Below are 144,179 nucleotides of genomic sequence, written 5' to 3'. Positions count from 1 at the left end.
ATGATAGTTTTGAACACTTTTGGGAATTATGTTTAAAAGAAAAACCTTCACAAGTTATTGATGCTTCACTTCCTTGGAATTGAAGTATCCCAAAGAAGTATGAATACAATGAAGCCAGCTCAACACACTCTTTCAAAACCCCAAAGGAATACTGCAAAGCTCACACAGGTCATTGCAGTTGAATAAGAGTGCTTGTTTTTTGTAAACAGAGGTGAAACAAATTTGGAGAAATTAACTGACTTTTTCACAAATGACCCAGACATTGAGAGACTGCACTTACACCTGAATATGTTAGGCGATATCACTAATAAAAAACAACTTGTCTTAAAAAACTTGCATGATGTAAGAAAGTACATTACACAAGAGCCTGCAGTTGGAGAAATGTTATGTGAAGTAGTCAAGTGCTTTAAGTTGCTCCAAGTAGTTCCAATCACGACAGCAACAGAAGAACAGTCATTTAGCGCCCTTAAATATTTGAACTCATATCTCTGATCAACAATGGGACAGAAGCAATTGAAGAACTTGGCTGTTCTTCATGCCCACTGAGATATTTTGGATTAACTAGATATCCAACCAATCATCAATGACTTCATATTCAGTAATCCAGTCAGATGGTCAACAATTGCACCTTTCTAAAGGAACTCTAGCCCTAATAATGACGTTTACAGCAATATTAAAAATCTTTATAAGATAGAGAATTAAACACATACATAATGTTAAATTTTCTGTTCCAAAATATTAGTACTAGTTTAGTACTGTATTATTGTATTACTATAATACTGTATTATTGTATTACTATAGTACGGTATTAGATATTTCCAAATACTTAAACATTTTTAGGGTGTAAGACCCAATTAAAACCTGCTATTTACATACTTTTTGACTGAATGTATTAGGCACACTAAATTAACTTTATTGACTGTAAAAAAGCATTAACTTCAAGATATTATGAACTCTGAGCCTTATTCAAAGTAAGCTTAAATTAGCTATTTCACTTATTAATCAAAGGACTATTACTATGCAACAGCAATATTTTATGTTTCTACATCTACATGACTACTCTGTAATTCACATTTAAGTGTTTGGCAGAGGGTTCATCGAACCACAATCACACTATCTCTCTACCATTCCACTCCCCAACAGTGCGCGGGAAAAACAAACACCTAAACCTTTCTATTCGAGCTCTGATTTCTCTTATTTTATTTTGATGATCATTCCTACCTATGTAGGGTGGGCTCAACAAAATATTTTCACATTTGGAAGAGAAAGTTGGTGACTGAAATTTCGTAAATAGATCTCGCCACGATGAAAAATGTCTTTGCTTAAATGACTTCCATCCCAACTCGTGTATCATATCTGCCACACTCTCTCCCCTATTATGTGATAATACAATACGAGCTGCCCTTTTTTGCACCCTTTCGATGTCCTCCGTCAATCACACCTGGTAAGGATCCCGCACCGCGCAGAAATATTCTAACAGAGGACAAACGAGTGTACTGTAAGCTGTCTCTTTAGTGGACTTGTTGCATCTTCTAAGTGTCCTGCCAATGAAATGCAACCTTTGGCTAGCCTTCCCCACAATATTATCTATGTGGTCTTTCCAACTGAAGTTGTTTATAATTTTAACAACCAGATACTAAGTTGAATTGACAGCCTTGAGAATTGTACTATTTATCAAGTAATCAAATTCCAATGGATTTCTTTTGGAACTCATGTGGATCATCTCACACTTTTCGTTATTTAGCATCAACTGCGACTTGCCACACCATACAGCAATCTTTTCTAAATTGTTTTGCAACTGATACTGGTTTTGGATGACCTTACTAGACGGTAAATTACAGCATTATCTGTGAACAACCTAAGAGAACTGCTCAGATTGTTACCCATGTCATTTATATAGATCAGGAACAGCAGAGGTCCCAGGACGCTTCCCTGGGGAACACCTGATATCACTTCAGTTTTACTCGATGATTTGCCATCTATTACTACGAACTGCGACCTAACTGACAGGAAATCATGAATCCAGTCGCACAACTGAGACGATACCCCATAGGCCCGCAGCTTGATTAGAAGTTGCTTGTGAGGAACGGTGTCAAAAGCTTTCCGGAAATCTAGAAATACAGAATCAACTTGAGGTACCCTGTCAATAGCGACAATTACTTTGTGTGAATAAAGAGCTAGCTGCGTTGCACAAGAACAACGTTTTCTGAAACCATGCTGATTACATATCAATAGATCGTTCCCTTTGAGGTGATTCATAATGTTTGAATGCAGTATATGCTCCAAAACTCATGCTAGCAGCTGTTCGTGTTTCATATTCTGGAATATTCCATTCATCTTCCCTGGTGAAGGAATTTTGGAAAACTGCGTTCAATAACTCTGCTTATTCGGCACAGTCCTCAGTAACAGTGCCATCGGCACTGTACAGTGAAGGTATTGACTGCATCTTGCCGCTTGTGTACTTTACATACGACCAGAATTTCTTCGAATTTTCTGTCAAATTTCAAGACAATGTTTCATTGTGGAACCTATTAAAGGCATCTCACATTGAAGTCTGTGCCAAATTTCGCGCATCTGTAAATTTTAGCCAATCTTTGAGATTTCGTGTTCTTCTGAACTTCACATGCTTTTTCCATTGCAGAGGCAATGGTGTTCGAACCTGTTTTGTGTACCATGGGGATCAGTTCCATCTCTTACCAATTTATGAGGTATGAATCTCTCAATTGCTGTTGCTACTATATCTCTGAATTTGAGCCACATCTTGTCTACATTTGCATAGTCAGTTCGGAAGAAATGGAGATTGTCTCTTAGGAAGGCTTCTAGTGACACTTTATACCCTTTTTTAAATAAAATTATTTTGCGTTTGTTTCTGGTGGATTTGGAAGAAACGGTATTGAACCTTGTGATCACTAATCCCTGTATCAGTCATGATGCTCTCTATTAGCTCTGGATCATTTGTGGTTAAGGGATCAAGTGTGTTTTCACAACCATTTACAATTTGCATGGGTTCGTGGACTAACTGCTCAAAATAATTTTTGGAGAAAGCATTTAGGACAATCTTAGAAGATGTTTTCTGCTTACCACCAGTTTTGAACAAGTATTTTTTCCAACGTATCAAGGGAAGGTTGAAGTCCCACCAACTATAACCGTATGAGTGGGGTATTTATTTGTTACGAGACTCAATTTTTCTCTGAACTGTTCAGCAACTATATCATTGGAGTCTGGGGGTCGGTAGAAGAAGCCAATTATTAACTTAGTTTGGCTGTTAAGTATAACCTCCACCCATACCAATTCGCATGGACTATCTACTTCAACATCACTACAAGACAAACCACTACTGACAGACACAAACACTCCACCGCCAATTCTGCCTAATCTACCTTTCCTGAACACCGTCTGAGACTTAGTAAAAATTTCTGCAGAACTTATTTCAGGCTTTAGCCAGCTTTCTGTACCTATAACAATTTCAGCTTCTGTGATTTCTATTGGCGCTTGAAGCTCAGGGACTTTCCTAGCACAACTACAACAATTTACAACTACAATTCCGACTCTTCCTTGTTCCAAGCATGTTCTGTATTTGGCATGCACCCTTTGAGATTGCAGCCTACCCCATGCTTTCCCGAGCCTTCTAACCTAAGAAACCGCCCAGTCCACGCCACACAGCCTCCGCTACCCATGTAACCGCCAGTTGAGTGTAGTGAACTCCTGACCTATTCAACAGAAGCCGAAACCCCACCACCCTATGGTGCAAGTCAAGAAATCTGCAGCCAACACGGTTGCAAAACAGTCTGAGCCACTGATTCAGACCCTCCATCCAGCTCTGCACCAAAGGTCCGCAGTCGGTTCTGTCAATGATACTGCAGATGGTGAGCTCTGCCTTCATCTCGTAAGCAAGACCGGTAGCCTTCACCAAATCAGATACCCGCTGGAATTCAGAGAGAATTTCCTCAGATCCGAAGCAACACACATCATTAATGGCAACATGTGCCACCACCTGCAGCTGGCTGCACCCTGTGTTCTTCATGGCATCGGGAAGGACCCTTTCCACATCAGGAATGACTCCACCCGGAAAGCACACTGGAATTCTTCCCCTCCTTAGCCGCCATATCCCTAAGGGGCCTCATTACATGCCTAACATTGGAGCTCCCAACTACCAATAAGCCCACTCTCTGTGATTGCCCGGACCTTGAAGGCTGAGAATCATCCTCTGAAACAGAGCAGGCAGCTGCATCTGGCTCAGCCAGAGACAGTACCTGAAACCTGTTTGTCAGACGCACAAGGGAGGCTTTCTGATCAGACTCCGGGGATGTCTTTCGCTGCCTGCCACACCTTGGGACGACCTCCCAATCAACCACAGGCGAGGGCTCAGCCCCACTGCGGGCAGCAACCAGAGCAACCACAGCGACAGACCGATCTGGGGACAGACGGATCAAGGTTGACATCTCTGTGATACCCAAGTCCGGCTCCACACAGTGGTGCCCATTGGCAACAGCCTCAAGCTGCACGACCAAAGTCAGCGCTGCCTGCAGCTGTGAGGAAAGGAATCCGAACACCGCAATCACAGTTCCTGTCCATTCTAATCGATGTTGAACAACAGATAATGCCTAGATAACGCAAGGGAAACAAGCAAAGAATGTATGAACTAACCTGTACAAATGCCTAATGACTGCGCTACAATCTGCTTGAATTTATGATTACAGTAACGAAAACTCGAAATTATACCTCCTATATGAAACTCACATGCAATGTAAGTAAGAATCTATGAAGTAAACACAGAAAAGAAGCTATATACGTATCTTTCTGCACTGTCAATGTGCACCAACTGGGAGCTCAGGCCACACTTAAACAATGCAAGTACCCAAAAACATGCAAAGAAATTAAGAATTAAACTATGTAACAAATAAGTGAGCTAGGAGTATATGAGTTGCTGCTGGCATCTGCTTATCCAGTGGCAGCAGGGAGCACACTGGCTGTGACCAACCGACACTGGCCATTCAAAACAAAAACAGAAGACAGACGACTACACAAATTTACACTATTCAGGTACTAAAACGCGATGCTACAACTCTCAAATACTATAATACACCCGAAATTTATGAATTAAACAATGCAAGTACCCAAAAACGTGCAAAGAAATTAAGAATTAAATATGTAACAAATAAGTGAGCTAAGAGTATACGACTTGCTGCTGGCAGCTACTTATCCAATGGCGGCAGGGAGCACACTCTTATTCTTTTAATGATAGTTTAGGATTTATTGAAATATAATTTCAGTGTTTTCAGAGCTATATGTTCACTGCTCTGTAATAGTCTATAAACATGATTAAATTAGCTTATTATGAAAATACCGTGCATGTATTTTTTTGTTTCTTTTTTCAAAGCCAAAAAATGTATCAGGCTTGTCAAGTTTCCTGGAGTGTTGAGTTATTGAGAGTCCAGGTTTCAGGGTTCTAATGTTGATCATATGACTCTAAAATGCTTACAAAAACTTTAAAACTCACTATTTTTCATAGAAAATTTAGAAAACTACGTGTTCTAGCTGTCTCTTGGCTACAGTTTGGTGATGGCCATTCAAGTGGACAGACAGCTTGTTAGTGGTCATGTCCACATAGAATGATGCACAGTGTTTTCAGCTAAGATGGAACACCACATGGCTGTTTTCACAGGTATGGGGAAGGGATGGTTGGTTGGTGGATTTGGGGGAGGGGACCAACCAGCAAGGTTATCGGTCTCATCGGATTAGGGAAAGAAGTTGGCCACAGTCTTTCAATGTAACCATTCCAGTATTTGCCTGAAGAGATTTAGGGAAACCATGGAAAACCTAAATCAGGATGGCCAGATATGGGTTTGAACCACAGTCCTGAACTGAATGTGAGTCCGTGTGCTAACCACTGCACCTCTTCACTCAGTGGGAAAGAGATGACTATGACAGGACTGGAGAAGGGTGGTAGTGGGGTAATGTGTGGGACAGGTCTTGCATCTAGATCAATTACAGAGTTTTGAGTAAATTGGGTGAGCAGTGGAATGCCACTGTGGGAGGAGTGGGGAGAATAGTCGAGAGGGAATTTCTCATTTAAGGACATGATTAGAGGTAGTTGAAACTCTGGTGGAGAATGTGACTCATTTGCTCCATTCCTAGGTGGTGCTGAGTCCCAAGAGCAATGCTGCTTTGTGGCCAGTCAGTGGGTATGTGAAGGATGGAAGGTGACTGGGAGATAAGGTGCAGCATATCTTTTTCTGGGAAAGGTGGGGAGAGTAGTGTAGGCTTGTGAAGGCTTCATCAAGGCCCTCATCTTATTTAGAGAGGAACTTGTTGTCACTGCAGATGCACAGCCAAGACTGGAAGGAACTTCTTGGTACAGAATGGGTAGCAGCTGTCAAAATGGAAGTATTATTGGCAATTGGCAAGCTTGATGTGGACAAAGGTACTGAAAGAGCTACTTATGGAGTTGGAGGTCGACATTGTTGTCTCATCTGAACATGACACAGCCAGGAAAAAAGCTCCACAGACACACAGATGTGAGCTGGTGTCAGTGCCCTAGAGACTCATCACTTGCACAAGTTCCACCAGCGCCACGGGTGGCGATTGGGCAAGGCGAAGTCAATATCTTCATCCTCAGCACCACCTGTTTTGCTGGTGGAACTTACACAAGTGATGAGTCTCTATGGTACTGGTACCAGCTCACATCTTTACACCCGTGGTGCTTTTGTCCTGGTTGTGTCTTGTTCAGACGACACAACATACATTGAGGAACCTGGTTTATTGGACTAAGAAGGACAAGTTGAAGAAAATGGCAGAGAAGGTGTTGAGGTTCTGGAGGAATGTGGTTTTGGTATACTTACCCTCAGTCCTAATTATGCAGTCATCATGGTGAATTTTAACCAGGTGAAGTGTTTTGAATTCTAGGTGGCTGGAATGATTCCTCTAGATGGCTCATGAATAGGTTGGAATAGGTTGACATTATGTGTGCACCCATGGCTGTACCACACATTTGTTTGTAGATGATGGCTTGTTCTTTGTGACCAGGAAAGATATTGTAGGCTTGGGGTCTGTTAGGCATTGGGATAGTTAGTGTTCAATGGTGGTAATGTCATGGGCAGTGAGAATGTTAAGGGGGAGGTGAGGAGCAGGTTATGAGTTGGTAAAAGGACAGTAACGATGGAGAGTAAGAAGGGGAAATGGTCATTGCCTTTTATGTAGGAGGATAGTTTACAGGTGACAGGATGCAGTTGTTGATCCACAATGGCATAAATTATATATGTGAGAGTGCAGCATCCCACTATGGTGTCCCAGGTGGTTGTGTTTATATATTCCTCCAGAACCTCAACACCTTCTCCATCAATCATCATGAAGATGTAGATGAAAAGACAACACTTGGTCACTGAGAATGTTGAAATAAATATTCTGCTTCATGTTCACAATAGCCATAATGATTGAGCCTAAGTCTTGGTATGGAAAGCACTCCCAAATCATCACATAATCACATCCAACCTGAACTATGACCTCCCCATACTTCATGTTAAACGTTAATGTGGCCATTGGTGCACTCATCTCATTCTGTCATTTAAAAAGAGGCAAACTATAACTTGTCTGGCCACAGCACTTGTCTACTCTCAGCTCCTGTCCAGTTTCTGCATTTCTGGGCCATTGAAGATGTGCAGCTTTATGTGCTGCTTTGAGCAACAGCCTTCAGTAAGGTGTTTGACTCTAAATGTGGTCCCCTGCATCCTTGGCCAATGGCATTTCTTACATGACATCTGCACCCTGCAGGCTGCCACTCATAACCCCTGCAAGCACTCCTACTTTGTATACAAATACGTGTCTCACTAGTACAACGTGTATTTGGATTCAGCATGAAGAGTAGAAATTCTGTTTACAGGCTAGCAGGCACCACCAGGGCTGCTATTATTGCCCATAGGCAGCATGTGTAGCAGTTACAGTGACACTGCTATCAGGTACTATGTCACATTCACAGGTCACATGTTCCTCAAAAAAGCCTGTGGATATTCTTCTGTCATGGTGTACTTATGCCATGGGACAAGCTCCAGCAGCTAGTTGTAATAATGTCTCCATTGTAGGCCACATGCGCTCGTTGTCTACAGTGTCCCATCTGTACTATGTTGCAAAGCACTGCTTTGTCACAACCCAGTGATACACAGTTGTGTAGCAGTGGTTACCATCATGACCTCTTCATGATGGGCTAGTGTCATGACCTACATCATGACACAGGTCACGATAGGCTCTTAGCTTCACAGCATTTATACTAGGTAAATGACAATAATTTATGTTACTACTGTTTATATGGAGCTTCACTTTTCTATTATGAGGCTGCAATAAATGAACATAGTCAAACTAACTGTGGAAACATCAATCACCTTCATGAAGTACAGACTACCATACAACCTACTGACATAGAAGTGATGATAAGGATTGTAGGTTTCCATTTAACAATGCTCACTTTGTGGATAGTGGTATTTTTCTCCAGCAGCACCTCACCTGCTCGGCTGTTTCCCCTTGTCCAACACTGATATCACAGTATCTGATGCTCCAGGTTTTTGACACAGTCTTGGACCCTGCTCAGTTTTCCTTTACGGACTGGAGCATACTCTCATAACCTTTGTCATCACTGAAAACTCTGAGAAACTAGGTATTCTCCTTGCCCGGTCTGGCACTTCCACCTAGTGGGTGCTTCTGCCCTCAGTAATGAGGTCAAAATTTCTTCCCTTTCTTATGCCAATTTGCAGCACCAGCCCCCTATTCATTACACTGCCCTCAATGAACCTCATGTTCCTGCACACTCCTCTCTTCTGGACCCACCATGTCCTCACTCACCTCCAGCTCTTTTGTTCCAGGTTCTGGCACTAACAACACTAGCACATCCTGGTCCAGCACCACGGTCTCCATAAAGTTCCTATACTGCATACTCAGTTGTCCCAAATTGAGACACCTGCCACCAGCTGTGGCATGGCTCATCTGCCACCAGCTGATCCAGTTATGGCCCTCATGATACCAACATGTCACTCTCTCCAGTACTCTCTCCAGTCAACATTGGCTCTGCCTTCACCCAAATTGGCCCATCCAGTGCCACCTCTCGTGATGTTTCCAAGTCACTGGCCAGTTCATGCCAGTGCCACCTGCCACTGCCAGCTCCAACACCACCACCACACCCACCACCAGCTCTGGTGCCACCTGCTCCAGTGCCACAGGCCCACTGGCAACTGCACCCTCTGGCCATGAACCCAATGCTGCTTCCATCCTCCTACCTTGTGGATGCAGCCTTGGTTGGCTTCCCTCATGTTGTGCCTGTCATCTTACCATCAGTGCCCTCTGCACCAGTGCTTCCTACTCCCTCCATGCTCCCAAGAGCTATTCTGCACACTTCGATGTGTATTCAGGCCCCCACTGCAGCCAAATGTGCCTGGAGTTGGTCTCCTCTGCACCCTTTCCTTGTGGTCATACCCCATAAGCACAATGCAGTGAGATGCTTCCCACTGCCTCTGGCCTCCCTTTGACCAGCCCATCTCCCTCCTCCATGCTCCTTCACACATTTCCCATTCTGCATCTTCCTCTGACAAACCTGCCATTCTAGTAACTCCTGATTTTCATGGCTCAGCCTATATTGTGGCTGGCCCTCCTGTCCTCATCGGTCCTGTCATGTCTGATGCTGGCCCTGAACACAATGACACCACATCTCCTGTTACTAGCCCAGTTGCAGCTGGCTCTGTCACCATTGGTGCCACTCCTGTGACTACTGTCTCTGCTGCTGATGTTGCCAGTCACTATGCCCCTTTGGGCACCACCATACACTCACACACGTTATTGTGTACCTCTGCACATTCCACCTCAGCATCCCATGCACCTTTGTTGCCAGGGTTTCCATTTGCTTGTTTGTCTTCCCTGGCTCCTGTGTCATGTGTGTTTGCATCTATTCCCATTATTTTCACTCTTTTGGCAGGCAACTCTCTGACACAGATCAAGCTTCCTGCAATTTCTCACCCTGTGGTGCTCTGTTCAGGCTACCATCCCTGGCCACACTCAGTCAACCACAGACAGCTTCTTATGGTGCTTATTTTGGTGCTTTCCTCATTACATTTTCATTGCAAGCCTCATCCACAACTCTCCTGCTACCTTTGGTGGCCCAGCTGCCCTCCTAGGATAATGTATTGGCACCTCTTCTTCTGCTGCAGCCACTCTTGTGCTGTGTGCCTCCTTCCTGGCAGGGCCCTCTCTTGTGATGGCTGCACCATCTACTATGGAAGGAGAAATGGAGTATACATAGTGCTGCACTCATGCATGCTTGGCCACTCATGTTTCTGGCATGAAGTCTGCAGCCTGCAGGTTGCCCACTCTTTACTGCCACAGGTGCTCCTCCTTCAGAAACTGTTACGCATCTTGCCAGTACATCCAGTGTTAGGATTCGGTAGTGATGGCAAACATTCTGTTTGCAGGCTCAATGCTAGCAGGCACAACTAGGGGCCACTACCATTGTCCATAGGCAGCAAAGAAATTATGGCAGCACTGCTATCAGGGACTATGTTGCATCGGTGGATCATGTGTTCCTCAAGGACCCTTGGGATCTGAGATAAATTGTCCACCAAAATCAATGTTCCATCAGCCACAATGTTAACAGTGAATGCTTGTCCTTGCAGATTGGTTATAGAAAAGGTTAAGATTATATTAGTAAACTGCAGGAGCATCATAATCTGAAGTACACACTAGAAGTTTATTGTAAGGATAGGTTAGTCACCAAAGGTGGTGGCATGCTTGTAGTAAAGGACTCAAAAATACCTGTAATGTTATTGTGGATTCCAAATGTGAATTAATCTAGGTGAAGTTAAGCATCAAAGGTCAGTTAAAAATGGTAATCGGATTCTTTTATAGACTGCATGGGTCAGGAATTCTAGTCTAGAGTGCTTGAGAGAGACCAAACAGAATATCATTAATAATTTTCCTGATGGTGCTGTTGTAATGGGAGGTGACATCAAATTTATAGGTATAGATTGGGAGAGTCATACTGTCAAAATTGTTGCCAGAAAAAGGGCTTCATGTGACATTATTCTGAATGTCTTGTCCAAAAACTACTTTCAGTAGATAGTAAGAGAACCATCTCATGAATATAATGTCTTAGACCTTCTTGTAAATCAGTTAACATAGATGAAGTATCAGTGATCATAGTGCTCTGATAAGGACAATGATTATGGGTTTTGCAAGGACTCTTAAGAAAATTAGGAAGGGATTTCGGCTTAGCAAGAGTGACAGGAAAAAAACTGCAGGGTATCTCAGTAAACAGCACCAAATATTCAGTGATGACAACAAAAATGTGAAGCACAAATGGAAAAAAATCAAAACCATAATTCATTATGGCTTTTACATGAATGTTCTGATCACGGTATTAAGATATGGTAAATACCCACCATGGTTTAGTAGCCATGTTAGAAAACTCCTCTGTAAACAAAGAGAGCTTCAGCTCAGATTCAAAAGAAGTCAAAACTTAGCTGACAAACAAAAGCTGAACAAAGAAAAATTGAGCATGAGGAGAGTAGTGAAAGAAGCACTCAGTGACTCTGAAAATAGAATTTTGACACCAGTCACAGTAAAAATACTGAGCAGACCTAAACTTATTGAATCAGTTAACATGGAGGAAGTGTCAGTGATCATAAAGCTCTGATAAGCACTATGACTATGGGTTTTACAGGAAATGTTAAGAAAGATAGGAAGATATTTTCACACAGCAAGAGTGAAAGAAAACAAACTGCAGAGTGCCGGCCAGGGTGGCCGAGCAGTTCTAGGCGCTACAGTCTGGAACCGAGCGACCGCTATGGTCGCAGGTTCGAATCCTGCCTCAGGCATGGATGTGTGTGATGTCCTTAGGTTCGTTAGGTTTCAGTAGTTCTAAGTTCTAGGGGACTGATGACCATAGAAGTTAAGTCCCATAGTGCTCAGAGCTATTCGAACCAAACTGCAGAGTAACCAAGTATTTAGTATAAAATATTCAGTGATGAGGGCAAAGCACAAATGGAAGCATTATTCATATGGCTCTGACATGAATGTTCTGAACAAAGTCAAGGGATGGGAAAGGTCCACCAAGGTTTAAAGTCATGTTAGAAAACTCCTCTATCAATAAAGTGAGCTTCATCTCAGAATCAAGAGAAGTCAAAACCTATCTGGCAAAGAAAAGCCGAACCAAGCGAAAATGAGTATGAGGAGAGCAGTGAGAGAAGTGTTCAATGAGTCTAAGAATAAAATTATGTCACCAATCTGAGTAAAATTCTAAGAGGTTTTGGTCTTATGTAAATTCAATAAGACATTTGAAATCAATGGATCATTTAACCAGACGCCAAACTTGTGCCAAAATAGAATATAACAGAAGACTGAAATATTGAATTTGGTCTTCCAAAACTGAAGACCATAACATGCTCCCTTCTTTCAATAATCATGTGAATAATAAAATGGAAGATATTGAGATAACCAATCACAGAATACAAAAGCAACTACAATCATTTAGTAGTGGAATGGCATCAGGACCAGATGAATACCTATAAGATTCTACAAAGATTATGTGAAAGCACTTGCTCCTCTTCTAGGAAGAGTTTACTGTAAATTGCTGGAGCAACAAAGGATACCTGGTGACTGGAAAAAAGTGCAGTTCATTCTCATTTTCAAGAATGGCCACAGGACACATGTCCAAAATTATAGATCTATATCTTTAACATCAGTATGTTGTACAATTATGGAACAAGTTTTATGGTAAAAAATTACAACATTATTGGAGAACAAAAATCTCCTATATAAAAATCAATGTGGACTCTGCAGAGATCTTGCTAAACTCAGATCGTTCTGTTCCTCACTGAGATCAACAGTGCTGAAGACAATGGTGATCGGGTTAATGGCATGTTCCTTGACTTCAGGAAGGCATTTGACACCCTCCCATACTGCTGTCTTTTGAAAAAAATACAAGCTTATTGAGTATCAGACCAGATTTGTAACTGGATTCAATACTTCCTGGAAGACAGAACTCAATGTGTTGCTCTTAACAGAATGAAGTCGACAGATGTAAAGATAATTTCTGGAGTACCCAAAGAAAGTGTGATAGGGCCATTACTGTCTACAAATGATCTAGCAGGAAACATAGAATACTCTTTAAGACTGTTCACAGGTGATGTGATGCAGTTTTCTATAACAAAGTTGCAATGCCAGAAGATAAAAACAATTTGCAGAATGACATGCAGAGAATTGATGAATGGTACAGGCTCTGGCAGTTGATCCTGAATGTAAATAAATGTAACATATTGTGCATTTATAAGAAAATAAATCTATTATTTTGCAACTACACTGTTTCTCACAAACTGCTGGAGACAGTATCTGCCATAAAGTATCTAGGAGTAACAATCCCAAGTGACCTTAAGTGGAATTACAACATAAAACAAATACTAGGAAAATCAGTTATTCTTACAACACATCATCCACTCCTGTAATCATCCTGGTGTCAATCTCAGGTAACCCATTGTTACTATGGCCTCTACCCAACAGTTTCCTCCATCCCCTTCCTATCACCCCCTCCCAGTTTGTGTCCCCATGTTGCCTTCAGCTTGTGCCACTTCCAACCAGCCACAACAATTGTGTTAGCCCCTTTACCTACCACTCCCACCCCCTCTCACATTCCTAGCCAGCAAACAGGTCACCTCCCTCTGAGCCACTTGACACTCACCCCAGTCCCTCTCCCTGCCACCTGCCTTCCTCTCTCTCTACCCACCGCCCCCTACCTCACCCAAAAATAACCCCCCCCCCCCCCCACAACCAGTCCACCTGCTGAAAAACAGCATTGGCACTGTTAGTCTAGCCAGCACCATGTAAGGGCATGTGTGTGTGTGTGTGTGTGTGTGTGTGTGTGTGTGTGTGTGTGTGTGTGTGTGTGTGTGTGTGTAAATTTTCTTTCTTTTGTGTGCCCATCAACAACTCTACACTACTGCTTTTTTTCGGTGAGTGGTCCTCTAAAACACCAAAAAATATATGAATAGAATAGAGAGAAACATTCCACGTGGGAAAAATGTATATAAAAAAGATGCTGTGACTTACCAAATGAGAAAGTGCTGGTAGATAGATACAATAAAAAACACACAAAAACACACACAAATTTCAAGCTTTCGCAACCCAACGTTGCTTCATCAGGAAAGAGGGAAGGAAAGGGAAAGACGAAAGGATGTGGGTTTTGAGGGAGAGGATAAGGAGGGGTAAGGAGTCATTCCAATTCCAGGAGTGGAAAGACTTACCTTAGGGGGTAAAAGGACTGGTATACACTTGCACACACACACAAATATCCATCCGCACAAGTTCCATCAATCCTGTGCAGCTTGAAACACCTTTTCTAATACAGAAATGGCATTATTTGTTCCACAACTGCAAAACTGCAGTTTTTCAGTTGTTGAAGAGTATTGGCTTCCTATTGCTACACCTCAGACTTTACAAACCCCTAGATACAAAAGTCCATTGGAGCCAAAATTGGGTGAATGGGCAGCCCATAGTCTTGGCAATGCATGGCTATATCTACATTTGTCGGATTGGAATTCAGTCATTCATTCACACATCACATCATGCTTTATGAAGGAGAGTTTTCAGGGACACGAAACAAGCCAAGTTATACGTGAACAGTTAGAAGCAGTCACTGCTGACTAGCTCTGTAAGATATTGGGTGTTTTAAATTTAGTTACTGATTTCCCGTCGAACAATTTATTATGGGCCATAACAACATGAACATGTATTGAGACACTTCTTGGTACAGATTTAATAGATTTCAGTGTGATGACCCTGCACATGTAGGCACAAGTTCCATCATTCTAGGTAGTCCTGGACATAGCCAGTCAGCAATAGCAGTGGTTCTTTCTTCTACTGTATACATTTTTTATGTTATTGTTGTTGTGATCTTCAGTCCAGAGACTGGTTTGATGCAGTTCTCCATGCTACTCTATCCTGTGCAAGTCTCTTCATCTCCCAGTACTTACTGCAGCCTACATCCTTCTGAAATTGCTTAGTGTATTCATCTCTTGGTCTCCCTCTACGATTTTTACCTTCCACATTTCCCTCCAATACTAAATTGATAATCCCTTGATGCCTCAGAACATGACCAACCAACTGATCCCTTTTTCTAGTCAAGTTGTGTCACAAATTCTTCTTCTCCCCAATTCTGTTGAGTACCTTCTGATTAGTTATGTAATCTACCCATCTAATCTTCAGCTTTCTTCCATAGCACCAAATTTTGAGAGCTTCTGTTCTGTTTTTGTCTAAACTGCATAGCATCCATGTTTCACTGCCATACATGGCTACACTCCATACAAATACTTTCAGAATAGACTTCCTGTCACTTATTTCTATATTTGATGTTAACAAATTTCTCTTCTTCAGAAACACTTTCCTTGCCACAGCCAGTCTACATTTTATATCTACTCTACTTTAAACATCATCAGTTATTTTGATTCCCAAATAGCAAAACTCATGTACAACTTGAAGTGTCTCATTTTCTAATCTAATTCCCTCAGCATTACCTAACAAAACACTGTCCATTCTGTTCAACTGCTCTTCCAGGTCCTTTGCTGTTTCTGACAGAATTACAATGCCGTTGCAAACCTCAAAGTTTTTATTTCTTCTCCATGGATTTTAATTCCTACTCCAAATTTTTCTTTTGTTTCCTTTAATGCTTGCTCATTATACAGACTGAATAACATCGGGGATAAGCTACAACCCTTTCTCATTCCCTTCTCAATCATTGCTTCCCTCTCATTCTCCTAGAAACTGCCATCTGGTTTCTGTACAAATTGCAAATAACCTTTCGCTCCCTGTACCTTACGCCTGCCACCTTTAGAAAGAGAGTATTCCAGTCAACACTGTCAATACCTTTCTCTATGTCTACAAATGCCAGAAGTTTAGGTTTGCCTTTCCTTAACCTATCTCCTAAATTTAATTCGGAGTGTCAGTAATCCCTCACATGTTCCAACATTTCTATGGAATCCAAACTGATCCTCCCTGAGGTCACCTTCTACCAGTTTTTCCATTTGTCTGTACAGAATTTATGTCAATAATTTTGCAGCCTTGAGTAATTAAACTGGTAGTTCAGTAATTTTTGGATTTGTCAACACCTGTTTTCTTTGGGATTGGAATTATTCTATTCTTCGTAAGTCTGAGGGCATTTTGCCTGACTCATACATCTTGCTCACCAGATGGAAGAGTTTTGTCATGTATGGTTCTCCTAGAACAATCAGTAGTTTTAATGGAATGTTGTCTTCTCCTGGAGCCTTGTTTGGACTTACATGTTTCAGTGCTCTGTCAAATTCTTCATGCAGTATCATATCTCCCATTTCATCTTCATCTACGCCCTCTTCCGTTTCCATAATATTGCCCTCAAGTCCATCACCCTTATATAGATCCTCTATTCACTCCTTCCACCTTTCTGCTTTCCCTTCTTTGCTTAGGATTGGTTTTCTGTCTGAGCTCTTAATGTTCATACAGGTGGTTCACTTTTCTCCAAAGGTCTCTTTACTTTTCCTGTAGGCAGTATCTATCTTACCCCTAGTGATATATGCTTCTACACTCTTTCGTTTGTCCTATAGCCATACCTGCTTAGCCATTTTGCAATTCCTATTGATCTTATTTTTAGACATTCATATTCCATTTTGCCTGCTTCATTTACTGCATTTTTACATTTTCTCCTTTCATCAATTAAATTAAATATCTCCTTTGTTACACAAGGATTTCTATTAGCCCTCATCAATTTACCTACTTGATCCTCTGCTGCCTTCACTATTTCATTTCTCAAAGCTACCCATTCTTCTTCTACTGTATACCTTTCCCCTGTTCTTGTCAATCATTCTCTAATGCTTTCTCTGAAACTCTCTACAACCTTTTGTTCTTTCAATGTATACAGAACCCATCTCCTTAAATTCCTGCCTCTTTGTACTTTCTTCACTTTTAAATTTTAATCTACAGTTCATAACCAGTAAACTGTGATCAGAGTGCAGTTTAACTTCCAGTGTCTCCAGGCTTCTTCCATGTATACAACCTTCTTTCATGATTCTCGAACCAAGTGTTATCTATGATTAAGTTACGCTCTGTGCAAAATTCCTCTTCCATTCCTTACACCTCCCCCCCCCCTCCCAGTCCATATTTACCTACTGCTTTTCCTTCTCTCCCTTTCCTTGCTATCAAACTCCAGTCCCCCATAACTGTTAAATTTTCATCTCCCTGAACTATTTGAAAAATTTCTTTTATTGCATCATACATTTTTTCAACTTCTTCATCATCTGCGGAGCCAGTTGACTTATAAACTTGTACTACTATGCATGAGCTTTATGTCTTTCTCAGCTACAATAATGCACTCACTATTCTGTTTGCAGTAGCTTATCCATGTTCCTATTTTTTTCCTAGTCCTGCATTACCCTTACTTGATTTTGTATTTATAGCCCTGTATTCACCTGACCAGAAGTCCTGTTCCTCCTACCACCAAACTTCACTAATTCCCACTATATCTAACGTTAACATGTCCATTTCCCTTCTAAAGTTTTCTAGTTCACCTGCCCAATTAAGGGATCTGACATTCCACACACCGATCCGTAGAATACCAGTTTCATTTCCCCTGATAACAATGTCCTCCTGAGCAGTCTCCGCCTGGAGATCTGAATGGGGGACTGCTTGACCTCCAGAATATTTTACCCAAGAGGACACCATCATTTAACCAAACAGTAGAGCTGCATGCCTTTGGGAAGAATTATGGCTGCAGTTTCGCCTTGCTTTTAGTGTTCCCAGTACCAGCACACCAAGGCTGTTTTGGTTGATATTACAAGGCCAGATCAGTTAATCATACAGACTGTTGCCCCTGCAACTACTGGAAAGGCTGCTGCCCCTCTTCAGGAACCACCTCTCAACAGAAACCCCTATGTTGTGGTTGCACTGATATGGACAAGCCTCCCCATCAACAGCTAGGTCCATGGTTCATGATTTTATACTGCATGCAAAATAAGGCAAAATTTTTATTGTTAAAACAGAAATTGTAAATGACTTTATAAACACATCGTATTCTAAGATCAAATTATCACTATTGATCATTTACTCACACTGATAATAATAATAATTACTCGTAGATTACTATGGATATATATCTGTACCATTGTGAGCACAACTACTAATCTGAAGAGTCTCTGCCTCTTCCCTTATGCTACTGAACAGTTGCTTTTGTCTAACACTCGAAAGAAAGCACTTAGTTTACACAGACCACTAGCAGTTTTTTCTTGTGTGTGTGTGTGTGTGTGTGTGTGTGTGTGTGTGTGTGTGTGTAGGTGGGAGGAGGGGGGGAGGGGGCAATAGGAGATAGGCAGGTATTCATTATCCTTCCAACTGGTTTAATGGCATCCCACATCTTCCTCTTCAGAGTCAACTCTCCATTTCAGACTAGCACTTACAGTTAGCATCCTCAGTTGTTTATTGGTAATCTTCCAATCTCTGTTTTACTCTTGCAGTTTTTGCCCTCTATAGCTCCCTCTAATATCACAGGAGTTACAACCTGGGGTCTTAAGGTCTGTCTTATCACCCTGTCCCTTTTTGCAGTCAGTGGTTTCCACATTCCTTTACTTGCAAATTTATTCAGAGTACTTCCCTCCTATCTTGTCAGTCCACATAATTTTCAGCATCCTGCCATAGCACCACATCTCAGACACTTTAATTCTCTTCTTTTTCAATTTCCCTATAGTCCATAATTGACTTCCATATAATGCTGTGATCCAGGTAAATTTTCTCAGAAAATTCTTCAACAAATTAAAGTCCATGATTAATAGTAGTAGGCTTCTACTAGTAAGGAATATCCTTTTTGCCTGTACCAATCTGTTTCTTATATCCACATTGTTTTGTCCATCATGCACAGTTTTGTTTCCAAGGTAAAAGAATTCTTTCAATTCATCTAACATGTGGTCCCCAATTTTGGTGTCAGGTTTACTACTGATCTCATTTCTATTACTACTCATTACATTCATCTTTTTTTTCATCTTCTCTCCAACCACATCCCCTGTGCTCAATAAACTGCTCATTTTATACAATAAGTCCTGTCATTCTTCCTCACTTTCACTGGAGATAGTTATGTCATCAGTAAATCTTATTATCCATATACTTTGACCACAAATTTTAATCCCATGCCTGAAACTCTCTTTTATTTCTGTCATTGTTCTTCAGTTCATAAGTTGTTGAATGATGAGCACTTTTTGCTTAGCCCTTTATGCTTCTTGTTCCCTTTTTGTTTAGATACAGATAGTGAACCCAGCAATGCTTTGCAATTGGTAAATGTGTATAAGAACTGGATATAAGTTCTAATCTCCTACTCCTCCACCTCCCTCTCTCTGTTCACCTCCTTCTCCCTCCATCTCTCTCCAGCTCTTCCTTCCCCTCCCCCCCTCTCTCTGTCCATCTCCTTCCCTCTCTCTCTCTCTCTCCATCTTGTCCTTCTCATCTCCCCCCCCCCTCCACTCTCTCTCTCTCTCTCTCTCTCTCTCTCTCTTTCTGTCCTCTTCCCACTCTCCCTGAACCTCTCCTCTCCCTCTCAATGTCTATCTCCTCTTCCTCCCTCTTTCTGTTCTTGAGCCTTGTTTATTTTTATTGCAAATGAAACCTAGATTGGGAACTGAAGTCACTTAAAATGAATGGGGAGTTAGTTGGGATCAGTGGTATGCATGATATGCGGGAGACCTCTCTCAGCTGGATCTGTGAAGATAATAGCTTTAATAACAGTATTCCACATAGTTTTAGTCTGCAAATGAGTAATATTACAAAATTTCAGATTGTTCACATTTCATAGCAGTATTCTAATCATTATCTGACAAGCCATAAAAACAGCTTTCCTGTTTTCTGTTAAAATCGACTGTGAGGAAGAGAACAAAGCAGCACATTGTTGTGTATATAATTTGTTTTAATAAAGTGTAAAGATAAAGAATATATATGGGGGAAACAATTTGCCTAATGGTTTAAACACCCTGCTTTCATGATTTGACTGTGAGAAAGAAAATGGAACTGCAAATTTCATAGCACCGTACAGTACAGCATTTTCTTTCTCACAGATACTTTTAACAGGGAAACAGTACATTGTTGGTTAAAAGAATATGAAGCTTATATCCATCTAAATGTTTATTTGAATATTGTTTAAAAATTTGATAGAAATAGGTTAATAACTTTCAGTGATTTTTGGTAACAATGTTTCCCAATCATATATTATAAAATACATAGGCTTTGTATGTCCAAATGATTATCAGAGCATCACATAAAAATTTGATGTAAATCGATCAAGGACTTTTCAAGTTTTTTGCTAACAACTATTTATTCACAACCAATACAAAAGAGACATATGTTTGTACCTGTTACTGTCCTTCAAAGTAGTCACCAGCGTTGTGTAGAACCTGTTGCCAGTGATGTGGAAGGTGTAGTATACTGTTAGCAGAGCCTATTCTGTTGCTGGTGCAAATGGAGCAATCTAAAGTTTTGGTGATTCTCATGTAAAACTGTGGTCGTGTTATCCTAATGCATAATCCTAATGCATTCCTCCACAGCAGACCGTCAGTGCACAGTATTACTGTTCATTTTTGGAGCATCACTTGTCGGCAGCTTTGCGAAATAAGTGGTGACACTTTCTGTGCGACCCATCCATCATTTTCCATGACAATGTGCGGCCACACTGTGAAGTACTGTACCATCCACTATACTCCCCTGACTTAAGTCCTTGTGCCTTTGATTTGATACCACAGATGAAGGAATCACTTTGTGGCATTTGCTTGAGAAATGTTCTAGAGATTTGACAGGCAGTAGACCGCTCCATTCACACCATCAACAGAACAGGCTCTGCTAACAGTATACCACGCCTTCCACATTGCTGGCAATGGGTTCTGCACAATGCTGGTGACTACTTGGAAGGACAGTAACAGGTGCAAACAAGTATATCTTTTGTATCGGTTGTGCGTAAACAGTTGCCACTATTTAAGTTCCAGCCCTCATATATGGTGGTTGGAAACAGGCTGAAATGCTTGTAAGGGTCTAGGGCACATTGTATTTCAAAATTGTTGTTAAGAAAGAAATTCTATATGTTGCACCATTTCCAAGTTAATTAGCATTGAAGGTAGTCAATCAAGACATTGCACACACAAATTCAAGTAGCACACCACAGAGGGCATCATCAAAAATGTTCTTAATTTGATTTTCTAAAAGTGAACATGAGAGTGATGTAAAATTGTACATAGGACAGCAGCAAGGATCAAACTGGAGCCAAAGGCTGAGCAGTCTTATGCACTATCATTTATGCTCTAAGAACAACTGACACTAATTATATCTGGCAGCTCACTTGAATCTGCATCTGCAATAGTGTCATTGGCTAACTTCCACATCTACATCTACATCTATCTATACATAGATATTCCGCAAGCCTCCATATGGTGCATGGCAGATGGTACCCTGCACCACTACTGGTCATTTCCTCTCCCACTGCACTCGCAAATAGAGCAAGAGAGAAGCAGCTATCTGTTCTCCTCCATAAGAGCCCTAATTTCTCAAATCTTATTTTCATGGTCCTTATGCGCAGTGTATGCTGGCAGCAGTAGAATCACTTGGCAGTCAGGCTTGAATGCTGGTTCTCTAAATTTTCTCAATATGGTTTCTTGACAAGAACATCGCATTCCCTCCAGGGATTCCCATTTGAGTTCCTGAAGCAGCTCTGTAACACTTATGTGTTGTTCGAACTTACTAGTAACAAATTTAGCAGCCTCTTAACTGCTTTGACATCTTTCTTCAATCCAACTTGATATGGATCTCAAACAATCAAACAGTACTCAAAAACAGGTCACACCAGCCTCCTATATGTGGTCACCTTTACAAGTGAACCACTCTTTCCCAAAATTCTTCCAATACACTGTAGTCGACCATCCACCTTCACTACCACAGTCCTCATATGCTCCTTCCAATTCATATTGCTTTGTAACATTACCCCCAGATATTTAAATGACTTGACTCTCAGGACCAAACATTATAGGTTTGTTCTTCCTACTAATTTGCATTAACTTACATTTTTCTAACAAACTATAAATTTTGTTAAGTCATCTTGTATCTTCCTCCAATCACTCAGCTTCAACACCTTACTATGCACAACAGCATCATCAACAACAAACCAAAGACTGTTGCCCATCCTGTCTGCCAAATAATTAATGAAGAGGGTTGGAACTTTAATAGTGGCAACCATTTATTTACAGCTCATATAAAATAGATACATATTTCAAAGTTTTACTGACCTTCAAAGCAGTCACCAGCATTGTGTATAACACATTCCCAGTGATGTGGTAGTCATAGGATACTCTTAGCAGTGCCAGTTGTGTTGACAGTTCAAGCACACAGTCTATTGCCCGACGAAGTTGTAGCAGTTCTGAAGCAAATGCCGTGAAGTGTTTCCTCCAGTTTAGAAATCAAGTTGAACTTAAAAGGGCTTAAGTCACGGGAGTGCAGTAGGTTGTATACCACTTAGCAGCCCCACTGGTCAAACAAATCAGTAACAGCTTGCACTGTACGTGCTTGAGCTTTGTCCTGTAAAATGATGGCCAGGTCTTGCAGAACATGTTATCACTTCTGTCTCTAAGCTGGTCATAGATTGTGTTAAAAAAATGAACAGTGTAGAGACAGAGTTTCACATGAGTGATGCTTTCTAAAACCATGCTGATTCACAGACTTCAGGGCTAATTAACTCAGAAAAGGCACAATATGTCAGATTTTTTCCTTAACTATTATTTCTCAGTCCAACATAACCTGCAACATCTTTGTGAGCTTTTCGGACAGTTTTTGATCATCCATTTCAAATGAAAATGAAAGATAATGGATAGAAGTAAATAATCTGTTTATTATTCAAAAGTAATCACCATAGCCGTTACTACATTTATCCTCCTTTGGGACAAGATGGTCACTGCCTCCGTGCAAAACATTTGCTGTTGCCTTTGGAACCATGACTATACCCAGGCGTGCACCCCTCTATTCAAAGCAAATTGACAGCCATTAGTTTCTTTCATCAGGGCTCCAAAAACATAGAAATTGTATAGGAAGATATTGGGACTGTATGAAGCATGTGTAAGGATCTCCCAATGAAACTCCAGCAGCACATTCAAAGAAAGCCTTGGCAATATGTGGACAGACATTGCTCTGCAGGAGAATGGTGCATTCCGTCAACTTTCCAGGGCATTTAGAATTAATGAGGTGCTTCAGTTTTTGTAATTTTTCCATGTACCAATGTGTGTTAATTGTGGTGCTGTATTCTAGAAAGTTAACTTGCAGCAGACCCTTACAGTTAAAGAAAAAGGTCATCATGGCTTTCCTGGTGCTGGTGTGCCTGTTGTTTTGACCACACTGTAGAAGTTTTGCTGGGACCCCTTACATGTCCTCCAATCACTCCTCACCTTCATCATCTGTGACTTCCATATTTTTGGAGAAAGATATTTGTGGCTATCAATTTTCTTTGGACAAAGAAGCACATGCCTCAGTAGAATTATGGTTCTGTAAGCAACTACAAACATTTTTTTTTTTTTTTTATGAAAGCATTGACTGCCTTATCTCACAGTGGGATAAAGTTATTAACAGTTACAGTGATTACTTTTGATATAATAACTTACTTTTTCTTCATCTGTCTCATTTTTATTTGACTCTCCCAGAAACACAGACAAATTAGGGATCTTCAGTAAAAATTGGCACTAATGGTCATACAACAGTTTATTGTAAAAAAATGTACATAAGGGTTTTTTTATCAAACAAATGGTTATTGGCTGCCTCAGTAGTGGTCATAATTTGGCTAGGCCATACTAAAAATAAAAATTGGCCATGTGCTAGTAGCTCTCACACACTGAGGGTTCTGTACAAACTTAATTATGTATATAGACATTTCATCCATTCTAGGAATTGAGAATCTCAATCATTTTTGCCTGTTATCAATATTCATATGAGCAAAATGTCAGTCCCAGGGATTCCAAGACATTCATGAATGTATTAATTCTATGTTTGAAGTAGGGTAACAAATGACAAAAGGAATATTTTTCTGTGTGACATAATTACAAACTAACAATTTTATTATTTTTCCTTTAACCATACAGTGAAACCTTTCTTCTTGCCAAATTTCGTGATTCAACATCAAGGGGAAGTACCATAAAGGCTTTAATGAGTGAGTTTGTGCAAGATATGTGACATAAATGGCCATTTCTTTTGAGTGCATTGACTTAGAAACTTCATTTTTTTTAAACTGCCAAGGGACCATAGACCTTAATATGTGGCAAACTTCAACTTGATACATCTATCTATTTCTGAGAAAAGAAAACATATATAGGCCTAGCTATGGAATCTCCAGGCTGGAATATCAACAATATTAGGAAAATGAAAGATTGCTACTGACCTTAAAGATGACCCACCAAGTGGCAGATAGGTGCAATGAAAAGACTGTTACACATTCCAGCTTTCAGCCAAAGCCTTCTGCAACAAAGAAAACACATAACCAGAATGTGTGTGTGTTTTCGTTGGTGAAAAAACCTTTGGCCAAAAGCTATAATGTATAACAATCTTTTTGTTGAGCCTGTCAGCAACTCAGTAGGTTACTCTTATGGTGGATAGTAATCTATCCTTTCCCCAGTATTGTTGAAGAACCTATATAAGAATCCTGCTAGGTATTTCCATTGTTTAACTTGGCAGAGCTAAAGTATACCAAAAAACTGTTACCAATTTTCCAGTACATAAATTAACCAACAAGAATGGAGCCAGATACACCGCATTGTGTCAAACATAGAATTTGAAAATCATGTCAACCTCTCTGAGGAAACGTTTTTGAAAGCAAAATACTTGGAGGTAATCATACAACTGCCTGATGAGTAATAAATCCATCATGTACCATAATGTAAAAATCTTCAGAGCTGCAAACATTAGTTTGGATTACTGTCTCGTTCACATTAAAGTTAAATTCACCACAAAAGACCACACTGAACAAGTACACACCTACAGAAGATTGACACAAAATGGATCCAAGAAATTAATATGAAAGAGAAATGGGAGAAATAATGGGCAGTCACCTGGGAATATCTCCAAACTAAGACAATACAGAAAGCCAAACAGCTAACTGACAGAAGAACATGAAATGACTATCTTGTCACTACATATGTGAAAACACTTTGAAATAACAAAAGAAAGCCTTCCATAAGAATAATAAATAAAAAATCACCCTAGACTAAACAACACTTTTTGAGATCAGAAACCAGGTGACAATATTAATTAGAACCAGAAAAAGGAAACATGCATTACCAATCTAATAAAAACAGCTTTAGGGAACACAACATGTCACTTTTAGAGGATGTTCAGTGCAAAGATCCATGGATACATACCACTGAATCTATGCTTTAGAAAGCATAACTGTAAACTCGCTCCAACAAAACACAGCAAGTTTAGGGAGCAATTTCAATACTTCTTTGGGCTACAAAACTGTCTATAACTCCTTTAAGATTTCCCAGGGAAACTCCTATACACACACAACCACAGTCTGAACCACCCACCAAAGATGAAATCTACAAACATATCCTTAGACTCAAACACAGTGGGGGATCTGGAGAAGATGGCATCATCACAGAGTAATTAAAGCACATAAGGATAAACTCACTTGAAGAACTTATACAAATAATCATGGATACTTTACACAGTACACACTCATCCACCCACTACACAAGAAAGGTGACAGAACAGATATCAATAACCATAGAGGGAGCCTTCTCTTTCAAGTCATGTGCAAGATACACTATGTGATCAAAAGTATCTGGACATCTGGCTGTAAATAACTTGCAAGTTTGTGGCACCCTCCATCAGTATTGCTGGAATTCAATAAGGTGTTGGCAAGCCCTTGGCCTTGATGACAGCTTCCACACTTGCAGGCATACATTCAATCAGGTGCTGGGAGGTTTCTTGGGGAATGGCAGCCCATTCTCCATGGAGTGCCGCACTGAGGAGAGGTATCGATGTTGCTCGGTGAGGCATGGCACGAATTCAGCACTCCAAAACATCCCAAAGGTGTTGCAGATAACTGCATATATATTTCATCACCATTTCTTCACATTAAAATATTTTGTATTTTTTGTTAAACTTTAGGTGCAAGGTTCGGTCTTGGGTCCTCTGCTGTTCTTAATAAATATGAATGACTTGCCATTCTGTATTCACGAAGATGCAAAGCTGGTACTTTTTGCCGATGATACAAGTGTAGCTATCACACCCAACAGACAAGAATTGACTGATGAAATTGCTAACGATGTTTTTCAGAAAATAATTAAGTGGTTCTCTGCAAATGGGCTCTCATTAAACTTTGACAAAACACAGTATATACAGTTCAACACAGTAAATTAATAAATATAGACTTCGATCAGAAATCGGTAGCTAAGATACAATATTCAAAATTTCTAAGTGTATGCATTGATGAGGAGTTGAACTGGAAAACACACACTGAAGATCTGCTGAAATGTTTGGGTTCAGCTACTTATGCTATTAGGCTCATTGAAAATGTTGGTAATATGCATTTCAGTAAATTATCTTACCACGCCTCCATGACTTTCCACACTTTGCTTCGAGGTACACTATCATATGCATTTCCAATGTCCAGGAAGGTCATTAGTAGATCTATTTCATATTCATAGTGCTGTTCCTGCAGTTGTTTTAAAGCAAAAATTAGATGCACTGTGGACCTTCCTCTTCTGAAGCCATGTTGCTCATCTCTCATTCTTTCTTCTAATTTTGCCCGAATTCGTGCTTTCAAAATTTTCTCAATAATCTTTGCACAATGACTCATCAATGTTATCCCCCTTGGACTCTTTTCTATTTTCCTTCATAAAGATTGGGACAATTATTCCCTTCTTCCAGTCTTCAGAGACCATCTTCTGTCTCCATACAATTTTTATTACTCGATATAACCATTGTACCCCCACCTCTCCTACTGCTCTCACCATCTCTGCTCTTAGCTCATCCAGACCTGGTGACTTCCCTCTGCTCATCTTGCCCAATACCTCTTCAACTTCCTCCCCCCTCCCCCTCCCCTCCCACCCCCCATGCAAGGTCTTTTTCTATTTGCTGTTCCTCCTTTTATTTTTCCCTTGGCAGGTCTCCAATCAGGTTCAGGAGTTGTTCAAAACACTATTTCCACATATTCTTGAGTTCCTCCTTATTCTCTACATCTTGTCCATTTTTGTTCACCATTGAAGCAAAATCTGCTGTACTGTTCTTCCTCTTACTTTTAATCATCCTATATAACACCTTTTTTGAACCTTCACTTTCCTCCTCCATCATTCTTGTCCACTGTCCATCCACTTTCTTCTTTCCTGTGCCACCACTCTTTTTGCTTCTTTTTTCTTGCCTTATACTCTTCTCTTGTCTCTACTGTTCTCTTCTGGAACTATACCCTAAAGGTTCTAGTATGAAGAAATCAGGCTACAGTACCTACAAGCAGTAAAGGAAAGCATCCCACATGATGAACCAAAAATGGTAGAACAGGAATGGGGTAGATTCGAGGGAACATTAATAAGTGCAGCTGAAGAAATATGTGGGAGGACAAGCAACAAAAACAGATGGAAAGAGACACCTTGGTGGAATGATGAGGTCACACTGGATACTAGAAACAAAGGCTTTTTCATTAGAGCATGGTATGACTCATTGAACAATGTGTAGATCTCTAAACTGTAGAATAGCCATAAATCAAGAATAACTGTGTAGCGTATAACTTGAACTTTACAACTCATGGAAAATAATACAAACTTCACCATCTTAGAGACAGCAGGTAAAAATGCTTTGAAATATTCATTTGGCATATGTCAAACCCAACAATGCTTCAAGAACTACATGAATGCTGTAATAGATGTTGACAGACAGTGCTAGTGAACACGTGGACAGAAGTGGATTACCCTTCGGACGTGTGCCGTGTGACCAAGGGTGCACACACTGAACATATGTAGAATGTACCTGAGACTTGGTGAGTGTATCTATCTTTTCAAATATGACCCATCTCTGTACATTGTATACTTGTAAATACACAGTTCTTTGAAATCTGGTAAATCATTTAGGCTAACCTTGTATTTCCTTATTAGCCTTTACAGTTAACATTTGTAGCCAGTCAATTAGTGAATGTGGACTTCCTGAGTGACAGAAGTGTACTGTGGTGACACCTATTTATAAAAGTTAAGGTAAGTAAGTGATATTTTATTGACACACCAACCTATTTTTTTCCAATTTTCCCAAACATTCTTGGAAAGGTAATTTACAACAAAATAATGATTATATTTGATTACCTGTAATTTTTGTTACCTAGATCTAGAGTTAGGAGATCATCATGGATGAAGATGATGTCATAAAACAAGAATAGACAATGCATATTAACAAAGAAAAAAAAGATGTAGTAACGTACATCCCACAAATCCTAAGTGAACTGCTCCTGATGAATGCAGAATAAGTAAAAAAAATTTAAATATATTTTCATTTAAAAGGTAGTAACAAACCTGTCATAGAACAAAAAAAAAGAGAGAGAGAGAGAGAGAGAGAGAGAGAGAGAGAGAGAACACAGTTAGTTAGTTTCATGTTCCACAGAACATTTCCACCATAAATCATAATGATGTGGAATGAATCATTTTTTATTCACATTCACATTAGCTTGTAATGCTCAGCATTTACAAGGTTTTTATTTTTTTATGAACAGTGTACGTTGAGGAATGGTCAATATTTGGGGACATGACAGGAATGGTCATTCGAAATAAAAATAACTAGAAAACAAGGGCTCTAAAATTTACACCTTATATGCTATAAACATGTTTTCATCTTTGATTCTGGGAAACAAGGCTCTTCTCTTGGAAGCTCTTTGTTCTTCATATTTTGAGAGGTGGTAGTATGGACCAAAATAATGCACCTTGAGTGGTATGAGCACTTGTTCATGTTCTTTACTCTGAAACTCTTCTGCTGAACAAATGGTCATAGTTCTTTAGGTATGCCTTTCATAGCCAATCTTTACAAGAATTTTTTTTAAATTGTATAGGTCCATACTAGTGCCTCCCAAAATCTGGAAAGCAAAGAGCTTGCCACAGAATAGCTTTGTTTCACAGCATTGAAGATGAGGAAGATATGCTCTTTAGAGTCCATGTTTACTTGTCTGTTCTTCTTTAAATGGTCATTTGCATAATATCACTGAATATTAGCTATTCCAACCTGGGACACCCTGTATGTACAGGTGTGAGTTAGTAATTTTTTTATACATTACAATAATAGAAAATCTTGTACAAAATGGATGGAGTTGTCAAGGAGAAGCTTTTTCAGTCTTTTTTTTTATTTTAATTTGTTGTCTGTTAGACATTTATGTCCCTGGGCAAGTCACTAAAATTTTTGTTGCAGCATTGTGTGCCCCTTCTCATGTTAAAGACAACATTAATGCGGAGAAATGACTTTTGTTTCTTCTTTATCTTGGTGTAATCATGTACATCACTGTTCCTTTTGAACTGCAGAAGATTATTTACAACAAACTTCATGAGGGAATATACATACTCTGAATCAGTTGTCAGAATGCCCAATTACTTAAACAGATGTCAACAAGATGATTATGAGTGTGTAACAGATATTATTATTACAACACTTAGTTGAACAATGAAGACTTTCTTTTGTAAAGATGAGTTTCCTCAGAATATTATTCATAACAACACACTGAGTTCCATGTAATGCTTCTTGAGCTATCGTAGCCATGAATCATCAAAGAAAAAAATAGGTTAACATTTATTCACATTGATCTCATTACTGCACTCAAAATGTATAGAAGTTAGATTTTACATAATAATATTATGCAAAATTATTAATAAAGAAATGTATAATTGGAGGAGGAGCTGGCCATGAACACATCTTTCATGATCCTCATAAACTGAATTTTATTAGTAGCTGAACTTTTTATGGCTGCTGGTAAGTCACTGAAAATGCATGCTACTTAATAATGGACACCTTTCTGAACGAAAGTAAGCAACTTCAAATCTTTTGAAGGATTATTTTTATTTTTGTATCATAAGTTTCATTAAGTAATGGATAAACCTGGAAGCAATAGTTAGTATCCTAAGTTCAATGAACAAGCCTCTGCAGGACATAATTCAGTTCTCAGCACAAACAATTCACATTACACGTTTCAGGACTCTTTAAGACTTTAGGTTAGCTTGAGTGGTCCCAAATAATGGTCTTGTGTGACAATAGGTAATAAAAGCAAGAAATGTATGTCAGATATTTTTATTATTCTTGAAGAATCCAGTTTTCCAAGGCTGATAGTAATTCTTTGTATTGCCATTACTGGTTTTAACAGATTGACGCTGTCATCATCATATCTTGTAACATTATTAGATTTACATGCTTTTTACAACACTGAAAGTCACATAGAGATGCATGTCAACAAATAACATAACACACAACATGCTGTACATTTTATAATGTTATAAGAGCCAAAGGTGACAGCATAGATCTGTCTAAACCCGTAATACCAATAAAAAGAATTTATATTGATCTTCACAAACTTGATTCTTCAAGAATAATATAACTTTCAGATCACCCCCAATGACAAACATACATAACTAGATTTTTTTTATTATTCTTATGGCACATTTGCCTGAAAACATCTGCAGTGCAAATGAAGATTTGTTAAGATACTGCACCAGTTCTGTGGTATGCTCCTGCCAGTTCAATTTATCACCAAGCTATAATTCCACAAATTTAACACATCAGTCTCTTTTATCTGTTTGTGATCATAATTTATGCAAATGTAGTACGTGTGTGTGTGTGTGTGTGTGTGTGTGTGTGAGAGAGAGAGAGAGAGAGAGAGAGAGAGAGAGAGAGAGAGAGAGAGAGAGAGAGAGAGAGAGGGGGGGCAGGGGGAGGGGGAGGAAGTGGGGGCGTCTTACAAGTTATGAACTGCATAATATAATGTGTTCTTTCAAAGTATATTAACAAAGAATTAGCTAGGAACCATTTATTAACGGCAAAATTATCTATAAATAAATCAAAATTTACTGATGAAAGGTCAGTGATATGCTGCTGCACAAGAAAAAAAAGGGGGGGGGGTTACATTTACTTTGTTCCCAGTTGGACGATGCCAGATACCTGACTCTTTTTTCCCCATTGATATTCTTTTGTTTTATATCAGTGATACACGATTTGACACATTTTGTTGCATTTCCTGTTACACCGTAGTATTCTAATTTACTTAAAAGGATACCGTTAGTTTGATTTTTACAGTCAAATACCTTTGATATATCACAGAATATATCATTATTCCGTAATTTATTGTCTAATGAATTAAATACATTCTTGCTGTATCTGGATAAACAGCATTTGTAGTACTTTAGAAATACCAACTGCATCTTTGGAAGTATATTGTTTTGTATGAGATGGTTACGAAGCCAGTTGTATACTACTTAGGAAAAATTTCGAGGATGTTGGAAAATTGAAAATAGATGATAATTGTTTATCTCCATTCTTATACAGTCTTAATCTCGTCACACTTCAACCATTCCAAGCGTTCCATTGATAAATGATCGGTTACATAGATAGTTAACATGTTCCTCTACTCAAACGAACACATTAATTAACTTTCGATGCTGGGGAGGAATTGCATCAAAGCATACGAGGTGTGAGAAAAGTAATGAGAATGAATTTTTGTGTAGCAAAGTTTTTTCCCTTTTCTCAAACAAAAATATAGCTTTACATCGGCCGTGTTGCTGTCTAGGATTGCCAGATTTTTTTAGGGAAAAGGCGGAGCATCCGAAGTTACTCCGTTTTCGGAGGGGAAAAAAAGGAGTATTTTCGAATTTTCTAGATTTTGTGAGGGATAAAAATGAGCAGGCCTACGTACTGAATGTTTCCATATATTACCACAATGAGATTTATTTACAAATAAGAAAAACACTTATACAAATTCATGTAACAGTTACTGATATTTTGTAGATGTTTTCGCATCTTTAAATAATGTAAGACCTTGTTTTACGTATTCAAAAAAAAAAAAATCTTTACATGACTAATTAAAATTAACCATAATGTGGAACTCTGTCTCGTCCAGTTGTTCTAGTACTGCATCTATTTGCTGTCTTATTATGTTTGTTAGTCATTAACGAGAGCACTCCACAAAAGCATTTGCGAAAAAACTGTGGTGCGTGGTGGACGCAAAGTGAAAAAGAAAGGACTGAGCACACTTATCGATTGTAGTGCTAAACGCAGGGAGTCTGCTCACACCCTTTTTTTGTAAACGCTCAGTGAAGTGATGGTGCATGAAGCATGCTACAAGAAGTACATTGATGAGAGAATGACAGCAGCTAGCCTTCGACATCCTCAGGAAACAACAGGCGTGCTACGTCGGTCGCAGGAAAAAGGTCAGTTCAATTTCAAAGAGAAATGCTTCTTATGTGCAAAAGGTAATTCTGATGACTTTTTAACCAAGCAGTTAAGATTGCCATATGCCAAACAAAATTTTGTTTATAAAGTAATGAAATTGGAAGTGCAATTAACAGTATTAGAAAAGGCTAAACGACATGGTGATGAATTTGGTCAACAAGTGATAGAGTGGATTCAAAATGTAAATGATTTGGTTGCTGCAGATGGGTGGTACCACAGATTTTGCTACAGAAAGTTCTTTCACCGTGTTTCAGCTACAGGACAGAAACGAGGTTACCGACCTGCAACACAAGTAGATGAAGGCATGGAGGCTTTATTTGCCTACCTGGAAACCAATACGGAAGAATGTCAGTTTTCTATGGACGATCTGTTAGAGCAAATACCCACATCACCTCGTCCTGATAATCGAACTGTCAAGGCTCGCCTTTTCCAGAAATATGGTGACGATATGGTGATAGCTGAAACAGCTTCAAAGCCAATGCAGTCGTATGTTTCAAGAATACTGGGCACCAACTACTCAGTGGAAATTGGTACGCCAAAAGAAATTCAGATCCTCAGCAAGATAGACTACGAATCGTCAAAGCAGCTGCCAATATCATATTAGAGATATAAGATCAGTAATGTACGATGTAAAACAGTACCCTCCCTCTGATAATTTTTTATGTGATGTAGTGTCTGTCATACCAGAATCTGTAAGATTGCTCTTTGAAACTATAATTTTGAAACACAAGCGGTCTCAGAGAAAATGGGGGGAAATATGTGTTTCTCTTGTTCATGCACTCATAAGTGCTGCGAAGCCACGTTCATTTATTTCATCACTTTCGACTGCTGTTAGTGCATACTTATACCGGCAGTTTGACTCAAAACATCTCATCCAGGTTTTGTCTTCCCTTGGCTTTGCAGCATCTTATACGGAAACTGCCCTATTGGAAGTGTCTTCAATCCTTCAGCTTGACAACGAAAGACAACGAAGTGACACATTTTGCCAATTTGTATTTCATAATGCAGAATTCAATGTAAACACTCTAGCTGGAACTGGTACTTTTCGTGCAATGGGAGGTATAATGTGTGTTACGCCTCATGATGCTTTGCTTCCTCAAAAAAATATTAAAAAGTTGAGTCATCGTCCCTCAACTCAACTTGTTAGTGAAGCCGGAAAAAATGACATACAGACATTCCACAGAACACAAGTTGGAGGGCTGAAGGCTATAAAAATTGAAGATTTGGACATAATTGCTCCTGCAAAAAGTGAGATCGTCATCTCAACAGCGGAAATTACGTGGTTATATTGTAAATGGTCTCAGAATGCAGTTGTTTCAGGATGAAATGGTTACATGGAGACAATTTAATTTGTGTGTGTGTGCGATGTAAGAATCACAATAGTTGGGTGCCCAGCAATCCTCATGTTGCGCACAGAGAAACTGAATACCTGAAAGTGAGGTGGTAAATTCCAACATATAACATTATGTATAATGTATTTATACTAGACAAACAGAAACTGAAAAAATAGTGTACAAAAATAAGGTATCTTGCCACTATGCTCAAAATTTGAAAAATGGGTATTTTTTGAGACGCTGTAGCGCCTTAGATATTGGGAGTAGAAAGAATGGCAAGAATCAAATTTGTAGAGAATTTTGTGCTCTTTAAAAAAGAAACTAGACGTTAAAGCGATAGGAGCAAAAAACTGAGACATTTTGAAAAAAAACTGAAAAAAGGCCGAAATTTTCCAAGTTTTTTGATTGCAGAAAGTTTTCCCAAGCGAAATTTTGTTGGCAAAACTCGATTTTCTAATCTTTCCAACCACATGAACGAGTTGAAAAAATAAACTCTTCTACCCCACCTTTTGCAAGGTATATCTGCTATTTGACTGGAGTACTAAGCGCGGAAGGCGCGCACGATTCATGCAGAAGTTGATTTAGCTGGTCAGTCAGCAGTCCAGGTGTGCAGTGGTTAGTGCTATAATCGCGTCATCAAAGCTCGCTAGGGCGACAAATGTATCTACACGAAGCATGCAGTTACCTGCAATCTCTGTTTTTATCGTCAATCTAAGACTTGTAATTATTTTGCCTTGGTAGTTTTATTAATATAAAAGAAACGTTTTAGGTACCATGTCTGACATGGCTACAACGGAGAAGCAAAGAAAAAGGAAAGACAATAATCGCCATCTTAAAGCTAAAAGAACCAGACATCCGCGTTTATTCGAAACTTCAATGGTCTTCTGATCTTTCTTATTCGCCAAGAAACATTGTCTCAAAGCATGAAATCAGATTTGGAAAAACATTTCACATCGTAACAGGTGTAATTTAGTGCTAAAATGCTGTTGGTGATGCAAGGATGAAAGCAGTTGAGAAACTTCAAAAGAGTCAAGTAAAATCAAGTTCTACATTTAATGACTGAATGCAGTCTTCCAGCATGGTTAATACGGCAAATGTTGTGCTTAACAAAGAGACTCCTATGACAGAAAAACCATATACAGATGGCGAATGTATATTTTATAAAAGCATCCGAACTGCTGTTTCTGAATTACCAGAACAAATCAAATATCCTAAAAAAATTAAAGAGTTACCGTTGTCAGCTAAAACAGTGAAAGGACAGACATTTTGAGTCTTCCAATACTCCCAACCAGCAAGTAGACGATCTGAAATCGGATTCAGGTTTATTGAAAACAGTTGAAAAGTCTTGCGACATACGTATACACACAGAAAATTTGGCTTTTTGTATAATTTCTTTCCTCTTTTAGGTTTGTTAACGCTCAAAAATAAGCATGTGGAGAGGGCATAGCAAATGCTGAAATCTAGTACTTTAATAAACATAATTTTCAACTCAATAAAACTGGCTCAGCTTCAACGGACAGGGAGAAAAATATGACCAGCTTAAGAAACGGGTTTGTTGCTATTTAAAAAGAAAAGATGAATCACGAGATACTTTCAATTGCATCATTCCTTACGGAGCGCTTTGTCAGCAGGCTTTACCAAAAGAAATTTGCGAAGTTATGGAATTAGTGATTAAGACTGTCACCTCTGCTATAGCTAAATTTCATAATTACCGCCAATTTAAGGAATTTTTTTTTTTTTGAAATGGCGAGTGAATACGGTATGCACGGATCTTCTTTTGCGCAACGACGTACGTTGATTATCTAGAGAACACGTTATGTAATATTGCACTTCGTTATTAACAGAAACACACATTTGTTCTTGAGAATGGTGTTGATTATTCAGAAGTAACGTATTATCAGTAAAAACAAAAAAATTATTACATTGTGGATGTTACAGTAAATCAGCTTAATCGTAAACTACTGGGGAAAAGAAACAATCTTTTTTTTTGTTAGAAGTACATATCTCTTTGGTCATTTCATTCGAAAACAAAATATATCTTTCTTCTCGTGCTTTCGAAAGAAAAACTTTGATTAGCTTTCTAAGTTCGTTGAATCATCACCAAGAAAATAATTCTGATACTGACATTTGCTATTTCAAAACAGCACTTAAAATGCGAGGGAAACTTTTCTCAACAGATTTCAGAATTTCAGAAACCGCAAAAGCGACGTTAGCCTTTGTTAAAAAAAAAAAGAAAAACCTAATAGTCCTACTGTAACGGAACTAAATTTAAAAAAACCTATTAGTCCTACTGTAACGGAATTAAATTTTTCTCACTTTAATATCACCATTGGAAATATTGTAACGCACTTGCTGTATTTAAGAAAAATGTGGAGGTCGGAATCTGAGTGTTTTTGTGCTGATATAGAAAAATCGGAGAAAAACTAATGTTAACGTAGTTCTTAGAGCAAGAGGCCTCCCTTGAAAGATCTACAGAAGACAGAAGGAAGATACGTTGATATGGAACACACAGAACAATATTCCTGGCTCGTGAAGAGACCACTGTTTCTGTTCTTTTTTTTTATTCGCGTCTAAGTGTGAACAATAATTTTCAAGCAAGAACCTCATCAAGAGTGAATTTAGAAATCGACTTACTGACGAGAACCTGGAGCCGTGCCTAAAATTAAAAACAACAACATAGATCCATGACTTACCGAAATTTTCCATTGGACATGCAAGGTCATTGTTCACATTAGTGTTTGTCAGTCATTGTCATGACTCAGTTTCATGGATACGTGACAGTTATTAAGTATGATATCAAGTTGTATTCAACGTGTCTATAGTTTAACTAAGTCTTAAAAATCTAAGTGGAGTTTATTGAGCTTTATTTTAGGGAGCGTTGTGGAACGAGAGAAGGTGTAGTGTTGACTAGTGAGAAGGGTCTGTTGAGATGGTGTGGATGTATGGAGAGGATGAACGAAAGTAGGTAGACGAAACAAATATACAAGACGAGGATGGAGAATTTGGATGGTGTCGATCTCAGCGAACGTAACGCAATGGTCGGCTTAGAAGAGTGCTAATTAAGATGTACCTACCTATATAGTTAATTTTTAAAAATTCAATCGCTGTACTTTTGAATTTCTAATTAGTTTGACGGCCACTACACTTAAGCGGCTACCTAGCTCCCAAAAATATAGTATTGTTAGCAGAAATTACTAGATTCAGAGAGAGTGTAAGTCGCAAATGAATTTGATACCTGCTCTCGAAGATTTTCTGGAAGCATTAGCTGAGTAAGGGAAAATTGCAAACCAATAAACGCATCAGTACTTCCATAATCGGACTTTATTTTGTAATATCTGTGGAACCATCGATTGTCTAGGTTGCGCAAAGAAATCTGCTGTAGCAATTTAATTTTCTGGAAGAAATAACTGAAATTTTAAGAATGGAATATTTAATTCTGTGAATATTTTAAGAAATGCTATGGTTCCACGTGAAATGCCACAAAACGTGAGTAAATACAGTATCTGAAAATTGCTGCTTTAAAGTAAATTGCATTCATGTAGTATTATGATGCCATCGGAGCTTCCAATTGGGCCATTGCCTTTTTCAAGTATTCTCCGTGAGTTCTCTGTGTTCGTCTCTGTTCTTTGAAATTTCATTACAACAATTTTCAGTATGTTTCGTCCAGAGATGAAATGTCCAGTAACGTTGATCTTATATTACAATGCAGCCACATTACTGTAGAGCGGAATTCGTTACTCATGTAGATTGACCACAGATTTCTGAAACGTGCAGTACTTTAACTCTCACATCCAGTGTGATGAAACAGTAACAGAAATTATTCATTTTTGTACGTCACGATTAAGTTTTTAAGCACCTTTATTGAAACGTCAAAAACAAACTATGAACAATAGACACTAATTGGAACTAAATATGGCTCGAAATACAGGAATGTGAAAGAACAGTTAAATATCTCTATGAACTTCAGTATACCTTACACAAGACAAAAAAAGGCTGAGATATTGTAAATGCAACAAATTTACATTATTACACTTCCGACTGCTGCAAACGTCTTCCGAACGTTTTAATTATTGATATAACTTAAGGAATACAATACGAATATTTAACGGGTTCTTCTCAGGTTTTAAAGCGCTACTACATTTTGTTAAAAGTGTACTGTGTTATTCTTCATAAGAGATTCTACGCCAAATGTAAAACGACAGAGAGAAAAAGACAGAAAAGGAAGAAAGAAAGTTTGATTTCGATTTAGATCTTAAAGAAAGAACGTATATAATCGTAAAAACATAATATTTTCTGAACATTAAGTGGAGGGTAAGTGGGTTGTTCCCGTGACTGAGCATAAATAGACCACTGCTGTTGTACCGATACTATTTCCGGGATCTGTTGGACAGCTTGTGTAGTTTCTTATTGCGTGGCTGGTCTCGAATTTTGTTTTATGGTCTCACAGCATTGGTGGCTTGTACCCCCGATGACGGCCTGTGGTGGTGGTTTTGGTATATCACCAATGGAGGTGGGAAACAAGTGCCCATGTGTCGAGGCGCTCGAGAACTCTCATTCTCTTAAAGACAATCGGGTATGTAAGCACACTTCGGAAGTCACAATCTCACAGCTTTCTTGAAGGTCTGAGGATAACAGGCCTGGGCTCTTGCAGAATGGGCCAATAGACTCAATCTTAAACGGAGGTTCGACCTTCTGTTCACAGGGAGTACCCTACATGCAATCTGGTAAGCCTACAACGCCACAAAACTCACAAGAAAACTTAGTTATTTCACTTGAGATTAATCATTCATTTGGTACGAGTGGGAAAGAGCTGTATGAAACGCAATTCTTATAGAGTATATTGTTGGCAACGAAGAGGAAATCATGGGTCTAAGAGTATTTCACGGATGTTCTAGAAAATAAAGGGCAGTGTCATATTTATTCTTGATATATTAGTTTCGACAGCTCCAGCTCCCAATCTTTGTTATAGATAAGCTCAATTTTCCAGTCTCCATGATTCTTATGGTGGTCTGGACCACTGGAGTTTGTTTGGCCGAGTTATTCATTTTAAAAATATAATGGTCCGCGTTGCCTGAGCCATATCTCAGCAAGACACCTTACCTAGGTAGAGTCAGTGTGTTGTCGCTACCGCCGGCCAGGGAGGCCGAGCAGTTCTAGGCGCTACAGTCTGGAACCGCACGACCGCTACGGTCGCAGATTCGAATCCTGCTTCGGGCATGGATGTTGCGATGTCCTTAGTTTAGTTAGGTTTAAGGAGTTTTAATTTCTAAGGGACTAATGACCTCAGAAGTTGAGTCTCATAGTGCTCAGAGCCATTTGAACCATTTTTTTTGTTGTTGTCGCTACCGTAATCCTCCTTTTTGCCTCCAAAACTTTGTGTGGAATGGCGAGTGGCATTCAGTATTTTTTTCTTTTGAAGGTCATTCCTTGCTCTCACTTATATCATGCTGAGCTGTCACTGTTGCAGTAACTAGGCTGCAACATTTTCTGCCAACTAGCAGTAGTTAAATTTCAGCAGAGCCGTACGACTATTCCTGGTTTCCGAACTGCAGTCCCCACTACAACTCGAGACAGACTGTCTTCTAAGCACTCTGAACGTTATTGGGATGGTTCCCTCCATGACAACAGCAATGTGTACCACTAAGGTCTGGACTCCGTCGCTGAACACAAGTACAATTATCTGGCTGTAAAGCATACATTTCGCCCTGCTAAGCAGATTTAGGAAAAACAGCTCGCTATGTTCGTTCATGACATCCAAGCGCCATAGGCAACGACCCTCGGGTTGGTGATGTATCTGTTGACTTTCGGAAGGCATTCGATATAAATCCACAGACAAAGTACCAACTTACTGAGTATCGGGCCTGGTTAGTGGCTTATTTAGGACTTTCTAGCTGGCAGAACTCGACATGATGCTCTCAACCGGGCGAAATCGTCAGATGTAAGTAATTTCGGGAGTACCCCAAGGAAGTGTCACAGGACCGTTACAGTTTGCAATACATAATGTGAACGAGACACCACCGACAAACTTTCGGTCGTGGTAGTTGGACCAGAACAAAAAAGAAATGTGTAGTAAATATGGGCTCTAAAATTCACGGCCTAAGTGCTATCTTCTATACTGTAGAACAATTCTGTTCTACTGGGAGCTCCCTGCTTTCCCTATTTTAAGAGGAGATAGTACGGACCAAAACAAGAAATGAAGTCCAGTAAACAGCGCCTCTAAAATGTGTACCTTAATAGGTATGAGCACATGTTTAGTGGCAGAGATATATTTAACATTAGCGAAGATGAACTCGTGCTCTTAGCTCTTAAGGTAAACTTTTTCAAGGGCATGTTTACTGAACATCTCTTCTTTTTTTCTTGTTTTGGTCCATACTACCACATCTGAAAGTTCGACATTGGAATTTTAGTTCACTCTGTGTGTAGACTAAATGATCTAGTGCAGTGGTCATCGATATTCTTTGTTCAAGAGCCAATACTGTTATTTAGGGGTGACACCTCTGATCGCATATGTTCCGACCTATTTGATAATCTACATAAATTAGTACATTACGAGCTCCCAGCAGACGAGCCATAGTAAGATTGCGGTAAGTTAAAATACTGATCGTTAAAAGTCTGCGGCACTCGGAACACTTCGTGCCGAATGTTCTGTTTCAGACTGCTGCCACCCTCAGTCACACCAGAGATGAGACACAGTAATTGCCTGAGGAAGTGTTGTTAAGTTGACGGTGTGAACGGGTGGCCTCTCTTTTGCTCATTGTGCTGTATTAAAACAGCCTTAATTTAATTTCATATTCCTTGCTACAAATATGTACTGATTCGACTCGTTGTTACTTCTCTTTGAAAATTGTACCACAGCAGTCGATCGGTACGATTCGTGCAAGTTGTTAGTACCGGCAGTGGAGGGCCATGGAGGTAGTACAAAAATAAGGTTCAAAATGGCTCTGAGCACTATGGGACTCAACTTCTGAGGTCATTAGTCCCCTAGAACTTAGAACCAGGTAAACCTAACTAACCTAAGGACATCACACACATCCATGCCCGAGGCAGGATTCGAACCTGCGATGGTAGCGGTCTCGCGGCTCCAGACTGCAGCGCCTAGAACCGCACGGCCACTTCGGCCGGCCCAAAAAGAAGGGAGATGGCGCTATGTACGTTGTTTTAAAGCCAGCGTGGGTGGGGCCTACAGCAATTTTAAGTAGCCCGAAATACAACCAGATTTCCGTTTACGATTGCTTCTTGCTCATTAATTCTATCCTGTGCCTGCAACAACTGTTTTAAATACGAAGAATTATAGTGTTTGCGTGAATAACGTAGTGTCAGGATAGTAATTTCGAGCGTCTTTCTGCCCTTGAATGCGTATTAGCCGTAGTATTACGGTTCATTTGGATCGTCAGTGTGACTTGTTTTTGTTGGTGCATTTCGAATAACCAACAAGAGAAGGATGTGACGGGAAAAGGATGCTTTCGTAATGTATTTTATTCCACTTTTACTATATTTGTATCGATAGCAAATGAAGCTGGAACTCCGAAACCAATGCTTGTTTGATTACTAGTACTGCTTCTTGTTAGTCACGTTTTCAGTTTTCAACTCTTATGCACAACATTTTTAATGTTCACGTTTGCAAAAATCTTACCTACGTGTTCTCTGTTAGGCCATAGATGTGTGCAATGAGTAAACTTGCAAGGCATGTTGTCGTAACTTGTGCATGCCAACAAAGTAAACGATTATTGAAATGTCAAAGAAACATACTTTCATGTAGAGTAGAGTCCTTGTTTTATTAGACTGTTATTGAATTACTTTCACTGTAGTTTACACATCATCTCACTTTGAAATCTTACCTATCGCCAATAATAGCAATTCACAGGGTTAAAAAAAGATAATTTTTTTTAATCATCCTCCAGCACTATGAGATGCTATAAACATGATTAAGGGAATGGCTTCAAACTCCATAAAACGGATATTTTGCTTTAACATGTATGCAAGTAATTTTTTTAGTAATGGTTGCCTAATTTGTGTAAAATGTAGGCCTACCTTTCCAACAGTGGGCTATTTGTTTATTTTTCTGGAATATTTAACTCTGCTAGTTTTTCGGAAATAACCGAACATAGCACAAATGGAATGTACATCTAATTTGACCATCTGCTTGATTTTACTTCTGAATTTCGTTCTGAGGTTTTCAAAGTATATAAGCCTGTACTATGCTTTGTGATATACCACTACTTAGTTACTTAGTTTCGCGTGCAATGTATCATTTGCACGATAAATCGTAATGATGTGGAACGAGACATTATATATTAACATTTTTTTTAAATTAAAGATAGACAGGTGTAATTACTACCCACCACCATTTATATATTACACTAGTAGATAATCTTCTAGAGTTTTCAAAGAGAAACATTTAAGTATAGTTTCAAATTTTACTATGCTGTCTGTCAGGCATGTTATATCAATGGGTAAGTGATCAAAACTTTTGGTTGCACCATCGTGAACCCCTGTTTGTGCTGCAGACAACCATCTTAATGCGGCGTAATGATTGTCATTTTTTCTTTTGGTACTGATATTACGTACAACACTGTTCCTGTTGAAGTGCAGTGCATTATTTACAACAAACTTCATAAGGGAGTAACTACACTGCGAAACGGATAGATTGCTACTCGCATCCCGATCAGCAGGCAGGCGGGACGAAAAGAGTGTTCACATTAGTTTTCAGCCAAAGCCTTCTTCAGAAAGGCAGCAAACCACTCATACACATTCACACAATCATTCATACAAAACTCACACACATATGACCGCTGCCTCCGACTGCTCTAGCCAGACTTTTTTTTTAAGGAGGAGGAAATATGAGCAATGAATAATTATGGCGGGAGGAGTTCAGGGTATGAGATGCCGCCCAAGCAATCAGCGCAGTTACTTAGCCGTCTGTTGTGCGACGACGAGGTCGCTGATACAGTGTGACTCGGATTTAGGAGCGTTTGCGATTTGGAAGGCAGCGAAAAACACAGAAAAGAAGAGAAAGAAGGGACACTGACTACAGTGCTGCAAATATAAAGTCAAACGACGGGGATAGAACTACTACGTCGAAAGTAAACAGAGCAACCATAATTGATGAATACAGAAGAAAATATTGCTTGAACGGCTCCACTTACGAATGAAATGTAATTCCTTTAAACTTTAGACTACAACTGGATTGATTAGTACACCCAGCACAGTCGAAAATGGGTACGGGCACGTCAGAGTGACGTCACGGGCAAATGTCACCGTGGTGAACCACGGAAATATGAATGCTGTGAACCTAATGTTTTGGAGTACTTAAGATGGCGGACATCGGCCTCAAGTTTGTGACAACTACCTTTTTTTTTTTTTTACTCCCATGTGCAAAACGAACAATGTTACATGCTGTAACACCGCAATGGTCGTGTTACGTATCCGTATGACCCAGAGGTCAGCCGCCAACTTTACTTATCTCACGGCCGGATTTGCCAATGCCAATTAAAATTAAACCCATCTTAAAATATTACTGTCTTTGTATCTTTGTTTTTGTTACTGAAAAAGCTCCAAACGTTGGCTGACGTTATTCTGCGTTTGGTTGCTAGATGCTAGATACATATTATTATAAAAAAACAGCTGAGAACCGAGAGGCTCATGAGTAATTCATTCGGGCCTCATCCCGCAGTTTGACGACCACAGCTCTAGTGGAAAATGTAGGAACCTCCGTAAGGCTGTCCACGGACAGTGCTGTTGTCCACAGGAAAGTTGTGACTCCAGAAGACCGTAGCGAAATAGAGGAAGACCTGAGGAGGACCGACTATTGATGTGGTGACTGACAGCTTACCCTGAATTGAAACAAATGTAATGTATTGTGCAGTGAACAGACTGTTCGATTACACTATTCATGATAAAAAGCTGGAAACAAAAACAACCGTAAAATACCGTACTTGTATAGTAATAGTAGCGTGACCACGAAAAACTAGTTGTAAGAATAGCAGATGCTAGGCTGAATTTTATTCGTCCACGGAAGAAATGGTTTGCAAAACCCTCGCTCGATCGATTCTCGAGCACTCTTCATCAGTCTCATTTCCTAATCAAGTTGGATTAATAGAACAGACAGAGAAGATACAATGAAGAGGCGTGCGTTTGGACACGGGATCGTTTAATAAATACGACAGCGTTATGGACATGGTCAACAAACAGAGGTGGCGAGTGGAACAACAAGAGAGGCTTATGTCTCTGAGCTTATTGTTGGAATTTCAAGAGGGTCCTTTCCAGGGAATGTTGGGTAACATAGTATTTCCTTCCTCATGCCTCTCGCAAAATGACGATGATGAGAAATCAGAGAAGTTAACACTTTCACGGGGGCTTTCTCACAAGCACCATTCGCGAATGAAAAGCAAACAGGGGAAACAATACTGACACCAGAAGTACCTCCCGCCAGTCAACGTAATGTGTCTTGCTGAATATACAGGGTGTTTCAAAAATGACCGGTATATTTGAAACGGCAATACAAACTAAACGAGCAGCGATAGAAATACACCGTTTGTTGCAATATGCTTGGGACAACAGTACATTTTCAGGCAGACAAACTTTCGAAATTACAGTAACTACTATTGTCAACAACAGATGGCGCTGCGGTCTGGGAAACTCTATAGTACGATATTTTCCACATATCCACCATGCGTAGCAATAATATGGCGTAGTCTCTGAATGAAATTACCCGAAACCTTTGACAACGTGTCTGGCAGAATGGCTTCACATGCTGATGAGATGTCCTGCTTCAGCTGTTCAATTGTTTCTGGATTCTGGCGGTACACCTGGTCTTTCAAGTGTCCCCACAGAAAGAAGTCACAGGGGTTCATGTCTGGCGAGTAGGGAGGCCAATCCACGCCGCCTCCTGTATGTTTCGGATAGCCCAAAGCACTCACACGATCATCGAAATATTCATTCAGGAAATTAAAGACGTCGGCCGTGCGATGTGGCAGGGCACCATCTTGCATAAACCACGAGGTGTTCACAGTGTCGTCTAAGGCAGTTTGTACCGCCACAAATTCACGAAGAATGTCCAGATAGCGTGATGCAGTAATCGTTTCGGATCTGAAAAATAGGCCAATGATTCCTTTGGAAGAAATGGCGGCCCAGACCAGTACTTTTTGAGGCTGCAGGGACGATGGGACTGCAACATGGGGCTTTTTGGTCCCCCATATGCGCCAGTTCTGTTTATTGACGAAGCCGTCCAGGTAAAAATAAGCTTCGTCAGTAAACCAAATGCTGCCCACATGCATATCGCCGTCATCAATCCTGTGCACTATATCGTTAGCGAATGTCTCTCGTGTAGCAATGGTAGCGGCGCTGAGGGGTTGCCGCATTTGAATTTTGTAAGGATAGAGGTGTAAACTCTGGCGCATGAGACGATACGTGGACGTTGGCGTCATTTGGACCGCAGCTGCAACTCGGCGAACGGAAACCCGAGGCCGCTGTTGGATCACCTGCTGCACTAGCTGCGCATTGCCCTCTGTGGTTGCCGTACGCGGTCGCCCTACCTTTCCAGCACGTTCCCAGTCCATTGAAATTTTTCAAACAGATCCTTTATTCTATCGCTTTTTGGTCCTTTGGCTACATTAAACCTCCGTTGAAAACTTCGTCTTGTACCAACAACACTATGTTCTAGGCAGTGGAATTCAAACACCAGAAAAATCCTCTGTTCTAAGGAATAAACCATGTTGTCCACAGCACACTTGCACGTTGTGAACAGCACACGCTTACAGCAGAAAGACGACGTACAGAATGGCGCACCCACAGACTGCGTTGTCTTCTATATCTTTCACATCACTTGCAGCGCCATCTGTTGTTGAAAATTGTAACTACTGTAATTTCGAAAGTTTGTCCACCTGAAAATGTACTGTTGTCCCAAGCATATTGCAACAAACGGTGTATTTCTATCGCTGCTCATTTAGTTTTTATTACCGTTTCAAATATACCGGTCATTTTTGAAACACCCTGTATATGTGTATGTAGATTTAAAGTATGTACCCTTGTTCGTCGCTGTTAAACGAAATTTAGTTCCACACGAGTCAAATTCTACTGAGTAAAGGGGGCCACTTTTAGAAGTGAGGCACTGAAGAAAATGTTTTGTCTGGAGTGTGGCACTATATGGGGCAGAAACATGGATGCTGAGACGAGAGGGTGAAAAAGAGTTAGAAGCTTTTGAGATGTGGATGTGGAGGAGAATGGAGAGAATAAGCTGGATGGAAAGATTGAGTAATGAAAGGGTATTGGAAAGGGTTGGCGAGAGAAGATGTCTGCTAAAGGTTGTAAGAGAAAGGAAAAAGAACTGGTTGGGGTATTCATTGAGAATGGAGTGCTTGCTAGCAGATGCTTTGGAAGTATTGGTTTATGGTAGAAGACTGAGAGGAAGAAGCAGATACAAGATGATAGACGACATAAAGAGAAGAGGAAATTATGCAGACCTGAAGAGGATGGCAGAAGACCGGACAGTCTGGAGAACTACCATGGTGAAACCTGCCTTTTGGCAGAACACTGATGATGAAGATGTATGTACGGTGCACTCCAGTTCGAAGTCACGTCCACCAGATGTAGGAAATTTCTCAACTGATGTTTCAGAATTTCGGTCCCTCAAATCATGTTTTTGTCTGTCCAGCGTATTTCCTTTGTATGTAAAGTGGACATGCGGACGCACGACCATCACTTTATGCAGACTCAGAAAAAAATCCTTTTTTCACTTGACATTGCCTTTTATTTCACTGGTGGTGGTGTCCAAGGCTCCTCGCTGGCAATTGTGGGCGTTGTTTTGCGGCACTTTAGAAGGTGCCGGCAGTATGCGTTGCATTATCAATTTTCTTGAGAGTAAGGTGAATGTCGTAGCAAACACTGGGGACTATAGTGCTTTAAGTGATTTCTGATGAGATATTTTCTTTTTTGTTTTGATTAGGAGTTTTCATGGTGTTCGCATTAGCAGTTACCGAAATACCTAAATACTTGTCGACCGGTCAGCAAAGCTTGCTTAGTAACGACTGTTTTGCCTTAACGTCCATCCGCTCCATCGGTATTCAGTTGTGGGTATTGTTTGTAGGTGTTTGTACCTTCATTACGAGTCAAGATCTTCATTCCCCAAGTGATGGTGTTCCACCACTGTCACCATGATTAGTGACGCATGCCCAGGGCTTTCGATGGTGCAGTTAGACTGACACCCGGTACTCACAGCTTTACTTCTGCCAGTATCTCGTCTCCTACCTTCCAAACTTTACAGAAGCTCTTCTGCGAACCTTTCAGAACTAGCACTCCTGAAAGAAAGGATATAGTGGAGACATGGCTTAGCCACAGCCTGGGGGATGTTTCCCGAATGAGATTTTCACTCTGCAGCGGAGTGTGCGCTGATATGAAACTTCCTGGCAGATTAAAAGTGTGTGCCCGACCGAGACTCGAACTCGGGACCTTTGCCTTTCGCGGGCAAGTGCTCTACCAACTGAGCTACCGAAGCACGACTCACGCCTGGTACTCACTCCGCTATATCCTTTCTTTCAGGAGTGCTAGTTTTGCAAGGTTCGCAGAAGAGCTTCTGTAAAGTTTGGAAGGTAGGAGACGAGATACTGGGAGAAGTAAAGCTGTGAGTACCAGTCGTGAGTCGTGCTTCGGTAGCTCAGTTGGTACAGCACTTGCCCACGAAAGGCAAAGGTCCCGAGTTCGAGTCTCGGTCGGGCACACACTTTTAATCTGCCAGGAAGTTTCATATCAGCGCACACTCCGCTGCAGAGTGAAAATCTCATTCTAGAAGCTTCTTTCTAGTTCCTAGGAATACGTAGTGAGAATTTTCTCATTTGTTAATATTCCATGTTTTGAATGTCTTGTGTAGAGATTTTACTTCTTGTTCACTATCTACATTCCACCAACGGTATTTTTTCCGCATTTGTAGAGGAAGTTGGTTCTGGCTACTTTTGACAATCTTACATGAATTTTCCCAGTTTCGTACCATTATTTTGTATAGTTCGTTTGGTAGTAGCAGAGACTGAATTTACTAGTTGATACGCCCCCTTAGAACAATTGTACATGACTGTGCTTAAACTGACACACAATATTTTTAGCGGTATGCAATCTGACTTACAAAAATCCCTACAAAAAAATGGCCCTGACTAACATTAACCTATACGTTTCACAAATCGCATACCTCACAAAAATCTTGGTTACTCAAACTACTGCAATACAGCGAGTGCCACAACTGCCAGCTAAATAAAAGATTCAAACTACCAAAGGCACTAACTTCTGATAGGGATAGTTAGCAAATGAAAGATTTTAATAGAGAACAAACAATGTATTCACCTTAATAGTCATAATATATATAGCAGTTCATGACATACATTCTTACAAATTTCAAAACTCTGCCATCTCTCTCCCCACATCCACCACTGCTGGCGGCTCACCTCCAACTGCGCAACGCTACGCGCTGTTAACATGCAGCTGCCCAACACTACAATGGCGAGTATTACAACAATGCCAACCAGCCACTGACTGCACACAGCACAGCCAGTGTTTTTCATACAGAGCGCTACGTGTCGTTACCAATATAAAAAACATAAACAGCTTACTTACAAAGCCCCCATGCTCCCCACAAAAAATTTTAAAAATTGTTTTGAGCACTGGCCAATGCAGATTTCAAAAATCTTTTTCATAATTATGATTACAATAACAAAGAATTCAAATGCACACACTTATTGACGCAATGTTGGTCAAAAGCTAAAATTTTCTCACAGTCCATAAAGACAGTCCTGATCATTCATCAAAGTAAAATTGCAGTGTTTTTTTTCTCAAAGTCTGAGCAGCAAAAGAAAGTGCACAGGGAAGTAGCGGATTTCCATGCAGTCTTGAAGAAGTAGTGTTGTCTTTCCAACGGAAAGACAGTGCTGACAGGCGATGGGCCACAACACAGCAAACCCACCGTAGGGTCAGTCGAAGTTTTGAAGAATATTGGTAGGTAAGCCGTCACAGAGCAGACCAACTGTAGTCCTGGTAGAGATTACGGGATTGGTGGGCCACCAGAGGTGCACACCCACTGTAGTCCTTGTAGAAATAATGGTATTGGTGGTTCAACAAAGGTGTAGACCCACTGCAGTCCTTGTAGAAATAATGGTAGTGGTGGGCCATCAAAGATGCAAACCCACTGTAGTCCTCGTAGAAATGGCCAGCAGCCATCTGTTGCGACTGTGCAGGTGCTCAATCACCATCAAAGAGTCTTGTGGAAATATAGCAAGTCCATGAACCACCACTTGTGCACACACAATTTTTTTTTTTTTTTTCGCAATGTCCTTAGAACCAGCAATGCTGTTAACCAGTCCCTTGCTGAATTGTCAACACACGTGCAAACACTATCAGTCCCTACTTCTCACATATTGTCCATATACTATGACCAACAGAAACGTGTGCAGTGAAATGTAACTTACAAGTTACTTAATTTGATGAACTGGTGTCAAATTATGTATTCAGTTACTGTTATTTGTTCCTTCTTATTGTTCTTTCCTTTCCAAGTGCTCCATTTTCGAAGAACATGGGTCATAAAATTATTATTTAATAGATATGTTGACAGAAATTGTTCACATTAGCAAACACATTTAATATTATTTTATAAAACCAATGCTGCAACACAGCTGGAAACCAGATATCGAATGAAACAAGCAACTATGAAAAGCAAAGCATAAAAATATCATTCAATAGTTATGTGGCATTTCACAAGTTAGTAGAAATTCTCTCAATTCTCGTAGAAAGACGCTTGTCATAATCAGGAGTTCAGATGTAAGTGTATTTCCAAGTAATGAACGTGTCGTATTTGCAATGCTTTCTACAAAGGAATGTCAATAGCGAGGATAATGCCCTCTTTTTTTTCTCCACCTTATGGCTTTCTTTTCTCAGACGACTACCTCTCAGCTGGGCGCCCAAAACGCATTACATCAAGGTCACTTACCTTTCTTACTGAAATATTTACGACAGCAGTTTCCGCTACAGTGGCAGTCTCATATAAAAATTTCACAGGTCAAGAATTTGCGTTACAAATCTGTAGAAACAAAATCCAATTGATATAACAGTGTCCCAAAAATTTTCTTCTGCATTGTAACACATTCACGCATATACATACATTTCATAACTCTTAAAGTACGATTCTTGGTTTCCAACAACCTTTTTCACAAACCACAGTCCCTAACCACTACTCATTATTCCTTACCTTATTCGTCGATACTTCTTCAATATTTCATCATAACAGATATGTAGCATAATCAAATAACTCATATAGCATCAGCTTATTGATCATAAACATACCGCAATAGCGTAATACACATCGTCATCATAACATCATAAAACCTCAGCCGAATCTGAAAATCGTCGTAGCTTCCTTCAATAATTTCCAAACCTAAAAAAAATTCTCTGCTCATTTCAATAGTGTCATCTACCTCAAACGTACTTTAAAAATCATGATCCCATACCAAATACATCATTCACAGTTCTCATAGTATCACAATGGTTCCGAAAAAATATGAACATTTCACAAAGTACAGACAAATTACAATTTCATAAGTATGAAATTATCCAATTGTGTAATTGCGTAAACATATGTCACTGATGTAGTAAAAAAACGTTTGTCTGTCAGTTAAATGATCAGATAATCTCTGTGGAAGTGTCGTAGTTATCGTCCTCCGAAAGGTAAGTTCTGCAGAAGTCAATGTACTTACCTCATGATAAACGAAAGTGAAATGCTTTGCGTATATATATCGTAGTTATTACGTACCTTACCGTGATCAAGAAAGTACTGTAATGTAACGTATTGTTGTGCCACGAAAAAGGCTATCTCATTGCAGCTATACCACAAAAGTTACTACTAAAACATGTTTTACTTTCCAGAATAATACATAAAACTGTGCAGACATAAAACAGAAACACCGCAAAAGCAACATTGTAAATTGTCACTCATTAGTAGCGTCGTGATAAAATCGTGTAGCTGTCACATAAACTAACCACTGTGTCATCTGGTATCTCTCAGAAAGTACTTTAAATCCAGAATTTATCTTCAAGTAAACCAAAATGTTGCATTAAAATCTCATTAGCAGAACCGGTACATGTTCTAAGTATGTGAGCCTTGTGGCCGTTACGTAATCGTGCCACTGACAAGCAAGAATGTACACTCACAATAACACTGTGACATCTGTTCACTACAACAATGCATTTGTAATTTCTGTTTAAATAAGTTCTCTTGGTTATTGACTGGATATTTAAGTTCAAGCATTGTTGCATGTTAACAGATTCTAAGTCTGACAAAGCATACTAGAAATGTAAAGCGAAAAATGTTATAGCAAAGACTAAGATAAAAAGCAGATTATCTTTCAATAAACGGTTTTACATGTGAAATGAGGTGTAATCCTTTACTCTTCCTAGTGGACAGAGTTTAAACATGAAAGCGATTATCATGTTGTATACGTCAGTAAGGAATGCTAAAGGTTTTCTCAAGGTTAGCGTGTATGTTATTTTCCTCTGAGCCAGCCGGCGCACGTGGCTGCCTAGGGTGCGAGCCATTGTCTGTCTCTTTGTTGGTGCATGTCGTTATTGGGATTAGGAGACCTAACTTATACAAATTCACCTTGACGAAAAGGCCCTGCCCTGTTTGAAGCTTGCCAGTTCTGATGGGATTCAGGTCTGTCGCTTTGTCGGTAGTTTACATAGTTTCTTGTTTGTCGGTCATGTGGTGGAGGTCTATCCGACGGGAGGTCCTAGCCACACAACATTTCATTTCATGTGGTGGCGAATTTCTCCCTGAATCGTAACTGCGTGGTGGACCGTTTCGTCTGAAGTTATTCTGTCTCCCTTGATAATAATTATTTTGGTTCCCATATTGTCTGTTTCTATGGTTGTCTCTGTCACATTCATTACTATGGAAAAGTGATCTTTCTCTGTAACTATTATTCTGCCAACGGTTGTCATACGGAAGGTGTCTGTTTTGGTCATGATTTAAGTTGTATGAATAGCCTTGTCGTGTCCAGTTATTATTTCTTTCATCGCGGAATTGTGACGAATGTGAGCTGCAATTGTTGTGTTCCTGTTTTCGCGTTCCGCGATTGTCAGTGTCAATTTCTAATTCTTGTAAGAATCCCTGAAAAGCTTCAATGTCGTCTTTGCAACGTCCTACCAAAATAATATGCCGTAAATGTTCAGGTAATTTGATTAAGCAAATGCGGATGAGTTCTGAGGGGCTGTATGGGCTTGACAGATACTGATTCTTGTGCAACATGTCTTCAAAATATTTCACAAGACTGAAAAATTCAGATTGTTCGAAGTGTTTCATCATTATGATGCTATGTTTTACTCAGTCTTGTGTAGCCTGAGACTAATATGCTGAAAGGAATGCATGATAAAATTCTCCTTCACTGTGGCAATCGTGAATGACCGATCGCATTCTTACAGCTGGCTCATTCTCTAAATAGCCACACATAAATTCTAATCTGTGCTCTAATGACCAGTTGGGAGGAAAACAATGAGAGAATTGATGAAGCCACGCTTGTGGATGAATGTCGTTGCCAGAATTCTTAAATGTTTTGAATTTACGTGTAGTATTGAACAGCTTATAGTCAAAATCATCGTGTCGGCGAGTCGCATGTCGGTCATTGTTACGTCGTTTCGGCGGTTTCATCTCAAAATTGGGTGCACCTTACCAATGTCTTTCAATTTTACCAAAGTACCCCGTGTTATTATTTTGTGGCTGTTCGGTTTTTCTATGTCCCTCTTCCCGTATTGGAGCGCGATTTTCCTCTGAAATACGTAATTCTTGTATTATCTGTGTCAGCTGATCTGGTACTTCCCGGATTTCTCTTTGGTGTTGCGCATTAATTTGATTCTGATTTTGTATGAATTTCCTAATTTGTTCACACTCTTCTGTGCCATTACAGACTACCGGTTTTGTGTCATTCTGATTGTCATCTACCTTCGTAGATAAATTATTTAGCTGATCCGAAAGTTCAACTACTTTCTCTGATAATGAACTAATTTCCTCCACGTGTCTTTCTGAACCAATTTTCAGAGTATCTACTGTGTCCTTTAAGTTTTCTTGAGTTTTTGTAAGTTGCGTAACCGAATCGGTAGATGCAACTGAGTCAATTTTAGCTTGCAAGGTCTCATGATTTTCATGAACAATAGTTTGCAGTTCTTTTACGGCTGCTTCGTGATTCTGTAATGCATTTTCATGCCGCGAAAAAATAGGTTGAAAACGCTCACAAATCTGTGTTTTTACGTCATTACAGACTTTTTGACATTTTGATTCAATGTTATGTAAGTCAGTAGTTAAATCTTCACGTGTTTGTTGAAGTGTGGTGTCTAACGTTTGAAGCTTTTGCTGTGTTTGTCTCTGATTTCGTTCCATTGTGTCTAACTGTTGCTGTGTTTGTCTCTGATTTTGTTCCATTGTGTCTAACTTTTGAAGATTTTGTTCCATTGTGTCTAACTTTTGAAGCTTTTGCTGTGTTTGTCTCTGATTTTGTTCCATTGGGTCTAACTTTTGAAGATTTTGTTCCATTGTGTCTAACTTTTGAAGCTTTTGTCCCATTTGGTGCATTAATTGTAATAACAATGCACTGGTGACTGAAACATGTTCCTCAGTGCTATTCGGCAATGCATTTGAACCGGCAATATTCGCAGTTTGAAAAGCAGAAAATGTGTCTTGACTTATTTGAGAAAACGGTGAGGACGCAAAACCTGAATCTACAGTATTTGCAAGATTGTGTCCTGTCATTTCGGATTCCTGAGGCAAGCTGTTGCCGACCGATCGATCGATAATGCTTCCCTGTTCACTAATTGTTTCACTGTCTACACCATTGTTTGCAGCCCCCTCCATTTCCCTATATACAATTACCAAATTACTAATTTGAACATTAGTTAATTCGGTGGCGCTAACACACTGCTTTCGTCTTCACTGTCATTTCTCAGTTTACTTTGGAGCCTAGTATTACGTTTTTCACACGCCATTATTGTCACAATATTTCACACGATAACACACAAAAACACAATTTGAAGAGCAAAAATAAGAGAACACATTAATGTAGCACTGAAAATAATATCTCGTTAATTGCAAGCGCAGCTTCGAAATACTTGCTGCAAATCTACATGCATGCCACAACTATTTTACTGTACAACAATGAAAAACTGCAACTGCAAAGGAAATTCTCTCTATAATTACGCGTTAGCAATAAACAAAATCTACACTAACTACACAAACTACAAGAAAAAATCAGAAGATGCCAGTGAGGTATCCTTGGCTAAGGGTCGACATATGAAACGTCCCCTTAGAACCATTGTACATGACTGTGCTTAAACTGACACACAATATTTTTAGTGCAACGCAATATGACTTTCAAAAATCCCTAGAAAAGAATGGCCCTGACTAACATTAACCTATACGTTTCACAAATCGCTTACCTCACAAAAATCTTGGTTACTCGAACTACTGCAATACAGCGAGCGCCACTACTGCCAGCTAAATAAAAGATTCAAACTACGGAAGGCACTAACTACTGATAGGGATAATTAGCAAATGAAAGATTTTAATAGAGAACAAGCAATGTATTTACCTTAATAGTCATAATATATATAGCAGTTCATGACATACATTCTTACAAATTTCAAAACTCCGCCATCTCTCTCCCCACATCCACCACTGCTGGCGGCTCAACTCCAACTGCGCAACGCTATGCGCTGTTAACATCCAGCTGCCCAACACTACAATGGCGAGTATTACAACAATGCCAATCAGCCACTGACTGCACACAGCACAGCCAGTGATCTTCATACAGAGCGCTATGTGGCGTTACCAATACCAAAACCTTAACAGCCTACTTACATAGTATCAAGTTTAGGAATTACTGACATACTTTTGCTGAATTTTTCAGGCTTGTTTCACTCCGGTTTAGGTAGTGGTTTGTGTCAGCCATCAGCTTATGATGTGGAGACCAGATTGCGATATGGTTCATTTGGAATTCACAAATGTTCTTGTTGTATGATCGCCATGATTTTCGTTTTCAGGCTTTTTCCTTAAGACTGGTTGACATATTTTTGAGTCTGGAATTTCTACATAATTCTGCCGTTCTCTTCCAATTTTTATTAGTCGATTTTTGCGAAGGAAAGTCGACTGTCGATATCTTGAACTTCCTTTCTTTCCCTATCTGTGCATTAAAACTGACTGTTACAATCTTCACGTTATTCTGTGAAGTTTTAGAGACTGTATTTTCTGCCACCTTCAATGATTTATTTGTTGTTTCTGGTTTTGTTTTATTTTCTTGGTTTATCGGCAGATGCACATTAATAACTCTGTATATTTTATTTGCACATTTATAGGTAATTGTCGTTAGTCTGTTTGTCCACAAGCTTTACTTTCATTACAGAACTAAAAATGTTTTTTGGAGCTGCGAATGCAAGTGCCAGATGGGGTGTATTTTTAAGCATTATGGTTCAAACGGCTCTGAGCACTATTGGACTTAACTTCTGAGGTCATCAATCCCATAGAATTTAGAACTACTTAAACCTAACTAACCTAAGGACATCACCCACATGCATGACCGAGACAGAATTCGAACCTGCGACCGTAGCGGTCGCGCGGTTTTCAGACTTTACTGCCTAGAGCCGTTCGGCCACTCTGGCTGGCTAAACATTCAGCGTCTCTGACTCTAGAACAGTCAATTATTTCCAATATCCATTGTGTTCTCATCTAGCAGTCTTGTTTCTTGCATTGCTGAATTTTTAACTTTTCGTTCTTTAAGTGTTCATCGTAAATTGTAGGACTTTCCTGGATGCAGGAGTTAAGTTAATGTTGATTGTGGTAAATAGACTTCTAATTTTGGGATTGAGTTGGTCAGATGACTCCCACTTTTCTTATTCGGAGAATTTGTTACCTTCCGAGGTCATTCTGTGATTACTAATATGATCCATTGTTGCACTTGGAATTACAGGGCTGACGTTGTAGGAAAACTCATTGATTAAAGCGGGAGGAGTGAGTTTAAGAATAAAACAACAACAACAACAACAACAATAATAATAATAATAATAATAACATGAATGCATAAGTCACAAATTTCAAATTAGTAATAATAAACAGGGAATGAGGAAAGTGACATTTTTAGCCCATTGTTGGGGAGCATTGAAGCAATCGGCTAGAATGCTTAAGAGAAGAAGGAGAATTCAGACTGAGATGGCTGAACTTCTTAGAAACCCAAAATCGTTTTGGCAACGTCAGTATACGCTACTGTGCACTAATTTTAATAACAATTACTACCAAAAATTATTAGGTATTCCTGCAGACTACAGAACGAGGGGAGTCAATTTTCACATAAAGAAAAAAGTAGAGTCTGTGACGAAGTCCTTAACGGAGGTACTGGCCTGCCTGTAGGTAGATCACGGCTTTCTTCTTTCTTCACTGCGGCGCAAGGGGAGGGGGGTGGGGGGGTGCAGGCTGACTGAACCTGAAGAGATCAGAAGTGTATGGAGGACGCATAAGCGCTCCCCAGGAAACTTCTGTGCCTTAGTCGAAACAACCTTGGCAACATGTATACTTCATTAACTGTGAATGCTATTGACGCATATGGCACCTGAATTTAAATCTGATTTTCATGATTTCAAGGACTAACATATTATTCCAGCGTCAGAGTTTAATGACCTGCCGACGTCGAAGGTATTAGAGACTTGCTAACTGTTGCTGGGCTGGGATGGGGAAGAATATCGACCGTATAGTTGCTGAAGGAAAGATTCAGGCATATCCTCCTTTGGCTTTGGAAAACGATGAAATATTTAGATCTGGATGACTTGACGGTAATTCGAAACTTGGTGTTCCGTAATAAGACTCTAGTATATTAACCATTGAACCACCTCTCTCAGCTTATAACAGCAGGGATAAATGCAATAATGTCTGAAGACTTCACCTCACAGAACAAAATTTTCAAAGCAGTACTGCAAAAGTCAACAACTAACATCGTCATGTTTGTTGCGGGTCGTTTCACGTCCAGAATGAAATATATTTTCGGTTTCTCCATGTTAGCAATTTATGACGGCGGCTGGTCTAGCAGCGATCGACTCTCCGCTTCTCGCGCCGCTGTCACCCTTTACGTTTACATGCAACGCAACTTGCGGAAGACCAAAACTGAATTTCTGAAACGTATTTTCCCTGTCCTGTGTGTATGTGAAGCCAGAACCTATTTCTGCAGCACGATCAAATATCTGTTTTGCAAGTGTTACTTTAGTTTATACGAATGATTTGTGGTCGTCAGGTGTTCTGATTTCATCAGCCTGATGAAGTGATGTTATCATTACTTTCGCAATATTTTTAATAAGACTGAAACGATTTCTTTGTGTCAGTGCACTCTTATGGGGGCGAAAGGGAGAGTGTTTAATAAAAGACGTTTTAAAATATTATCTTCGCTAATTAAAGCACAAAAAACTATTTTGTTACAACCACCTAGACGGCACGTATTATGTGAAAAAAATGCAAACCGGTAGCTGATCTTCGAATTTTAGGCGCTTTCAGATACCTAAAGAACTTCCAAATGGGTAAAGACACATGATTCAAGCTGTACATAGAATTAGCGAATATTTTGTCACCATACATTGATTGTATTGAATGCCTTTGTTAGTCTGCTACGCAGGGTACATGTTTGTTACTAAATAGTGCTAGTTTTCTAATTCAGTAAACATGTGAGCATTCATGTATGTATCTATATCTCAAGAACAGAAAAGGTCTCATCAGTTAAATACAGGAAATTAATAATTTAGTGATCAGTATTTCTCCTTCTCATTTTTTAACAAAATCACTTCGCCATATTATAAAATATTTTAAAATTCTTTAGTTATCTGTCAACGCAATCTCGACTGGAATGAAGTAGACCTATCAAATGAATCCGAAAGCTAATGTGAAAGGTGAAATTCAGCTACCAGTACTGTATTTCCAGAATGATGTTGGAGTGTTTACATGGTCAATCAGTAGTGGAAGTGCGAAATTACTTTACGGGTGTGTGAGCCACTTCTAAGGGCCCCGCCTTACACAATCACATCAGTTTATCTGCCAACCGACCGACCGACCGATTATTTTCGTGGCAGCCTTCACACGTCCCGACCGACTGCACTCAGCGCCACCCTGTTGTGTTTTGTTTATCTTTATTTCATTGAGTTCATGTTCTACCACATCCCGCTTCGTTTTACGCGGAGACAAAATGGCTTCACTTTTTTAGCGATAACAAGGCCAAAATTGAAAAAAAGAGAGAAACCTGTGGACAAAGAAGTGAATAATGTAAGGAAATAAATTCACCCACGTTCTGTTACTTAAGCAGCTGGTAACTGATGAATTTCGTACTTAACCAAGAGTGGATGAATCCTGCATTTAGGAGCTACCGAACATCATCAAACCGTTCTTAAAGAGAGAGGCTGTAGGCTGCGAGGAGAGGCTGTTGCTACATTACGGTTTCTAGCCACTGGCGGAAGTTAGAGTGGACCTCAGATTCAGTGCTGTTGTATCCCCCCAATTATTGACTAAAATGATTGCTAAACGCTTCAGCGTGATTTATAGTTGACTGAGGAAATGCATCATGGTAAAAAAACAATAAATAAAACAAAAGACGTCATTAATTTATTTATGTATGTAGCATAAAAGATGACCTGTAAGTTTAAGAAACTCATTTCAGATTCTGAGAAGAAAGACTGTGCATTGTGGTGATGTACATCATGTAATAAATACAACGGATACATAATTAACGAAGCATTTACCAACTATAGAATTATAAAAAGCCCACACTTTCCTCTTTGTGGTAGAGGGCTTGGATATGGGCTGGACTTTTTTTTAAACGCGTAATAATTAAGCAAATATATTTTACGGATTAACATCCATTGAACGCCTATATTTCGATTTTTAGATTTCATTACAGATAAGTATCGGAAATAAAACCTAAAAACAGAAATACCTAAAGCCGACGGACTTTTATTCTCTCAATGTTTCAAACAATTATGGATTCGTTAAAGAATGAAAAAAGCGCTTTATTTCTTGCATTTGTATTGCTACACTCCTCGCAGGACGTGTCCGACAATTCTCTGCAGTCTTCAAATTGCTCTGTAAACTCCGTGCTTAACATTTCGTCCGCCCCGCACCTCCTCATGTATATTAGAACAGCATTTAACACTGTGGTCAGTGACAAAATACAATCTACTGTCGGGCAGTTGACCTTTCTTTTTTACTTGTGGCCGGCCGCGGTGGTCTCGCTGTTCTAGGCGCGCAGTCCGGAACAGTGCGACTGCTACGGTCGCAGGTTCGAATCCTGCCTCGGGCATGGATGTGTGTGATGTCCTTAGGTTATTTAGGTTTAAGTAGTTCTAAGTTCTAGGGGACTGATGACCACAGCAGTTCTGTCCCATAGTGCTCAGAGCCATTTGAACCATTTTACTTGTGTTTCGATCTCCCCCCCCCCCCCCCTCCTAAAGGATGAGCTGGCAGCAGCTTAGTATGCCGCTTTTCAGCCTACAGAATTTGTTTTAAAAAGTCGATAAAATCGGAGACTTAAATGGTAACATGGCGGAAAATCGTGGAACTTAAAACATAGAACAAAGGGTTGATGATATTAATAAAATACATATGAAGCAGACAGGTAAAATAATAGACAATTAAAAACCACGGCGACAGTCTGGTTTCTGTTCGCAAGAGATATAAAATTCACACCCAGCGACAGCATGATTTCTGTTCGCAACACTTTGGAAAGACGAACAACACTAAACATTCACTTTAACACTGCACTAAAATCTAGGCATAAATATGATAATTACAATGAAATGAACATCCTTAGCTGCTTACAGGCGTTGACATACGTCAACGGGGACAGATGAAAATGTGTGTCCCGGCCGGGACTCAAACCTGGGATCTCCTGCTTACATGGCAAACGCTCTATCCATCTGAGCCACCGAGGACAAAGAGGATAGGGCGACTGCAGGGATTTATCTCTGGCACGCCTCCCGCAAAACCCACATTCTCAACGTATTGTCCCGCACTACATTCGTAGTGTCCCCGCCCATTATACTCAAGTGGCCGGTGAGCCTTAACTGTATATTTACTAAGATGGTATCTGTTCTTTCGGATATGTCCGAAAGAACAGGTATCATCTTAGTTAGGCACTGTTTGTGCTTTCGCACAGAAGAAGATGGTCAAGTGGCCGGTGAGCCTTAACTATATATTCACTAAGATGCTATCTGCCCCGACCGGGACTCGAACCTGGGGCATAAACAGTGCCCGAACTCTTAGGGGAATCGGCAACGCGCCTCGAGTAATGAGTATAATGGGCGGGGGCACTACGAATGTAGTGCGGGACAATACGTTGAGAATGTGGGTTTCGAGGGAGGCGTGCCACAGATAAATCCCTGCAGTCGCGCTATCCTCTGTGTCCTCGGTGGCTCAGATGTATACAGCGTCTGCCATGTAAGCAGGAGATCCCGGGTTTGAGTCCCGGCCGGGGCACACATCCCCGTTGACGCATGTCAACGCCTGTGAGCAGCTAAGGGTGTTCATTTCATTGTAATTTCATTCTAACGAGGTGCTCGGTCACCGATGGTACCTGTTCTTTCTGACATGTCCGAAAGAACAGATACCATCTTAGTAAATACAAATATGATACACCACAGCCGAGGGCAGATGGGGGGAACCCAAACAGATGATGGGAAAGAAAAAGGGGGGGAGGAGAGGAAAAATCGAAGTGGGGGGAAGGGGGGAAAGGAGCCGACGACCCGTAAGAGGGGGCAGGTGCTGGGCAGGGCATTTGACACGACAAGGCACAATTTGAAGGGATGGTGATGGTGGTTGTGGTGGTGGGGGGTGTGTGGAGTGTGTGTCAGCTGTCTGGTGTCTGGTGGTACTACCTGCCCGACATCTCTACAAAGTAAATTTGTTCCGGCCGATCAAAATGGCTAAACACGTCCGAATTGTCGGTCGGTCGGTTGGTGCGCGTGTAGGGCCTTTAAACGTTGCCAACAGCAGTCCATTAGTCACAGCTGGCCGTCTTGGTACTGTTTGCTGTGTAGGGAGGGAGGCTCGAGATTGGTGAAGCTGGGAGCGTTGTGCCACGACCGCTGGCAGCCGATGGAAGTCGTCAGTCGATCACGCGGCTGAAGAATAACAGGAAGAGATGTCTGCGGTCTCAGAGTTGGAAACGGACGAAGACGAGGAGTTTGAAAGCGAGGACGAGGCGTCGCCCTGCGAACGCTGCTGCCTGCCACCTAACTACTTCCACCACGGTAAGTCCCTTCACCAGTGTCTGCTAGCAGGAACCGTCAATTGAAACGAAATTATAACCTATGGAACCAGATGCAACGTCGTAGATTTTCGTTTATACTAGTGGAATAGAACACGAGCAAATATACCAATCGCGCTATTACTCAGGCTAATGAGGATTTGAGTCTGCGCGGATAAACGAAAATACACATATTTTTAACGGAAACTGCAATTTACTTTAGTTTCGAAACATTGTGTGTCTCGTTTAAAGCCTGACTCGCTGCTTACGCATGAAAGAGAGAACTTATTTACGTAATTACACTTAACACACACTGCATTTCGTATCATTTGTCTTCAATTCATTGTCGCACATTTCTGGCGACGGTTCTCATTTTTCAGAGTGTCAATGTACATATAGTCAAACGCATTTTATCCTTAGCCTCGTCTTCGATTTGTTCCTTTACCGAACACAGTTTGTTCGATCCAATTATAACAATACATTAGGCTTCCTTTTTAAAAACATTACTTTCAATGATTACCGAGCAACGCACGTATAATCCGAAAATCGGATAGTTAGCATCCTAGTAATAGAGATCTTGCTGTCCTTGACCTACTCCCTTAAAGGTCTAGCTTAGAACACCGACATTAAAAACTCTAATTTTGTTGCTGGTATTGGCATCACTATCTTACCACATACTTGTCAAAGAATTAAGAGTGCGCAATTGTAATTTTGCAAATCATTTTTACTACCGTATTTGTATCCACTCTTACACTGGATTTGCCTTTTACAAACTATGTACATTCCGTAACATGTGAAACTTTTTTCTACAACTTTGGTAGAATTTTCCGTTTCCGTAGTAGAGGGGAGTGACAAACGCTACATAAGAGCACATAAGCAGCATACATGTAAAATAATCACCACATTGCATAATGATGCAGCAAATGTAGTAATTGCCGGTACCTCGATAATGGCGAAATATACCCTAGGAAACGCAACAATTCAACATTTCTAATTTTATCCCTCTAGATCCACACTTTCTGGTGCTTCACGTAACATGTTTTCAGGATTTTCAAGCATTTAGTCTTAGACACGTATTTTTTTTAATTATTTTTTGAACTGGTACTGAACTTGCACTCGCGAAGGTTCTGATAACTGGAGCTTACACTCGTTGTAGGGCAATATCCAATTTATTTTCTTCACATAAATTACCACATAACATTGCGCCAGTCAGTTCATTAGCTCATGTTCCTGAAGTCTAATACTGCAGTCAATGTTTAAAAGCATAAAAACAGCGCAAGGTTAGCACACTGGACTCGCATTATGGAGGGCGACGGTTCAAACCCGCGGCCGGCCATCCTGTTTTAGGTTTTCCAGGATTTCGCTAAATGGCTTGAGGCATATTCTTGGATGGTTCCTTCGAAGGGGCACGGCTGCTTTTTCTCCATCCTTCCTTAACCTAAGCTTGTGCTCAGTCTCTAATGACCTCGTTGTCGACGGCACGTAAAGCGCTCTCTTCTTCCTTAAAAGCATAAACGAACGTTCGGAAATAGTGTCAACGCGATCAGATATAATCCGTTGCTTTGAGAGAGCGATGAACTGTACCAAATTTCAGATGTAGCAAGTTATTTTCCTGCTAACTTTTGAAGCACCACTTGCGTAAAACCTCTAAATAGCTAGAAGGTTTCGCTTGCTTATATGTTAATCTACTGAGATGCTAACCGGTTTGCGGTACAGTACTGAGGAATCCCATTAGAAACGTGAAAAGAGAAAACAGTATGAATAGTCCGACCAACATTGAGAGCAGCTTCACCAACCACTTTACCGACTTTCGTCGTGTCATTTGCTAAGATTACGCGTGTACTCTAGCGCAAAAAACGGCAAAAACCTAACTGAATCCTTTCGTACACAAACGTCTTTCTTTGCACAAATAAGACATTCTTAAATACTGAATCGGAACAGTATGTTTTGCTTACACAAATATATTAAAGACAAGTCTAATACTTTAAAAGATTAAAACATTTCAGCAAAAAGTATTGATTTCATTTTGTTAACCAGCTGGCAAGTTGGTAATCTGTTTTCATAATGGCATTGTAGCTACGGAGAAGCCGCGTCTACTAGAACGATACCTGTAGTCGTGTTAATTAAACGAAGCGCTATCATGTCACCGAGATCATCTGATCTCTTGGGACTGAACCTTGAATCAAAGTCGTAGTTTTGTCGTACTATAAGTACTTCGCAACGATTGTACATAGTGTATTGTTGAATCTAAGTAACGACATGTGGTTTTGACAATTATTTCGCTATCCGCCTTTAAAATGTTATCAGTGAAATAAGTAATTCAGCACTACTGAAATCCCAAACGTTGAGCAAGGAAAACACCGGCTTCATGGACTGTGCAAAATGATGCGCATAGAAATTTCGGTAAAAGATTTGTGTAGGCTAACTGTAAAAGGTATTTACAATTCAAAGCTGTACCATCTGAGTCCATGCATGTATGCATTAGTTCATTCCACTGTTCAAAACACTTCGGTATGTTATTTTTTGTGAGGCTGCTAATGAGTTCTGTAGATTCTCTCTTACGGAGTACAAGAACCTGTCTATAAGAAACGAATCGACCACTGCTACTGAATTGACCGATTTTGACTTTCAACATTTAATGTGAAAATTTGTAAGTAAAAATGAATATTCAATAAATTAGTAACTTGTATTTCTGAGTGTTTCATTTCGGTATATTCACTGCGGCATACGGCACGCGCGTCTAACAATCATACGGCACTTCGGAGAGACTTTCTGAACACCCAGTAGTATCCAAATAATATTTCGTCAGTGCTTAGTTTACTTCTCGATAAACTCTGAGGTCTGTTTACAATTCTTGCGTTTGAGGTAACACGTCAGAGTCACCATCAGCATAGTGTACGTGCAGTGCCGGCTCTAAATATCCGTTCACTCCTAGAAAAAACATTTAAATTTTAATAGTTTGGTTATACGAAAGAGACGATTGCTTAACGAGCCACACACTAATCTTATATTGCAGGATCAAGTAGAGTATATAGGAATACCATTTGTATGAAACGCGCAGTTGGCTGTAAGTACAGTTTTACACTCGGCATAGGCAAAATTCTATGTCACATCGGGACAGTCGCAAACGGATGAATATCAAAAAGATTGGTAAGGTTGAAAACATTAAAGGGAAATTAATACATTCATTTCTTTGTCTTCCATTATAAGAGGCGATAGAAAAGTTCCCGTCTGAGGGTATTGCCAACAGTGTACATGTAATGTAGTTTTTGTTTTAGGGCACAAGAAACAACTCGGGTCCAACGCGCTCAAATCAAAATCAAAGAACATGAACCCAGAGAGGAGTTAACCGAATATACGTCAGTCCTAATGGACAGAATAGGAGACAGGTAAAAACAGAAACGTGGAAAAAGCTATAAAAATCATACAGAAATGGAGGTCCAAAACCAAAAATTAACTGGCCTTCCCCATATTGCTTCGGCACATAAAAAGTGAAACGCGGCCGACAGCCCGCGCGTTATTCGCTAAAACGGCTGATAAATCAGACGGCAAACCCAAGCTGGAACGCAAATAGTTAAAGGGCATTCGAGCAGGAAGTGGCGGACAGTCAAAATTTGGCCGCAACGTGTACAAAGTGGTGGGGTAGTGCCACTAAGCAAATGACGATGGTTAAAAGGGCAGTGCTCAATACGCAGCCGAGTTGAAATATCTCCCGGCGGGAGCATAGAGTAAATATCTCTGGAGTGAGCATTCACATGCGCAGAACAGATTTTGTGTTGTCAACACACATTGGCGGCCTGGTCACGTGTTCTCGGGACGTCGTGTGTTTGTCCTTATAACGCCCTGTATATTTAGAATGTCACTACATCCCTAGTACAGACGGATTCTTTTCGTACGTGCCGTGTATTATTTATATATGTTGCGCAGACATTTTAACAGCATCCATTTGATACCGGAAATAAACCAGCTACGTAACTTTTAAGGGAAAGTGATACATCCTGGTTCTTTGTGATAGGTGTCACAGTTCAGATGCACTCGATTTTTGGTAGTTTTCGGTATGATACGGCACTTTATAGTATTACAGAGCCTGACGTACATTTTTGCAGTAATAGTCTTGCAAAACAACTTGACAGTACGCTAGTACTTTTGCAAGTACTGAGTTTGCCACACATTAGCGATTATACCCTGCTAATTCGTCCTTTTTTCTGCTATTTCTGTGTATTTATTTTCTCGTTTTTGCGACCTAAAGCACAATTTTTCTTACTGAAGACACTTTGAAGTACTTATTTAACGCATTTTACTTGCTTGCTCCCAGTTTATTAAATAAATAGTAGTAGACTGAGTAATCTATATACATAATCGATAAGTCACTGATAAATGCATGGAGGATAATATTTGCTGAAACAACTAACCATTCCCTTTCCTGTTCCACTAGCAAATTTACGACAGGAAGCGACTGTTTGTAAGCTTCCGGACGAGCCGTAATATCTATTATATAGTCATAAAATCGTAGAAAAATAGGTCTACAGAATCAAGTCTTAATTGTAATGTCTCTGGAAGATATTAAACATATACAGTGTCTCTTATTAATATGAGAACTACAATTAGAGATACATGGTATGTACCCATGAAAAATTACTATCCCTCCTTTCACATATTTTTCTTTGCATCCGTAGTAACAACAGTAATTCACCATCGCTATTACACTATCAACAAACGGTGAAACACAACATAAACTCTTGATATTATAAACTTCAAACGCTGCAGAAAGCACACACGCACAGCGAAATCCCGAAAACACGTGACAATCCTGTTTTAATGTTGACAACATGCGCAGAACGCAATGCTCACTCCAGAGATATTTGCTCTATGGGCGGGAGGGCCGAGTGGAGGTCGTCCAAGGCGCTGGGAGAGGCTTAATAAGCTGAAGCTTACTCCCGTGAAGGGAGGACCATTGGCGATGCCAAAGGGACACCACCATGTAGTGAGACTCCGTTGCGGTCATATAAACACACACGCAGGCAAGGTATTAGTGTGGTATTTCTTTCCTACGTGCCTGAGGTAAATGCAGGAACGCGAACTATCGAGTCGTTTATATCAGTTCGTCAAAACTGGATCAACATGTTGCTGTTCTTTTTTTTTCCTTATGCAAAGGACAAACACCGGTAGACATGCATAGGACAGAGAAGAATGAGCATGAAGCAGCACGTCTGATGAAAACCATCGTACGCGACAACTGCGACAAAGGGTGCACTGTTCTATGATAACGCACGCGCCCATACAGCAAATATAGTAAGGCAGGCGTTACCCCAACTCAACTGGGAGACACTAAGAGATGCTTCAGTGATGACGACAATTTTGTTTGGCATATCGATTCTGGACTGTACGGCCTCTGAACGGTAACCTTTTGATGCCCCCTCCCCTTATAGTTATTTACGTTTCAAATTATTTCTAATAAAGATCTTTTTGATATATTCTGCGTGATCAGAGTCAATATAAATTTGAAAACTTAATAAACCACGTAATGATGTAGATAGAGGTAAAAATTGACACACATGACATGGGGTTTTATTAGAACAAAAAAGTTCACAAAATGTCCGCAGATGGCGCTGGACAGCAAAAGGACAGTGACTGCGCATAGCAATCGTGTATAAAAGGAGCTGTAATGAGAGAGAATCATATGCACCAGCAGTCGCAGCATGTTGGCGTTACCTGAAAAGGCGCTTTTAGTGAAGCTGTATTATCAGAATGGGGAATATGCTAGTTCAGCGTTACGATCCTATCGCCATAGGAAGGGGATTCGAACGGGTAAAGGTCCGCTGACAGATGCAGCTGTGGCGAGAATGATTCCGAAGTTCGAAGCCACGGGTTGTTTAAAGGATAGACCCCGTAGTGGCCGACCGAGCACAAGGCGTAATGCTGCTGAGACAGTTCAGGGAGAAACGGAAACTGTAGTGGGTTCGTCTATGCACGGGGAAGTCAGCGCTCGTGCAGTCGCACGTCGCACCGGCATTCCGTACACTACTGTTTGGTTCGCACTTAGGCGTACCCTCCGATGCTATCCGTACAAAATCCATCGGCATCATGAACTGTTACCTGGCGATTTAGTGAAGCGGAGGGCATTTGCGGTGTGGGCGTTTCAAAAGATGGCGGAAGATGACGATTGATTAACGCTTTGTGGACCGACGCTCATTTCACGCTCCAAGGGTCTGTCAACGCCCACAACTGCATAATTTGGGCTACCGAAAATCCTAGAACTGTCGTGGAAACTCCATTGCACGACGAGAAAGTCTCGGTATGGGTTGGATTTACCACAGCTGCCATTATCGGGCCTTTTTTCTTCGAGGAAATGCGTGATTCTGGTTTTGTAACTGCTACCGTTACGGATGAGAGGTACGCCGATATGATACAGAATCGCATCATCCCCAACCTGGCTGATGAACACCTGTTGGAACGTACGATGTTTATGCAGGATGGCGCTCCACCCCATATTGCTAGACGCGTGAAAGATTTCTTGCGCGCGTTGTTTGCTGATGATTGTGTGCTCAGCAACCACTTTCGTCGTGCTTGGCCTCCCAGGTCCCCAGACCTCAGTCCGTGCGATTATTGGCTTTGGGGTTACCTGAAGTCGCAAGTGTATCGTGATCGACCGACATCTCTAGGGATGCCGAAAGACAACATCCGACGCCAATGCCTCACCATAACTCCGGACATGGTTTACAATGCTGTTCACAACATTATTCCTCGACTACAGCTATTGTTTAGGAATGATGGACATTTTGAGCATTTCCTGTAAAGAACATCATCTTTGCTTTGTCTTACTTTGTTATGCTAATTATTGCTATTCTGATCAGATGAAGCGCTATCTGTCAGACATTTTTTGAACTTTTATATTTTTTTGGTTCTAATAAAACCCCATGTCATTCCAAGCATGTGTCAATTTGTACCTCTCCATCTACATTATTCCGTGATTTATTCAGTTTTCAAATTTATACTGACTTTTTCATCACCCAGTACTTCTTAAGTTATATAAGCTGTCTTTAGTATTTCATTAATTGTAATTAGCCGATGTCTGTATGTAGTAGATATTTAAGAAACTATGAGGGATCCTTGTAACAGTAGTAGCAGCAGCGAAAACATTTTTGGAATTTTGGTCATCTCTCCCGCTCCGCGTCCGACATCCTTGAATCAGTGTAACTATTATCGTTGATAAGTTTGAGTCGCTACTAAAAACCATTTTCGTACATTTTTTCACAGGTTTTCATAGTGTCTTACCGATGAAAGTGAAGTGATACAGTTGTTGTGATTTCGTATTAGTATCTTCGTTCGTTTAACTTCTTTCATTCTTGAATGCATTCTTCAGTTGGTATGACATTATCGTCAAGTTTGTCGAGTAGTAAACACCTTCCCGAAAACTGTCCAACCTTTCTTCTTTTTTGCTCAAGCAGTACGAGCACGATTGAGAACATTGAAACTGAACCGGATCGTGAAGAGCGTTTATCATCTCAGTGTTCTAGAATTGTCATCTCGATATCTAGACACTTCTTGCGAATGCTAATCACTTTTGAATGCTAATATACGCCCTGACGCTGCGTTGCTGTCCTTAAGAGATAAACGTAGAACGTGAACGTCTCTTGAGTGCAGGCCGATCTCGTGAGGTTCGATTATACTCTGACCGTAAGTGCCATGAGATTCCCCGATATGTAGAGACGTCTCCCTAACGGTAACTGCGTTGACCAATGACCGTACCCGTCACGAAATCTCACTTTTCTTGGAGCGAATCAGGAAAGAGAAGTAAGTCTTTCTGCTGACATTTAGCACAGCAGTTGATTTTTAGCAAATATGATGTTCCTGGTACTTCATTTCAACTATTTGTATCTATGCTTACAAACACATCAATTCTTTATCGTTGCGCTCTTTTGACAGCTCCACCTTCAGTTTCTTGTTTCCGTGTTCCGTACCGATAATAAGCATCAGGAGTTTTCAGAATTCATGCGGGTTCGAGATCCACGCAGCAAAAAGCATTCAATATATTGAATGTATTGGACGATGTCCTACAGATGCAAATGAAGACAGGTTTTCACAAAACAATATATAAATAAGCAATGCGCTAGAAACTGGTTTAGTAAGATTAAGCTACAAAAAATAAGAACAGTACAATGTTCAAGTAACGAAATAATGGGAAGTCAAGAAACAATTTCAATACTGACAGACAATCTACGATGTGAAAAAACAGCATTCGCGTTACTGCCAATTTTATTGTAGCGTTTACGCCACTAACAGCAAAGACGAGAAATCTGAGGTTGAATTTTTTGCCGGAAGTACACTGATATCATGAGAATATTTTAGACACGGCCTAGTACGCTATAGGTTTCTGATTCTGAAAAGGACGCAATTTCATAAGTAAAATGACGGTGAAGTGGTGGCTTGTTACTTTAATTTTGGGCATTAGTGTAGTTACTTTGCTAAAGTTTTGTGAGCTTGTGTATATCTTAGTAATGGTAGAACCCGTAGGAAGTATAAAAATTCGTACGAGTTTCACTAGTCTGAGATAGCAGGCTGCTGGGGTGGTACACGTTAGTTCGTCCAAAATTTTTCCTTGGACACAGGGTACCCGAAACTGCCAATAAGAGAACCGCAGCAGCAGTAACAGAATAATTTCTCCACGACCGGTTTCGGTCTTTCACAACGGAACAACAGGAGCTGCTCCTGTCAGCTGGAATGAACGATTCCACAATAACTTTGGTGTGTACTTCCTCTTTGCAGCCCCCCCAGGGGGGGGGGGGGGGTCCACAACTCTTTTGTGGATACCTGAGTGGCGAGCACGGGGCCCCGAGCTATTGCAGCCTTCTTTCTCTCCAGGGCTGCATTTCCTTCCCCTTCCCCTCATTTCCCCGTCCTTGCTCGTTTCCCGTCGCCCTCTCCTCTCCCTCTCTTGGTGTCTTTGCTTATGTTGGCCCCCGCTATCCTCCTGGTTTTGTTGGTTTTACAATTCGGCTTTGTTGTGTAACCATCTCCTCCTTTTGGCATTCCCTAGTCCCCCTCTGGAGTTTGACCTCCATTATAAAATTTCTCCTCCGTAGTGTGAGCCATTTGGGGAAGAGTACCTTACCTAGTGTCTCTGATGTGCGCCCTCCTAGTACATTCCACCTTTTCTTTCATGTCGTTCTCTGATGCTAGGGTGTATGGCCAGCACGGTAGCCAGCCCGTGTGGTGGGGTCGCTATGTACTCTTTTGGTTGAGCCCCCTGAACACACAATGATCACACTTCTGATACCTGAGCTGTGACCTCCTCATGCATGCCTTGGAGTGGTTGCTCGTCATCCTGGAGCATCAGAACTCCCGGCAAAGGCCGCCATGCCAGACGGCCCTTGCTGTGGCCTGGGTGGCATCCGTGAGGAGAACCCCTGACCGGAGTGGGTGGACGCTATGCTAATGAAACGCATACAGGTCCAGAACTCTGGTCGTTTTCTGCAGCCGTCTCTGTACGTGGAACTGATTCTTAGAGTGCTGCTTCTCTTGCCCCTTTGGCCTTCCCTTCCATGGCTACCCCTAGGAAGATGGTCAGGCCCATCGGCTAGGGGCGACCAAACCTTTATTCTTTGTGGAACAAATTGAAGAAAAGTTTGGCCAAGTGAATTCCCTGAGCAAGATGCGGTGGGGTTCGTTGCTGATCAAAACTGCTTCAGCTACCCAATCTGGCCCTTCGTGCCTGTACCCATCTTGGCACATTTACTGTGTCCATTACCCCCCCACCAGTCTCTAAATATGGTACAAGGTGTGATTTTTCACAGGGACCTCATCCTTCAAACTGATGAGGAACTTCCGGACAATCTCGGACGGCGAGGTGTTCACTTTATTTGGCGTGTTCAGAAGGGTCCTAAAGACAATCGCATTGATACTGGTGCCTTTATCCTGGCTTTTGAAGGGGATAACCTCCCTGAGAAAGTTAAGATTATGGTTTATTGATGTGATGTGAAGCCGTACATCCCACCTCCTATGAGGTGTTTAAAGTGCTTGCGTTCTGGACACATCTTCCCGCTGTTCACAGGCCCCTCTCTGTGGTGACTGTGGACATCCACTCCACGAGGGGAGGCCCTGTGTTCCCCGTCCTGTGTGTGTAAATTGTCATGATAGTTATTCTCCATGTTCACCAGATTGCCCAGTATACAAGAAGGAAAAGAAGATACAGAAGTCCCTCTATCGTTTAACCTACACAGAGGCCCGTAAGAAGTATACACATATTCACCCTGTGACCAAGACATCTAGTTACGCTTTGGTTACATCTTCACTCCTTCCTCCCCCTTCCTTACCCCCATTCCGAACCCCTCTCCTCCCTCTCCTACCCTGCGGCTCCCACAGCTTCTCTTCTTGGCGCTGCTCCCCCTCCCCAGCCAGAGAAGAGTCCCACACCTTCGGCGTCTGCCGGTCAAGGGCGCCTCTCCCAGGATGACCGTTCCCGGCACCTTCCAGGCCAAAGGTCTGCTGCCGCGCGACGTCCGCGAGAGCCGGAGTCTGTCGGCCCCCAGGTCGCCCGGTCTCTTTCTGTTCCTGATCTTGCTGCAGCTCGCTCCTTTATGCCATACCGCCCTCCTCGATCTCAGCCTGAAAAGAAGAATAAACATAAGTCTCGGGACAAAGAGCCTCTGGTGTCACCGGAGGTCCCATCCCTGACTTCACAACCAGATTCTGACCTATCGTTCATGGATGTCGCCCCCTCCTTGTCAGTGACGGGTGGGGATCCAGTGGTATGACTGGCTTTAGCGTGTTCAGCCCCCATTTAAATCATCGTTCTATGGTTCTCCAATGGAATTGCAATGGATACTATCGTCACTTTCTGGAATTGCAATCTTTTCTTTTGTCTTACTCTGCGTCTTGTGTGCTTCTCCAGGAATCTCATTTTACTGATGCTCACTCACCGACCCTCTGTGGGTTCCTTGTTTTCTGTCGAAATCGGGTCGGACCCCTGCGGGCTTCTGGTTGCGTTCGTACGTTGGTCCATACAGACATTGCTCCCCCTGCAGGTTCAGGGGTTAGAATAGGCCCGCGGTATTCCTGCCTGTCGTAAGAGGCGACTAAAAGGAGTCTCAAACTTTTCGGCCTTATATGATGGTCCCCTGTTGGGTTTGACCTCCATGTCTCAAAATTTTCCGAAGAGCGAGCCAATTGGGGAAGGGCGCCTTACTTGTGCATTGTGTCCATCTTGCGATCAGACCTTTCGCCAGCTTATACACCGTTGAACTGCAGTCCTGTCCGCTCTCCATCTCTTGGGCATGACTCTTTTTCTGCATGCAGATAACACCTTGCACTGTGCAGTGCCTCTTTCTGCACCGATGGCGACCATGGACCACATGTTACCTAACATCCAGCACGGTAGCCAGTCCATTGTGGTGGGGCCGCCATGTACCCTGTTGGTTGTAGCCCCCTGACAACACAGGGATCGCTCTACTGATGCCTGCACCGTTAACTCCCCACGTATGCCAAGGAGTAGATGCCTATCCTCCTGGGGTATCGGGACTCCCGGCAACGGCCATCCTGCCAGGTGGCTCTTGCCGTGGCTGGGTGGCGCCCGTGGGGAGGGCCCTTGGTCGGAGTAGGTGGCATCAGGGCGGATGACCCGCAATGAAGCGTGGTACATCGTCTCTCGCTGGTGGCCAGACGCCAGCAGTCTAAGCGTTCTCGGGCTCAGTTTAACGCTCAGAAGTACGATCCGAAAACGTTCCCCTCCCTGGTCACACCGTGGGAGGAACGTAAGTCTCAGGATGGCAGTATCAGTTATTCGCCCCGCTTCTTAGTTTGTACGAGGGTTGATGGGGAGTCTTTTCTCTCCACAAAGCCTCAGTTCTTCGTCGAGCATTTAGAGGACAAGTTTGGGGAGGTGGAGGGCTTGTCAAAAATGCGCTCTGGGTCAGTCCTGATACAAACGGCATCCTCTGCCCAGTCACGATGGTTACTCGCTTGTGGCAAGTAGGGGGATGTTGCCGTTACGATCACACCCCGTAAGAGTTTAAATATGGTCCAGGGAGTTATTCACCATAGGGATCTTCTTTTGCAGTCTGATGAAGAGCTGCGCGCCAATTTAGAGCGCCGAGGTGTACATTTCGTCGGGCGCGTTCATCGGGGTCCGAAGGAAAATCATATTGCTACCGGTGCCTTTATCTTGGCCTTCGAAGGGGATACATTACCGGAAAAAGTCAAGGTGATGGTCTACCGATGTGACGTTAAGCCCTATATCCCTCCCCCGATGCAGTGCTTTAAGTGCTGGAAGTTCGGCCATATGTCTTCTCGCTGCACTTCCAACCTCACATGTCGAGATTGCGGACGCCCATCACATCCCAATAATGTGCCCCACCTCCCATCTGTGTCAACTGCGGGGAGCACCATTCACCTTGCTCGCCAGACTGCCGAATTTTCCAGAAAGAGCGTAAAATCATGGAATACAAGACCCTGGACCGACTAACCTATACTGAGGCCAAGAGGAAATACGTCCGACTCCATCCTGTGAGGATGACATCTTCCTACGCTGCTGCTACAACACCTGTGATAGCCCCGTCTGTTTCTCCAATTGTGGCCGGATCGACGAGTAGTAAAACTCCTCCTGCCCCCTCGCCAGTGGGGGGCTCTACCCACCGGGTTGCTCCTGCGCCACCTACCTTAGGAGCAACACCATCCCACCCATCGGGGACGTCCGTCCCCACTTCTAAGCTGGAGAAGTGTCCAACTTCTTCGGCTTCTCATGCTCGCAAGGGGTCCCTTGGGTCCCTCCCTTCCCAGGTTTCCGCCAGCGAGAAGCCTGACGATCGACAATGGCGTAAGTGCCCGCAATCAGCTGGTCATAGGGCTTCACGATCCTCCTCCGTCCCAGAGACTGAATCGGTGAAGCCCTCCCAGCCAGTGCGACCCAAGGAACGGCGTGAGAAACCCAAGAAGAGCTCTCAGCCCAAGGAACTCGCGGTGGCAGCCATCCCACAGCAACCTTCCAGCTCTGCGTCTGAGGATGCGGTGGAGATTCTGGCGTCCGCTGAGGACCTCCATCTCGCTGGTCCATCAGACGCCATGGAAAGCACTATCACAGGTGCTAAATCAGAGGCAGCAGGTGACCCAGAGGCGTAATCTCCCTTCCCAGTCCTGTCAAGCCTTTCTCAGCCATGGACAACACCATCCTCCAGTGGAACTGCAGCGGTTTCTTCCACCATCTAGCTGAGCTCCGCCTACTTATCAGCCTTCGCCCTTTCCTCTGCATTGCTCTGCAGGAAACTTGGTTTCTGGCAATGCGAACCCCCGCCCTCCGTGGCTATCGGGGTTATTATAAGAACCGGGCAGCTTATGAAAGGGTGTCTGGTGGCGTCTGCATCTATGTCCTGAACTCTCTTCACAGCGAGTCTGTACCTCTCCACACACCTTTAGAGGCTGTCGCTGTTCGGGTGTGGACGCCACAGGCTTACCGTCTGCAGTCTTTACCTTTTACCGGATGGTGATGTCGTGCAGCATGTCCTGGCTGCTCTGATAGCTCAATTGTCTCCACCTTTCTTGTTACTGGGCGACTTTAACGCCCATAACCATCTGTGGGGTGGGTCAGTGGCAACAGGTCGAGGCGCCATCGTTGAGCATTTATTGGCGCAGCTCGATCTCTCGATCTTAAATGATGGTGCCTTCACACACTTCAGTGTGGCGCATGGCACATACTCCGCCATTGACCTTTCCATCCGTAGCCCTAGCCTCTTACCATCTGTACAATGGAGAGTGCATGACGACCTTTGTGGCAGTGACCACTTTCCGATCTTTCTGTCACTGCCACAGCGTCAGTCTTCTGGGCGCCCTAGCAGATGGGCTCTGAATAAGGCTGACTGGGACTTGTTCTCCTCAACTGCCGCTATTGAGCCTCTCTCTGCCGATGCCATTGATGCAGTGGTTCAATCGGTCACTACCGGCATCGTTACTGCCGCCGAATCTGCTATTGCCCGTTCTTCTGGGTCCCTTCGCGGCGGACTGTGCCTTGGTGGTCGCCTGAGATCGCTAAAGCGATTAAAGCTCGCCGGCGAGCGCTCCAGCGTCACAATCGACATCCCTCAATCGACCACCTTATCACCTTCAAATGGCTGCGTGCGCAAGCCCGCTGCATAATCCGCCAACGAAAGCAGGAGTGCTGGGAGCGGTATGTGTCCACCATTGGCCTCCATGTCACTCCATCGCAGGTCTGTTCCAAGATTCGCCGCCTCTATGGCTATCGGACCCCTGTCAGTGTCCCTGCGCTCTCACTGAATGGAGCAGTTTGTACTGACTCCGACGTCATTGAAAACCGCTTGGCAGAGCACTTTGCTATGAATTCCGCTTCTGCCAACTACTCCTTGGGCTTCCACTCCATTAAGGAGCGGATAGAATGTCGGAGTCTTTCTTTTCGCACTCACCATCCCGAATTGTACAATGTTCCATTCAGTGAGTGGGAATTTCGAAGTGCCCTCGCCGCTTGTCCTGATACCGCTCCTGGGCCAGGTAGCATCCACTCTCAGATGCTGAAACACCTTTCAGTGGACTCTCAGCGACTCCTCCTCGACCTTTACAACCGCATTTGGGTCGAGGGTGAGTTTCCGTCGCAGTGGCGGGAAAGTCTTGTTGTCCCCATTCTGAAACCAGGGAAGAACCCTTTGGAGGTGGACAGCTACCGTCCCATTAGCCTCACCAACGTTCTTTGCAAGTTGCTTGAATGGATGGTGACCCGGCGCTTGAATTGGGTACTGGAGTCTTGAGGCCTTCTGGCTCCGTCTCAGGGTGGGTTCCGTGAAGGCCGCTCTGCCGCCAACAATCTGCTGAGCCTGGAGTCGGCCATCCGTACTGCCTTTGCCCGTCGTCAGCATCTGGTTGCTGTCTTTTTCGACATGCGGAAGGCATATGATACGACATGGCGTCATCACATCCTTTCTATGCTTGATGGATGTGGTCTTCGGAGCCCTCTGCCGATCTATATCCGCAATTTTCTGTCGTATCGTACCTTCCGCGTGCACGTCGTGGCCTCATATAGTTCCTCCCAAGTCCAGGACAACGGTGTGCCACAGGGTTCTGTTCTCAGTGTGTGTCTGTTTTTAATAGCTATTAACGGGCTCGCTGCGGCCGTGGGAAATACTGTCTCCGCTTCCCTGTATGCTGACGACTTCTGCCTTTACTACAGCTCTATTGGCATTGCAGCTGCTGAACGTCAGCTACAGGGCGCAATCAGCAAGGCGCAGTCTTGGGCTGTAGCGCATGGGTTTCAGTTTTCCGCAGCCAAGACCTGCGTTATGCATTTCTGCCGGCGACGCACTGTTCACCCGGAGGCGCGGCTTTATCTTGACGGCGAGCTTCTTAAAGTGGTGGAGCCACATAGGTTTTTGGGGATGGTTTTTGATGCCTGGTTGACTTGGCTGCCTCATATTCGGCATCTTAAACAGGCGTGTTGGCGGCATCTAAATGCTATGCGATGCCTGAGCCACACCAGGTGGGGCGCCGACCGATCTACTCTCCTACGGCTTTACCAGGCGTTAATCCAGTCCCGTCTGGACTACGGGAGTCTGGCTTATGGCTCAGCATCCACATCTGCGTTGCGGGTGCTGGACCCAATCCTCCACAGCGGGATACGCCTTGCCACTGGTGCCTTCCGAACCAGCCATGTGGACAGCATACTTGTGGAGGCAGGTGTCCCTCCACTGCGGTTACGACGCCAACAATTACTGTCTGCTTATGCTGCCCATGTTTTTAGCTTGCCCGGGCATCCAAATTATCGTGTCCTCTTCCTGCAGTCAGTCGTTCATCTGCCAGAACTTCGGCCCCGGTTGGGTTGTTCGATCGCCGTACGTGTCGAGCAGCTTCTTTCCTGGCTTGGGTGTTTCCCTGTTCCACCTCCTTTCTGGGCCCCTCTGCATACACCCCCGTGGTGTGTACCTCGCCCCCGACGCCGCTTTTATTCCATCGTGGCCACGTATCAGGGCTCTGGCGTTGTCTACACCGACGGTTCGACGGCTGCTGGTCTCGTCAGTTATGCACTAACTCTAGGGGACCATTCTGAACAACGTTCGTTGCCGGATGGCTGCAGTGTTTACACTGCTGAGCAGGTCGCCATCTTTCGTGCCACAGAGTATATCCGCTCCTGGTCAGGTGAGTCCTTCGTTATCTGTAGCGATTCCCTGAGCGGTTTACGAGCTCTCGGCCAGTGTTTCCCTCGTACTCGTCTGGTGATGGCTATCCAGGAGTCCCTGCATACTCTCGCGTGTAGCGACAGGTCTGTGGTCTTAGTTTGGACCCCAGGCCATGTTGGTATACCCGGCAATGAAACTGTTGACCGCCTGGAGAAAGAGGCCACCAGTGCGCCATCTCTGGAGATTGGCCTCTTGGCGGCTGATTTGCGGGCAGTCTTATGCCGCAAAGTTCTCTCGTTTTGAGATGCTGAATGGCGCGGTCTGACCACCCCTAACAAACTCCGTGCCGTCAAGGACACGACGACTGTGTGGCGGTCATCCATGTGAGCCAACCGCAGAGACTGTCATCCTTTGTCGGCTCCGCATTGGCCACACCCGACTCACGCACAGTTATTTACTGTGTCGTGAGGATCCCCCTCTTTGTCGTTGTGGGGCGTCCTTGACGGTGGTCCATATTCTGTCGGAGTGCGCCCTTTTAACAGTGTTCAGGCAGACCTTTGCAATGCCTGACACGCTCTCTGCTCTTTTATCAGATGACTCTGCCATGGTGGGCTTGGTTTTGTGTTTTATTCGGGCAGGCGGTTTTTATCCTTTAATCTGAGTGTTTTTTTAAGTGTTGATTCTGGCTTTTAGCCTCTGATTTTAAACTGAGTTTTTAAAGTGTTCTTGGTGGTTGGCTTTTCCTCTTTCTCTCTACGGTCGGCCAACCACCGTCACACTGTGTGTTTTAATTTGTTTTGTCTGGTCTCTGTCAGAGTATTTCATGTCCTGTTTTGTCTGCTGTCTTTCCTGTTGTTCGTTTTTTATTCTCTTCGAGTGGTTTTAGTTTTTATGGAACAAGGGACCGATGACCATAGTAGTCTGGTCCCTTTAATCCCACAAACCAACCATACAGACATTGCTAGCATGTGGATTCCTCTTCAAACGACATTGGGAGCGGTTGCTGTTAGGGTCCACCTAGACTCTGCAGTCACGGTTTGCAATCTTTATCTCCCTCCTGACAGGCCTCTTACACCTGCTGCCTCAACTGCCCTTCTTCAGCAACTTTCTCCACCCTTCCTCCTCATTGGGGATTTTAATGCTCATCATCCCTTGTGGGGCAGTGCCTTTCCATGTAGACGAGGTCTTCTCATAGACCAGTTCATTGCAGACCACGACTTGTGCCCTCTTAATGATGGCTCCCCTACTCATTTCAGTGCCGGTCATGGTACCTTTTCTGCCATTGATCTTCCTCTTTCTTCTCCCTCTCTCCTCTCTCCTCTCTTCATTACACTGGTCGCCACACGACGACCTTTGTGATATTGACCATTTTCCGTTGATTATCTCGCTCCCTTCCCTCTCTCCAATGGACAGGTTATCTCTTTGGTCTTTCCAAAGCGCCGATTGTCCTCTATACACTGCACACGTCTTGTTTTCTCCCACTTTGGTGGGTTGTATTGATGACGTCCTACGTGACGTGTCTAACGCGATTGTTCGCGCTGCTGGCCTTGCTGTCCCGCGTTCATCTGGACCATTTCGTCGCCGGCAAGTCCCATGGTGGAGTACGGCCATTGCCATCCGTGATCGCTGTCCAGCTTTGCAACACTTTAAGAGGCACCCATCCATAGCCAACCTTTAAACGCCACCGCGCTGAAGCCTGTTATTTAATCAAACAGAGCAAGCGGATATGTTGTGAACGATTCGTTTCTTCCCTTGGTTCTACTGTCTCTCTGTCACGGGTATGGGCTACACTTTGCTCCCTCAAAGGTTGACATCGGCAGTCCACCCTCCCCGGCCTTCACCTGTCCTTTGTACGGACCCATTAGTTTTTGCAGAACATCTTGTGACCCATTTTGCAGTGGCATCAGCATCAGCCTCCTATCCAGCTGCTTTCCTTCTCCAGAAACAGCGGGCTGAAGCTTCCACCTTATGTTTTACCCCTTGTGAGTCAAAATCTTACAACGAACCTTTTACTGAATGGGAATTTCTTTCTGCTCTATCTTCTTCTCATGATACGGCCCCTGGCCCAGATTCCATTCATAACAAACTGCTTCAACATCTCAGTGCTCCACAACGGCAACATCATCTTCGAGTGTTTAACTGTATCTGGCTCCAGGGTGATTTCCCTTCTCAGTGGAGTGATAGCATCGTGGTTTCTGTCCTTAAGCCTGGTAAGAACCCCTGTCTGTTGACAGCTATTGGCCAATTAGTTTGACCAATGTTGTTTGTAAGTTACTTGAACGGATAGTAGCCTGTCGCCTCAATTGGGTCCTTGAATATCGAGATCTATTGTCCCCTTACCAGTGTGGCTTTCGAGAGGGACGGTCTCCAATCGATCATTTTCTTCGCTTGGAATCCGCAGTTGGCCAGGCCTTTTCCCAGCGCCTCCATTTGGTTGCAGGGTTTTTTGACCTTCGCAAGGCTTATGACACGGCCTGGCGCCAACACATCTTACTTACCCTTCATCAATGGGGTCTTTGGGGCCCACTCCCGATTTTTATCCGCCAGTTCCTGTTCCATCGGTCATTCAGAGTTCGAGTTGGTACTGTTTTTAGTTCTCCACGGACCCAGGAGACAGGTGTCCCACAGGGTTCTGTCTCGATTGTCTTTCTTTCCCTCATTGATATCGATGGACCTGTGGCCTCTGTCGGTCCTTTCGTCGCCTCTGCCCTGTATGTGGATGATTTCTGCATTTGGGTTAGTTCCTCCTCGATGGCATCTGCAGAACGGCAGCTCCAGGGAGCTATACGGCATACCTCTGCATGGACCCTCTCACACGGGTTTCAATTCTCTCCTTCAAAATCGCGGGCGGTCCACTTCTGTCGCTGTACTACGATCCCCAGAGCTCTATCTCGATGCACAATGATTGCCTGTGGTCCCACAGTTTCGTTTCCTGGGTCTTTCGACAACAAGCTCACTTGGCTGCCCCATATCAGACTTCTGAAGGTAGGATGTTTCTGTAAACTCAATGTCCTTCGCTTCCTTGCCCACTCCTCTTGGGGTGTGGACCGTTCCCTCCTTCTCCGTCTTTATCGTGCTCTAGTTCTGTCCCGCTTGGACTATGGTTGTCAAGTTTATGGTTCAGCTGCTTCTTCCACACTGCACATGCTGGATCCAGCCCACCATCGTGGTATCTGTTTGGCCACTGGTGGCTACCCTACTAGCCCTGTTGATAGTCTCCTGGTTGAAGCTGGCACCCCCCCCCCCCCCCCGTCCTTTCTGGTCGGCGGTCCCAGCTTCCTCTCCCACTCATCCTTCCTATTCTATCCTGTTCCCAGACCATGGACGTCACCCACCCGACTCCCACCCTCGGGCGGGTTTGCCGGTTGGGCACCGCCTTGCGTCTGTTTACCATGATTTTCAGCTTCCTCCTTTATCCTATCTTCCTCGATCCATCCCCTCCACCCCCCCTGGTTAGTTCCTCAGCCTCGAATTCGAATGGATCTCCTCCGAGGTCCGAAAGATTCCATCCTCCCGAGGGTTCTCTGTTCCTTTTTCCGCCAAATTTTATGGGAGTTTCGGGATGCTGTTGTTTTTTACACTGATGGCTCTAAATCTGCTGATCTGCCTTCCCTTCCTGTGTTGGAACGGAAAATCATCTGCTGCCACCTACCTGTGAGGTGTTTACTGCGGAATTGATGGCAATTTCCCAGGCCCTTACCTTTATTAAACGGTCCCAACACAACCGCGTTTTGTTATGTATGGACTCGATGAGTGGCCTTCTTGCTATTGACCGGTGTTTTTCGCGCCATCCCTTGGTCTCTGCCATCCATGACCATTTCGCTGTTTTTCACCGCGCTGCTTGTTACATTGACTTCCTTTTGGTCCCTGGCCATGTGGGTATCCAGGTTAATGAGCTCGCTGATCGTTTGGCTGGGGGAGCAGTGACTTACCCCCGTTTTCTGTAACCCCTCCTGTAGCGGATTTACGGCTTCACATCAAATCCCACTTCTCACAGTCATGGACCAGTTCTTGGGAGGCTACGCTCCTGGGTAATAAACTTCGTGCGAATAAGGTGACACCAGGCCGGTGGCGTTCTTCCTCACGCCTCTCCCGAAAGGACTCGACCACACTGTGTCGTCTCTGCATTGGCCATAACTGGCTGACCCATGGATTTCTTTTTCGTGATGAGTCACCCCCACTTTGTGGTTGTGGAGCCTTCCAGTCAGTCGCCCACATTTTGGTTGACTGACCCCTTCTTTTGGCTGTGTGTGCTAAGCACAGACTCCCCCACACTTTACCTTTGATGTTGGCTGACGATTCCCGGATGCTCTCTGGTTTTCGGTTTCCTCCAGGAAAGTGGTTTTTATTCTCAGTTTTAAGGTTTTTAATCTTTCTCTGGTGTTGGGGAGGTCGGTGAGTGTTTGGGTGTCTCCCACTGTAAGCCATGTTTGGAGATTCCCGACTCACCTCCCTGACAGAGATCCTCTTTCCTTCTCCTTTTATTCTGTTTTTACCCCCTTTTTTTTAAGGATTGGTTAGTCTCCTTTTCCCATATGTACTTCTACATTCTAGCAGTTGCACCTTTTAAGTCACAGGTGGTGTTGCCTACACTGCTTCAGCATAGCGTTGGGTTCGTTCTCTTGCTGACTTCCCTCATTTTGTTTTTACCATTGACAACATGACTGCCCTTTCATATTTTTAGCCTTTTCCCTTTTATTATTCTGACGTTCCTGAGATGTCACACTAGCGGAATGGACCACATTTGAAACAAGGGACTGATGACCTTGCTGTTTGGTCCCTTAAACACCAACCAACCAAACATCATCTTTGCAGTAATTTTGCGACGGGGGAGTCCTGAAGAACAGTGGCTTAGGTCAGGAATTGCCAGTGGGTCTTCTATTGCAACTGTAGTGTAGATGAGTATATTGAATAAGATAATGGCTTAAGGGTTTTGGGTGAGTTTCTTCTTTTGGTTTTTTGTAGACTGTGAAAATTTTATTTTTCCTTCGTTTTATAAACGCTGTGAATGGAATTATAAGTAAGGAACTAACAACTTTACGTAGTTGTGCGCTTCATGTCACTTTAGAGCAAAAAATCTTCGAAACTGGATTAATAAACTAAACATAATTTACGGTGGTTTTAATGCTTCAGCTGTTTTCGAGGTTCCCCCTCCCCCTCCACTTGAGTATAATTCACAGAAGATTCATAAAACCATGGGAAACTGAGAGAACAGTCCTTTTACTCGAACGTCGGTTATAACGTCAAAGCGTTGACTTTCACATGAATTTCTGCATTTGTGTCGTTCCGTGATAGGTTGGCATTGATGTCATAGTGTCTTCACGGTTGATAATTTTTTTTTCTCGAGAAAATGGTTTTCCTTGGTTGCATTTCAATCTACTCGCGGCAGGAGCCCGCACGTAATTACTTTTGTTCGGCAGTGAAGTTGTGCGGGACAGTCTTTGCACACACTTCCGTTCATCAAAACATTCTGGTTAATATCTTGCACGTCCGATGTAGAGATGTTGCGTTGCGATTTGTAACACGACGTTGTTACACTACGGCCGCGTCTCCGCTACTTCAACGTCTGCTCGCAACTACCTGGTTTGAATTTACACTTACTGTTTGCATTTGTAAATTCCAACTTTCACGTAGCAGTTACAACTGGCGTGTCTTATACATCTATGATAAAATAAATTTCTAGTCTTTTCTGCTTGTGGTGTAATTCTCTATGGCGGGAATCAAATTTTGGAAGTGTATGAATTCAATGGATCATTAGGAATGACGTTAATGAAAGTGCAAATGGAATGATATCATTGCAAACCATTCACATTTGCTGAACCGGCATGATGATAACCTAAAGCGGTGATCGAGACTTTGTGCCGAACTAGGAATCGAACTAATGATTTCCAGGTATGAAACTTTGGCACTGGTGTTCTCACTTTTAATTGAACACGAATGAAAATTTGTGACGTCTGGAGTGGTGTTTAATAGTCTAACGCGAATGCTTATGAAAAAAAAAAACTAAATCTGAGTTATTGTCGCAGTTTGGCGCATATTTTGAATTGTCACTGTAGGTTATTACAAATTTGTAAGTTAAAATAAACACAACTGCCTAACGTAATCACGTTGCAGGGATCACGTTCAGCTAAACCCAGCATATCAATTGAGATGTTATGTGGCATATTCAGAAAGTAAGTGTACTACGTGTTTATATTTTTTTTAGGAAATACGTATTTGGAAAAAAACAGTATACTGTTGATACATTTCACTAGTTTTACTCATAACCCTCATCCCGTTCAGTGCATGTGGTGAGCCATGGTACAACGTTCTCTATACCCTCCTCAAAGAACTGCCGCTCCAGCTCCTTCCCCCACTCCAGAACTCTTTTTGCACCTGCTCGTCTATTGATAATTTAGAGAGATGATCTGAAGGCGCGAAGCCAGGGGAATGGTTCCAAATGTGATATGGCACATGTTGGTGCCTAAGGTTGTGTGAGGACATCCTTGGCGCAACTGGACACTACAACGTGCGTTTACTTAATACCGTGGTCCTGCGATGTTAGTTTTGGTCAGGGGTCTTACTCTACAACTCAGTGTTGCCAACCCTCAAACACAAGAACCGACAATCCGTTATGGTCACAGCAACAGTACACTTTCTCAACATGCTTCATATACAGTAACTGGTGCAGCACGTTGTTTGGTTTTTGGGTGGCATTATATATGTTGGAGCTGTTGATCATGTCAGTGACAGTGGTGTGTTGCTACAGTGTCGGCGGGCCTGGGGTGGGAGCCTCAGCTCATTACGTGCCCCAGCTGCCGCTCCGTCATCACCACAAGGATGCACCGCACCACCACCAAACGCACATGGGTCATCGCCGCCGCGCTCCTGCCTATCGGGTGAGTCAGAGGCCGCAGGATACTTCAACACCAGCCACAAAGAGATGATGTGCGTTTGCCACACACCTCGTGTAGCGTTCGCACCATAATGAGTCACCTATTCACCTCTTGCATGTATGAATTTAGAATTACATTAATACCTTAAGCTGCTGACAGGCGTTGATATATATCAACGGGAACAGGAGAAAATGTATGCCCGGACCAGGACTGGACAGACGTTCTATCCATCTGAGCCACCGAGGACACAGAGGATAGTGTGACTGCAGGGACTATCCCGCGCACGCCTCCCGCGAGTTCCACATTCTCACACTGTATGCCCACACATTACATTCGTAGCGTCCCACCCCAACACATTATTCGTGGAAGACATTCTTACCATGTTCCGTAAGAGTTTGGGGAATATGTGTGCATCCGCACAGGAGGAGGTCATTGTGTTGCCAGAACTATATACTTAGATGGATACCGACTCAAGTATCTTGCATGTGTGGTAAGAGGGAACTGTTGGCAGCGAGTTGGCGCTGAAACGGCCCGACGCTGATCGGTGCGTGGTAGCCACGAGATGGAGGCGAGTTTGCCGCTAATGGGAGATACGCACTCGAGGATGTCATTCGGATAGTGAGAGCATAATGGTCAGATCTCTAAGAGGACTGTTCATCTACCTGAGAGGCTTTAAAGCGTAAAATACACTACTGGCCATTAAAATTGCTACACAAATAAGAAATGCAGATGATAAACGGGTTTTCATTGGGCAAATATATTATGCTGGAACTGACATGTGATCACATTTTCACGCAATTTGGGTGCACAGCTCCTGAGAAATCAGTACCCAGAACAACCACCTCTGGTAGTAATAACGGCCTTGATACGCCTGGGAATGGAGTCAAACAGAGATTGGATGGCGTGGACAGGTACAGCTGCCCATGGAGCTTCAACACGATACCACACTTCATCAAGAGTAGTGACTGGCGTATTGTGACGAGCCAGTTGCTCGGCCACCATTGACCAGGCGTTTTCAGTTAGTGAGACATCTGGAGAATGTGCTGGCCAGGGTAGCAGTCGAACATTTTATGTATCCAGAAAGGCCCGTACAGGTTCTGCAACATGCGGTCGTGCATTATCCTGCTGAAATGTAGGGTTTCGCAGGGATCGAATGAAGGTTAGAGCCACGGGTCGTAACACATCTGAAATGTAACGTCCACTGTTCAAAGTACCGTAAATGCGAACAAGAGGTGACCGAGACGTGTAAGCAATGGCACCCCATACCATCACGCCAGGTGATAGGCCAGTATGGCGATGACGAATACACGCTTCCCATGTGCGCTCACCTCAATCTCGCCAAACACGGATGCGACTATCATGATGCTGTAAACAGATTCTGGATTCATCGGAAAAAATGTTTTGCCATTCATGCTCGCAGGTTCGTCGTTGAGTACACCATCGCAGGCGCTCCTGTCTGTGATGCAGCGTCAAGAGTAACCGTAGCCATGGTCTCCGAGCTGGTAGTCCATGCTGCTGCAAACGTCGTCGAACTGTTATTGCAGATGGTTGTTGTCTTGCAAACGGTCCCCATCTGCTGAATCAGGGATCGAGACGTGGCTGCACGATCTGTTACAGCGGTGCGGATAAGATGCCTGTCATCTCGACTACTAGTGATACGAGGCCGTTCTACATCTACATGGGATCCAGCACGGCGTACCGTATTACCCTCCTCAAGCCACCGATTCCATATTCTGCTAACAGTCATTGGATCTCGACCAACGCGAGCAGCAATGTCGCGATGCGATACACCGCAGTCGCGATAGGTTACAATCCGACCTTTATCAAAGTCGGAAACGTGATGGTACGCATTTCTCCTGCTTACACGAGGCATCACAACAACGTTTCACCAGGCAACGCCGGTCAACTGCTGTTTGTATATGAGAAATCGGTTGTAAACTTTCCTCGTGTCAGCACGTTGTAGGTGTCGCCACCGGCGCCAACCTTGTGTGAATGCTCTGAAAAGCTAATCATTTGCATATCACAGCATCTTCTTCCTGTCCGTTAAATTTCACGTCCGTAACACGTCATCTTCGTAGTGTAGCAATTTTAATGGCCAGTAGTGTAATATGATTATATGAATTATCGTGAGCTTTCTCCTGTGTACCACAGACTACGTGTTAATGATATTTGTTCTGGGAAGGCATTACACGCTAGATGCCTAATTGCCTTCACCGCCCTGAGTGAAGTGCGTAATTCTGTTTTTTTTTTGACCAACCAGCTATCTTCCAAAGACATTACCTGACCATAGGTTGTACATCCATTATCTTGAGGCTGTGATAAATAATTCGTCCGTTAACTGTTTACGGATGCAATTTTTATTTATTCAAGTAGAACACAAGAAACTGCAAGTTACGAAGCTTATCAACTGTCTTTTGAACAAGTCTTATATTATTAATATATTTAAAATCTTTATCTTGCGACAGCAATAACTGATGTTAAAGATTCTTAAAATGTTATAGTCCATTATTCTTGCACAAAATTAAGGTTTGTGCGGCTGGACAAAACAACTAAGACTGCCCCCTTCTGATCTGATTACATCTCCACGACTTCGCTTGGGAGCCGGGTCTAGGCGGAATATCCGAATGGCTTACTCTATCTTAGCTTTCGTTTTAGTTTCGGATGTAATTCTGGCTTTCGAAGTAAGTTGGCGATAGCTTGCTGTTTAGAAATACCTATTCCACAACATAAAGCAAGTTTAATTTACCGTTATTAAAACGTTAGTGATGGAAAGTTAGCATGTTATTGCGCAGCCTCCGAACGTATCATCCAGTCACACTGGTATACTAAAATTGTGGTGGTCTTTCCCACAAGAAAGGTACCATCTGCTAAAGGTACTTCAGCAGTGTTTGCGTCATACGGATACTGCTGCAACATCTACTGCCCTGAGGGAAGAAACTTGAAGCTAAATACCACTGAAGGAAAAAGAATGGCAACGCCAAGCAGAGAGATGCCACTGGGCTACTGAGAGTGATAGTGGTGAGGTACATGGAGAAGAAAACGTATATGTATGGTTCATTAATATTGAAAAGGCTGTGTCTGATGGGACAAACGGATGGAAATCCTAAGGAAACTTTGAATTGACTGCAGGGATAGACGGCTAATTAGAAATTTATATTTGAACCAGAGAGCAAGATTAGGAACAGGTGGTGTGATGAGTGAAGAAATAGAACTAGGAAGAGATGTAAGACAAGACTGTTGTTTATCACCAACACTGTTAAATATCTATCTGGAGGAAATTATTAGTGAACGTTTTGATGGAAGGAGAGGGGCTTGTGTAAGGGGTCGGAGAGTGGAGTGTATAAGATTTGCAGACGACATGGTTGTGATGGCAGAGAGTGCAAGAGAGATGGAACAAATGTTAGATGATCTAAACACAAAATTAGAAAAATACAGAATGAAGATTAACAAGAAGAAAACGAAAAACATGGTAAGTGGAGGAAAGGGGAGAAAATGGCGTATGAAAATAGGGGGAGAGGAAATACAACAAGTGAATTACCTCAATTAGTTGGGGCGTGTAATAATGGATGACATGTATTGCTCAACAGAAATTAGGAAAATAATTGCAATGGCAAAAGGAGGATGCAAGAGGAAACATAAATTACTTTGTGGACCACTAAACAAAGATCTGAGGAAAAGACTTGCCAAATGTTACATCTGTAACGATGCACTATGTGGTGCGGAGACTTGGACATTGAGGAAGATTAAAGAAGATTGGAGGTACTAGAGGTGTGGATATGGAGAAGAATCGAAAAAGTGAAATGGGAAGACCGAGTAAGGAATGAAGTATTAAGAAGAGTTGGAGAAGAAACATACAGAAAGCTATCAGAAAGAGGAAAACGGAACTGGATTGGACATTGTTAGAGGAGGGACTGTTCATTGAAGGAAGAAATGGAAGGAATGGTGGAGGGAAAAAGGGAAGAGGAAAAAGAAGATATCAATTGATGGACAGTATACAAGGAGACAAATATTCAGAAACGAAAAGATAGTCTGTCCATAGCCAAAAGTGAGAGAGTCTTAACCCATTACGAGACCTGCTGTAAGGCAGAATACCATACTACTACTATTCTGTTATATCATGAGCTACGTCGATAACAATTTTATTGCTATGTTTACTCTAATTCCTGACCTCTAAGGCACCAAGACAGCTTTTAGAATCAGAAGTAATACCGATCCTTTCGTTATTCTGTGTTGAAGAGCACTTAATGTGGCTTTCATGACTGCTAATGCTTCAAGCTGTGTAAGAGACTGACGAAGGAAGCTTAAACTATTCTAAGTGACCCGTTCTTATGCACTAAATTCCAAGTAAAGCAATGGAACGAAGGACGTGCAGAGTTTCTAAAGGCCATTTATGCATACGATTTGTTCTTGTTGTTAAATTACCTTTGGATAGATGCTTCATCGTCTGAAAACTCCTAAAAACGTCTGGAAGTCGATATAGTAATCTCTTGCTCAAGATAGTGTGCAGCGTCTTACATTTATTAATTACTTGGCTGAGTTGTAAGCGCTATCATTCCAGTATATATTTTCTTACGACCTATTGTCGCCTAAAAGACATTTCCAACGCATCTACTAAGAATTCATTGGTAGGAATTGATCTCGTCCTCCAAAAACAAGTTTGGACACAGCTGTATTGTAAAGTATCTAATTTATGTGTATATTTGACGCTGGAAATCCCATATACTGTGCAAGCATACCCGACACTCTTCGTAAGTAACATCCTATATATGCTCAATAGAACACTGGATTTGCACGCTACTAAAATATCGTTAACGATCTGTTGACAACTATCGGGTGAAAAGTATTAATAATGGGCTTGATGTGAGGAATCCAACTGCGTTTCGAATCGAGCCACATTCCACGAATTTGGCTTTAGTTGAAACTGGAATGAATAACTCCTTGTATGAATTGAATTATTATGCAAATACAGTCTTGAAATATAACTGACTTCTAAGAAGAAACTTAAAGGCCATTTTCACGTAACCTACCGTTCCCTTTTGCTACTGCAGCTGTCAGCATCCCGACTGCGGAATCCTCCGTAGAATCAGATGAGTATGAGCATATATTGTCAGCGTACTGTAGTGTTTGAACATTTGGAGGAATAATTTCTTAGAGATTACGATAGTGAATTGTGTATAACACGGGGATAAGAATTACCCCATTGGGTAACCACTGGATCGTAACGAAGGTGCTATAAACTGTTAGCTATCTTACTTAAATTGCTCTCTGTGCGAGAAAAGCACTGGTGCCATCTATCCAACTGACAGTAACACCAGTTCACTTCAGTTCTCTAAAAGGATGGAGACCTGGACATTCTCATAAGATGCCACGTCTATGAATAATGATGTTAAGAACTTCTTTTCTTGGAAGGCTGGGAGAATGTTATTGCACAAAATTGTTTTCAAAAGTTCCTCTACTTTAATGAATCCAAATTGGGATCAATGTAAGGATTCATTATGGTTCATCTGTACCTCAAGATAATTTTTGATAAGTTTCCCCCACGCAAGAAGACAAGGCAACTGGTCAGTTTGAGGTATAAATTTTGGTGTCCTTCACAGGTTTCAGTACAGGCGTGATAATGTGATAGTCCATTCCTCCATACCTTTCCCTTTTCCCTAAGTCTCATTAAAATTCCAAAGTAATATTTCCAAAGTAACCGGTGGAAGACTTTCATATCATGCCATAACGAGTACCCGGAAAGGTATTTGTAGAATTTTTTGTAACTACTTCCAACTCACGCCCGGTGAACGGAACTAGTAGAGGATAGTTGCAATCTGTTTCCTGTGGAATAGCCATGTGGACTTCAGGCCAAGTCGGAGAGCCACTTAGTCACGAAGCCTTCTAACCACGTGGGATCCATTTCTGGAGAACCATCTGCATTAGAATGATATTGTCCCCCACACCTATGAAATGTTAGACTTCAGTCTATTACACAAGTTGCCAGAAGTCGTCTTTTTTTCTGTTCTTCAGGAGTATCATCGTGTTCGCATCTATTGTCTGTATTCCAGAAACCGACGCAGCGCCTGTTCCCTGCAGTGTTTAGATAAGGCTAACCTTCGTTTAGCCACAGCTTGGGAATAGTCAGTTCTTCCAGAAAACACGATGTTTAGCAGAGTAAACCTGTTTTTCCCTGGGCTATTGAGTTACTACCTGCAAGATCACACAAGTGCGGCATAAGCTTCTCTCGGCGTCCATGCTGGATTCTGTTTTCTGAATATTTCGTGAATGATTATTTCTCCCTGAACAGATCCTTTATTTTCCGTGGGCTCTTTCAACAATACCTACTTCTCATACTTACCTCGAGAGCCAATACCATTTTATGGGGAGTAGTCTGATCACATAGAATACCTTAACACCTCCAACTTAGGAGTTTTATGGAAATCAGGCTACACAAGACTAAAGTCCTTTGCAGACAACCGTTTAAAAGTGGAAGGTAACATTCTTGGAGAGCCGTCATTCAGAATGATCAAATCTAGATCTTCAATTGCACTAACGAGACAATCTTCTGGGTCGTTGGCACCCATTGCCCCAAGCACTGTGATGAAAGTTGAAATCTCCACAGATAAGGAAGGGAGAACGAAGTCGAGTCACCAATTGATGCCAGATATTGCTATTGGTTATAGTCCTGTGTGATTTATAAATGGACATAGTAAAGATGTTGCCGTTCGATATTTCTATTTCTGCAGCCGCCACTTGAAGCGCTAGGTCGTTACCGTTTGAGGATTTCGTTGTATGTAATGGTATTCTAAAGTGCCACTCGTCCTTTACCGTCTGGCCTGTCTGACCAGAAATGGGAGTCTTTAAAATGAAATTGTGTTTGTGGCTTGAACCCCATGGAGAGCCGCAATGGCGATGTTACACAGTTTTTTTTACGGTTTCCTTGCTCGAAATTGCTGCCCTAGCTGACTGTGAGCAAGATTGGGGCTTGCTTCATACAAAGGGGTCTCCAGAAGTTCCCACGTGAAGCACGACAATTCCTTTATACACTCCCGGAAATTGAAATAAGAACACCGTGAATTCATTGTCCCAGGAAGGGGAAACTTTATTGACACATTCCTGGGGTCAGATACATCACATGATTACACTGACAGAACCACAGGCACATAGACACAGGCAACAGATCATGCACAATGTCGGCACTAGTATAGTGTATATCCACCTTTCGCAGCAATGCAGGCTGCTATTCTCCCATGGAGACGATCGTAGAGATGCTGGATGTAGTCCTGTGGAACGGCTTGCCATGCCATTTCCACCTGGCGCCTCAGTTGGACCAGCGTTCGTGCTGGACGTGCAGACCGCGTGAGACGACGCTTCATCCAGTCCCAAACATGCTCAATGGGGGACAGATCCGGAGATCTTGCTGGCCGGGGTAGTTGACTTACACCTTCTAGAGCACGTTGGGTTGCACGGGATACATGCGGACGTGCATTGTCCTGTTGGAACAGCAAGTTCCCTTGCCGGTCTAGGAATGGTAGAACGATGGGTTCGATGACAGTTTGGATGTACCGTGCACTATTCAGTGTCCCCTCGACGATCACCAGAGGTGTACGGCCAGTGTACGAGATCGCTCCCCACACCATGATGCCGGGTGTTGGCCCTGTGTGCCTCGGTCGTATGCAGTCCTGATTGTGGCGCTCACCTGCACGGCGCCAAACACGCGTACGACCATCATTGGCACCAAGGCAGAAGCGACTCTCATCGCTGAAGACGACACGTCTCCATTCGTCCCTCCATTCACGCCTGTCGCGACACCACTGGAGGCGGGCTGCACGATGTTGGGGCGTCAGCGGAAGACGGCCTAACGGTGTGCGGGACCGTAGCCCAGCTTCATGGAGACGGTTGCGAATGGTCCTCGCCGATACCCCAGGAGCAACAGTGTCCCTAATTTGCTGGAAAGTGGCGGTGCGGTCCCCTACGACACTGCGTAGGATCCTACGGTCTTGGCATGCATCCGTGCGTCGCTGCGGTCCGGTCCCAGGTTGACGGGCACGTGCACCTTCCACCGACCACTGGCGGCAACATCGATGTACTGTGGAGACCTCACGCCCCACGTGTTGAGCAATTCGGCGGTATGTCCACCCGGCCTCCCGCATGCCCACTATACGCCCTCGCTCAAAGTCCGTCAACTGCACATACGGTTCACGTCCACGCTGTCGCGGCATGCTACCAGTTTTAGACTGCGATGGAGCTCCGTATGCCACGGCAAACTGGCTGACACTGACGGCGGCGGTGCACAAATGCTGCGCAGCTAGCGCCATTCGACGGCCAACACCGCGGTTCCTGGTGTGTCCGCTGTGCCGTGCGTGTGATCATTGCTTGTACAGCCCTCTCGCAGTGTCCGGAGCAAGTATGGTGGGTCTGACACACCGTTGTCAATGTGTTCTTTTTTCCATTTCCAGGAGTGTAGTATAGGACAACCGGTAACCATAGCCACGGAATTTTCAGTATAAAAATTGGTGAAATACAAAAGCTTAACTTCTTGAAATCCCCTACCAGATAATATGCTTAAAGAAAATAAACCTTAGCGTCTTGCTATACACTTCATGTGATTACATCTTTGTTAGCAGTAGTAAATTGAGATAGCTTTATTACAGCAAGGGGATCCACTGATCCAAGGTAGAGCAAACATTAGCATGATAGTAGCCTCGTAATTTCTTGAAGCTGTGGATGTGCTATGTAGGGCCACTCCTTGTAATGCGTGACTTGTGCATCTGCAGAGGGTCGAGGGCTGTAAGAGTTTACATCTAAGCCAACTCGCTAGAAAATGACGTAAGTGCTATTTACTCGTACATAAGTATTTTATATTTTTCTGCTTTTACGTAACAGTTAAAACATTTGGTAAATAGGTTTTCTACTTCTGAGAAAACATCACTGAACCGGATGTCAGAACGGAAGAGAGACTGTCAGTTAAAACTTCCGGTCGATGTATAAAACTGCTTCCTGACTTTTCGTCACTACAGGCAGCAAACATCTTCGGATATAAAACAGCTACTGCCACTAAGGCTTCAGCGGCTCTCGCATTTATAGTGTGCATAGATGGCACTACCATATGCCATGGGATGCCGACTTACTATCTCTGGATGGCGTCGTCATTCTCTGTTAAAAGTAATAGACTGTCATTCTGTTGACTCAGTCGACATCCATATTTTGTCTAACTTCAGAAATTCTTCTTTTCTACTAAAATTATTATGGTGTTCATGAACATTGCTTTTCTATACATGCGTGCATGACAATGCTATGTCCTTGATAAAAAGCTCGTCTCACTGAATTTTATTTCGTAGTTCTAGTCTCGAGAAATCTTTTCTGCTACTGTTGATTTCTCGGTGTGCCCCAGACAACAGTTGTGCAGGTGTAGACATTTCTGTGCTCTCCATAAGTATGAAGCCCCTCAAGCTTTAGTGGCAGTAGCCGTTTTACCTCTGTAGCGGCACCACCGTTTACGGTAGGGAAAGTTAGTTTTGAGCGATATTTGGAGCAAGAGTTACAGCCAGGTGCGGGCCAAATTGCAGTAAGATATGCGTACCCGCTGTTGCGAAGGCAAATAGAGGCCATAGGGGTGTAGAACTGCCGGGGAAGGCGCACACAACAGAAGAGGGCCGCTGGCCAACCTAAGTGTTATGTGTACGTGTCACGAAGGGGTGCGTTAGCAAAACAGAGGCGCACAGCAGAGTATAAATAGGTGTTGTTTTCTAACGAGATTCATTAAAGTGTGGCAGCTCTCCTGGACGGCGAGGCTTGTCACACTGTCAGGCTTACGTGCAGCAACAGATGGGGCGAAGTGTCAGTCCATGGCGGGTCGTTGGTTCGACCCTCTGAGGCCGACATGGGGTCTGCAGCCAGCCTGGGTGGACCACTCTTCAGCTCACTACTGCGGGCAATTGTCTCAGCTCCCGACATACGCCGGAGACCTCAGAAGCGAGGGTGCAGATTCGGATGCTGGCCACGGGTGGTCGTTGCCGCCGCATTCTCAGCTACACCAGCAAGGAAGAAGTAGCAGTAGCAGTGCCAGCCTACAGCTCCCGGTGGAGCAGCACAGAGTCAATGGGGATCATGGCTGCTGAGTCGGCTGCTGGCGCAGGCATCCTGACGTCATCGGAACTCAGCAGGCCGGCCAAGGCCGGCATGACAGTGTTGCATTGCACAGGCTGCTGGGGTGCTACCTCAGCATTGCGGGGCCCTGTGACACAGACCGAGATGAACGGAGCACTGTAGTGTAAGCAAATAAATCATTAGGAAATTTCTTGCAAGTTTCAATACGCCTCATTCGGCGTCTGATACAACAAAACCTCTGAAGATGTCTCATGCAGTTGGAGACGAAACGTCAGAAAGCAATTTCGCACATCGAGCATGGCCCCTCAGCACAGTAGTTTTAACTGACGATGAGGCTGACCATGAAAGCCGACATTGTATGAGACGCGAGACCTTTCCCTCAAGCTTCTTTCAACTGATTTTGGTCATTGTCACTGTAGGCAACGTCTCTTGTTCTCTGCTTCCCATAACACCGGCAGGCCGTGACGTCAGAGCATCAGCGACCCATTCACAGAAGGTGGAGTCGCCCAGTCGCCGTCGCGCCTTGCTGATGTTCTGTGCTAGCATGTCTCACTCCGACAGAGTACTTTTGTCAAGTTAGTGCGTGCACACTGGCAAATTAGCTAAAAGTTAACTACCAAAACAACATTTTTACACGAACATCTTTTATCTAATTACTAGGAAAGTTGGAACAACATGTCCCATATGGACAGAACTTCCAACCCTCCCACCAAGCAGCCGAAAGCAAGATGTCTAGAAAGTGAGAAAGCCATGCTGCTATTACGTGATTGATTCATGCAGGAAGAGTGGAAGGAAATGACAAAATTTTGAGGTGTAGCACATCATTTCAGAAGAAATGTTACGCTCTCGGTTCTTCTGACAGTTAAGATGACCAACAACCATTCTGGGATTTTTATCCATCAAAGGCTTCGATGGTGTAGGAAATCATACTAGCCTAATGCGCTACATGTTAGCAACGTTACACTGACCGACTGGAAAGAAAGGAATTGCATCCATTCTCTAATTTGAGTTAGTAAGTACAAAGAGGGGGGCGGGGGTGACAGCAAATTAGGTAATTGACTCAAGATGGTACATACGCAGCCACGACGCTGAGGAACGTAGGACGGAGCTTTACTAGGGAAAAATTTCTTGCAACTAAGTAAGTAGGGAAGGAGGGAGTACTTCATTTTTCATTGGTGTCGTGTACCTCATGTAAATTGTATATTGGAGGAAAAGATTAGGTGGACCCAGGAAAGGGAGGACCTATACCGAGGTTAGGCGATCCCATAGAATTGATGATTTGTACAACGTTAGGGAGATAGCTTTTGAGAACAACACCACCACTGTAAGCACTGTAAATGGCTGACAAGTATTTGTCCTGCAGATGGTGTCTGAACACTTACTACAGAAGTAAGGAACAGTAGTAAATTCTGTTCCCCATTTTCGAATAGTTACCCAAACTAGTAAAGTACTGAGTGATCATAAAGATCAGTTACTCAGAGTGGTCCAGTGTTGCTTGTAGTTATCATATGGCAATGTAACTTGGTACATATCTTCATGTGTTAAAGCGAAACCGGTTTACACTGGAGAAAAATTACTTCCAGTTTCGACCACCATGTGCAAATCTGGCCCTGTGAATGCAAGGAAGGCGTATAGAAATGTTTCCATATGAAATAACAGTAAGGTTGTAGAAGTGAGAGCAAAAGACTGTTTAAAGCTGTTGTTCTGTCTTACTTTCTTGGTCGTTTTGATAGTCAAAAATATTCTCACAGTAAAAGATATTTGTGTCAAACGTTTGTGATAAGACGGCACACACAAGTGATGACAGCTCAAATTGTAAACGAGCCTAATTGGATTGGTGTTGAAAGAAGAAATATTGTTTGTCAGTACGTAAAATTGAGGAAGATTCCAGCTTCCAGCCTCTAACACTGAAAACACTGCAAGAAGCATTAGTCTACCAACAAGAGCAGAAGCACCATTATTTGGATTTATACTAGCTGGTCCGGATAGAAGGTACTTACATGAAATAGGCGACCACGGAGAGTATATTACTCAATGGGACAGGGTAAATTAAAATAAATAGCTAACACTCAAAGTGCAGCCCACTTTATCAAACATCTCTACGAAGTCCAACATCTGGCGTCCCTCTTGAGCTGGCACTGCACTGGATAAGGACAGTGTGACTACGTAAGTGTAAATGGGACCTCAGAGATAATGACTTGTGAGATTACGGTGCTGTGGAGGCCAACCAACCACATTTTAGAGAAGACGTTTAGATGGCTTGCAAGCAATACGGGCAGCTTAATATTACGCAATTCGCTGGATCGAGTACACAGACAGCAGCATCTAATGGCTGCAGCGTTTTCTACTCGGTTAACAAATAATAGATCAATAGCGGCGATTGGTTGGTTGGTGGACAAGAAGGTAAAGTTCAGTGCATGCGCAACATGTCATACACCGTCATGGGCACATGTGTTGGATTATACGTGTTATTTCCAGTTTAGTAGTATAAATCGCATCAGCTGTCTAGATTTAACGAACGAGTTCTCGAAACGACTCATGTGCACAGGAAATACTTATTCTGAGCAACTATGGGCTTTCCTAATGAACTATCAGTCAATGCAGAGTGAAAATATGGCATCTTTTCTGATGTAGTCCGCTGTTACCTAAAATCGTTCGGGATAATTTACTGCTAGTATTGTAGAAAGAAAATTTTGTCGGGATTATTCTAAATAAAAACTATTAGAAACCAAACAATTACACAAGTAGTGCTCATATTTCGCAAACAAATCTTCCCACATTCGTCCGCCGTAATGTGCTCCCAATTTGCTACAGTTTTCAATCGTGTAATAGTTCTTCCATTCGAGGCAAATTATGCCAAAAAACGTAAACATTACAGAACCTGTCCTGGCACGATACATCTAATATCCTTCTTGTGCTTAAATCGAATACTGTAGAGATTCTAGTCGATGTTTTATTCAAACACACAGCCTGTTACCGCTGTCTGTTCGTTGTTCGTCTATATGACGAGGCCACAAATAGTGAAACTGGCGTACAGCACGTTCAAGTCGCTTAACAATGACGTTAATTACCTCAGTGGTGGCTTGTACGTATACATTCTAAATGTTCACAAAATTTTAAAATAGGGTAAGTATGAAAGTGTAAAATTAATAGCATCTGCTGTGTAACAATTATTCTTAACATACTTATACAATTCAAACTCCTGTCAATAATAATAATAATAATAATAATAATAATAATAATAATAATAATAATAATAACCCCGTGGAGGCCCGGGAAAAGAATAAGCCTCCGGTATGTTCTGCCAGTCGTAAAACGCGACGAAAAGAACAAAACACTAATAGGACCAACCCCACTTTTAGTGTGATTAGTTGCTTCAGAACAGAACTGAAGAAGCCTCAGACAAGCGCCGTCATGGTCGGGGACGACGCTTGAACCCTATGCCCGCCCACAATGGTAACGACACTGCTAGCCAACTGGAAAATGATTCAAATGCAAATAGAGGCGTTTTGCAGGATACGCTTCCTGCAACCACCTTAGAAGGAAAACAGAGGATGAGATGGTCAGATGAAGTTAAGACATCTCATGTTCTGTTATTACCAAGCAACAAACATAGGAACCAACACAACTGGATACAGATCACAAGTATACACAACATTTATTACCTGATACCCAGAAGTAAAATTTTTAACACAACGACTAGCTGATCAGATCCGTGTAATAATAAAAAATAACAGGATACCCCAGTCAGAACTAGAAAACATCAAACAACAAGTACAACAAATACTAGAACAAAATAATGTGCAATGAGAAGAAGAAGAGGAGGAAGAAGAAAATACAATAATGGACTCAAATATTCCAGAGCAAACAAACAAAGAACAATACACATCAATTAAACAAACAGAGGAAAACGAAATCTTAAGACAGTCACCAGAACAAGCACAAATAGAACAGACGTGACACACGTGTTTAGATATAGAAGAAAAATTTCGGCTGACATTCATAGAATACAAAGACACAAATACAGACATTACACCATTCTTGCAGAGACCGCCAAATAACCCACAAGTCGAAACAACAAGAACAACTATCAACACAATCATACACAACAAAATAATTAAAAACACAACTATGGAAGAGTTAAAACTACTGGTTTATATAGGCGCACTCACTATACTAAATATACACACCAGGCAGAGATCAGAACCAACCCACACACAGAAGAAACCCACAAAACCAGCATGGCAACACAGGCTACAGATCAGAATAGAAAAACTGAAGAGACATCGGACAGCTAACACAATTTATAATATATGAAGTGTCAGAAAAAAAACGAAAAATGTTATGTAAAATCCAACAAGAAGCGATAGAGCAATTAGATGAAAAGAAGCAGAAATTACAAGCATTGGCCAAACGACTTAGAAGATATGAAAAAAGTGAAAATAGAAGGAAACAAAACCAAACATTCAACACAAACCAAAATAAATTTTACCAGGCAATAGATAACACACACATTAAAATAGACAATCCACCAAACATAAGACATGAAACACTTCTGGAGCAACATATGGTCAAACCCGGTACAACATAACAGGCATGCACGGTGGATACAAGCATAAACAGACACGTACAAGATGATACCACAAATTCCTGAAGTGATAATTTTGCAGCATGAAGTCACCCAATCAATTAAGTCTACTCACAACTGGAAAGCCCCCTGAAAAGATAAAATAGCAAATTTTTGGCTAAAGAAGTTCACCTCAACACATTCACATCTAACTTAATTATTTAATAGTTACATTGCAAACCCATACACATTCCCTGATACACTTACACATGGAATAACTTACACAGCAAACCCAGCTAAATATCGCCCCATAACATGCCTACCAACAATATACGAAATATTAACTTTAGTCATTACACAGAAATGAATGACATATACAACACAGAACAAAATTATAAATGAAGATCAAAAAGGCTGTTGCAGAGGAGCACAAGGATGTAAAGAGCAACTGATAATAGATGCAGAGGTGACATATCAAGGTAAAACTAAACAAAGGTCATTACACTATGGATACATTGATTACCAAAAAGCTTTTGATAGTGTACCCCACTCATGGTTACTACAAATATTGGAATTATACAAAGTAGATCCTAAATTGGTACAGTTCCTAAAGATAGTAATGAAAAATTGGAAAACCACACTTAATATACAAACAAATTCAAATATCACATCACAGCCAATACAGATTAAGCGTGAAATACACCAAGGAGACTCCTTTTTGATTCTGCCTTGCTCTGAACCCACTATCCAACATGCTAAATAATACAAATTATGGATACAATATTACTGGAACATACCAACACAAAATCACACATTCGCTATACATGGATGATCTAAAACTACTGGCAGTAACAAATCAACAACTCAACCAATTACTAAAGATAACAGAAATATTCAGCAATGATATAAATATGGCTTTTGGAACAGGCAAATGTAAGAAGAATAGCATAGTCAAGGGGAAAATACACTAAACAAGAAGATTACATATTGGATAACCACAGTGACTGCATAGAAGCGATGGAAAAAACAGATGCCTATAAATAACTAGGATACAGACAAAAAATAGGAATAGATAATACAAATATTAAAGAAGAACTAAAAGAAAATACAGACAGACGAACAAAAATACTGAAAACAGAACTGAGAGCAAGAAACAAAACAAAAGCTATAAATACTTATGCTATACCAATATTGACCTACTCATTTGGAGTAGTGAAAAGGAGTAACAGACCTAGAAGCACTCAATACATGTACACGATCACAATGCCAGAAATATAGAATACATCACACACATTCAGCAACAGAAAGATTCACATCAAGCAGGAAGGAAGGAGGAAGGAGATTTATTGACATAACAAACCTACATTATGGACAGGTAGACAATTTAAGAAAATTCTTTATAGAATGAGCAGAAACTAGCAAAACACACAAAGCAGTCACTCATATAAATACATCGGCTACACCACTGCAATTTCATAACCACTTCTACAACCCTTTAGATCACATATCAACAGAAACGAAGAAAGTAAATTGGAAAAAGAAAATACATGTCAAGCACCCGTATCATCTAACACAGCCACACATCGATCAAGACGCATCCAACACATGGCTAAGAAAAGGCAATATATGCAGAGAGATGGAAGGATTCATGATTGCAATATAGGATCAAACAATAAACACCAGATATTACAGCAAGCATATTATTAAAGATCCCAATACCACAACAGAAATGCAGACTTTGCAAGCAACAAATAGAAACAGTAGATCACATCACAAGCAGATGTACTATACTAGCAAATACAGAATACACCCAGAAGACATTAGAATATAGCAAAAATAATAAATCAACAGCTTGTCTAACTACATAAACTTACAAAACACGTTCCCACATACAGGTATGCACCACAAAATGTACTGGAGAATGATGAATACAAATTATACTGGAACAGAACCATTATAACAGATAAATCAACACCAGATAACAAACCTGACATCATACTCACCAATAAAAAGAAGAAATTAACACAATTAATCGAAATATCCATACCCAATACAACAAATACACAAAATAAAAGAGGAGGAAAATTTGAAAATTACATCCAACTGGCTGAGGAAGTCAAGGACATGTGGCATCAGGATAAAGTTAACATTTTACCAATTATACTATCAACTACAGGAGCCATACCACATAATATCCACCAGTACATCAACGAAATACAGCTACACCCAAACTTATATATACAACTACAGAAATCTGTAATTATTGATACATGTTCAATTACCCGAAAGTTCCTAAATGAAATGTAACATATACCGTACAGTTAAAAGGAAGTCACGCTTGATCAAGGTCTGCGTCACTTTCTATTTTTAACCAGACATAACGTCTGGGAAAGGAAAAAAATAATAATAGTAATGATGATTATGATATACATAACTTGCCTGAGAAAATAAAGAATCGTTTTTTGGAATTTTGTTGTTTTTTAACCAATTAAATAAAGATAAATGCAAGAACGAAATCATGTTTAAGCTTTCAATATCTTCCGTTTCGCGTTTTTGTTTAAGTGGGAGTATTCATGCTGTTTTTTTTTCGGACAGATGTAAAAGATGTGTAATACATGTATTCGTTAACGAACTAACTTCCGGATTGAAAATCAGACATTCTTACGTTGGACCCACACAACAGCTTACGCTTATTGTACACTTGTTAGTTGTGTGTTCACTTGTAGTCACACATGTTTGATTTCGTCACTTCCTCAGACAGCGCATCTGGCCTTGGAGCCCTGGAAAGCAGTTTCCTGTGCAGTACACATCCAACTCCAAAGACGAAGTGCAATTTGCGGAAATGATTAAATTGAATAAAAATGAGGCGCTGAGTGCCGTAAGAGCCAAAAGCGTACCTTCTCCGGACGCACATTTAAGTGAATATCAGAGAAACCATTGATAAAGCTTTTCGTGAATGTCCATATATACATACGATGTGTGCCTACAGATAAATTTGACCCACCGTAAAATCAAGAGATGTTCAGAAGCACAAATATATGCTACATTCTCACAATAGACGATGTTGTGCTATATGGTTCTCAGCACCTCAAATGGATTACTGTATGATAAAATCCTAAACTTAATTACTGTATCTCATTTAGACTCCGACGAAACAGATTTTTGTATGAGGGGATGTATAACACTTACTGATGTCCGACCTAACTTTACTACATAGTGTGTGAATTGTCATATCTGAGGAATTCGCTGGTTTCTAGCGGCATTTATGCCAAGCGAACGGGGATAAGTCTGCTACAGTGTGCTACCATCTGGTGGAATTGATGTAAACATGTAGATTAGTAGTAAGGGCTAGCTGCGCACCCTGTGAACCGTGGACGCCGTTTATGAAAGCCGTATGTATTTGGCCAATTACATCACACCAGGTTCACGTCCGAAAACATTATATTCAGCAGCATTTAAAGAAAAATAACTAGAACTCCGCAAGGTGTCAAAAGTTACGGTGTTCACGTGCTCTTGTGCTCTTACACAACAGCTGCCACTGGTTCCACTGAATCTTATTTGAAATGTATTTACGATATTCTTCCATAATGGGGGGTGGGGGTGGCAATAAATGGTGTGCCCGCATTTGTGGTCGTGCGGTAGCGCTCTCGCTTCCCACGCCCCGGTTCCCGGGTTCGATTCCCGGCGGGGTCAGGGATTTTCTCTGCCTCGTGATGGCTGGGTGTTGTGTGATGTCCTTAAGTTAGTTAGGTTTAAGTAGTTCCAAGTTCTAGGGGACTGATGACTATCGATGTTAAGTCCCATAGTGGTCAGAGCCACAAAAAATGGTGTAAGTTGAAAAACAATGTGATGAGCTTATTGTATGCCTAGAGGATTAGGAAGATTCTGAAGTGATAGATGTTCTGTGCCTCTCTGAAAACCATGTCATATGAGGGATGCAGTTGATATTAGGGATTATAGACTTCCATGATTTTCGTGTAGTGTAAACATGGGAAAAGGAGGAGTTGAACGTATGTAAAAGTTGGATGCAGTTAAAAATATTGAAATAAAACGTGTTAGTGTCGATCAGAACCGGGAAGCATGTGCCTTTGGGTTGCTACTGATGAATACTTCTGATAATTGTTCATTATACGGATCCTCTCTAGAAAACTTCCAGCTATTTATGAGAAATGTAGACGCATTATTGAGCTATCAGTCATACAAGAAGAAAGTTGGTAGTTTGTGGAAATTTCAGTGTAGATTTCTTAAGACACGTACAGAAAAAATGAGCTACAGTTATTATTAAGGTGCTTTAATCTAATTCATTTGTCAATTTTCCAGTTCATGTGCAGCAAAACAGTAAAATACTGACGAAATTTTTATTGACAGTGCTAAGGATGAATCTACTAAAGTGTACCGAATTGCTAGTGGCTTATATGATGATTATGTACAATTAATGGAAATAAACTCTATGGCACCTTACAGCCCTGAGGCAAGTTTGTGCAAAGCAGTGAGGTTTATTAATGAAAACTGGATACACTGTTTTAAGAGTGTCAATATTTGAAAGTTACTTTCAATAAAGCATCCAGAAGGTCCATTACAAAACCAATCAGTGGAAATTAAAATCTCATAAGAGGAAATTTATGTAAATGCCAGAGTAAGTCAAGACATGACATTCTTTGCGTACTACAGAAAATACTGTAGTGGTTTAAGGCAAATCATTAAAATGTCCCGAAGTGTGCATGTTTTGACAGAAATAATGGTGGTAATAAAACTATATGGGGCATTGTCAAACGGCAGACAGGCAGTGTGTACAAGATTCCATAACAGTTAAACTAAATTACATTGTTGTGCCTGATAATAAGCAGGTTGCAAGTACTTTCAACAATCACTTTCTAAATGTAGCAGCAAATATCGGATTAAATTATTCAGATTAAGAAGCAAGAAGATATATCAAACATGTAATTCCACGAAACTATAAGCAACTAGGAGTAGCGCAAACATCCGTCCCTATAAATAATATTATAAAAATTCCAAAAACAACAATCTCGTTTGGGGATCATGGAATTTCAAACGGTATTCTGAAAAGTAGTTCCAGCGTCATAGGCAATGTCTTTGTTGATACATGTAATGCATCACTGGCACAGGGAATTTTACCAGGCAGGTTAAAATATGCAGTTGTTAAACCACTTCATACAAAAATGACAAGATGGACTTCAACAACTTTCACCTGATTTGCTTACTGACATCTCCTTCGAAAATATTTGAGAAAGTAATACACTCAAGAGTAGATGCATACTCAAAAGGGAATAATTTACTCAGCATATCACAGTTTGGATTGCAGAATGGTTGTCTGAATGAGAATGCTGTTTATGCTTTCACGTGTCAAATAGTTAAAGATTAAATAGTGCAATACTGCCAGTTGGTATTGGATTTTTTTTGTGTGATCTTTCCAAGGCATTTGATTGTGTAGATCATGATGCTGTCTTGGAAAAACTCCAGTCTTATGGACTTGATGGCTTCATGCACAGCTGGTTTGAACCATATTTGACAGACTGCAAAAGGTGTGCTGAGTAATTCAGACAATATCAGAAAATGAGATTTTCACTCTGCAGCGGAGTGTGCGCTGATATGAAACTTCCTGGCAGATTAAAACTGTGTGCCCGACCAAGACTCGAACTCGGGACCTTTGCCTTTCGCGGGCAAGTGCTCTTGCACTTGCCGCGAAAGGCATAGGTCCCGAGTTCGAGTCTCAGTCGTGCACACAGTTTTAATCTGCCAGGAAGTTTAATATCAGAAAAGTTAAAAATATTAGTGACTGGGGAGAAATAGCAGAGGGAGCCCCCACAGGGTTTAATTTTGTGTCCACTCCTGTTTCTTCACTTAACAAGCAAAATTGGTACCCTTTGCAGATGGTGCTATTTCAAATATTTAAGTGATTTACTGAAAACTAGAACCCTCCAAAATTTTGAAAAACGCACTCCATTCAGTTATGTATAGTAAATAGTCAGATCAGCAACTGATGTAACACATGAGCAGGTGTGCGTAAGTAGGGCGGAATTCTTCAAACTCGTGGGTGCACATATTAATGAAAACTTGCATTGGCCAAGCTTGTCAAACATGTTCACATAATTTTGGGTCATCGTATTTTTGGAAACAAATGTATCAACCTATCAACACACTGAGCAAACTTTCACTCAATGCCGTACAGAATAATTTCGGGGTAACTCATCACTTGATAGCACAAAAGCGAGTAGTCAGAATAAAGTGTGGTGGTCACCGATGGACGTCGTGTGTGTACCACTTAAAGGAACTAGGAATTTTAACTGCACCGTCACAATGCATATTTTCGGTAATGAAATTCTTCGTAAATAATCAATCACAATTTGAGAAGAACATTGATGTATATATCTAAAACACCAGAAGGAACAAAGACATTTATTAGCCACTATTCAAGCTGTCAGTGGCTCAGATAGGAGAAATTGGAAGCAGCAAAAATTTTTACTTGCCCCATAACATGCCTGACCGGTAGCGAAACAAGTTCTGAAACTAATTTAAAACTATTTCTCCTGGACAGCTACAAAGTTGACGAATTTTTATTTAAAAACTAGTAGCCAGTAAGAAAATGTGTGGTTTCATTTGTAGGACTAAGCCAATAACGTGTTCAGTTCAGTAATATTTTATAGACTCGTTTCACATAAATTCGATAAAAGAATCGTTCGACTGCTGCCGAGAATTCTTCCGGGTTGTATGGCCGTGGTCCATGGAACTCTTCTATCCCTGACGTTTCGTCCAAAGCTACGATGGATATCTTCGGAGGTGCTCCTGGTTGTGCCGAGTCTTGCCGACTGACGAGTCGGAACTCGAAGAACGGCCTAAATGCCCTGAAAAGTGAGCGTGGTCTGGATTTCACGTGATAGCAGACATAAACCTTGTCAAAGGTAAATTCTTTGAACTATCGATCATAGTACGTCAAAGACAAACTTCTCATTGATTCTATAGCACCACAGTCCATATATCACTTAGTTTCATAGCTTCTTTTCTGTTAAAATCATCCCCATGTTTATATATTTCGATGGCTTCTCTATATAGCCGTGGATAATAGTTCGTCATAATACATAAAACTTAAGTTTCCGAAAAAATTTCAACACAGAGTGTATTTCGCCACAGCTGACTTGCCTGTTTTCCCTAGTCGACAAAGACTTTTGTGTTCCTTCAACCGTGTATTCACACTTCCCTTTGTAGTTCCAATGTAGACCCTACCACATGTAAGGAAGCATAACGTTCGACCGATTTTCAGATCAACTAAGAAAATAGGCCAAGCACTTCGTTGCATTAAGGATAAACGACTCCCTCTGCCTGTTAGTGGTGTATAAAAGATTCCGTGTACATGTGGTAAGGTCTACATTGGAACTACAAAGAGAAGTGTGGATACACGGTGAAGGAACATAAGTCCTCGCCGACTAGGGTAAACAGACAAATCAGCTGTGGCGGATTATGCTCTTCAGTCGGGGATCACTTAATAAAATTTTCGGAAACTGAAGTTTTATGTACTACGACGAACTAATAGTCACGGCTATATAGAGAAGCCATCGACATATATAACATGGGTATGGACTGTGGCGCTACAGAATCGATGACAAGTTTTTATCTTTGACTTACTGTGATTGATACTTAAATTTTATCATTGACAAGGTTTATCTCTGCTGTCACGCGAAATCCAAACCACGCCCACTTTCACGGTATTCAGGCCGTCGTTCTTCGACCTCCGACTCCTTAGTAGGCAAGACTCAGCACAACCAGGACAACCCCCGAAGGTTTCCAACGTAGCTTTGGACGAAACGTCTGGGGTAGAAGAGTTCCACGGACTACAGCCATACAACCCGGAAGAACTCTCGGCAGCTGAAACATGCGGTCGTGAAGGCCTTCGTTGTATAATCGTTCGAATGTTTTATGTAGCACGTAACTAACTAAATGTAGAGGCGCATATTTTTGTAATTTCCTACAGTAGTTGCAATTGTGCTGGTGACGTCCACTGCGGTGATGCCACGTCTCGTCTCCCGCAGGTGCTGCTGGCTGCCGTTCTACTGCGGCTGGTACTGCATGCTGCGCCACTACTGCCCCCTGTGCGCCACCATGATCGGCTTCGCGCCGCGCACCCGCGCCGGCTACCGCAAGGACTCCTGATGGCCCTCGAGACGCCGCGTTGTCCGGTCCGCCTCTGCCTACTCTTCCTGCGCTCCGCCGTCGAGCTCCCCAGACACACGCATCGACCCACGCAACGTCAAATTTTCTACCTTTTTTGTGTACTGTTACGTAGCGTATCACGATTAAAAAAGCATCGGTTCTATCTGCAGCTTCTACCATATTAAGTGAAATGTAAATTGTTGAAGAATCTTTGGTCATTACATTGTTTCATAACACTATGTCCACAAACATGTCTTCCTTTCTGTTAATGAGTATTTCCCCTTTTGAGAGTACCATCTGGAGAACATTAATTCATCTGCCGATATTTCGGCTGTTAATCCTATGGCCAGCTCTAGGGCGAGTCGGTGACTGAATTAAAACCATTTGGTGCAATTATGTAAGACTAATGCTGAGTAAAATGCTCATGCGACACAAATAAGACAGTCAGCACAACAGCGCCAGCTATAGGAAAAGGTTACACATCTAATAACAAAATATCTCAATCGCAGAGCCAAAAAATTCACATTGCTTACTAATTACGTGGTTAGTTACTAACATAAGTTGAGGTGTTGTAGTGGCAGGCAGTGAAGACTTGGAACAATAATTCCTCTTAGAGCACAGACGTTAAATGAGTAGTTTCCTAGAATTGTCGAACTTGAAAGCGACACCTCCTTTAAGCAGGTTGTCTGCCAATTGTTTCCACACCTTCCCTAACCACTGAATCCCAATAGGATGACGCTGTGGCCAGTATGCTGACTTCTCACGTAATCCGTGGAACGGCCAGTGGAAACACTATGTCCAGCCACTGAATATGTTTGTTCGGCTGTAGAGCGCGGGTTCGTCAGTAGCGTTCCACATGCCGTTCTTATGCTGAGCGCCTTACCTCCACGGCATATCACTCTGTCGAGTGGTTTTAACTGAGCCCCGTTGAAGGTGGCTATAATTCTGATAGCAGAAAACTCGGGAAACGAAATTTTGGTGTCCCGGATGCACATCCTGAAAGATAGTGAAATATTCTATTCGCTGAGAAGACTTCAGGAAACACATACGTGATAACTGAAGGAAAAAGCATAGATAAAGTTGACATCTTGGCTATTCGGGAATCCAGCCGGATGTTCGCGTCGTTCTCGCACGATATTTTAACAGTGTGCCTCGCTGTCTTCTTCAGGTGCTACCTGAAGAAGACAGCGAGGCACGCTTTTGAAATATCGTGCGAGAATGACGCGAACATCCGGCTGGATTCCCGAATATCCAAGATGTTAACAGATCGCCGGGAAAGCATGAAGAATTACATAGATAAAGTTGTTTAATCCAGCATGAGAGCTGTACCACAGGCTTTAATGCAGCAATTTCAGCTACATGGCTGCAGAAACTAAAATTCCCACTCTTAGTCAAGTATTTCCCTAATCGACATTGTTTAAAGTGAAAGGTTTTCTCACTGTAGGTGTTTCCTTTTATGAGAGACGGCAAGACGCCATTGGAATTACGGTTATGTTTCACTAAATTAGCCTTTGATATGCGCAAATTATCTCTTTTCGATATGGAAATCACCTGACTACGACTGAAATGTATGGTAACGAAGTGAGCGCAAGGAAACTGAAAGGAAGGATGCCCCTGACATACGAAGTGTACCTGAGAGTCTTAAAAAAATTAGTAAGTACGAGAATAGCATTGGGACAGATGCACACTAGAATGAAACAGGAATTCAGAAACATTAATTTACTGGCAGTTTAGCTGAACGTAGATTATCACTGGGCAAAGACAAGTAAACAAAATCGACTTAGAAGAAATGAGTGCGTTGTGGCTTATAAAAGAACAGAAATTACTGTGGTTACAAAGCCTCGTGGAGAGTCTAACTGAATTTAACCTCGAGCTCATTCTGTTCGTGATGATTGCAACGGTTTGATAAGTGTGGGGGCTGAGCGTGCGCGAAAATCCAATAACAAAAATCATGGCCAAGAGGCAAAGGACACAGCGGACGACCAACATCAAGTGAGATCAAAGAGCTCCTATTCTCTCACGACTGTTGATCGCTGGCCATATTGCAGCATAACATGCAAAAGTAAAATTGTGCCGAGGTGGGATGAAGTGGTAGCGGGTGATGGTGGCTAAGTACGGGTCGCATCGGTATTTGCCCTCTCCTGTCTTCTCATCAAGTGTCTCCTTCGACGGTTCAGACCTAATGTCACTGGGGAAGACCTCGTCACTTTTGTCTCTAGAGGCGACTCTGTCCCTGATGTCTTCAAAAACTTGTTTTCTTCACGTCGGCACTCGCTGTACCACCAAAACTGCTGGTAAGTCAGTCTGAATTGACGTTTCATGCTCTGCCAACGCTAAATCTCATTCCAAAAAGCGTCTTCTCACTACGAAAAATAGTCTGATCTTTTTCGGGAAGTTCAAAGATGTATAACAACTAGGAATCAGTAATCTCTAATCTCAGCAGTCATTACATATACCTCTTGAGAAGTAAGCTCTACATTATGTATACGCTACATTGCTCAGAGCAAAATGTGACTGCCATGTTACATTTTTTGTTTCACATACACCTTCACAATCAGAATGAATCACGAGGCTCCTTAAAGCGTGAAGCGTTTTATGGCACATCGCCTGCCCGATAAATGGTCCCTTCAGATTTAATTAAGTCATGTATATATATATCCATCCAACCGCACAAACAATAGTTCGCGGTGAATATTTCAGCGAACGCTAGTAACTTTCGTTCAGCAATGCCCTCAGGGACTCAATAGTCGTTTTCTGGGTACGGGTTTGGCGACCCAATGATTTCTGAGCTGGAGACTTGTAAATGACGCCAGTTCTCTGTCTGCGTAAGCTATGGACTTGCTTCAGCGACCACAGTGCGGCGTAGGCGTGGAACATTGTGTTTGACAAGGAACGGGTGTCTTTGCTTGACTGTCCGGATCACGAAGGTAGTTAAAACCTCTATTAGAAAAACCTGAGTTTCAAGGTGTGCTGAGAGCTGACTGGATGTATGGCGGTTGAAGTGGAGCAGTCGGTAGAGAGCAACTCCTTCAGTTCTATTAGGCCTGCGAAGGCAAGTGGGCCTCTGTCTATGTGAACTTTTATTTCCCTAGGTGCTCCTGGGACGGAAATGGACCCTTCGAAATTTTCTCTTCCTCCCAGCGGAAAGGGTAGGCCACTGGTAAATATCAGCACCCAACCTAACAAGAGGGTCCGTTTAGTCATTCCTAGAGACTCAAGAGTTCTACTAATAGTAACAGAATGCATGCTGCTGGTCAGAATGAGCTTGATTGTGAAAGGCAAAGAGGACAGCTTCAGGAAGGTATCGCCTTTTTATATTCAAACAAGTACAGAGGGCATCGCAGGGACACGGAAGTCACTCGAGAGATTGCGTATTGGAACACTGCTGGTTGGAACGCTAGTACCGAACACGCGACAAACCTCCAGAAAGCTAAATACCTCCGGAATATGCCGTAGAAATGCAGCTCTTACGTATACTTCGTAAGTGTTCAGCCAAAGGCTACGATGCGATGGAAAAATAAATACAAGGCATCAAAATGGAATCTGTGGATGATACGGATGAAATCGGCGAGGTTGCAGTGGTATGAGATGATGATAGTGCAAACAATTCAGATGTGTCGAACCTGCAATGTAATTTAATGATAGTTCAAAATTTGTGCCAGGCCTGGAGGCGTGTTCATGAACCTATTGGTTAATGCTACAGAAAAGCCGGATGGTAGTCAAACTTTCACAAATTTTGCAATTCAATATGATAAAGTCATACTTTTATTTCTAAATTTCCTAACGAGACAGCCTTCTAATTTCATCCAGTAATTACTATACTTTTGGTATTTAATTTTCTAGTTAAACATTCGTAATTACGGTTTAACACTATCTTTCCAGTGCCAGGAAGAGGTGATAATGTAATGTTTTCGCGCAATAATAAAAACTAAAATAGCTAAGGATAGCTGTTAGCTACATTGTGAGACCATCTTCTTATACACTGAAGCGCCAAAGAAACTGGTAAAGGCATGCGCATTCAAGTACAGAGATATGTAAACAGGCAGAACCCGGCCCTGCGGTCGGTTACGCCTATATAAGACAAGTGTCTGGGGCAGCTGTTAGATTGGTTACTGCTTTTACAATGGCAGGCAATAAAGATGTAAGTTGGTTTGAACGTGGTGTCATAGTCGGCGCACAGGCGATGAGACACATGTCCGAGATAGGGATGAACTGGGATTTTCCGGTGCGACCATTTCACGAGTGTACCATGAATATCAGGAATTCTACACACACACACACACACACACACACACACACACACACACACACAGCTGTGGCTGGAAAAAGCTACTGCAAGAACACGACCAAAGACGACTGAAGAGAATCGTTCAGCGTGATAGAATAAAGTGCAACCCTTCAACAAATTGCTGCAAATTTCAATGTTCGGTCATCAAGCGTCGGCGTGCGAACCATTCAACGAAATAATATCGATATGGGTTTTCGGAGCCGAAGGCCCACTCGTGTACTCTTGATCACTGCGACACAATACTTTACGCCTCGCCTGAGCCCGTCAACACCGACACTGGTGTTGGTGACTGGAAACATGTTGCCTGGTCGGACGAGTCTCGTTCCAAATTATATCGAGCGGATGGACGTGTACGGGTATGGAGACAACGTCATGAATCCATGGACCCTGGGCGTCAGCAAGGGACCGTTCAAGCTGGTGGAGGCTCTGTAATGATGTAGAGCGTGTGCAGTTCGAGTGATATGGGACCCTCTCATAAATCTAGATACGACCCTGACAGATGACACGTAAGCATCCGGTCTGATAACCCGCATCCAGTCATGTCCATAGTGCACTGCGATGGACTTGGGCAGTTCCAGCAGGACAATACGCCACCCCACACTCCAGAACTACTACATTGGGGCTCCAGGAACACACTTCTGAGTTTAAACACTTCTGCTGGCCACATTCTCTTTTTCTCACTCTCACTCACTCACTCACTCACTCACTCTCTCTTACGGACTTATGGAAAGCTCTGCAGGATTCATGGTGTCAGTTCCCACAGGACTATTTCAGACGTTAGTCGAGTCCATGCCACATCGTGTTGCGGCACTTCTGCGTGTTCGCAGGGGCCCTACACGATATTAGGCAGGTTGTACCAGTTTCTTTGGCTCTTCAGTGTATAGTGCATTGTACTTCCATTTTTTCACCTAGGGAGGACAGAGTAATCATCAGATGAACACATAAAATAACAGAAGTAGGAGTGGATACGAAAGGGTGAAACACGGAGTTTGTATATGCAAAAAAAAAAATTCAACGAATGACTTAACTCTCCCTTGTTGTGGATCTTCTGCTACTGCAGCAGTCAAAGTAGACGAACTATAAAAACATTGATATGTATTTACGTGACTAACTTTTTAGCTGAGAATGGGAATACAATGTGCGGGTAGAGCATATGTTGCAAACAGTAAGTCTAAATTTAATTACTATATGGATACTCTGGGAGAAAATACTAACATTAGATCTACAGATGTGCGACAGTTACTGACGTTGGAGAAAAAGGCAAAGTAGAATAATACGCACTACGAACTCTGCTATTCAACATTTAATATTTGACTCTTTGTTTCCTATAAAGAGTTTTGTAAAACGTTACGAAGATATACTTCTTTACTACTCCTTTACCACTGTAAGTGTCTTATTTCCTAATCTAATTCTCCCAGCATCACCCGACTTAATTCAACTACATTCCATTATCGTCGTTTTGCTTTTGTTGATGTTCATCTTATATCCTCCTTTCAAGACACTATCCATTCCGAGCAACTGCTCTTCTAAGTCTTTTGCTATCTATGACAGAATTACAATGTCATCGGAGAACCTCAAAGTTTTTATGTCTTCTCCATCGATTTTAATACCTACTCCGAATTTTTCTTCTGTTTCCATCACTGCTTGCTCAATATACAGATTGAATAACATCGCAGAGAGGCTACAACCCTGTCTCACTCCCTTGCCAATCACTGCTTCCCTTTCATGTCCCTCGACTCTTATAACTGCCATCTGGTATCCGTACAAATTATAAACAGCCTTTTGCTCCCTGTATTTTACACCTGCTACCTTAAGAATTTGAAAGAGAGTATTCCAGTCAACATTGTCAAAAGCTTTCTCTAAGTCTACAAATGCTAGACGTAGGTTTGCTTTTCCTTAATCTAGCTTCTAAGATACGTCGTAGGGTCAGTATTGCCTCACGTGTTCCAACATTTCTACGGAATCCTAACTGACCTTCCCCATAGTCAGCTACTACCAGTTTTTCCATTCGTCTGTAAAGAATTCGCGTTAGTATTTTGCAGTCGTGACTAATTAAACTGATAGTTCGGTAATTTTCACATCTGTCAACACCTGCTTTCTTTGGGATTGGAATTATTATATTCTTCTTAAAGTCTGATGGTATTTCGCCTGTCTCATACATCTTGCTCACCAGGTGGTAGAGTTTTTTCAGTACTGGCTCTCCCAAGGCCGTCAGTAATTCTAATGGAATCTTGTCTACTCCCGGGGCCTTGTTTCGACTCAGGTCTTTCAGTGCTCTGTCAAACTCTTCACGCAGTATCATATCTCCCATTTCATCTACATCTACATCCTCTCCCATTTCCATAATATTGTCCTCGAGTACATCGCCCTTGTATAGACCCTCTATATACTCCTTTCACATTCCTACTTCCCCTTCTTTGCTTAGAACTGGGTTTCCATCTGAGCTCTTGATTCTCATACAAGTGGTTCTCCTTTCTCCAAAGGTCTCTTTAATTTTCCTGTGGGCTGTATCTATCTTACCCCTAGTGAGATAAGCCTCTACATCCCTACATTTATTCTCTAGCCATCGCTGCTTAGCCATTTTGCACTTCCTGTCGATCTCATTTTTGAGACGTTTGTATTCCTTTTTGCCTGCTTCATTTACTGCATTTTTATGTTTTCTCCTTTCATCAATTAAATTCAATATTTCTTCTATTACCCAAGGATTTCTACTAGCCCTCGTCTTTTTACCCACTTGATCCTCTACTGCCTTCACTACTTCATCCCTCAAATCTACCCATTCTTCTTCTACTTTATTTCTTTCCCCCATTTCTGTCAATTGTTCCCTTATGCTCTCCCTGAAACTCTGTACAACCTCTGGTTTAGTCAGTTTATCCAGGTCCCATCTCCTTAAATTCCCACCATTTTGCAGTTTCTTCAGTTTTAATCTACAGTTCATAACCAATAGATTGTGGTCAGAGTCCACATCTGCCCCTGGAAATGTGTTACAATTTAAAACCTGGTTCCTAAATCTCTGTCGTACCATTATATAATCTATCTGAAACCTGTCAGTATCTCCAGGCTTCTTCCATGTATACAACCTTCTTTTATTCCCCCTGCAGGTCCGGGGTAAAAATAGGCCCGAGGTATTCGTGCCTGTCGTAAGAGGCGACTAAAAGGAGTTTCAACCGTTTTGGCCATCCATGTGATGATCCCCCTTGGGGTTTGACCTCCATTTTCCAAAATTCTACAGAAGTACGAGCCTTTTGGGGCAGGACGCCTTACGTGGTGTATCACTGGTCCTCAGTGCACTAAGACCTTGGCACTCAGCATTGTAATGGCGTTGTAACCGCACCCACTATTCCTCAAATTGGGCCTAAACACCTGATGGGTTGCACAAGTTACGCCCATAGTGCGTCCCCTATCTGCACCTACGATCATGATGGACTTTCCATTTCACCCGAAATCCAGCATGGTAGCCAGTCCGTTATGGTAGGGTTGTCATGTACCCTCTAGGTTGTAGCCCCCTGACAAGACAGGAATTGTACTGCTGATGCCTGAGCTGCACCCTCCCCACGTCGGCCAAGGAGTAGATGCCCGTCTCCTTGGGGCATCAGGACTTCCGGCAATGGTCATCCTGCCAGGTGGCCCTTGCTGAGGCTGGGTGGCGCCCGTGGGGAGAGCCCTGGTCGGAGTGGGTGGCATCGGGGCGGACGTTTCACAGATGAAACGTCAACATGTATCAGGTCGATCTGCGGCCGAGTCTTTTAAAAAGAAAGGTACTGTCTCTGGTTCTGGGTCTCCTGCCCTTTCCCCCCTGGCCACTCCCTGGGAGGAAGGACAGGCCCGCCGGCTTGGGGCGAAGTACTTCCCCCGCTATTTAGTCTGTTCTCGGACCGATGGGGGGACGTCCGCCACCTCCAAGCCCATGTTCTCTGTCCAGCACATCGAGGACATCTTCGGGGAAATCGTGGCTCTCAGTAAAATGCGTTCAGGGTCCGTTCTTATAAAGACCACCTCCGCCACACAGTCGGCGGCGCTCCAGGCGTGCGGCCGACTAGGGGACATCCCAGTGTCCATTGTCCCGCACCTGGCACTGAATAGGATGCAGGGGGTTATTTTTCATCGGGACCTCCTGCTGCAATCTGATGAGCAGCTCAGGGCCAACCTGGAGTGCCGAGGCGTGCATTTCGTCCGGTGAGTCCAGTGTGGCCCCACAGACCGTCGCATCGACACCGGGGCCTTTATCCTCGCCTTCGAGGGGGACATTCTCCCGGAGAAGGTAAAGGTGATGTGCTACCGGTGCAATGTGCAATCTTACGTCCTACCTCCTATGTGCTGCTTTTGGTGTTTGCGCTTCGGGCACACGTCATCACGGTGTGAGGCTGAGCCCCTTTGTGGCGTCAATTGTCCTGGCCTCCACTCGCCTAGATCTTTAGACTGCCCCGTGTATCAGAAGGAGAAGAAGATTCAAGAATTAAAAACTTTGGACCGTCTCTCTTATTCTGAGGCCAGGAAGATGTATGACCGCCTCCTTCCCGTGACGTTGACAACTTTGTTTGCCTCAGTTGTGTCCACTCCTTCCACAGTATCCTCACCCCTATTCTGTCCCCCCTCCACCTCCTCACCCCATCCGGGGTCTATGCCTCCGCCTCCCAAATCCCTCCCTTCCAAATCCTCCTCCCTCGCGGCCCCTGCCCCCTCTGCCCCAGGATCCACCCTTCCTCCTCCTCCCCCTCCGCCGCCTGAGAAGCGATCCTCTTCTCAGGCGTCCATCGGGGAAACGTTCCGGACCCCGGCTTCTGAGGTCCGGCATTCCAAAACGGACCTCGCGCGTGATGACCTTCTTCAGGCCCAGCCCACCATCCCCTTTGCCTCATCGGACTTTCAAGAAGGCCTTGAAGAAGTAGTCTTTATCCCCCTCTCCACTCCGGCGCGTTTCGTCTGACGCTCCATCCGTGAGGGCCGCAGCTGGCGACGACTCGATGGAACAGGATCCGCCTCCCGCCGGTTGTGGCGTTGTTCCCTCGAAACCTGGCCCTCTGCGGCCGTTGAGGTGACCAGCTCTTCACCCGTTTCGTTCCCCCTTTTTTCTGACTAGCAATGGCTTTGTTACATTGGAACATAAGAGGTATTCGATCTAATTGGGAGGAATTACAACTGCTCCTCTGCCTGCACTGCCCGTTCGTCCTTGGTCTCCAGGAAACCAATTTGTGCCCAACTGACCATATTGCTTTTACCAACTATACCTCGGTGCGGTCTGACCTCACCCCTGTGAACGGTATTCCAGCTCATGGTGGGGTCTTGTTGCTCGTTTGGGACGATGTCTATTACCATCCCATCCCATTAACCACCCCACTCCAAGCAATAGCTGTCCATATTACTCTTTCTGCCTTTACTTTTCCTGTTTGTACTGTCTACACTCCATCGTCATCCGCAGTTAGTCGGGCTGACATGATGCACCTGATTGTTCAGCTTCCTCCGCCGTTTTTATTGTTTGGCGACTTCAATGCCCATCATCCCCTTTGGGGCTCTCCTGCATCCTGCCAGAGAGGCTCCCTCTTGGCGGATGTCTTCAACCATCTCAAGCTTGTCTTCCTCAATACTGGCGCCCCGACTTTCCTCTCGGACTCTACTCATACCTACTCCCACTTGGACCTCTCGCTCTGTTTTACCACTCTTGCCCGTCGGTTCGAGTGGTATGTCCTTTCTGACACCTATTCGAGCGACCATTTCCCCTGTGTCGTTCGTCTCCTGCACCACATCCCGTCCCCACGTCCTTCGAGCTGGAACACACCGAAAGCTGACTGGGAACTTTACTCCTCCCTGGCGACCTTTCCGGACCACGATTTTCTCAGTTGTCACAGTCAGGTCGAATACCTCACAGCTGTTACCATCAATGCTGCCGAACGTTCCATTCCTCGTACTACCTCTTCTGCACATAGCGTTTCCGTCACCTAGTGGAATGAGGCTTGTAGAAACGCTATCCGTGCTCGACGCCGTGCTTTACGCACCTTTCGCCGCCATCCTACGTTTGCGAATTGTATTGGATGCAAACGACTCCGAGCGCAATGCCGTAGAGTCATCAAAGACAGCAAAAAAGCTTGTTGGGCCTTTTTCACCAGCTCCTTTAACAGTTTTACTCCCTCTTCTTTCGTTTGGGGTGGCCTGCGCCGGCTGTCGGGCATTAAGGCCCACTCCTCGGTACCTGGCCTAACTTCAGGTAATGAGGTACTTGTTGATCCTGTGGATGTCTCAAACGCCTTCGGCCGCTTTTTCGCGGAGGTTTCAAGCTCCGCCCATTACCACCCTGCCTTTCTTCCCAGGAAAGAGGCAGAAGAGGCTCGGCAACCTTCCTTCCACTCGCTGAATCTGGAAAATTATAATGCCCCCTTTACTATGCGGGAACTCGAACGTGCACTTGCACTGTCCCGGTCCTCTGCTCCAGGTCCAGATGCCATTCACGTTCAGATGCTGACACACCTTTCTCCGGCAGGCAAAAGCTTTCTTCTTCATACCTACAATCGCGTCTAGACCGAAGGACAAGTCCCCATGCGTTGGCATGACGCCGTCGTTGTTCCTATACCCAAACCCGGGAAGGATAGACAACTTCTTTCTAGTTACCGCCCCATTTCTCTTACAAGCTGTGTCTGTAAGGCGATGGAGCGCATGGTTAACGCTCGGTTAGTTTGGATTCTTGAATCTCGACGGCTCCTTACCAACGTTGAATGCGGCTTTCGTCGCCGCCGCTCCGTTGTTGACCACCTTGTGACCTTGTCGACATTCATCGTGACCAACTTTTTGCGAAACACCAAACGGTAGCCGTGTTCTTCGATTTGGAGAAGGCTTATGATACCTGTTGGAGAGGAGATATCCTCTGCACTATGCACAGGTGGGGTCTACGCGGCTGCCTGCCCCCCCCCCTTTTTTTTTTTTTTTTTTTTTTTTTTTTTTTTTTTTTTTTTTTTTTTTAACAGATCGAAAGTTTAGAGTACGTGTGGGTTCCGTATTGTACGACGTTTTCCTCCAGGAGAACGGAGAGCCTCAGGGCTCCGTCTTGAGCGTAGCCCTTTTTGTCATAGTGATCAAATCTCCGATGACGGAGCCACCGAGGGGGACCAGTGCACTGGAAACGGTATGCTGAACCCAGCAGCTCTGGAGTGCCCTTGACCTAGGGGCGAGGTCGGTTGGCGAGCTGCAGAAGTCCCCCCCCCCCCCCCCCCCCATGCCAGAGGAGCCGGTCCGGGGCAAGAGACGGGCTCCCACCCCTCTTTTATCACTCGTTCAACATGGCGACACCAGAGACGAGTGATTCGAGTGCGCCATCGCGAGCTTCTTTGATGCCTGAACCCGCTCCTCAGGACGAGTTGGGACAGGCAACTGATGAAAACGTGCTACAAAGACACACGAGGATCACGTTGCTCCTTGAGCAAAACATCAAAAATGGGAAGATTAGTCAGGCGGCATTAACAATAATTAAAAACGAGCTGGCGGCGTGGACCATCGCTAACGCTAAGCTTGAGGGCCGCGTAGAAGAATTAGAAAAAGAAAATGAAAGATTAAGGAAGCAACCTGTTAAGACCTGGGCGGGAGTGGTCGCACAAGCGCCACCAAAACCGCAAACAACTAAGGATACTATTGCCAGAGTCACCAAACGATCAGACACAACGGTCTTTCTAAGGACCCTGCCTGGTCAGGACACTAGCGTGAAAAAGATACAGGAGCTGCTCACTACCACCATAGATCCTGCAAAAGATAGAATCAAATTCAACCAAGTAACAATTCGGTAATCGTCGAAGTTGCATCGGAAGAGGACAAGGAAAAATTACTAAACAATGCCAAACTAAACTCGGTGGTCAAATGCGAGCCGCCAAGGGAAAAAACCCGTTAGTCATCTTGTATGATGTACCAACGATCATGACGAATGAGGAAGTGCAAAATACTATCAAGGCACAAAACTTTGAGGATATGACAGACGAAGAATTCAAAAGGAAATTTCAAACTGAGATTCAAAACGGGGCCTCGGGACTGTGATGTGGTGCATCACGTCGCCGAGGTCTCCGCTCAAAAGTGGAGAAAAGTAACTGCAATGGGCAAATTATACATCGGCTTTCACGCCATAAACACACGAGACTATCTTGTTGTACCGCGCTGCCACAATTGTGGAGATATCGACCACGTTCTGAGGCACTGTACCGGGGGGGTCGGCCTGCTCAAAATGTGGCGAGGATGGTCATGTGAGGAAAGACTGTAGGGCTACAGCTGTGTGCATCCCTTGTAAGAGACGGGGTAAAAAAACCTTGTGGCACCACTGGATGTAACTGCCCCACCTACAGACTCCTGGAACAAAGACTAATTTCAAGTATAGACTATGGCTGATCAAGCTAAAGCCAACAGGATTCCCAAAAGAAAATCCCCGAGCAAAAGGAGGAGGGATGCCATGAGGGCAAGTGCCTTCAAGTTATTCTTGAGGTCGCTCACGGGCGCCACAATTAAAACCAATGACATAGGCACTCAAATAAACTCTACCACAACGGACAGAGGGACTCAAACTGAGCCTCTTACAGTCACGTTTCCCTCCTCCCCAAGCTGGGAGACAAGGCCGACTAAAGATCTACGGCAATGGCATCCTGTACCAGAGGAGAATAGAACTACAAAGAAACCAGTTCAGGAAAACAAAATAACCAGCTCAAGTGAATCAGCTGCCACAATAGATCCTGTCGTGAGATTGCCACCAGTCGACCCAGCAGAGTCTATCCTAATCTTGAATTCACAATGCAACTGGCGAGACTAGAGCAGCCGACCACCCTGACCACTGCCTTGAGACACGTGGTTCGGGTGGGACATGAATATGGTAGGAGAGTCACCTTCTCGGTAATGGAATTCAACTCAAGTCAGTGAATCTCCCCACCGACTTCAGAGCCCTGCGAGACCTACTAAAGAAAGTTTTTGAAAGACGTGGCGAAAAAGTCGACCTGGACGATATCTACCAACAAGCAGTTTTGGCAAATGGACGCATCACATTTGTCTGGAATAAGACATGGCCTAATGACAGAATCCATACACGTTGTTGTTGTGGTCTTCAGTCCTGAGACTGGTTTGATGCAGCTCTCCATGCTACTCTATCCTGTGCAAGCTTCTTCATCTCCCAGTACCTACTGCAACCTACATCCTTCTGAATCTGCTTAGTGTACTCATCTCTCGGTCTCCCTCTACGATTTTTACCCTCCACACTGCCCTCCAATGCTAAATTTGTGATCCCTTGATGCCTCAAAACATGTCCTACCAACCGATCCCTTCTTCTAGTCAAGTTGTGCCACAAACTTCTCTTCTCCCCAATCCTATTCAATACCTCCTCATTAGTTACGTGATCTATCCACCTTATCTTCAGTATTCTTCTGTAGCACCACATTTCGAAAGCTTCTATTCTCTTCTTGTCCAAACTAGTTATCGTCCATGTTTCACTTCCATACATGGCTACACTCCAAACAAATATTTTCAGAAATGACTTCCTGACACTTAAATCTATATTCGATGTTAACAAATTTCTCTTCTTCAGAAACGCTTTCCTTGCCATTGCCAGTCTACATTTTATATCCTCTCTACTTCGACCATCATCAGTTATTTTGCTCCCCAAATAGCAAAACTCCTTTAGTACTTTAAGTGTCTCATTTCCTAATCTAATTCCCTCAGCATCACCCGATTTAATTGGACTACATTCCATTATCCTCGTTTTGCTTTTGTTAATGTTCATCTTATATCCTCCTTTCAAGACACAGTCCATTCCGTTCAACTGCTCTTCCAAGTCCTTTGCCGTCTCTGACAGAATTACAATGTCATCGGCGAACCTCAAAGTTTTTACTTCGTCTCCATGAATTTTAATACCTACTCCAAATTTTTCTTTTGTTTCCTTTACTGCTTGCTCAATATACAGATTGAATAACATCGGGGAGAGGCTACAACCCTGTCTCACTCCTTTCCCAACCACTGCTTCCCTTTCATTCCCCTCGACTCTTATGACTGCCATCTGGTTTCTGTACAAATTGTAAATAGCCTTTCGCTCCCTGTATTTTACCCCTGCCACCTTTAGAATTTGAAAAAGAGTATTCCAGTCAACGTTGTCAAAAGCTTTCTCTAAGTCTACAAATGCTAGAAACGTAGGTTTGCCTTTTCTTAATCTTTCTTCTAAGATAAGTCGTAAGGTCAGTATTGCCTCACGTGTTCCAACATTTCGACGGAATCCAAACTGATCCTCCCCGAGGTCCGCATCTATCAGTTTTTCCATTCGTCTGTAAAGAATTCGCGTTAGTATTTTGCAGCTGTGACTTATTAAACTGATAGTTCGGTAATTTTCACATCTGTCAGCACCTGCTTTCTTTGGGATTGGAATTATTATATTCTTCTTGAAGTCTGAGGGTATTTCGCCTGTCTCATACATCTTGCTCACCAGCTGGTAGAGTTTTGTCATGACTGGCTCTCCCAAGGCCGTCAGTAGTTCTAATGGAATGTTGTCTACTCCGGGGGCCTTGTTCCGACTCAGGTCTTTTAGTGCTCTGTCAAACTCTTCACGCAATATCGTATCACCCATTTCGTCTTCATCTACATCCTCTTCCATTTCCATAATATTGTCCTCAAGTACATCACCCTTGTATAAACCTTCTATATACTCCTTCCACCTTTCTGCCTTCCCTTCTTTGCTTAGAACTGGGTTGCCATCTGAGCTCTTGATATTCATACACGTGGTTCTCTTCTCTCCAAAGGTCTCTTTAATTTTCCTGTAGGCAGTATCTATCTTACCCCTAGTGAGATAAGCCTCTACATCCTTACATTTATCCTGTAGCCATCCCTGTTTAGCCATTTTGCACTTCCTCTCGATCTCATTTTTGAGACGTTTGTATTCCTTTTTGCCTGCTTCATTTACTGCATTTTTATATTTTCTCCTTTCATCAATTAAATTCAATATTTCTTCTGTTACCCAAGGATTTCTAGCAGCCCTCGTCTTTTTACCTACTTTATCCTCTGCTGCCTTCACTACTTCATCCCTCAGAGCTACCCATTCTTCTTCTACTGTATTTCTTTCCCCTATTCCTGTCAATTGTTCCCTTATGCTCTCCCTGAAACTCTGTACAACCTCTGGTTCTTTCAGTTTATCCAGGTCCCATCTCCTTAATTTCCCACATTTTTGCAGTTTCTTCAGTTTTAATCTACAGGTCATAACCAATAGATTGTGGTCAGAGTCCACATCTGCCCCTGGAAATGTCTTACAATTTAAAACCTGGTTTCTAAATCTCTGTCTTACCATTATATAATCTATCTGATACCTTTTAGTATCTCCAGGGTTCTTCCACGTATACAACCTTCTTTCATGATTCTTAAACCAAGTGTTACCTATGACTAAGTTGTGCTCTGTACAAAATTCTACTAGGCGGCTTCCTCTTTCATTTCTTAGCCCCAATCCATATTCACCTACTATGTTTCCTTCTCTCCCTTCTCTCCCTTTTCCTACACTCATACATACTTCCCATAAATAACTACATGACGACAATCACCATTGGCCAACCTAACACTCACAACAGCAGACTAGTGATGCAGGAGTTGCGTAAGGAAGTGGAGGAAAGGAGACTAGATGTGGTCTGTCTGCAAAAGCCATACTCCTTTAATGGGAAAATAGCTTTCACAGCTGCGACCTGGCCAGTAGTAAGCAGAGGAGAAGACCCAAGATCGGCAATAATAATAACCAATAAACTTATAAGGACTACAGTCCTAACACAGTTCACAACTAGCCACTGCAACGTCGTGGAGCTGCAGTCTCCATCAGGAGCAATTGTCTTAATCAACATGTATTTTCAGTATGGTGACGACATTGAGAGACTCTTGGCACACCTTAACACAGCTATCACGGCGTTGCGGGGGTGGAAAGCAATTATAACTGCAGATATAAACGCCAAATCCCCCCTATGGTACAGCGGCACCAGGGACCCTAATGGAGAGAAGGCAGAAGAGGCCATCATGGCCTTGCAGCTGGTGGTGGCTAACAAGCCAGGCAATCCTCCGACCTACGTGGCGGGAGGCGGCCAGGGCACAAACATTGATGTAACTCTGGCTACGCCTAATGCTGTGCACCTCATCCACCAGTGGAAAGTAGTAGAGAACGCCACCACTAGCGATCACTATCTCATCATCTTCAGTATTGGAGATCCGCTGGGCCATGGGGTGGGAAGTACAATACAACCACAAAAGAGCCGATTGGGAAAGACTTGCTATGGAGTGCGACATTCCTGCATTGTCAGAAGGTGACGGATACCTGGACATTGACGTAGACAACAGAGCTGAGGAACTGGTGACAGTAATAACTCAAGCGGTCAAAGCCGCCGTACCTACCAGGAGGAAGGCCATGGCGGCCTCTCCGTCACCATGGTCAGCTGAACTGGAGGAGATGCGCCAGTCGGTTAGAAGGCTCAGGAGGCACTACCAGCACAGTGTCGTCTGGCTATAAAGACAAAGATGGCTGCAGCTTTACTGGGAAGCTAAAGATAATTTCCAAAAACAACTACGTGAAGTAAGAACAAAAAGTTGGGAACAGTTTGTTCTGAACCAACTAGCTTTAGACCCATGGGGAGTACCCTACAAGCTTGTCCGAGAAAAAATCCGCCCTCCGATGGAGCTCTCAACCTTCAGGCATGGGGACGGGATGACGGAGTCTTGGCAGGAAACTGCTGAGGTCCTTCTCCAGTCCCTGCTGCCTGACGACACTGCGGATGGAGAGACAGACGAACAATGGCAGTTGCGTGAGAACAACAACAACGTATATGGAAATGATACGGCAGTTTACCCATTCTCTGAAGAGGAGGTAGCTGCCCATATAAAAACCCTGAAGAGAGGGAAAGCTCCTGGGCCAGACGGCATTGTGGCGGAGGTGATGCAATTCCTGGCCCCCCCAGATAGTCGCCCCTCTAACTCACCTGTACAATGAATGTCTCAGGCAGAAAAAGTTCCCTCGAATCTGGAAGAGGGCAAATGTCGCAATTATCAAGAAAGGAGCTGACAAAGACCCAGCAGAAACAAAATCTTACATACCAATCTGCCTGCTCGATCTGCTTGGGAAGGTTCTGGAGAGACTACTGGCTGACAGACTGGCTGCGCACCGAGTGCTGTGCGGGATGAGCGGCAGGCAGTTCGGCTTCAGGCCTGGGCGATCGGCATCAGATGCAATCGCCCTGGCGGCCGAGGTCTGCGGCTCTACCCCGTACAAGTACGTTGTCGGCATCATGGTGGACATAAGTGGCGCCTTCAACAACCTGTGGTGGCCTTCGCTCTTCTCCTGTTTACGGGAGGAGTGTCCAGGGCCGCTATATGGGTGTCTGAGGAGCAATTGCGAAGATCGGGAGGTCTGGCTATCATCCCCTAGCACAAGAGTAAGAAAAACTATCACAAAAGGATGCCCCAGGGCTCTGTACTGGGTTCCCTGTTTTGGGACATCCACATGGAACCCTTACTAGACAAACTACGGCAAAGTAATGAAGTGCTAGAGGTGATAGCCTACGCAGATGACCTCCTCCTACTGGTCGGCGGCCGTAGCCGAGAAGACATAGAGCCCAAGATTGAAAGAGCAATAGAGATACTACAACTTTGGTGCTGAAACACAAAGATGAAAATTTCACCAGCCAAGTCCACATACCTTCTTCTAAAGGGACAGTTAGTTCGCAATCCAACTGTCAGGATACTCGTATAGGGCTCACCAGTTATGAGGCGACGTGAGACTCGCTATCTCGGTAACATCATTGATGAAAGGTGCTCCTTCGGCAGGCACATCGAAACCGTAACTCAAAGAGCCCTAAAAGTACTCAACAAGCTCTTCTCCATTGGACACAAACGATTTCGTCTCCCACCACATCCCATCAAACTTTATCACAATAGCATACTCACCTCTATAATGGGTTACGGCTCGGGAGTCTGGGCCCACAGGCTCACGAGGGTGGTGCCCGCCATGACAGTGAGAAGAGTGCAAAGAAATATGATTATGAGATCAATGGGGGCATACAGGACTACTCTGGGAGGAGCCCTGTTAGTCATAATGGGGCTCTGCCTCTTGGATATCAAAATTCGGGAGCAGGCCGCTTCGTACTGGGCAAAGGAGGACAATTTGGAGAAAACAGAGGAAATTCTAGGCAGCAGGACTGAGAATAAAGTTGAGATTAGGCAAAAAGGGGATCAGCTATGGCAACATTCGTGGGAAGGCGAAGAAACAGGGCGTCGAACCTTTGATTTCTTACCAGATGTCAGGGAAAGGATGGGAATGTCATATTTCGAACCAACCAGGGGACTTATCCACTTTCTCACTGGACATGGACCCTACTCGGCATACTTATGTCGATTTGGGATAAAGGCGACACCTGCGTGTGACTGAAGAGTTCCGGAGGGTACTCCTGACCATGTAGTCTACGTGTGCCCCATTTCCAATGATGTGGCCTCAGTGTTACATGACCAACTACCGCACAATGACACATATAGACTGCTCAGACAACACGACACTTTTCAGATCATTAATGAACTGGCTAACGCGGTATCACAGAAAGTCTTAAAGGACTATCTGAGAGAATTAAATTAGCACCTACAAGAGACCTACCTAAACACCGATAGAGTCTGGTACCCTACTCCCAAACCGCCTGGGCGCGGAAAGGCCGACTTCCTCAGTCCTGAATCCGCCGCGCCTCGGGATTTTGGGGGAGTGGGGTGCAACCTTACTGATTTGGACAACGCACCTGATTCGACCTTAGGATAAGTTCGTTGTAGAACTTAGTTTTAGACACTATTCTTAGAAACCTGCAGCGATCAACATCTTGGCCTGCCCAGTGTCAGGGGCACGCTCATTGGGGTTAGCTCAATGAGACAGGTCTCATGGAAGTACAGGTGAATATCACCCACAGCGGAATACTGTCAGCACCATCCTACGTCCGTGGGCAGGCCCTGATTCGAGCTGCTGTTCGCGTGAATAACTGCGTATAAGAACACGACTGAAGATATGGTGTAACAAGAAACGTGATTCATCCGCCCAAACGACGTATTTCCGTTGGCCCTCCCGATGGAACCGTGCCCATTGCAAGCGTAATTTACGACGACGTTGGATCAACGCGGAGACATGTAGGGTTCGTCTGCTGCGGAGCACCATGTTCAAACCGTGCGAGGTAAAAAATGTGCTCCAAAATAATGGTGTACTCTGTCGTTGGATCGCCATTCGATCTGATTTTCAGACCGGGCAAACCTCCGATCTCCACTATCTCCAATGAAGCGTGGGCGTCCTTGTCACCTCGTGGTTTCACCGTCCTTCAACTATTTCCATAGGTAGGACTAGCTTCCTCGTTTCTGATATGCCCATTTCCTGACAGCTCTTTGTCGAAGTGTCTTAGGTCAGCACATTTCCCAATTTGCGGCTCATACCATAGCTACATTCCTGGAAATGGAAAAAAGAACACATTGACACCGGTGTGTCAGACCCACCATACTTGCTCCGGACACTGCGAGAGGGCTGTACAAGCAATGATCACACGCAAGGCACAGCGGACACACCAGGAACCGCGGTGTTCGCCGTCGAATGACGCTAGCTGCGCAGCATTTGTGCACCGCCACCGTCAGTGTCAGCCAGTTTGCAGTGGCATACGGAGCTCCATCGCAGTCTTTAACACAGGCAGCATGCCGCGACAGCGTGGACGTGAACCGTATGTGCAGTTGACGGACTTTGAGCGAGGGCGTATAGTGGGCATGCGGGAGGCCGGGTGGACGTACCGCCGAATTGCTCAACACGTGGGGCGAGAGGTCTCCACAGTACATCGATGTTGTCGCCAGTGGTCGGAGGAAGGTGCACGTGCCGTCGATCTGGGACAGGACCGCAGCGACGCACGGATGCACGCCAAGAACGTAGGATCCTACACAGTGCCGTAGGGGACCGCACCGCCACTTCCCAGCAAATTAGGGACACTGTTGCTCCTGGGGTATCGGCGAGGACCATTCGCAACCGTCTCCATGAAGCTGGGCTACGGTCCCGCACACCGTTAGGCGGTCTTACGCTCACGCCCCAACATAGTGCAGCCCGCCTCCAGTAGTGTCGCGACAGGCGTGAATGGAGGGACGAATGGAGACGTGTCGTCTTCAGCGATGAGAGTCGCTTCTGCCTTGGTGCCAATGATGGTCGTATGCGTGTTTGGCGCCGTGCAGGTGAGCGCCACAATCAGGACTGCATACGACCGAGGCACACAGGGCCAACACCCGGCATCATGGTGTGGGGAGCGATCTCCTACACTGGCCGTACACCTCTGGTGATCGTCGAGGGGACACTGAATAGTGCACGGTACATACAAACCGTCATCGAACCCATCGTTCTACCATTCCTAGACCGGCAAGGGAACTTGCTGTTCCAACAGGACTATGCACGTCCGCATGTATCCCGTGCCACCCAACGTGCTCTAGAAGGTGTAAGTCAACTACCCTGGCCAGCAAGATCTCCGGATCTGTCCCCCATTGAGCATGTTTGGGACTGGATGAAGCGTCGTCTCACGCAGTCTGCACGTCCAGCACGACCGCTGGTCCAACTGAGGCGCCAGGTGGAAATGGCATGGCAAGCCGTTCCACAGGACTACATCCAGCATCTCTACGATCGTCTCCATGGGAGAATAGCAGCCTGCATTGCTGCGAAAGGTGGATATACACTGTACTAGTGCCGACATTGTGCATGCTCTGTTGCCTGTGTCTATGTGCCTGTGGTTCTGTCAGTGTGATCATGTGATGTATCTGACACCAGGAATGTGTCAATAAAGTTTCCCCTTCCTGGGACAATGAATTCACGGTGTTCTTATTTCAATTTCCAGGAGTGTAGAATGATCTCCGTTCGTCTCTGCTCCGCTGATATGGTTTACTTGGTTCTTCACTAGGCGGGATTCAATCCCTTGGTGGGCAGAGGTGATAAAGATTCGGTTAGCGGTGTATATCAGCAATGTGTTATAAATATGGAACATGAAACTGACAAATAAGCACATTCTGGCTGCACTGGTTTTGCTTTCAATCATCTATTTAAAAAAAAATAAAAAAAAGAGAGAGAGAGAACCATTCCCAGTTCTGTCGCGTTACCTACGCAGAAATGTTACTTTTCTTTGAACAATGATGACATAGTTTAAAAATTGTTATTAGCTATTCTATTGACGGTTAGCCAGATGTTGCTTTACTCATTCGTAAAACTTCTGCAGTAGGAGTAACACACCATTTATACCCCATATCCGAAACGACAAAGATAAGAACTATCTTAAAATCCATAAGCTCACAAATAACAATTTAAGGTATGCGCCAAATCGGTTCGTGAACGGTGCCGAAGGGTTCCAAAAAACGGCGCTCGAAATAAGATTTTTCAGGGGATCACATGTCTGGTTCTATTGATCAGAGATCAAGGGAAAGTGTTTCAGATAGCCGTTGACCTAGTGATCATTTGTATACATATCGGAGGAACGGCCGTTCCATAGCTATCCTATAGTAGAGGCAAATCAGCAAATCGGTTGGTTCTTTTGCTTTATGCGTGGTCTAGGGTGAATATTAGGCGGGTTATAAAAACAGCAATCGTTCATAGGCGGTTCGCGACAACCGCGAAAATGCATTATATTCGGGTATGAAAAGTAGAAATCGTGGGGATGGACACTCATATAATTCCTATTCATGGCAACATTTTTACGGTATATTCATAGAATGATATTCTTGGAGAACTTCGAAACTCTTCAATATTAGAATCCGTTACCGAGATCCAGAGGTTCAAATTTAAAGTACTTACGAAAGTAAAATACGTAATATCCGTTCTGAGGAGTAAATGTTGTTTTAACTGATTTAGTGAGCAGGTGGCCAAAGTTAGAGATTCATGACAAGGGTTCTGAGGTCATCAAACTATGTCTTTTAGTTCGTATTTTTCATCAATATAACTATGGCGAGTTTCTCAATGCAGTGGACTCTCCACGCCTATTCAAAACGTCCAAGGTGGTACTGCAGTGGCAGAACACGATCTTCATCATCATCATCATCATCATCATCATCAGTTGTCTGCTATATTAGCAGGTCCTTTGCCTCTCCATTTTCTGCGATCCATTGCTTCCTTCTAAAGGCTGCTGTAGGTTGTACCGTCCATCATGTCATCCAGTATCTGGAATCTCTTCCTTCCTCGCTTCCTTTTCCCTTCTACATAACCTTCTAAAACTGTTTTCATCAGTCCGTCATTCTTTCTTAATTTATGCCCAATCCAATTTCTTTGTCTTCTCTTTACTACATCTAGTAACTGTCTTTTATCTCCCACTTATCTCAATACCTCGTCATTTTTTACTCTGTCCATCCAACTTATTCTTTCCATCCTCCACCATGTCCAGATCCCAAAAGCCTCCAGCCTTTCTATGTCTTTCTTCCTCATAGTCCATGTTTCAGCGCCATATAGAAGAACACTCCACACAAGACATTTTATGAGTCTTTTCCTGAGTTCTCTCTCCATACCGCTGCAGAAAATTCTCCTTTTCTTAACACGACCTTAACAAACCTGGAAAGAACTTAGGGGCACTACAAAAAGCTATGTACTACGGGAAAGAATGCAAATTCAGTAAAATATTTTTAATAGTATTTTACTCTTTTAAGATACAAATCATAAGTCGGAGTGTAGTAGAGATTCAGGCAGCAACGGTGAAACAGAGAGGAAACAATGTCAGTGAAAGCCAAAGAGATAGGAGGTATTGATGATCAGAGACAGTGGCAGTAAAAGGGAGAGAGAGAGATGGATGGAAAATGAAATGATCATATGGCCGATAGTTCCCAGGCGGAAAGTTCGGCCGCCAGGTGCAAGTATTATTGAGTGCGACGCCACATTGGGCGACTTGCGCGTCGACAGTGGGGATGAAATGATGACAGCACAACACCCAGTCCCTGAGGGGAGAAAATTTCCCACCCCATCTGGGAATCGAACCCGAGCCTCCGTGCATGGCATTTCAACGCGCTCACCGTTTTTTGAAAAATCTCATTTTGTTCGCTTGTGTTCGTTTCAACTGCTCGCGGCGGACATCGTAAGCCATCCGGTTAAGTTCGTTGTTGATCGATTAACTCAGTTTTTTTACTACAGAGGGAAGCTAACCCTCTGACCGAACACGCTGAGCTACCGGTCCGGCACCGTTCAGCTATGTTGTTCGTAGCATTTGTTCGGTGCGGATGTCCCATGACACCTGTTCAAGTTTAGTGTCGAGCCATTGACTCAGTTTATTTATTTTTATTATTTTTTTATTACAGAGGGCAGCTAACCCTCTGATCGAACACGCTGAGCTACCGTGCCGGCATCTGTTGGGGCAGACAGATGGATGGAGATAAAAGAGCGCTGGCGCGCGAGCGAGCGAGCGAGCGAGCCAGAGGGAGGGAGGGAGGGAGCGAGTGTGAGGGCGGGAGAAGTAGGGACAGAGGGAGCGAGCGAGAGGGAGGGAGATAGTGACAGTGGGATGTTTTGTAAATAATGGGGTGAAAAGGAGAATGTGAGGGAGAGAAACGTATAGAGAGTGACAGTGATAGGGAGATGGCTGAGAGACTGGAGAAAAGTATTTAGAATGGTATATTAAAAGAGCGCGAATGTGTTCGCATGGCAAAGTTTTTCGCGATGAAGGCGGAAAGAGGACTGATGCGGCTGGTTCCCCATTTTACTGTCAGTGATCTGAAGAGAAACATTCCACTTCTTTACGCTCAGACAGTATTTTTTCGCTTGTATTAGTCATGATTGACAAAAAAGTATATCGAAAAAAATACGCTGTTGTGATTGGAGTCTAATTGGAGTCACTCATCACACTATATCTACATCTACATTCATACTCCGCAAGCCACGTGGCAGTGTGTGGCGGAGGGTACCCTGAGTACCTCTATCGGTTATCCCTTCTATTCCAATCTCGTATTCTTCGTGGAAAGGAGGATTGTCGGTATGCTTCTGTGTGGCTCTAATCTCTCTGATTTTATCCTCATGGTCTCTTCGCGAGATATACGTAGGAGCGAGCAATATACTGCTTGAGTCCTCGGTGAAGGTATGTTCTCGAAACTTCAACAAAAGCCCACTCCGAGCTACTGAGCGTCTCTCCTGCAGAGTCTTCCATCGGAGTTTATCTATCATCTCCGTAACGCTTTCGCGATTACTAAATGATCCGGTAACGAAGCGCGTTGCTCTCCGTTGGATCTACTCTATCTCTTCTGTCAACCCTATCTGGTACGTATCCCACACTGCTGAGAAGTATTCAAGCAGTGGGCGAACAAGTGTACCGTAACCTACTTTCTTTGTTTTCGGATTGCAGTTTCTTGGGATTCTTCTAATGAATCTCAGTCTGGCATCTGCTTTACCGACGATCAACTTTATATGATCATTCCATTTTAAATCACTCCTAATGCGTACTCCCAGATAATGTATGGAATTAACTGCTTCCAGTTGCTGACGTGCTATTTTGTAGCTAAATGATAAGGGATCTATCTTTCTATGTAATGGCAGCACATTACACTTGTCTACATTGAGACTCAATTGGCATTCCCTGCACCATGCGTCAATTCACTGCAGATCCTCCTGCATTTCAGTACAATTTTCCATTGTTAGAACCTCTCGATACACCACAGCATCATCTGCAAAAAGCCTCAGTGAACTTCCGATATTATCCACAAGGTCTTTTACGTATATTGTGAGTAGCAACGGTCCTATGACACTTCCCTGAGCCACACCTCACCTGAAATCAGTCTTACTTCGGAAGACTTCTCTAATAAATAAATAAATAAATAAATAAAAATAAAAAAAATGTCTCTGAGCACTATGGGACTCAATTGCTGTGGTCATCAGTCCCCTAAAACTTAGAACTACTTTAACCTAACCGACCTAAGGACATCACACACATCCATGCCCGAGGCAGGATTCGAACCTGCGACCGTAGCTGTCGCAGGGTTCCGGACTGCGCGCCTAGAACCGCGAGACCACCGCGGCCGGCTAGACTTCTCTCCATTGAGAATGACATGCTGCGTTCTGTTATCTAGTAACTGTTCAATCCAATCACACAATTGGTCTGATAGTCCATATGCTCTTACTTTGTTCATTAAACGACTGTGGGGAACTGTATCGAACGCCTTGTGGAAGTCAAGAAACACGGCATCTACCTGGGAACCCGTGTCTATGGCCCTCTGAGTCTCGTGGACGAATAGCGCGAGCTGGGTTTCACACGACCGTTTTTTTCGAAATCCATGTTGATTCCTACAAAGTAGATTTCTAGTCTCCAGAAAGGTCATTATACTCGAACATAATACGTGTTCCAAAATTCAGTGTCGAACAAAAATTAGTTATAGCAATAAAATTTTGAGTGTATTGGGCTACAATAAAGAGAGTATCAGGAGTTAACACATCTTACTAGCGAAAATACAGTTCTACACAGTGCGGAATAATCACTGAGTAGTTGTCCGCCCCCGGTAGCTGAGTGGTCAGCGCGACATAATGTCAATCGTAAGGGTCTGGGTTCGATTCTCGGCTGGGTCGAAGATTTTCTCCTCTCACGGACTGGGTGCTGTCCTAATCATCATCGACGCGCAAGTCGCCGAAGAGGCGTCAGATCGAAAGACTTGCACCAGGTGAGCTGTCTACCAGACGGCAGGCCCTAGTCACACAACATTAACATTTTTACTGAGTAGCTGTTTCTTCGTATGACAGCATAGTGAATTGCTGCAGTTTGTCATCGACATAGCCGGCTGGTGTGGCCGTGCGGTTCTAGGCACTTCAGTCTGGAGCCGCGTGGCCGCTACGGTCGCAGGTTCGAATCCTGCCTCGGGCTTGGATGTGTGTGGTGTCCTTTGGTTAGTTAGGTTTAAGTAGCTCTAAGTTCTAGGGGACTGATGACCACAGATGTTAAGTCCCATAGTGCTCAGAGCCATTTGAACCATTTTTTGTCATCGACATAATCTTCACCTGTTATTCTGTAGGTGCTTAGTTGTAAATAAGACACGGACTGGCTTACCGTCTCACAGTACGTTTCTGAATCTTCTGTAACTTACGGAGTCACTGATTTCAAAATTAACTACACTCCTGGAAATTGAAATAAGAACACCGTGAATTCATAGTCCCAGGAAGGGGAAACTTTATTGACACATTCCTGGGGTCAGATACATCACATGATCACACTGACAGAACCACAGGCACATAGACACAGGCGACAGAGCGTGCACAATGTCGGCACTAGTATAGTGTATATCCACCTTTCGCAGCAATGCAGGCTGCTATTCTCCCATGGAGACGATCCTAGAGATGCTGGATGTAGTCCTGTGGAACGGCTTGCCATGCCATTTCCACCTGGCGCCTTAGTTGGACCAGCGTTCGTGCTGGACTTGCAGACCGCGTGAGACGACGATTCATCCAGTCCCAAATTTGCTCAGTGGGGGACAGATCCGGAGATCTTGCAGGCCAGGGTAGTTGACTTACACCTTCTAGAGCACGTTGGGTGGCACGGGATACATGCGGACGTGCATTGTCCTGTTGGAACAACAAGTTCCCTTGCCGGTCTAGGAATGGTAGAACGATGTGTTCGATGACGGTTTGGATGTACCGTGCACTATTCAGTGTCCCCTTGACGATCACCAGAGGTGTACGGCCAGTGTAGGATATCGCTCCCCACACCATGATGCCGGGTGTTGGCCCTGTGTGCCTCGGTCGTATGCAGTCCTGATTGTGGCGCTCACCTGCACGGCACCAAACACGCATACGACCATCATTGGCACCAAGGCAGAAGCGACTCTCATCGCTGAAGACGACACGTCTCCATTCGTCCCTCCATTCACGCCTGTCGCGACACCACTGGAGGCGGGCTGCACGATGTTGGGGCGTGAGCGGATGAGGGCCTAACGGTGTGCGGGACCGTAGCCCAGCTTCATGGAGACGGTTGCGAATGGTCCTCGCCGATACCCCAGGAGCAACAGTGTCCCAAATTTGCTGGGAAGTGGCGGTGCGGTCCCCTACGGCACTGCGTAGGATCCTACGGTCTTGGCGTGCATCCGTGCGTCGCTGCGGTCCGGTCCCAGGTCGACGGGGACGTGCACCTTCCGCCGACCACTGGCGACAACATCGATGTACTGTGGAGACCTCTCGCCCCACGTGTTGAGCAATTCGGCGGTACGTCCACCCGGCCTCCCGCATGCCCACTATACGCCCTCGTTCAAAGTCCGTCAACTGCACATACGTTTCAAGTCCACGCTGTCGCGGCATGCTACCAGTGTTAAAGACTGCGATGGAGCTCCGTATGCCACGGCAAACTAGCTGACACTGACGGTGGCGGTGCACAAATGCTGCGCAGCTAGCGCCATTCGACGGCCAACACCGCGGTTCCTGGTGTGTCCGCTGTGCCGTGCGTGTAATCATTGCTTGTACAGCCCTCGCGCAGTGTCCGGAGCAAGTATGGTGGGTCTGACACACCGGTGTCAATGTGTTCTTTTTTCCATTTCCAGGAGTGTATTTCGGGAACTAAGATCGACAGATGGATGCAACAAAAGGTATGTTTATTGTGACCGCTGATAAAATTTTTATTGGAGTTTCGAAATAGTTCGAAAACCCGCTAACAAATGGTGCTGTACATCTCGTACAGTATGAGCGTGCTCAATTAAACACGTTCTCCTCAAAAACTATTTTCAACCACATCACAATATTTTCGAAATGTTCTCCACTCGCAGTACGGAGGAGACGCAAAAGAATAATGAAATTTGCCATCACATCTTGTAGTGTCTCAACGGAACTGATCGTTCTGAGATGCGGTGCACAATTTATAGGCACTATGTATTTAGATTACGGAGCCATCTGTTTTCGAACTATTTCTAAATTTCTTATAAAACTGTTACAGCATTCACAATGAACATAACTATTCTTTGCACTCGTCTGTCGATCTTGGTTTTCGTGCTATTTAATTTCCTAATCAGGGACTCCTTCGCTGGATATCATGCAGTACACAATATACACCTGAAATCTAATCACTTCAAGAGCTACAAACTACTAAGGTGGTCCCATCTGGTTGATGATTTTCAGTTTTAACATTCACGGTTATGATAAGCGTCCCGTGTCTGAAATTCTTGATACGGAAAAATCACCTAAACATTTTTAGTTCATCCTACAAAGCAACTGATTTTACTGGTAGTAGATAGTTTCTCAGAACTGTGTCATCGCGTTCGTAAGTTTCAGACGCATTGCTCTGTAATATGACTTCGTTCACAGGAAAATTTAGCCAACTTTAACCGGCCTGCCAGATACGACCTACTGTTTTGAGGTTATAGTATGAATTTACTGTTGTAAAATTGTGCAGGCTGCAATCCTAAACCTAGCGAAAGTTCAATAAAATTCGTTTTGCTAATATTTTGTAAATATTAGTGTGTCTGCAACTCACCCAGTCGGAGCTTCCTTACAGACACCGATTCAGCGCATCTGTTGCTTGTTACCGTGGAAACAGTCACGAAGGATGGAGCGGAAGGGAGTGGGAAATCAAATTTGTCAATGTTAAGTGACGCAGTTTATGCATACAAGGTAAGAGGTGCATTTAAACGTGCTTCTGTGCAATTTCTCTCCTGGAGAGTCTGTGGTGTCGGGATTCTATTGGTGAGTGATACTTTAACAGAGCATTAAGCTACTGACGTTTAGTGAGTTGTATTGACTCCGATGCGAAATGTGAAGTTGGCAGCGATTGCTGACGTTAAGTTTTCTACTCTGTAGAGGACACTGATCTTTACTGAACCAGTACCTTTGTAATAGAGTTCTATAACAAGTATCTCCCTTAGGCTGAATCCGTTTCTTGATACCTTTAGGAATCTTGCGTGCTACTGTTGCAAGATAAGTAATTCAGAGGTTGGCAAATAGGCAAAATGATGCGCCGGGTTTGTAATACATTATGTTACTAGTATCCTGGGCATTTAATTTTCTGTTTATATTACTGAAACAAATAAAGGCTCTGACGTAGCAGCTAGTTGAAATTCGAAGCCCGAGGCTTCCATATTTGTGAACCGATTTACTTTGAAAATCATTTCCCTGCAAAAAAGTGATCAAGTTTTTATAAAATAAATTCAGCGCTTCCTGCATACTAAAATAACACATAGACTAATTTCACATGATCGTTAATTCATGCTTCACCATGACTCTTCAGGTTATGTGTAAGTTTCCTAAACACCTTACCGTGCTTATAAAAAATTGTAATAAAATAATATACATTGATCTACATGAACGAGTAGCATTTCACATTACTTAAAAGGTAGTGTGCGAAACATACAACTTCGTTTATCTCACAGAATTGTGATTAGATACTTTCCATTTGTTAAGCGACTTTTTTTGAGTAGCAGTGGTTTGTAAAGCACTTCAGAGAAATCACAGATCAATATTTAACATATAGAGATGAGGTAGATACACATTATTTGAACAGGTATATTACCCCCACATGTAATCAATACATTATATGACCTCAAATTTGTTATTAATTTTTATTTTTCAGTTTATTTATTGACCTGCAGGAAATAGTTCAGAAGATCACTCTCATTTACTTTGCTGGCAGCAATATTGTGATGAAGCTCCTTAGTCGCTAGATGGGACACGCCCATATTAATCTATTAAATGCCCTGTGGCTCTCTGGAGCAAGCTGTTTGATCTGATACATGTCCAGCGGCTCGCAAGTCAATCACTGCGCTCTTTTACTGAAGCGGTTTCTCATTCGGCCCCAAAAGACTGAGTGGACCAGCTGCATACCTTTCCTTACCAGAAAAGTCTGAAGCGGTTCTCGCAAATCTAACCTGACACATGTTCAAAAGTACTCACCAACACGAAGCTCGATATGTATGCACAAATGAAATGAGCCTACAAATACGATATATTTCTCACTTAAGTACTCTTTGATTTTCCTTCACTGGACGAACAGGGAAGCTGGGATACCCGTCCGCGTTCTTTGCTTAAAACGCTATTTCATTAAAATTTCTTAAACTTACCTAACCCCAGGTGCGGCGTTTGTGGTCTCATTGTGTTTGAGCTCATAAAATTTAAGATTTGTACAAAAGATGAGTGCCACACCTATTGGATGGTAGGAAGGCCGTGGTCCAAGGCATAATTCTTTGCCTAATGTTTCGTCTTCCAATGCTGAAGACTTCATCAAACTCCGCAATAATAGGAGCGGTCTGATGACGTCATGAACTGACCGTTGCGTAGATACAAACACCAGAACATTTAGTAATTAAGTTTATTAGATTCTGTAATTGCTTTTTGAGTCATTCAAGCCTCTGATAATGTCTCCAGCATTGGAAGACGAAACATAAGACAGAGAATTATACCTCGGACCAGGGCCTGATGCTCATAAAACAAATATCGGCAGTTAAGCAAAATAATGAGGTATTAGAAAAAAAATCCATTAAATTTCGGCTACACGATAAATCACTCAAACTTAAAGGCCCTCGATTCACGTAAATAAGCTGGGGTTGGAATTACGAACAACATAAATTGAACTTAAAGTGATGGGAAGGCAAACCGAGGACTGCGTTTAATTGCCGCAATACTCTGAAGGTGCGAAAAATCTAGTAAAGATACTGTTCATACCAATGATCGTCAACCTTTTTTGGTCAAAGCCCAATACTGACACTGTGGGGTGGAACCCGGACCGCATATATATCGATATTATTATTCATTGGTTACCTACATAAAATAGTACTATTATCAGCCTCCAGTGGACTTGATAGTCTTATTGTAAGGGTGTGATTAGTAGGTCACCGACCTCCAAGTAGTGATTGTTACATATAAGCACCATTTGGAATACTTTGTGTCGAGCGTTGTCTATTTCAGATCGGTGGCACTAATCGCCTGGTGAAGTTTTGTTCTCTTGTCTGTGTGACTGGGTGATCGACTTGCCACAACAGTTGTACGTACGTTTAAATGCATTATACACTATGAATATGATCACACATATTTACTAAATGTTCTGATGTCATTTTTCTTCTAGTCTTTGCTCTGTGTTATAAGAGCCTTATTAATTTAATCTTCCATTCTACAAATATATACCATATTTGAAGATGATCAGCTCTGTAATGCGCACTCTCGAATCCATGTACGCTTCTGTCTCAAAATTCATACCGTAGCAGCTGATTGATACGAGTCGTGTACACCTGTGAGTTGTCATAACTGGAAGATAAGCAATAAAACATTCTCCTCTCACATCCTCTAATCTTGCATAGACTACGCTACTTACTCCTCTAACTACGAGATAAGATGGGATCTTTACATAGCTCATAAGTGAATTCAAAAGGTCAATAAAAATTTATCACATTTTACAATATAACTGCCTCCGTCAATACTTTTGCTTGTTTCTGACAAGGAAAACTTCACTTCTGAGACGTTCTTAAAGTAAGTTGACGTTTCTCGATTAGACTGTTAAATGCGATACTGTGAAATGAGGGCAGCGCAAATACATGATTCGGGCTTCAGTTTGACGACCACTGGGCTACACGTGGCTTGTCTGTCCTAGTCTGGAGTATTCCTGCGTGGTACAATATCCTTCTGATACAGGAATGCCAGAGGACATGAAAAACAGTTGGAAGAAATGTGGGTCGTTTTGTATTATCGCGAAACACATGAGATGTACGCCGGATATGATATGCGAGTTACTGTGACAAGCCTTGAGACAAATGTATTTTGTGAGATCTTTTCGGGACATTTCGATTAACATTTTCCTCCGAATGCACAATTCGTTGACTCCTAAAAGAGAAGTAACAGTCCTAATAAATTAATAGCAATCAGATCTCGCCCGAAAGATTCATTTTTTTCACAGGCAATTATAGAGTGGAAGAGTCGAGACGTAGTCCTAAGGCGGTTGTGTGTACTGTCTGCCCGAAACTTTAGTGTGGATACCAGAGTGATCACGTAAATCTAGATGTGGAATGCCCATCTAAAAGTGCACCTCGGATGAATAAATCTTTTTCTTCTTCTACCACCACCACCACCACCACCACGACCACCACTGCTGCTGCTACTAGTGATAATCATTTTATAGTTGAAGCTCTTCCCTTGAGCACATTTTCATTTAATACGTAATCAGAAAATGTGGTTCTTCCTTAACACTTTCGCTGCGGCATCGATGCAGAGGCGCAATTCTACAGTGTGGCGCGGCAACGAGCGAGTGCGGGCCGGTAACACTGAAACGGGAGGGAGGACTTGAACGTCCGACGGGGAAAGCCGCACGAACCGTGACAAGACGCCCCAGACTGCGCGGCTACCCCGGGCAGCTGCCTTCTGGTTTCTGTACAAATTGTAAATAGCCTTTTGCTCCCTGTATTTTGCCATTGCCACGTTCAGAATTTGAAAGAGAGTATTCCAGCTAACATTCTCAAGAGTTTTCTCTAAGATTACAAATGCTATAAGGAGATTTCCCTTTCCTTAACCCAGCTTCTATGATAAGTCGTAGGGTCAGTAGTGTCTCGCGTGTTCCTACATTTCTACGGAATCCAAAGTGACCTTTCCCGAGGTCGGCTCCTACCAGTTTTTCGTGTTAGTATGTATCGGTAATAAAACAAGTAAAACGGTGTTGGTTCAAAGGCAGAACTACATTTCCTTGTTGCATAGTACCACTGATGTCTTGGATGTCACTCCAGTAGGGACTGCTGCCTTTTATAGACAGGTGCGCATGTGGTGTGCCTTCCTGGTGCAGAAGAGCCAGCTGGAAGCGACTGCGCGGCGGATGGCGGGCGAGGAGCGCAAGGCGCGCTGCCTGCTGTGCCAGCAGCTGGTGCCGTACGCGCTCCAGGACACGACACCGCTGCTGCGCCACCTGGTCGACCAGCACCCAGACCTCAGCGTCGCGCCCTTCGAGAGCCGCTGCCAGGTCGACTCCGGCACATGGCAGGTCGGCGCTCCTCTCGGCCTCCTGTGTCATTCCAGCGGTTCTCACTGAGGTCATTTATGTCACATACACTACTGGCCATTAAAATTGTTACACCAAGAAGAAATGCAGATGATAAACGGCTATTCATTAGACACATATATTACGCTAGAACTGACGAGTGATTACATTTTCACGCAATTTGGGTGCACAGATCCTGAGAAATCAGTACCCAGAACTACCACCTCTGGCGTAATAACGGCCTTGATACGCCTGGCCATTGAGTCAATGGCATGTACAGGTACAGCTGCCCGTGCAGATTCAACACGATACCACAGTTCATCAAGAGAAGTGACTCGCGTATTGTGACAAGCCAGTTGCTAGACCCCCATTGACCAGAATTTTTCAATTGGTGAGAGATTTGGAGAATGTGCTGGCCAGGGCAGCAGTCGAACGTTTACTGTATCCAGAAAGGCCCGTACAGGACCTGCAACATTCGGTCGTGCATTATCCAGCTGAAATGTAAGGTTTCGCAGGGATCGAATGAAGGGTAGAGCCACAGGTCGTAACACATCCGAAATCTAACGTCCACGGTTCAAAGTGCCGTCAATGCGAACAAGAGGTGCACGAGACGTGTAACCAATGGCACCCCTTACCATCACACCTCGTGATACACCACTATGGCGATGACGAATGCACGCTTCCAATGTGCGTTCACCGCGATGTCACCAAACACGGATGCGACCATCATGATGCTGCAAACAGAACCTGGATTTATCTGAAAAAATGACTTTTTGCCATTCGTGCACCGAGGCTTGTCGTTGAGTACACCATCGTAGGCGCTCCTGTCTGTGATGCAGCGTCAAGGCTAACCGCAGCCATGGTCTCCAAGCTGATAGTGCATGCTGCTGCAAACGTCGTCGAACTGTTCGTGCAAATGGTTGTTGTCTTGCAAACGTCCCCATCTGTTGACTCAGTGATCGAGACGTGGCTGCACGATCCGTTACAGCCATGCGGATAAGATGCCTGTCATCTCGACTGCTAGTGATAAGAGACTATTGGGATCCAGCACAGCGTTCCGTTTTACCCTTCTGAACCTACCACTTCCATATTCTGCTAACAGTCATTGGATCTCGACCAACGCGAGCAGCAATGATGCGATACGATAAACCGCAATCGCGATAGGCTACAATCCGACCTTTATCATAGTCGGAAACGTGATGGTACGCATTTCTCCTCCTAACACGAGGCATCTCAACAACGTTTCACCAGGCAACGCCGGTCAACTGGTGTTTGTGTATGAGAAATCGGTTGGAAACTTCCCTCATGTCAGCACGTTGTAGGTGTCGCCACCATCGCCAACCTTGTGTGAATCCTCTGAAAAGCTTATCATTTGCATATCACGGCATCTTCTGCCTGTCGGTTAAATTTCGCGTCTGTAGCACGTCATCTTCATGGTGTAGCAATTTTAATGGCCAGTGGTGTGTTTTGAAACGCCCCAACTCTCTCACCAAAAGCTATAGGGTATTTCCGTCAAACTTGAATCACGAAATACGGTAAGAAACAGCGTTTCACAGTACAATTAAGGTAAGAAAGCTGAATGGGACCTGAACTCATACAGCCGAAAAGTGTGAGACTCCTTCTAGTCGCCTCTTACGACTGGGAATACCTCGGACCTATTCTAACCCCCGGACCCGCGGAGGGGTATGGTATGGTATGGTATGGTATTTCATCAAGTTGGATTATCGGACCGTATTTCTTCGCAAATGAACCCGCCAGGTTAGCTGATAGTGCTAATGTGCTGCTTCCTGGACTCTGGGAGGCACGCTGGCCCCGGTTCGAACCCGCCCGACGGATTGAAATGTAATTGTATCACATAAAAAATATCTTTTCGGCATTTGATCATGCGTTGAATTCATCATCCGTCAAAAGAATAACAGACGAGTATTACTGCATGCAAACATAAAATGTAAGTTGCAGTAACGTATTAGTGAGTAAATAAAAAAAAAAACTTTAATTAAACTTCTCTCTTTACATATATAGGGTGACATACAAAAACGCAAACATTTCCACAATCCAATGAAACTAGAAGTGATGAAGGAAAGAAATTGCATTCATAGTAATTGAAACATTACAACTTTGCCATTTACCTTTATTAAAAAATTACGTCCTTTAGATGGCGTCCTCCTGTACAAGTACATTCGTGAAAGCTGCTGATGAGATTCCTGATTGACCGCTGCAACATCTGCGCTGGGATATTGTGAATGGCATCCCGAATTACCTGATTCAATTCATCCATGGTTGGGTCGAGTAGACTTTACTCTTGAGATATTCCCACACACAAAATCACAAACGGATAAATCTGGCGATCTAGGAGGACAGGGAATGTTACCGAATCGTGGGATCACACAGCTGTCAAACAATTCTCGCACGTATGCCATTGACTGCCATGCAGTGTGTGATGTCACTCCGTCCTGTTGAAACCAGGCTTCTTGAACGTTTGGTATTTTGTTCAATCCAGGTGTAACGAAAGTTTGTGACATCTCCATGTAACGATCGGCATTGACAGTTATTGTGCTTCCCCGTTCGTCTGCGAAGAAATACGGTCCAATAATCCCATGTGATGAAACACCGCACCATACTGTCACTTTACTAGCGTGTAAAGGGCACTCGTGAACGTCATTAGGATTTATGTTTGCCTAGTAACCGTAGTTCTGTTTAGTTGCATCACCTGTGAGATGAAAATGTGCTTTATCTAACATCCACAACTGGTATAGAAATTCATCGTCATATTTTGTTTTTGTTCTCATGTGTTGAGAGAATCCTAATCGTAACCGGCAATCGTTGTCCCTTAGTTGTTGCACCATATGTAGTTTGTACGGATGAAATTTCAAATCAAAATGAAGAATTCTGTGAACACTCTCCCGAGATATTCCAACAACTGCTGCTCGCTCATGAATTGAGGACTGTGGGCTCCTTTAGACAGACTCGCTGGACAACGCACACTTCTTGGTCGTCGTGTCGGTTTCTTCTTGAGGGCAGATCCAGTCTCTTCAAAATTATTAATCCAACATTTTATCCAATATTTCGACTGAACGGCACGTTCTTCTTCTTGTGCTACTGCCTTTATCCCGCAATGTGCGCAGGGTTAAGAACGGAATTGACGTGGTTAATTTTAAGGGGTGGCCGGATACCCTTCCTACCGCCACCCCATACGCCCCAGGACGGAAGTAGTGTACCCCAGCTGTCTGCGTCTAGTGTAAATCGTGAAATAGTGTGAATGTGTTTCAAATGTCTGCGAGTCGTGTAACTGAGGCGGAACGTGGGGACCAGCGCGGTATTCACCTAGTAGGATGTGGAAAACCGCCTGAAAAACACATCCAGGCTGGCCAGCACACCGGCCAACGTCGTTAATCCGCCGGGCGGATTCGATCCGGAACCGGCGCGCACACCCGAGTCCAGGAATCAACGCGTTAGCGCGCTCGGCTACCCTGGCAGGTTTCGACGAAACGGCATCTTGACGACCAAAATCATAAAAAAGTCGAAACTCACTCTGCGTCGCTACCAAACTCTAATTGTTTTTACAAAACATTTTTATGGCTAACACACGCTGTTGTCGATTCCACTTATCCATGATTACTGAAATGGCGGACTGTTTACTCGCTAACTATCGCGAACCCGCGGTGCTGCCACCTGCCCATGGCAGCCACTACTCAATTCAAACGTTCCTGTTATTCTGGTCACCCTGTATACACTGAAGTCTCCCGCTGGCTTCTTTTTGTATGTGCTGGTTAGTCTGAATAACTATTGTCGAGATTTTGATACGGTCTTGGAATTCCCAGGACCAATACTTTGATCGATTTTTGCCTGTAATCGGTATCGATAATTGCAGATTATCGATTGTCGGGATGGATAGTTTAAGGGAGCCTCTGTGTACGAGTTCTACTCGCTCTTGGTCAATTTATTTCGTTCGCGAGTGTCATTCTTGGGTAAGGCGTGTGCAGAGGTTCACATCACTCTTCCGGTGTGAATGTAACACCTCAGCCTGAACGGAAAGGAATGCTTAGTCCACGCGGTACACTTACTGAATGTGTGTGTGTGTGTGTGTGTGTGTGTGTGTGTGTGTGTGTGTGTGTGTGTAACCATCTGCAAGATTTTATGCT

The 144,179-nt window shown here is 43.0% G+C and overlaps 1 protein-coding gene across 1 annotated transcript; it reads left to right on the top strand.

Annotated features, from left to right (window-relative positions):
• Positions 1 to 60,774: 60,774 nt before the first annotated feature.
• On the top strand, positions 60,775 to 107,096 carry LOC126302673 (lipopolysaccharide-induced tumor necrosis factor-alpha factor homolog). Its single transcript, XM_049991747.1, has 3 exons — positions 60,775 to 61,070; positions 83,924 to 84,053; positions 106,752 to 107,096. The coding sequence occupies exons 1-3, from the start codon at positions 60,962 to 60,964 to the stop codon at positions 106,870 to 106,872; spliced, it is 360 nt and encodes a 119-aa protein (XP_049847704.1). The 5' UTR covers positions 60,775 to 60,961; the 3' UTR covers positions 106,873 to 107,096.
• The last annotated feature ends 37,083 nt before the right edge of the window (positions 107,097 to 144,179 follow it).

Source organism: Schistocerca gregaria, chromosome 1, assembly GCF_023897955.1.
Source record: "Schistocerca gregaria isolate iqSchGreg1 chromosome 1, iqSchGreg1.2, whole genome shotgun sequence".
In the NCBI taxonomy this organism is placed as follows: domain Eukaryota; kingdom Metazoa; phylum Arthropoda; class Insecta; order Orthoptera; family Acrididae; genus Schistocerca; species Schistocerca gregaria.
The sequence above is the reverse complement of the archived record's forward strand: the minus strand, read 5'-3'. Positions and strand labels throughout refer to the sequence as shown.

Coding starts and splice junctions, on each gene's coding strand:
- LOC126302673 (XM_049991747.1), top strand. CDS start 60,962: ATGTCTGCGGTCTCAGAGTTGGAAACGGACGAAGACGAGGAGTTTGAA. Junction 61,071..83,923: donor ACCTAACTACTTCCACCACG/GTAAGTCCCTTC, acceptor GTGTTGCTACAG/TGTCGGCGGGCCTGGGGTGG. Junction 84,054..106,751: donor GCCGCGCTCCTGCCTATCGG/GTGAGTCAGAGG, acceptor CGTCTCCCGCAG/GTGCTGCTGGCTGCCGTTCT.